The sequence below is a fragment of the Aquila chrysaetos genome (assembly GCF_900496995.4).
Source record: "Aquila chrysaetos chrysaetos chromosome W unlocalized genomic scaffold, bAquChr1.4 W_unloc_2, whole genome shotgun sequence".
NCBI lineage: Eukaryota > Metazoa > Chordata > Aves > Accipitriformes > Accipitridae > Aquila > Aquila chrysaetos.
Window position 1 is genome coordinate 5,218,543 of NW_024470322.1, and position 144,179 is coordinate 5,362,721.

At 43.9% G+C, this 144,179-nt stretch overlaps 1 protein-coding gene and 2 long non-coding RNA genes across 3 annotated transcripts; all 3 read left to right on the forward strand.

The window, feature by feature from the left end:
- The first annotated feature begins 28,644 nt into the window (after nucleotides 1–28,644).
- On the forward strand, nucleotides 28,645–35,309 carry LOC121232968. Its single transcript, XR_005931774.1, has 3 exons — nucleotides 28,645–28,793; nucleotides 34,765–34,938; nucleotides 35,263–35,309. It is a non-coding gene; the product is annotated as an uncharacterized LOC121232968 (long non-coding RNA).
- A 19,425-nt stretch (nucleotides 35,310–54,734) lies between these two features.
- LOC115337283 (zinc finger protein 366) lies at nucleotides 54,735–89,624 on the forward strand. Its single transcript, XM_041121493.1, has 6 exons — nucleotides 54,735–54,785; nucleotides 69,728–69,797; nucleotides 71,854–73,181; nucleotides 75,302–75,493; nucleotides 81,798–81,972; nucleotides 87,005–89,624. Exons 3-6 carry the CDS (start codon nucleotides 71,883–71,885, stop codon nucleotides 87,511–87,513), a joined length of 2,175 nt encoding a protein of 724 aa, XP_040977427.1. The 5' UTR covers nucleotides 54,735–54,785; nucleotides 69,728–69,797; nucleotides 71,854–71,882; the 3' UTR covers nucleotides 87,514–89,624.
- Nucleotides 89,625–92,803: 3,179 nt separating this feature from the next.
- On the forward strand, nucleotides 92,804–108,207 carry LOC121232980. Its single transcript, XR_005931786.1, has 3 exons — nucleotides 92,804–92,830; nucleotides 106,666–106,671; nucleotides 107,891–108,207. It is a non-coding gene; the product is annotated as an uncharacterized LOC121232980 (long non-coding RNA).
- Nucleotides 108,208–144,179: the final 35,972 nt, after the last annotated feature.

Here is a 144,179-nt window from a genome sequence, read left to right on the forward strand (position 1 = left end):
ACAAACAGGAGGAGTTGGAAGCCATTGTTCAGCAGGAAAACTGACATAGCTGCCATCACAGAAACATGGTGGGATGACCCGCACAACTGGAGTGGTGCAATGGATGGCTATAAACCCTTCAGAAGGGATAGGCAAGGAAGGAGAGGTGGTGGGGTAGCCCTGTATCTTAGGGAGTGTTTTAACTATCTAAACCTTAATGATGGTAATGAAAGGGTTCAGTGTTTATGGGTAAGAATCAGGGGAAAGGCCAACAAGGCAGATATCATGGTGGGAGTCTGTTATAGACCACCCAACCAACCAGGATGAAGAGGCAGATGAAATATTCTACAAGCGGCTGGGAGAAGTCTCACAATCGCTAGCCCTTGTTCTCATGGGGGACTTCAACTTACTAGATGTCTGCTGGAAATACAATACAGCGGAGAGGAAACAGTCTAGGAGGTTCCTGGAGTGTGTGGAAGATAACTTCCTGATACAGCTGGTGAATGAGCCAACTAGGGAAGGTGCCCCACTGGACATGCTATTTGCGAACAGAGAAGGACTTGTGGGTGATGTGATGGCTGGAGAAGTAAGCAGGGGGGTCAGCAGAACTGCCACCTTGGACTTCCGGAGGGCAGACTTTGGCCTGTTTAGGGGCCTGGTTGACCAAGTCCCTTGGGAGGCAGTCCTGAAGGGCAAAGGAGTCCAGGAAGGCTGGACATTCTTCAAAAAGGAAATCTTAAAGGCACAGGAGAAGACTGTCCCCACGTGACGAAAGACAAGCTGGCGGGGAAGAAGACGACCGACCTGGCTGAACAGGGAGCTTTGGCTGGAACTCAGGAAAAAAAAAGAGAGTTTATGACCTTTGGAAGAAGGGGCAGGCAACTCAGGAGGACTACAAAGATGTTGTGAGGTTATGCAGGGAGAAAATTAGAAGGGCCAAAGCCCAACTAGAACTTAATCTGGCTACTGCTGTAAGACACAATAAAAAATGTTTCTATAAATACATTCACAGCAAAAGGAAGGCTAAGGAGAATCTTCATCCTTTATTGGATGCAGGGGGGAAACATAGTGACAAAGGCTGAGGAAAAGGCTGAGGTACTTAATGCCTTCTTTGCCTCAGTCTTTAATAGTAAGAACAATTGTTCTCAGGGTACCTAGCCCCCTGAGCTGGAAGACAGGGACAGGGAGCAGAATGAAGCCCCCATAATCCAAGGGGAAATGTTAGTGACAGGCTACACCACTTAGACACACACAAGTCTATGGGGCCAGATGGGATCCACCCAAAGGTACTGAGGGAGCTGGTGGAAGTGCTCACCAAGCTATTTTCAATCATTTATCAGCAGTCCTGGCTAACTGGGGAGGTCCCAGTTGACCTATAGCAATGCTATAGGCTTGGGGAAGAGTGTCTGGAAAGATGCCCGGTGCAAAAGGACCTGGAGTGTTGGTCGACAGCCCGCTGAATATGAGCCAGCAGTGTGCCCAGGTGGCCAAGAAGGCCAATAGCATCCTGGCTTGTATCAGAAATAGTGTGGCCAGCAGCACTAGGGAAGTGATTGTCCCCCTGTACTTGGCACTGGTGAGGCCGCCCCTCGAATACTGTGTTCAGTTTTGGTCCCCTCACTACAGGAAAGACATCGAGGTGCTGGAACGTGTCCAGAGAAGGGCAACGAAGCTGGTGAAGGGTCTAGAGAACAAGTCTTATGAGGTGCAGCTGAGGGAACTGGGGTTGTTTAGTCTGGAGGAAAGGAGGCTGAGGGGGAGACCTTACCACTCTCTACAACTACCTGAAAGGAGATTGTAGCGAGGTAGGTGTCGGTCTCTTTTCCCAGGTAACAAGTGATAGGATGAGAGGAAATGGCATCAAGTTGTGGCAGGGGAGGTTTAGATTGGATATTAGGAAAAATGTCTTCACCGAAAGGGTTGTCAAGCATTGGAACAGGCTGCCCAGGGCAGTGGTGGAGTCACCATCCCTGGAGGTATTTAAAAGAGGTGTAGACGTGGTGCTTAGGGACATGGTTTAGTGGTGGACTTGGCAGTATTAGGTTAATGCTTGGACTTGATCATCTTAAGGGTCTTTTCCAACCTAAATGATTCTATGATATGCAAGCGCTTTAGAGTCTCACATGAAATTGAGCTCCTGTATCTTAATTTAAAAGTGCCTCATTTTTCAGACCACTACAAGTAAAAGGCTATTCTCTAACTAGGTTTAATGCTGATAAATACAACAATCCCTAGCACAGTTTGGCGGTGTGTAGCAGTGCTACATATCAAGGTGCCGCGATTAGATCACTGGTCGGCCCGGACCAGGGAAGAGACAGATAACACACATGGTGTGAGTGCCAACTCCGTCCTTTATTGCGCAGTTAATTCCTCTTATACTAACAACAGTAGGTGGGATTACTGATATGTCATAGGGAGGCGATGACTAGCCTTCTACCTTTCCGTGACATCGCGAGATCTTCCGAACGCTGTACCCTACATTTCCCCCTCCTCATGTCCAACTAGCTCCTATTGGTTACACACACTATTCATGCACTGTCCACGCGTCCAGTTGCACTCAATGATTGGCTGCATCAACACTGCACACGCGCATAAACATAAAATATAATTGGTCATACTAACTAAACATACGAGACTTATCTCAGTCTAATTGGTCAAGATAAACTGCCGAATTGAGGTTGTTTGTGCCAAGTTCTCTTTATCGTGGAATATGCACCTGTGTTTTTCTAATTGGTATCTTTCTTATTTTTGTCGTCTTGTTTATTCTGTTCAAGGCCTTCTAAAGGCGTCTGGAATGCTCTTGTGACCATTAGCTAAATATGTTCCCACAACAATTCCCCCTCCCTTTTTCTATAAAAAGAGCATTAGCAGATCTAGTCACCACCATCCGCGAACTCAGCCCAGCAATCGGTAGGTGCCAGCGTCCCCACAGAGGCAACGATGGCCTTGCCGTACACCAGCCCGATGCTCTTCGGAAAATCCCGGTATTTGTACATTTGCAGAGGAACAGATTTTAGCACACGTGGCCAGCGGGTGCCAAAATTCGCCTCAGTTGAAACATAGGGAGCCTATGGCACATGCGGTCGCTGGCCAGACGTGCCGCACGAGTCATAGCCATCCTGTCTATTGGTTCACGGGCTTAGTGATGTGGTTGCAGTGCACAGAGAATCTTGACCTGTTATGTTGGCTAAGGTGACCTACAAGATCTATGAACACAATTAATTAAACACAGTAAAAGCAACATTATACCTAATAAAATACACAAGAATAAAAGAAACCCCGATTTTTAACAAAGATACAAACCAACTCCTAAGTCCCCATCCCGCAGCTAAATGTTCTAAGCCGAAATGACAGTTTTCTTAATTGCTATAAAGGTCTTGCAGCGCCTTCTTGCTTCTGCAGTTCTGTTATCTTGTTTATTAATTGCTCCAGCGTCAGAAATTTGTAGCAGATACCCAAGACGTCACAAGCCAGGAAAGGATAACAGCAATCTGTAAAGAAAAACACTCAAACACTACAAGGTTAGGGCAGGACGAACCATACGACTAGGGACCCATTTCAGTAGCCCTTCAGGCGTCTGTACACAGGCGTACCCCGGCCCGAGGCAACGCAGCTCAAACGGTCCGTCCCATTGGCGTGTCTGGGGATCACGCACACGGACCAACGGGTAGGGGCCTTTCTCTTCCGTAGTCGTAAAATGTCGTTGCGCCGTCATCTGGTCCAGGTCCCCCCGAATTGTCTGATTTAATGAAGTTAACGCAGTTAACAGGAGACGCTGTGTACGGAGAACAGGTGAATTATCCCGTAAGCAGGAGGGCTCCGCCTGGTCCCCCTCCCTAAGCCGATCTAGCAGGGTCTTTAAGGTTCGATGTGCTCGTTCTACAATGGCCTGGCCGGTGCTGTTATAAGGAATGCCATGTACAAGGGCTATACCCCAGACTGCACAAAATCGTTTCACCTTTTCCGCAGTATAAGCTGTACCATTATCCGTCTTGATCTGTCGTGGAATCCCCAGTTGGGCTATGCAAGCACGCCAGTGTTGTACAACCGCCAAGCTATTCTGCTTCCTGTGCGCTGTAGCGAGAATATATTTACTATAGGTGTCTACGGTAACATGCAAATACTGTAGTGGCTTAAAGGGAGCGTACTCCGGTCCACTCATGTTGACTGCGGGCTACTTATGCTAACTCTAAATAATCAGGCTCAAAGAAATGTTCCCCCATTTTCTATGAAATCTCCCACAATTTCCCCTTTTCTTTTTCTTTTTTTTTTTTTTTCCGTGCAAGATTCCCTTTATTTCACAAAAGAATCCAACTTATATATGTTTCAACAAAGATCCAGAAAGTGCTAACGACTCACAGCCAATACTACTAGCACAGGAGGGCATATCTGACCCAGCTGGGATGTTTGCCAGTCCTCAGAACAGTTAAAGATAAAAACATTCCATAGACATACTCGTGACTGTCTTCAGCCACATCTTCCCAGGCCTACACAAGGCCATCCTCCAACCTGACCTTGTAAAACTAGTTCTTCAAGGCTTGGCAAACATGCAGCACAACAAATTCTAACGGTCACTCTTGAAAACAAATGCCAGGTGTTCCGAGCTGCTCCCACATCGCCCCCTTTTTTGTTTAGGAACATCAGATTCACGAGGAAGGCAGCGAGGACTCTAGCTTCGAACTGACGCAATCCTCATACTGCTCCTCAGGTGATTCTGATTGCTGCAAACACACAAATGATGAATAACCCTCCAATAGCAATATAAATTCAGATACGCAAATTTAAACCTTCAAATCATGTTTTTGGATTTAAGCATTTAACACTATTAGACAATTCTTTGAAAAACACCTTATTCTGCTAATTTCGTATATTTCCCATTTGATCTTGTAATATCTGTGCAAGGTCTTAGATCTCTCCTGCAATATTAGTAGCAAATGCACCTTGCAAATGTGCCTTCACCTAATTCCAATCACATACACTTTCATTCCCTTGTAAAGGAGTTACACAGAGCCCTTGTTTTTGAAATTCCCAATTGCAATGTAATTTCATTCTGTTTTATAATGCATTTTGTCTATGTGATGGGTTGATCCTGGCTGGACACCAGTCACCTACCATAGCTATCCTATCACTCTCTCCTCCACAGCTGGACAGGGGAACGGGAAATGAGGTTTGCGGTCAGTTCATCACATGTTATCTCTGTCGCTTCATCCTCCTCAGTGGCAGCACTCATCACACTCTTCCCCTGTTCCAGCGTGGGATCTCTCCCACGGGAGAAAGTCCTCCACGAAGATCTTCAGCATGGGTCCCCTCCACAGCGTGCAGTCCTTCAGGAGCACACTGCTCCAGCGTGGACCTCCATAGACCGCAGGGGAATGACCCTTCTCACCATGGTCTTCACCACGGGCTGCAGGGGAATCTCTGCTCCGGCGCCTGGAGCATCTCCTCCCCCTCCTTCTGCACTGACCTTGGTGTCTGCAGGGTTACTTGTCTTACATGTTCTCACTCTTCAGCTGCCATGTCTGTGTGTTCCGCAACCGCATCTCTCTTCCCCCTCTCCAGCCGTTTGTTTTCATTAATTTAATTTTTTTTTCCTGTCTCTTCCTCTCTCTCTCTCTCTCTTTTTTTTTTTTAAATTATTTTTATGCAAGCCAAGTTACATGAAATGCTTTTGCAATCATACGTTCAACTATTTTATGATACGTAGTACAATCATTACAACTGCTAATATTACAATTAAAATAACTAAGCCATGCATAAGCAAATCTTTCAACCATCCCGTAATTCTCAAACTTGTTAGCCATCCAGTTAAACCTGTGTCAGTTATCGTGAGCCTTTTACTGTGAATCATATTGATATCGGGTGTTAGTAACGCAAGTCGTCCGAGGCTACATGGCCTCCTGTTAAGTTTCCATGGAATTCCCCTCCCACGCTCTATTCCCACAAATTAAAAACATCCGCATAGGTAAAGCAGCTGGAATAGAAAAAAGAGTGTGATATTCTGGAATAGATATAGTTACACCAAGCTGTAGCATTTCTATATACAGGCAAAATAGCATTTACATTCTGACCCTTTCGAGTGGTGTTATGGGTGTAATTAAACATCACACAGGGATTCATGATGACTGATCCTAAGAACTCTACTCTTGAGGTTCTTGCATTTCTTGAGGCAGGTGTGCATACAACAGGAAAAGTAAACATGGTATCTCCTTGCTGTAGAGCTTTTCTTCGACAGCATTGCATCAAACTATGTGTATTTTTTCCCAAATTATTAAGTGAAGCGTCATGGATTAGACAGAGGCACAGAGTTAGAGGGAGTAGCAGGAGAAGGAGATACAGGCAGTGCAGCAAAGCCAGGTTCCGTTGTAAGTTCTGCAGACCCTGGAGAGGGAGTACCAGGCGATTGGGGTGGGGGGGTGGGGGACGGCGGCGGCACGGCAGCGGTCCCGGCCGCGCAGAGGCCGCGGCAGGCAGCGGTGGAGGTAATGAGGGATATAAATGCGGCTCTTTTTCAGAGTCCACCCTGCCTGATACAAAAGAATTATTATCGGAATCAGAATGCTGCTCGTTAGCGGCCTGCTTACAGACTGCCTCCTCAAAAGCAGTATCAGGCTGTACCCGCCTGCAAAACTTGTTGCAAGGCCGCCACTATCGGACGCGCTTCCCGGTGTTGCTCTCTCTCCAGTACCTGGCGTATCATGTTACCTAGGGACGAACCCGCTGGCAAATGAGAGACAAGCGCTGCGCTCTGTGGGTTAGCTTGAGCCCTAGCACATTCAAGCACAGTCGCCTCTTTAGCCGCCTCCGGGAGGTTTGCCGCCTGCACAGCAAGCTGAAGCCGATCTAAAAAGGCAGTAAACCTCTCGGCAATCCCCTGCGGAACTTTCACGCAAGGGGGGTCCGCTCTATCCATGGCCGCGACACGCCCAAGAGCGGCCAAGGCAGTTGTTGCAACTGCCGTAAAGTCACGCCCGCGTATGCCCTGTGCCTGTGCCTGAGGCGTTGCAAACCGTCCTCCCCCATGAGCTGCCGAACCACCCGCCGCAACTCCTCTCATGGATACTGGGGGGGGGGGGGCGCACCAGGTCCCGCTGGTGCCGCCTCTGCAGGAAAAACCTCCGTCTCCGCCGCACCCTCCGTGCCCATGTCCGCGATCAAAGACGGACCACTCTGCGAGCCCCGCTCCACGGCCGCCCGCTCCGTCTGAGTCCGACCCGCTGTCCCCGAGGGCGCTGTCCCCGCTGTCCCCGAGGGCGCTGTCCCCGCTGCTCCCGAGGGCGCTGCACCCGCAGACGCAGCAGCTCGCGCCGCCAGCCAGCACGCCTCAGCCTCCCGTCCCGCCGCGACCACCTGCTCCACCTTCCCCCAACTCTGCGATCGTTCAGCAGCTCCGCGCTCGGATCGGAGCAAGGACTCCCGAATCTCTCCCCAATTTGGGGGGCTCAAAACTCATCTAGGAAACTCAATGTCCCCCCGGCGCAGCATCCATTGGATGCATTCGCCCGTGGGGCCCCTCCTAATCGAACCGCGGGCACCCGCCTCATCAGCTAACACCTTTAATACCTTAATCGCTTGCGCAAGCTCCATCGTCGCCTGTGCGGCCGATCACGTCGGGGTCACCACTATGTAGCAGTGCTACATATCAAGGTGCCGCGATTAGATCACTGGTCGGCCCGGACCAGGGAAGAGACAGATAACACACATGGTGTGAGTGCCAACTCCGTCCTTTATTGCGCAGTTAATTCCTTTTATACTAACAACGGTAGGTGGGATTACTGATATGTCATAGGGAGGCGACGACTAGCCTTCTACCTTTCCGTGACATCGCGAGATCTTCCGAACGCTGTACCCTACACCTTCCCACAACTAGAACCAGATTGTGGCTGTCCTTTCATGTATATGCAAGCTGAAGAAGGAAAAGGGAACTTGAATTTACCCCTGCCCTGTGAGGTAAATGCAAAACCAGCATCAAACAACTCTCTAAAGAATCTTCTTTCAAATTAGAAATGATGAACATATATTACATATACAGTTAGTTTGAACTCAGATGCTGTAGAAAATGTGAATCAGAACTGAAAATAAATAAGCAGTTCAAGACAAATAGAAGGTGTAGTGGATTTTTACTAACCTAAAGCTTTTTTAAGAACATTTACTGCTATTCCATACTAAAGATATGGTGTCACATACATATCTTTGAATCTTTCTCTGAAAATGTACTGCCACACTTAAGTATCCCCACTGTTTTGTGGAGCTTCTTGTGAAACTCCTTGACCACTACAACAACTCTTTCTTAAGTGGTTAACAACTTACTCCAAAGCCTTGTACCTTATAACTTAGTAGTAACAAGTTATCCCTCGAAGCAGGGATTCATGATCAGGCATGATGATAAGAGACCCTGGATTTGTAGATATGACTAAAACTCATTAGTGCTTCGGGCGATAATAACAGATTAAGTTCTTATTGTCCTGGTTAAATTCTGATTTCTCTCTCTTGTGCTGACATTTAGTTCTCCTGTAGTTTCAAACTGAGTGTGCTGTTTTTTATTTCCCTTCTCAAAAACAGTTGCACAATATTGCTAATACACAGTGCCTGCTTTGGTTACATCTCAGGCACTGAGCCTCAACACTGAGTGGAATAACTGGTGAAATACTTCAACCCCTAAATATTCTGCATGAAAACAAAAGCTCTATCAATGTAGAAATTTAGCAGTATAGACATTTTTTGTTAAAATGCATAGCTGCATCACAAAATTTGCTCTTCAGAAACCCACGCTTTCCCCACATACATCAAGTTTATCTCTGGTTTGATTTCAGAAAAATCAGAACAGTATCAGCTGAGACCCAAAAGGACTAACCCGACTTTTAGCAGAGACAAAAACCTGCAGAAATAAAAAAGGAACTTTTAAAAATGCTCCAATTCAAATGAAAAGAACTGTATTTAAAATATTCTTGCTTTAAGTTCTCTGGGAAAAGATCAGCTTGTCATAAGAAATGACTTGGCTTTAGAAAGCAGTATACAAAGCACACCAAATACCAACTGTTGAGACTTAGGTCTGTAACCAGGTGTCCTGGGTTCAGCTGGGATAGAGTTAATTTTTACAGGAACCTGGGAGGTGGGGGGGCATAGCCGGGGCAGCTGACCTGAACTAGCCAAGGAGCTATTCCATACCATGTGACATCATGCCTACTCTGTGTACTTTCTCTCTCCTCTCTCTCGGGCAGAGGAACGCTTACTCCTAATAGCTGTGATGCAGGCCTGTACAGGTGGGGAGGAAGACATATCCACTTTGAATTGCTGGAACTCTCGGGACAATTCCTCTACAGCCGAGACACAGGCCCGTAGGGAGGAAGAGAGACTTCCTTCGTATTGCCAGAGTTGGACAGCCAATTCATCCACCGTTTGTCCATAGCCTTCTTTCCAGGACATTACTGCCAATGAGTTGGCGTAGGTTGGTGGTGCACTTCGTAGAAACTTCTGCCACATGGGTTGTGTGCATTGGACTTCATCTGGATCTGTGGGTGACTGTCCCTTTTTTGGATCATTATAAATCACCTCCAGCATGGCTAATTCCTTCAGGTACTGGATACCTCTCTCCATGGTGGTCCACTTGCCTTGGTGACATATAACTTCATCCTTGAAGGGGTAGCTTTCCTTCACACCTGACAGAAGTCGCCTCCAGAGGCTGAGGACTTGTGTTTTTCTCCTGTCGTGGTTTAACCCCAGCCAGCAACTAAGCACCACACAGCCGCTCACTCACTCCCCCCCCCACCCAGTGGGATGGGGGAGAAAATCGGGAAAAAGAAGCAAAACCCACGGGTTGAGATAAGAACGGTTTAATAGAACAGAAAAGAAGAAACGAATAATGATAATGATAACACTAATAAAATGACAACAGCAATAATGAAAGGATTGGAATGTACAAATGACGCGCAGTGCAATTGCTCACCACCCGCCGACCGGCACCCAGCTAGTCCCCCAAGCGGCTATTCCCCGCCCCCACTTCCCAGTTCCTATACTAGATGGGATGTCACATGGTATGGAATACCCTGTTGGCCACTTTGGGTCAGGTGCCCTGGCTGTGTCCTGTGCCAACTTCTTGTGCCCCTCCAGCTTTCTCGCTGGCTGGGCATGAGAAGCTGAAAAATCCTTGACATTAGTCTAAACACTACTAGCAACAACTGAAAACATCAGTGTTATCAACATTCTTCACATACTGAACTCAAAACATAGCACCATACCAGCTACTAGGAAGACAGTTAACTCTATCCCAGCTGAAACTAGGACATCTCCCAATGGCCTTGTCAATGCCCCCTTCCCTAGACAGAGATCCCAACTGCTTGGCTTCCTTACCTTCTAGTTCCACACTACTAGCCCCATTATCCCAGCTTTGGAACAGCCAGGTAACAATGTGCTCACCTGGGTGGCGACCAAAAATCTTTTCCCATGTTGCACAACTCACTCAGGGATAGAGATTGGATGATTATTTCAGGTTCTGCCTCCTCCTTCTGTTTTCGTGATGACCCTGGTTCACTTTCATCTCTCACTAAGCGAACCAATTTCTTTGTGTGTTTCTTCTTATGTACAGGGGTGACCGATACTGGCATAGGTTGGTTCTCTGGTTCAGCTGCAGTGCCTGTCGCCGGGGTAGGTATAGCCACAGTGCCTGTCGCTCTGTTTTCCCTCTCTTCCCCCTGAGGGTCCTGCCTAATATCAAGCAGTGTTTGGTAGATACTGGCCAGGGCCCAGCACAGTGCAGGAAGTTGTGCGTGTCTGGAATAGCCACAGCATTTTCCTTTCAAATATTCTACCACTTTATGAGGGTTCTGTAGTTGTTCGGGAGTGAAGTCCCAAGCCACTGGAGGTGAGAAGTTCTCTAGATACCTGCCCATATCCTCCCACATGCCGTGCCACCCATGAATATCCAGCCTTGAGACAGATCTCTGGGTGGTATTCTTAAAAAAAAAACCCTTTTGTAGCCCTAAACAAGACCTGAAACATATTCAGGAGGCATAGCACTAACAGCATGCTGGCTTCCGCATCACAAGGATATTCAAAATGCTCAAAAGCTGTTGTAATTAGCCAGAAGGAGAAAAGGGAGGTGAACGGACAGTGGGAAGTATCCCCCCCAAGTTCCCCATGGATTGGGTGTGATTACCAATAAAATCCGATAGACGGCGCCCAAAGTATAGAAATGATATCACTGCTGCATACAGATACCAGCTTAACCTCATGACCAGCAATGTAATCATTTCATAAGTCGACATTACCCAGTGTAGCAAAATGATAATCCTGATTCCTCTCCCAGAGGTGATAAACGTAACCGCAGGGAATACACAGAGCATATAAGAAATTACACAACGCCACCATGTGAACAAATGAACCAACATTGTGACTAGCAGTTATTTAACTAACATAAGAAATGCATATAACAAATTTGTTTTACCACACTCTGGCCCGATCTGTCGTTATCTCAACCCTTCGTGCCCCACGTTGGGCGCCACAAAGGACTGTTGTTGTTTCAGCCCAGCCTGTAACAAAGGACCACCACGCAGCCGCTCGCTCACTCCTCCCGCCCCCCTCCGGCGGGATGGGGAGGAGAATCAGAAAGGAGAAAAGGAAAAAAAAAAAAAACCAAACAAAAAACCGGAACCTCGTGGGTTGAGATAAGGACAATTTACTGGGCCAACACAGAAAGAGAAGTTACAACAACAACGGTACTGATAAAAGAATATACAAAACAAGTGATGCACAGTACAACTGCTCACCACCCGGAACCCAATGCTCCACCACTTCCCCCACCAAAAGCTGAGAGAGACCCTGCCACCCCACTCCCCATTTATATACTGAGCATGATGTCACATGGTATGGAATAGCTCCTTGGCTAGTTCAGGTCAGCTGTCCTGGCTGTGCCCCCTCCCAGGTTCCTGTGAAAATTAACTCTATCCCAGCTGAACCCAGGACAGAGTCTTATACAAATCACCTGTACTTAATATGGTTTTTGTATTCTAATAGTACTCACATAAACATCATCTGCGTGCTTACATGTTGAATTTAGCATTTCAAATCACAAGCTGGACATCTTTTAGAAGCTGGTGAGAAGGACTTAGCTTGGTAACCACAGCTTTTGCAAAACACTCAAGCATGGGCATTTGCTGTGGAGATGAAGATGGTGGCTCTTCTTTGGGTACTAGCTTCAGCAGTTGACTCTTCAAGTAACAGTTTCCCTGTTTGGGAGCAGCAGATGCCCCTATCAAGCAAGTGGCTGAACATCCTCACTTCTTTTCAATGAGGACTGGGGAATTCAGCACCTTGCAAGAACCAGGTAATGTTTAGGGAACTACAGTGTAATGTTTTGCTGTAATTTACTGTAAAACTGAGAAAACATTCCTTTAGTAAATCATAGTTGGAGAATTATTTATGCATACTTAAATTCAAGTTTTTGATACTGTAAGCGCTAGGACTACTTTCTGCAACCTACTTATCTGGGGTTTTATCCAAAACACATTAACAAAATTTACTGATTCGTTAGGGAATGCACCACAGTGCACCACAAGTACATCTTGACAAAATGTAATTGTTTTGCTTTAGCAAACAAGGATATAAAAAGCAAAACCTGCAATATGTGAATACGACAGTGTTCACTTAAGGCCATGCTTTTCAAAATGTAGCCAACATAAATTTGTTTAATGTTGACAGTGTGCTTGCTGCTCTGCAATAGCAAATAAAAATCATATTTTAATATCTTTGAGCCAACATAACAAAGAACAGGCATGACAGAAAGGAATCAAGATATTAAAATAATTATTTTGAGTTATTGCTGTGAACTTCTGATTTTATGACTACTGTAAAAGAAATGAGTTGTCAAAATGGAGTGAGTGGAGAGCTTTAAGTTTGGTGATATGAAATCAGGCAGATTCAAAGCACAGTTTCCAGACTGTGCTGTTCCTGTCATATGGCTCAGGCAGCAATCATGCCATGTATTGGGTACTGGTTTTAGAATACTTTTCCTGAAATCTATCCTCTCAGAACACCATATCACTTCTTGAAATAATACTTAGCTCTCCTAAAACTAATGGTGTGAGAGAGATGCTGCAAAGGCTGAACCCCACCATCCTCCAGTTGCTTTCTTTTATGATTTCCAGGTATCATGCTTAGGCTTCATATGAAAAAACTATAGATGTGTGGTGGGTTGACCCTGGCTGGGTGCCAGGTGCCCACCAAAGCCGCTCTATCACTCCCCCTTCTTAGCTGGACAGGGGGGAGAAAATATAACAAAAGGCTCGTGGGTCAAGATAAGGACAGTTTAATAAAGTGAAAGCAAAGGTCGCGTGCGAAAGCAAAGAAAACCAAATGATATTATTCTCTACTTCCCATCAGCAGGCGATGTCTAGCCACTTCCTGGGAAGCAGGGCTTCAGTACGCGTGGTGGTTGCTCCGGAAGACAAAAATGCCTTCCCTTCCGCCTCCCTTTACTTAGCTTTTATATCTGAGCTGACGTCATATGGTGTTGCGGAACATTTTTAGCTAATAATCACAAGAGCATTCCAGACGCCTTTGGAAGGCCTTGAACAGTATAAACAGAAGACAAAAATAAGAAAGATAGCAATTAGAAAAACACAGGTGCACATTCCACGATAAAGAGAACTTGACACAAACAACCTCACTTCGGCAGTTTATCTTGACCAATTAGACTGAGACAAGTCTTGTATGTTTTAGTTAGTGGAACCAATTATGTTTTATGTTTATGCGCGTGTACAGTGTTGATATAACCAATCATTAAGTGTAACTAGGCGCGTGGACAGTGCGTGAATAATGTGTGCAACCAATAGTAAAATAGCTAAATGCATGTACAGATGTAATCAATGTATAAAATGATGTCTGACGCTCTAGTAAAGTGGACTTCACCTGATCACATTGGTCTGTGTGTGCTGTCCTGTGCCTCCGCAATTGGCGCCCGAACAGGGACCCTCGGATCGGTGTTGAATTCTTCGACGAGAGCCGACGGAGAGAGGGAGCGGAGAAGCCGGCCGAAATTATCCCTGCTGCCCCGGCAGAATGACCAGCTGAGCTGGGGCTGACAAAGACCGTGCGCACGGCGGAATAGGGGAATTTTACCCTGGTGGATCTCGCCCTAATCAGGTGAGCGGTCGGAGAAGGAGATGGGGTTGGACAAAGAGCAAGAAGCGGTCCTAAACCTCCTTCAACATATTCTCTCTAAGAGAGGATTGAAATATGATAGCTCCATTATAAAGGGCTTACTTTTATGGGCTTGGGAGAAAGAACTTATTCCGAGTATAAATGTTGCATTTGAAGTAACGACTTGGGACGATGTAGGCAAGGCGCTGTGGGACTCTATTAGCGCCGGGGGAGATAAGATAAAAGAAGCAATTAAATATGCAATGCACTGGAAGGTAGTTCGGGATGTGCTGCAGGCAATGAGGGCGGAACGGCAGGCAGCCGCTGCTGTCTGCGCGGCTGTGACCCCTTTTGATGCCTCCATGTCAGCCGCGTCGGCTTATCCCGCTGCAGTTAGAGGAAGATTTTCTACGCAGCTGTCTCTACCCCCCCCCGAGCATCCATTTCTGCTAGTGCTGAGACGTCTGTACAGACACAGCCTTTGCCTATACCCAACCAGGTCGTGGGTGCTGAAAGTGTCCCCCTGCCTGTTACTCCACGAGAGACGGAGGAAATGGGGGGGGGCCGTTTCTCGTCCGATTGATTGGGACGTGGCAGACTCGGAAGTAATTAATATGGATGGGCAGATTGTAGAAGGGAAGGAATCGTCATTATCAAGTGGTACGGTGGAAGAGCTCCTGAAAGAGGTGGTGAGCCAGTTACAAGAACTGACAGTACGATCAAAAGAACCAGAAGCAAGGAGATGTTTATCCTCCCAGCAGGGAGGGCCCTCTAGAAAGGGTGAGCAGAGAAGACAAGACAGTAAAGATTTTGGCCGTATACCGGTCTCATTGTCCTCACCACCATCGCACTTTAATCCATCCAGCCTCTCGGAGCCGAAGACGGTGAAACCAACAGCGTCCGCGATAAATGCGGAACCGCTTGCAGCAGCCGCTGCAGATGAAAGAGAGAGGCATTGGAGGGGGGTAATAAAAAATGCCCTCGTGGAAGGGACTATGATTCAAGCATTCCCAGTTGTTATACAGAATAACGGACAGAAAAAGTGGGAGGCATTTGACTGGAAAGTCCTTGAGAAATTAAAGACCGCTGTGAGTCAATATGGTATCAAATCTACGCTAGCCCAACAGTTGCTACAATTAATTTTTTCTGCTGATACGCTGATCCCTCAAGATATTATGCAAATAGTACGATTAGTTTTGGAACCCTCACAAATGTTAGTATTTTTGCGACATTGGGAAACGCTCTGTGATCGGGAACAGGCAGCTCCTCGACAGCCAACAGATCCCTTATGGGGGGTAACCACGCAGATGTTGATGGGTACTGGACCCTTTGCAGCTGGGAATGCCCAGGTGCAATGCATTACCGAGGTTCATCATCTATCACAGAATTTGGCATATCAAGCCCTTATTACCTTACCAGACAAGATACGAGCCCATGTCTTTACTCAGGTGAAACAAGGCCCTAATGAACCTTTCTCACAATTTATTGATAGACTGCATAAGGCAATTTTTGATCATCCTGACATGGACGATGCTATGAAAGAAAAAGTATTTAAAATGATTGCTTTTGATAATGCGAATGAGAAGACACGCCAAGCGTTGGGTAATTTGCCAAAAACTGCGGAGGTCGCTGACATGATAGAATACATGAATCGATCAGTGGATTCGCAGAAAGCAGCTTATGTTGCTGCGGCTGTACAAGGAGCTATAAGGCCGTTTTTTGACAAAGCCAATAAGAAATTTTTGGTCAGGTGCTTTAATTGCGGCAAACTTGGACACGTCAGGAGCCAATGTAAAGCTTTTATTAGTAAAAGGTGGTGCAACGATTGTAAGAAAGATAAACATACCCCTCAAGATTGTAGAAAGAAGGGAAACTTTACACCGAGCGCGAAGGCCCCTCGCGCGACGACACAAATGCAAGGGGCTTGGGCTGCCAACCCCCAGGCAGCCTCACAACTGCCAAATCCGCCACTGCAGGAAGCTCCGGAGTGAACGTGGAAACCGCAGTAGACATTACCCTGGTGGATACAGGAGTCCACTTAGTGGATAGCAACATAGAGGGACCATTGGGGTTTGGGCTGAGTGCATTTCTAATAGGACGATCTTCAACGGCCCTGAAAGGGATTCTGGTGATCCCAGGACTCATTGATGCAGATTATTGTGGGACCGTGAAAATTATGATCCATGTTTTAATCCCTCCTGTTTCTATTCCTAAAGGTACTAGGTTAGCACAATTAGTTCCATTCAGATCGTGTGTTCCGAACCCAGGTGAAGCACAGCGTGGAGATGGTGGATTCGGCTCCACCGGGGAACCGCAAGTATACTTTGCCATGGACATAACAAAAGGTAAACCAGAAAAGGTAGTGCAGTTAGAGGGGCCTGACGGAGTTGTCATCAAGAGACCGATGACAATCGATACAGGAGCTGACGTTACAATTATTTCGCGATATATTTGGCCTCCATCATGGCCACTGATCAATCCAAATTTTGGTATTGCAGGGATAGGGGGCACACAAACCACCTTAGTAAGCCAGCTACCGATTACGTTTGTGTTCCCCGACAGTACGTGTGTTACGACACGCCCCTATGTCATGACTACCCCAAAGGAATTGTTTGGCCTCATAGGCCGTGACTTACTGAGCCAAATGAAAGCAACATTAGTGACCCATCCTTTTTAGGAGCGGTCACTGAGAGGCAGCCAATCCTAAAAATTAGCTGGAAAACAGATGAACCTGTTTGGATTGATCAGTGGCCGCTGAATTCTGAAAGGCTGCAAAAAGTACAAGAGTTGGTTGAGGAACAATTGAAAGCGGGACGTATAGTTCCCTCTACTAGTCCATGGAATACACCAATATTCACTATCCCAAAAAAGGGTGGGAAGTGGAGACTGCTGCAGGATCTTAGAGCTGTGAACGCAGTGATGCACAATATGGGGGCCATACAGCCGGGTTTACCGTCTCCAGTTATGCTTCCAGAAGAATGGGATTTGTTAATTATAGATCTGAAAGATTGTTTTTTCACCATACCCTTACACCCAGATGATGCGGAACGGTTTGCCTTTTCAGTACCATCGATCAATAAAGCAGAGCCCTACAAAAGATACCATTGGGTTGTGTTACCGCAAGGAATGCGCAACTCCCCCACGATGTGTCAGGTGTATGTAGCCTGGGCATTAGAGCCTGTTAGAAAGCAATTTCCCCAATTAATCATTTATCATTATATGGATGACATTTTAATAGCAGGAAAGAGCCTGCCACATGAAGAAATTTTAAATCAATTACAGGACACTTTAAGCCACCGCGGGTTAATAATTGCTCCTGAAAAGGTGCAAAAAACAGCGCCTTGGAAGTATTTGGGGTGGCATATAGAGGCTAGCAGTGTTAGACCTCAGAAGATTCAAATAAGATCAGAAATTTCAACGGTGCATGATGTCCAGAAGCTTGTGGGAGACATCCAGTGGGTGCGAAATCTTTGCGGTATCACTAATGACGATATGGCCCCTTTGGTAAAACTCCTGGGTACGAGTGTACACGCAGACGAGAAACAGGAAATGACACGAGAACAGAAAGCAGCTTTAGAACACATATCAAAGAAGATTGCATTTGGCTTTGCATCTAGATATAATGAGGATTTACCAATAATACTAATGATCATTAATACAGGGGAATCTCAAGGACAACACCCCTACGCAATAATCTGTCAGTGGAACACAAAGCGCCCAGATCCCTTGAGAATTTTGGAATGGGTCTTCTTAGCCATGCGACCAGACAAGTCTATTGTAACCCGATTGGAATTGTTTGCACAACTGATCATTAAGGGAAGAACACGGATTGTAGAGATTGCAGGGATGGAACCGGAAATCTTGTTGATACCCCTGGTAAAATGGTATCTGGAATGGGGAATTCGGCATTCTGTAACGTTGCAAGTAGCATTAGTTGGGTTTGGGGGTACAGTAAGTAACCAATATCCAAAACATAAATTATGGTCACTATTGAAACAGCAAACTTTTGAGCAAAAACCATGGCGGTCGGAAATACCTGTATTCGGGGTAACGGTATTTACTGATGCCGGGAAAAGAACAGGCACAGCCGCCTGTACATGGCAAGATGCTAATGGCCAGTGGTGTGAGCATATTGAACAGGGTGAACCTGGGGATTCTTTACAGGTGTTAGAGTTAAAAGCGGTACTTTGGGCGTTACAACACTGGGCTAAGGAGCCACTGAATATCGTATCCGATTCTCTTTATGTAGTTGGGGTGGTACAAAGAATGGAAAGGGCTATGATAAAGGAGGTCACAAACAAAAAATTAGGACTGTTGTTCTTGTCACTATTACGCTGCTTAAACTCCCGGAGTGTAGAGTATTTTATAACACATATAAGGAGTCATCAAAAATTACCAGGTTTGTCAGAAGGAAACAAAAGAGCTGACCAATTAGTTGCAGCGGCATGGGAGCCTCCTCTAGGGAATTGTTTTCAGCAGGCACAACAATCACATGCATTCTTGCACCAACCCGCTAGAATGTTAGCAAAACAATTTGATTTACCACTTGTTGATGCCCAAGGCATCGTTAAAGCATGCCCCGAGTGTCAAAAGGAAGGGTTGGGCCTGGGCTGTGGGGTTAACCGACGAGGTCTTTCGCCATTGCAGTTATGGCAAATGGATATCACCCATGTAATGTGGTTTGGTGCAAAACGTTATGTGCATGTGTCTATTGACACCTGTTCTGCTGCCATGTGGGCTACAGCTCAATCTGGGGAAAAGGCCTTACATGTTGAACGACATCTTCACGCTTCTTTTGCAGTACTGGGTGTGCCTAAAGAAATTAAGACCGACAATGGCCCGGCTTATGGTTCCACACGATTTGCTCGGTTTTGTAACTTGTGGGGGATTCACCATAGTACGGGTATTCCATATCTTCCCACAGGACAGGCTATTGTCGAACGAGCTAACCAAACCTTGAAGAGCGTGTTGCAAAAACAAAGGGGGGGAACTCAAGGCCTACTTCCAGAGGAGCGACTGGCCAAAGCCTTATTTGTGCTAAATTATCTTAGATTGACAGGTGACCACAAAGATCCACCGATGGTAGTGCACCATGCTCTTTTACAGGCGGAAAGAATGCCTCAGAATACAGGAATCATGGTAATGTATAAGGACCCCGAGTCTGGACAATGGCGTGGACCTGCAGAAGTAAAGCTTACTGGGAGGGGATATATGTGTTTGCTTACAGATCGAGGCATTCGCTGGATCCCAGCCAAGTGGGTCAAGCCATGGCTTCGCGCTGATGCTGAATCCGGAATCGTTCCAACAGCAACGGGCACGATATCGGCGGGTGCTGAAGTTGCTGATCCAGCCGATTAAAACATTATAGTGAAGTATATGATTTATCGCTTATAGAAGGTTGCATTAGGTAGGAGTGTGCTGAATATAATTTGATTAGTGATTGTGGGGAAATAATGTGGGGTAAACGTCCGGATGCCCAGAAATTATCAGATTATTGACAAGACATGGAACGACACAAGAAGGTATTAGGTGTGCCACCGTTGGTGGAAACACTTTGCTGCCTCATCGCCATATGTGCGGTGGTACAGCCAGCATTGCCATTACACCGAATTAACCCAAGGCAAAATATGTGGATAACCTGGGCCACCCAGACGGGTCAACAGTCTTTTTGCCTCTCAATGAGTACACCCTCAGATCCATTTCGAACATGTTTGGTGGGAGTGCCATATTTGTACCTGCCAGATTTTCGAGCATGGGTTTCTGATGGCAGTGCTTTGAATGAAACAAAGATTAATGAGACTTGTTACAGCTTGTATTCGTCGCACATCCCACAGCAGCATTGTCAAAATCTTACAGGGGTAGCAACTGCAAAGATTATCAATTCTCTTAATGTTACATTGCCCTGGGATCCGCAAGAACTTGATTTAGTAGGATCAACATATGGTAATAAGTCATGTGTATATTTGGCAGGAGGGTTCAGCACAGGAATTAATTATTATCGGCAACACAACATGTTGGGGTGGACAAATGTATCTAGTCCAAGCTCTTGGTATAAGTTTATGGATAGTAGGGATTATTGTGTAGGAGCCGTGGGAGCAGAGGCCCAGGGGAGTAAGATATTTATAGGTACTAATTATACCGCCAAGGCTTTACCAAGCGGATATTTTTTGATATGCGGTGATCGTGCTTGGCACGGCATCCCAGTGAGATCTTTTGGCGGACCATGTTACTTGGGTAAGCTTACATTGTTTGCACCCTCTATTATTCAGTTACTGAATTTAACAGACAATCGAAGACACAAGCGATCTATAGAAAATCTTGGGCCTGATTGTAACGATAACGTACGACTGTTGGGCAAGGCCACAAGAGTGCTGCTATCTCTTTTTACACCAGGGGCTGCAGCGGGTAATGCGTTACGGGAGTTGCAACGTTTAGCATGTTGGACGTCAAAACAGTTAAATCTTACATCTAGTATTATAAGTGATCTTTTAGAAGACACAGAAAACATAAGGCATGCTATTTTACAAAATAGGGCGGCTATAGATTTTTTATTGTTAGCACAAGGGCATGGCTGTGAGGATTTTGAAGGAATGTGCTGTATGAACATATCAGGTCATTCGAAGTCCATACATAAAAAGTTGCAGCAGTTGAAAGATAACATGAATAAAGTGGTAGTAGAGAAGAACCCCTTGGATGAATGGTTTGGGTCATTAGGGATAACAGGTTGGTTTAAAGAATTATGTCGCATGGGTATTGTTGTAGTTATCGTGATTTTAGCTATTGTAATAATTTTACCTTGTTTGGTTAGCTTGTTGAGGAAAATGGCATCCCAAGTTATTGGTCAAGTCTGGATTGCTCATAAACAAAAGAAGGGAATTGTGGGAGTTTTCATGGAAAGCAGGGGACATTTCTTTGAACCTGATTATTTAGAGTTAAGTACGCCGCAGTCAACGTGAGTGGACCGGAGTACGTGACAGCTGCAATATGAACGGACTTTTGAACCCCCAGAGAAACAAAGGATATGAAGATTTAGACAGTGGAGCAATCAATAAAACAACAGGACTGCAGAGGCAAGAAAGGACTGCAAGGGTTTCAACGCAATTAAGAAAGCTGCCATTTCGGCTTAGAGCATTTAGCTATGGGATGGGGGCTTAGGAGTTGGTTTGTATCTTTGTTAAAAATCGGGGTTTCTTTTATTCTTGTATATTTTATTAGGTATAATATTGCTTTTATTGTGTTTAATTAATTGTGTTCATAGATCTTGTAAGTCATCTTAGCTGACATGACAGGTCAAGATTCTCTGTGCACTGCAACCGCATCACAAAGCCCATGAACCAATAGACAGGATGGCTATGACTCGTGCGGCACGCCTGGCCAGCGACCGCATGCGCCATAGGCTCCCTATATTTTAACTGAGGCAAATTTTAGCACCCGCTGGCCACGTGTGCTGAAATCTGCTCTTCTGCAAATGTATAAATACCGGGATTTTCCGAAGAGCATCGGGTTGGTGTACGGCAAGGCCATCGTTGCCTCTGTGGGGACGCCCACGTAAAGCTGACACCTACCGATTGCTGGGCTGAGCTTGCGGAGAGTGGCGTTGTCCTGGTTTCAGCTGGGATAGAGTTAACTGGCTTCCTAGTAGCTGGTACGGTGCTATGTTTTGAGTTCAGTATGAGAAGAATGTTGATAACACCGATGTTTTCAGTTGCTGCTAGTAGTCTTTAGACTAATGTCAAGGATTTTTCAGCTTCTCATGCCCAGCCAGCGAGAAAGCTGGAGGGGCACAGGAAGTTGGCACAGGACACAGCCAGGGCACCTGACCCAGACTGGCCAACAGGGTATTCCATACCATGTGACGTCCCATCCAGTATAGGAACTGGGAAGTGGGGGCGGGGAATCGCCGCTGGGGGACTAGCTGGGTGCCGGTCGGTGGGTGGTGAGCAATTACACTGCGCATCATTTGTACATTCCAATCCTTTCATTATTGCTGTTGTCATTTTATTAGTGTTATCATTATCATTATTCGTTTCTTCTTTTCTGTTCTATTAAACTGTTCTTATCTCAACCCGTGGATTTGCTTCTTTTCCCGATTTTCTCCCCCATCCCACTGGGTGGGGGGGGAGTGAGTGAGCGGCTGCGTGGTGCTTAGTTGCTGGCTGGGGTTAAACCACGACAGGCGTCTAGATCTGTTAATGCTCTTTTTAAAGAAAAAAGGGGGAAATGTTGCGGAACATTTTTAGCTAATAATCACAAGAGCGTTCCAGACGCCTTTGGAAGGCCTTGAACAGTATAAACAGAAGACAAAAATAAGAAAGATAGCAATTAGAAAAACACAGGTGCACATTCCATGATAAAGAGAACTTGACACAAACAACCTCACTTCGGCAGTTTATCTTGACCAATTAGACTGAGACAAGTCTTGTATGTTTTAGTTAGTGGAACCAATTATGTTTTATGTTTATGCGCGTGTACAGTGTTGATATAACCAATCATTAAGTGTAACTAGGCGCGTGGACAGTGCGTGAATAATGTGTGCAACCAATAGTAAAATAGCTAAACGCATGTACAGATGTAATTAATGTATAAAATGATGTCTGACGCTCTAGTAAAGTGGACTTCACCTGATCACATTGGTCTGTGTGTGCTGTCCTGTGCCTCCGCAATATGGTATGGAATATCTGTTTGGTTAGTTTAGGTCAGCTGTCCTGGTTATGTCCCCTCCCAAGATCTTGCCCTGCCCCAGCCTGCCATTGAGGGAGGGGGCAAAAATGTTGGGGAGACAGCCTTGATGCTGTGCCAGCACTGCTCAGCAGTAGCCAAAACACTGGTGTGTTATCAACACCTTTCTAGCTACTAATGCAGAGCACAGTTCTATGAGGGCTGCTATGGGGACTATTAACTCCATCTCAGCCAGACCCAATACAAGATGATAAGGTGAATATCCATTGATTTTTTTCCCTTTTTCTTAAACGCACATCATACAAAATATGGTGTGGAATTTAAATCTGGTTTGGCTTGCAAGAAAGCCCATAAAGGTAGAAGGAATCCAAAATATGGAATACAATGGGTCTGTGTCACGACCTGGACTGGACAGACCAGGGAGTCGTGTTGAATTCGGAATTCCCTCGGGCTAAATTAGGGTGAAACGACACCAAACGATCAGTTAAACATTTTATTCATGGCAGAAGCAAACTGAACTTGGGAGGCATAACAGTAGCTGGTGGGGGTTTCTCACAACAGGAACTGGCATGGAACTACCTCAGTGAACCGTGTAACCCGTGGTAACCATATACATCAATTCAGGGAATAAGGAGAGCCCTCCCATTGAGTCACAAGGTTCAGAACAGACCCCCTTGCTTTTTAGACTCCTTCTCAGAGAGGAGCCTGGGGCGGCTGGATCCACTCTTAGTCCCAGATTTGGTCAATGGTTTATGTCTAAAGGGATGAGGTGTAGGGATTATGGAAAAGGAAAAAGAAAGAGAGAACAAGACAGAGAGAAAAAGGAAGAGAGAAAGATATCACCAGTCCTGGGTCCAGCATTGGTTCAGTCAGCCACAGGGTCCAGGTCTGATGGTCTTGTGCACCTGGGGCTTCAGTTTGTGTCCTTTTATCATCCCTGCCCCTCCATTGGGCGGGCACTCAAACTTATTAGGCCAATTAGGTGTCATGTGCAGTTTGTGAGCCTTTGGGACTTGGGGGTTGTTTGGGGAGTAACTTCCCCTTCCCTGCGGATGTGATCTTTTGTCATGCATGGTGAGCTGTCCTGCTTAGCATATCAGAACAGCATATCGAAATGGCATGGTAAATTGCCCTGCTCAGCATATCAGAGCGGCATTATCAGAACAGGGAGCTGTGCACCCTCTGGCAGCCCTCCCTGTCCTGTTGCTGAAGGGTGCTGATCGGCTTCTTTTCACCTGTGGTTCCTTGCTATGCAGAGTTCATTGTTAAGCAGAACTTGCCCCACCACAATGTTTGAGACATTAACTCTTTCAGTCTCTCACACCACCCCCTGGCTCAAACATTGTCTATATAATATTCTCCATAGTCTTCTCCCAGGCTGGTGATTTAGATGTAAAGAAACGGGAGAGAGAGAAAAAAGGAGAGAGATAACATATAAAACTTCACTTAATGGACAGAAGAGCTGGAGAAGAGAGAAGAGAGGGAAGGGATGGCATGGGTAATCATACAGTGAACAATTGCAAGGCCAAGCATTAAGAACAAAAAATCCACATACCAACAGCAGTCCAATGCTAACAAGCCATTTCCCCACCCCGTGAGTCCCAAGGATGTTAGGAGAGAGGTCAGCAACAATCCTCCATTAAGACAGTCTCTTGGTTGCATTGCTTGGAAAAGTTCTCCAGTCTTGTCTGTAACTTCTCTCATCTTCTTGCATGCTTCTTCTGAGGAGGTAGTTGCGTTGTGTATGGTGAGTGTCCTGGTTTCAGCTGGGATAGAGTTAATTGTCTTCCTAGTAGCTGGTATAGTGCTATGTTTTTGAGTTAGGTATGAGAAGAATGTTGATAACACTGATGTTTTCAGTTGGTGCTAAGTAGTGTTTAGACTAATGTCAAGGATTTTTCAGCTTCTCATGCCCAGCCAGCGAGAAAGCTGGAGGGGCACAGGAAGTTGGGATGGGACACAGCCAGGACAGCTGACCCAAAGTGGCCAACAGGGTATTCCATACCATGTGACGTCACATCTAGTATATAAACTGGGAGGAGTGGGGGCAGGGGGATTGCCGCTCGGGGACAAACTGGGCGTTGATCGGTGGGTGGTGAGCAATTGCATTGTGCATCATTTGTATATTCCAATCCTTTTATTATTGCTGTTGTCATTTTATTAGTGTTATCATTATTAGTTTCTTCATTTCTGTTCTATTAAACCATTCTTATCTCAACCCATGAGTTTTGCTTCTTTTTCCCGATTTTCTCCCCCATCCCACTGGGTGGGGGGGGAGTGAGTGAGCGGCTGTGTGGTGCTTAGTTGCTGGCTGGGGTTAAACCACGACATAACAGAGAAAAACTACAAATAACAATAAACTGATAACACAAATAATTAATATAGTTAGGACTAACACAGGTCCCTTGCAGTCTTTCTCCGTTTCTCTTTGGTTCTACAAAGTGTAAATATAAAACATAAAGAGGTCAAGGGAAAAGGTAATTAAAAGGTCCCCTTTATCACTTTCTGTCAGCCTTCTCAAATGGACCCACTGGCCACCCCCCGGCTCACTTGTTGGGGATGGCAGAGGGGAATTTCCTGACTTAGGGACATCCAAATCAATCAATTCAGCCTCCCGAGGAGCAGACAGGGCCATGTCCCTGGCTTCCTGGGATGGGGGAGAAAGGTCTTTAAAGTTTGAGGGAGATAGGGCCCCTTTTATTTTGTCCCAGCCTTTCACCAGACCTTCCAGGTTGGGAGTGGGCAACCTGTCCATCACCTCCCTGGGGATTCCCTTTGAGATACTGATGCCTTGAACAAAGGCAGGAGAAGGAAAATTTTACTGTATCGCTGTACTAATGAACTTTTGCTTGCTTGAAAACTTCAAAATTTTGGTATGTACTAATTAGATAAGAAAAACCTTGAGCTTTGTCAATGGTATGTGTTGGAGGCACCAACAGACAGGAGGCCTCGGGCCTGATGTGCCTTGGGCCCTGATGATAAGCTTTGAGTTCTGCTGAGTTTTTGTAATTAAAACTTGCCAAGGCCAGCTAACTAGGAGAAAGAGATGACCCACACTGCGCGTGACCAAAGGGTGGACACTCTGTAAATGATAATATGAATATGTATGACTGGAACAATATAAATTTTGCTTGCTGTAGGTAACGGTGTGCACGATAGGTGGAGCGATCCCCCATGCACCCAGCTCTGCAATAAAGAATGCCTGCTTTCTAAAACTCAAAAATCGAGTGTTAGAGAGTTTCTTTGACCGTCTTTTTTGGTAACAATTTGGCACCCCAGATGGGACACTGCCTTTGAACATCGATGGCTCCGTGGGATCTCTGGACCTCCAGCAGGCACCGAGGATTTCTCGGGGAGAACGTCTGATCCCCGGACCCGAAGATTTCAAGGCAAGTCCCCTGGAAAGGTGAGAAGGCATTCTTTCTTTTCCCTTGGGGTTAGAGTCCCGAAGTGTCAGGGGTTAGAGTCCCCAGACTGTCTGCCTTGTCAGACTGCCTGTAAAGCCCGCAGAGGTTGGTCTAGGCGCCTTTGGGGGTTAGAGTCCCCTGACTACGGGGTTAGAGTCCCCAGCTCTAGAGTAATTATGGGGTTAGAGTCCCCGGCTGGTTGGACCGGTAATACTGCTTTGGTTGTGAATGACATAATTATGCCTGGTTATCGGAATTTGGTTACTGGAAATACGGATTGTTTTGTTTGCTTGGATCATTTAATTGTTCTGTTATTCATATTTAATATGGGTGGGGAATCATCTAAGGGAGGTATTTTGAAAAAGTCACCTTTGGGATGTATTTTGGGATATTGGAAACAGATTGCCCGACCCCCAGGTGGGGACTTGACAAGGGAAAATTTGATTAAGTGTTATAATCAATGGTGGCCACTGTATAAATTGGATGATGGGGAAAGTGGTCTATGAATGGTACATTAAATTATAACACCTTATTATAGTTAATGTTATTCTTGAGGAGAGAAGGAAAGTGGGATGAAGTGTTGCATGCGGATATGTTCTTTACTTTGAGGAGACATCCGGAGTGGCAAAAGGAATGCAGTATAAATCTTACACCTAGTGATCCTCTCATTTTAGCTTTGGAAAAGGAGAAGGGTGAGTGTTAAATTTCCCTGAGCAGAACTAGCACAACAGGCTAGGAAGAAAAAAGAAAAAAAAAAAAGAAAAGAAAAAACCCCAAAGATCGAAACTGGGACTAAAACAATGTAGGAGACTGAGCCGTTTGTCAGACAGGGCTCTGAAATTTAATAGAAGCCATTAGGGCATGTGGAGAACTAGGGGTAAATTGGACTAAAAGTGCAAGAATGCAGGCAGAGCCCTGACAAGCGTCCCAGTGATTTTGGGGACTCAGACAAGCTCTGCTAACAAAATTTTAATGATGCACTCACAATTGGTGTCCTTGAGGGTCAAACGGCCCGTGATTTAGAGAAATAGTTTGAGTGTTGCTGTGTTTGTATATGATGAGCACGAAGAAAAGCAGAAAACTGAGCAGAAAAAAAAGAAAAAAGAAAAAAAAAGAGGAGCAAAGCAACAAGAGGCGGATTTACTGGCAGCCGCTTTTGCAAGGAATTTACAAGTGAGATAAGGATTAGGAATGTTAAAAGAAAAAGGAATCAAGTGTGTTTGTGGCTGTGCTGAGAGAAGTGTTTGAAGTAAGCAGTGGGAGAGGACTGATAGGGACCGGAGGAGTCTCTCCCAGTAGAACCTCTGGTTATAGCTAAGCTGGGAAATGAGGAAATTGAATTTTTGGTAGACACTGGAGCCACCTATTCTGTTTTAAATACTTTAGAGGGGGAATTGAGCAATAAAAATGTAAATGTTATTGGTGCGACAGGGACCCGTGAAACAAGACACTTCTTTAAACCTTTAAAATTAAATTTGGGGAAACAATGGGTTACTCACCAGTTTTTATATTTGCCAAATTCTCCAAAAACTTTATTGGGTAGAGATTTACTTGAAAAGGTAGAAGCTGAAATCAGATTCAAGAATGGGGAAGTTGAAATTTTAATCCCAGACTCTAAATATGTTGAAGCCATAGCCTTGTTGTTACAGGATACAAATCCCAAAAGGGACAAGATGCCTCAAGAAATAAAAGATGCAGTGATTCCCATCGCTTGGGCAGGAGAAGTTCCAGGAAGGTCTAAGAGAGCAGAACCAGTAAGAATTGATCTAAAACCAGGATCGTCACCAGTAAGAATTAAACAATACCCTTTAAAATTAGAAGCGAGAACTGGCTTGGTACCAATAGTTCAAAAATTCTTGAAATGAAAGTTGCTAATAGAACGTGAGTCAAAATACAATACACCTATCTTACTGGTAAAGAAAGATAATGGAAAAGATTACTGTTTAGTCCAGGATCTTAGAGCAATAAATCAGATAGTACAAGATATACATCCAGCAGTTGCAAACCCATATACATTACTAACTACCCTCACCAGTGAACAAAGCTGGTTTATGTGGGAACATATTTAGCTAATGGTCACAAGAGCGTTCCAGATGCCTTTAGAAGACCTTGAACAGAATAAACAAGAAGACAAAAAAGAAGAAAGATGATAATAAAGCCAATTAGAAGAACACAGGTGCACATTCCACGATAAAGGGAACTTGGCACAAAGAACTTCAATTCGGCAGTTTATCTTGACCAATTAGACTGAGACAAGTTTCGCATGTTTTAGTTGGTATAACCAATTATGCCTTATGTTTATGCACGTGTACAGAGATGGTATAACCAATCATATTCTATGCTTGTGCGCGTGTACAATGACTTTGCAGAATATGTGATTATAAATATGTGTGTGTTTTAGCAATAAAGGGTCGTCTGTCATCTGCTTTCAACTTTACAGGTGTCCGTGTATTTCTACCTCCTGCAAATGGTGACCCCGACGTGGCCCTGAGAGCGCAGAAGACGCGGCAGGAGAAGCCCTGGTTGGAGGTACTGCTGTCGGCGGGACCGAAGCAGGGAAGCTGAGCCTAGGCTAAGAAGACACCTGAAAGGAAGGTGAGCAACCTGGGGCAGAACATGTCCTTGGAGGAAAGGGCAATAGTCAGACTCCTACTGCATATACTCTCTAAGAGAGGAATTAAATGTACTGAATCCTCCGTGAGAGGGTTATTGGAATGGTGCCGAGTTCAGGGCTCTCCTGTTGAAATGGCTACCGCATTTGAGCCTGATATTTGGGCAGAAATTGGAACAAAATTACGGAATGCGATCTCTAAAGGGGATCGACACGCTGAAGACCTGGTTATTACTTGGCGGTTGCTTTTTGACAATATACGATCCTTACGGGCAGAAAGAAAGGTGGCAGCAAAGGCAAATTCGATTTTGAATCCAAAACTATCGGTGTCAGTAAATGGCGATGAGGACAGACACGATACCAATGAGTCATCTTGTTCGCATTGTCCCTCTGTACTAGTCATAAAATGACATTACCGGATGGTTCAGTAAAAGATACACCGGAGCCAAAAAAGGCATCGCCACCTATTCTACCACCAAACTCTGAGAAAGAAATACGCCTGATTAAGCCATCTACGGGTTTATATCCACCTTTACCTGACAATAATGATAATTGGCCAGAACCTCCCCGAGACGATATTTCTTTAGAAAAAGAAAAACCGCCACCAAGTTACGATGTAGCTGCAGATTTGGGCTGTGACCTGAGAAGTTCCTGGAGAGAAATACATAAGAAAGCAGCAAGCGAGGGAGTGGTCGTTCCTCATGCTTATCCTGTTATAGTGAGGGCAAATGATACAAATGAATGGAACCCCTTTTCATGGGATTTGATAAAAGAAGTGCGCAAGTCAGTCCATAATTATGGGCTGACGGCTCCTTACACCGAAGCGCTACTCGACAATATTTTCGGAGCTCAACTTATGACTCCGTACGATTGCAATCAATTAGCCAGCATGCTATTAAAGCCAACTCAGAAAATGTTGTGGAGAGATAGATGGAGGGGACTGTGTGAAGAAGTTGCTATAAAAAATTTGGATAGACCCGATGATGACCCCATGAGGACAATAGGGATAGATCACCTTATTGGGACTGGCAAATTTACTCATCCAAGACTACAGGCAAAGTTTCCCATAGAAGCCTTGAGAACTGCTTCAGTAATGGCATTTAAAGCAATGATGACTCTGCCAGAAGAAGGTAAAAATGTTATGTCGTTCACGCAAGTTAAGCAGGGTCCCCAGGAATCGTACATGTCCTTCATTGACAGACTAAGAGATGCAATAACTAAACAAGTATCGAGTGTGGAGGCTCAGAATGCTTTGGCGCTAAAATTGGCAGTAGAGAATGCAAATGCTGACTGTAAAAAGGTTTTGATGGCGTTACCCAGAAACGCCAGCCTTGTCGATATGGTTGAGGCATGTAACAAGATTGGAACTACATCATTCCAAATGAATGCATTAGCAGAAGCATTTGCAGTTGCACTTAGAGGGGATAAAAAATGTTACAATTGTGGAAAGCCCGGCCATTTAAAAGCACAATGTCGGGCTAAAGGGAAACCGGGACAAAATCATTTGCAGTATCAACAACAAACTGTAACGCCAGTTCAGGTTTGTGCAAGATGCCAGAAGGGTGGCCATACGGCTCCTGTTTGCCGTTCTAAATATCATAAGAATAGCTCTCCACTACCACCTATGGCGGGAAACGGCCAGCAGAGCGCGCCGGTGAACCGCGCGACGACACAAATTGCACCAGCCACTCAGGCTGCTTGGCAAGCCTCTCCGCCCGGACAGCAGGCAGTGCCGGAGTGGACCTGGACACAGCAGTAGAAACAACGCTTTTTGATACAACCGTGCAGTGTATTCCAACAACTGCATGTGGACCATTAGGGTTTGGACTGAGTGCGTTGTTAGTAGGACGATCATCAACAACTAGGAAAGGATTGTTTGTTTTGCCAGGAGTAATTGACTCTGATTTCACAGGACAAATTCAAGTTATGGTATGGACACCTATGCCACCGGTTAACATTCCAGCTGGAAGCCAAATTGCACAACTTGTTCCTTTTCAAGCGCATGTTCCCAATGCTCTAAAACAACATAGGGGGACAGAGGGTTTTGGTTCCACGGGAGAAATGGAGATTTTCTGGGCTCTAGATATTGGACAAAGAAAGCCAACTTTGCAAATTCAGTTTTTACACCCTCAAGATCAACCTAAATTCTGGACCTGTCAGCTATTAGTTGATACAGGAGCAGATGTGACAATAATTTCAAGCAAAGACTGGCCATCAAGTTGGCCGCTGGTCAATCCAGCCCATGGACTTGTGGGGGTGGGTGGAACATCAACCACCATGCAAAGTGCAGTAACATTAAAATGCAAAAATCCCCATGGTTATGTGTGATGGATGCTACCATTCCACCCCTCGCCTCTGTGAATCACATTTTTAAGAACTATCATTAAAAAATCTACATTCATCACACAAAATCTTCACTCACATCAACAAAAAGAATTCCCACACCGAAATCAGAATAATATCATCACAAAACCGACAAAAGGTGGGCAATTTACACACAATCCACCCCTCGTCCCTTCACCACAATTACAACGATAAAATTCCCCACTCGTCATGCAGCTCTTAACTCTCTAGCTGCGTTCAGTCCATGTTTTGCCCGTAACCTCTCTCAGTTACTATCCTTATCTCGAATTCCTCACACTCCCCCCAGCATCTCCACCAAAAAGACTGTGATGGGTTGACCCTGGCTGGTTGCCAGGTGCCCACCAAAGCCGTTCTATCACTCCCCCTCCTCAGCTGGACAGGGGAGAGAAAATATAACAAAGAGCTTGTGGGTCGAGATAAGGACAGGAGAGATATCACTCATCACTTACCGTCACGGGCAAAACAGACTCAACTTGGGGAAATTAACTCACTTTATTACAAATCAACCAGAGTAGGGTAATGAGAAATAAAACCGAATCTCAGAACACCTTCCCTCCACCCCTCCCTTCTTCCCGGGCACAACTTCACTCCCGGCTTCTCTACCAACCCCCCCCAGCAGCACAGGGGGACGGGGATGGGGTTTACGGTCAGTTCATCACACGTTGTTTTCTGCCGCTTCACCCTCCTCAGGGGGAGGACTCATCACACTCTTCCCTGCTCCAACGTGGGGTCCCACCCACGGGAGACAGTCCTCCACGAACTTCTCCAACGTGGGCCCTTCCCACGGGCTGCAGTTCTTCACGAACTGCTCCAGCATGGGTCCTTTCCACGGTGTGCAGTCCTTCAGGAGCACACTGCTCCAGCGTGGGTCCCCCACGGGGTCACAAGTCCTGCCAGAAAACCTGCTCCGTGGGCTCCTCTCTCCACAGATCCGCAGGTCCTGCCAGGAACCTGCTCCAGCACAGGGTTCCCACGGGGTCACAGCCTCCTTCGGGACAACCCACCTGCTCCGGCGTGGGGTCCTCCACGGGCTACAGGTGGATATCTGCTCCACCGTGGACCTCCATGGACTGCAGGGGGACAGCCTGCCTCACCATGGTCTTCACCACGGGCCGCAGGGGAATCTCTGCTCCGGCGCCTGGAGCATCTCCTCCCCCTCCTTCTTCACTGACCTTGGTGTCCGCAGGGTTGTTTCTCTTACATGTTCTCACTCCTCTCTCCGGCTGCCGAATCTGCCTGTCCCAACTTTTTTTTCCTTCTTAAAAATGTTATCACAGAGGCGTTACCGCTATCGCTGATTGGCTCGGCCTTGGCCGGCGGCGGGTCCGTCTCAGAGCTGGTATTGGCTTTCTCTTGAACACAGGGGAAGCTTCTAGCAGCTTCTTACAGAAGCTACCCCTGTAACCCCCCCCCGCTACCAAAACCTTGCCAACAAAACCAATACATTATGTTTGCTCAGTGCGTCCCTACATTGCTCCTGTACCAGTTAACTTGTTGGGGCGGGATGTATTAGGGCATATGAGTTGTACCATTGTCAGCAATCCTAAGCATTTTGTGGAGCGGCCATTGAAGAGCGACCAACCCTTAAATTAAAATGGAAAACTGATGATCCGGTTTGGGTAGATCAGTGGCCGCTAACCCAGGAAAAGGTCGCTAAACTGCAGGAGCTGGTACAGGAGCAATTGGAAAAGGGACATATTAGACCAACAACGAGTCCCTGGAATACACCTGTGTTCATAATCCCAAAGAAAAGTGGAAAGTGGAGACTTTTACATGATTTAAGAAAAATAAATGAGGTTATGGAAGACATGGGAGCCCTTTAGCCTGGGTTGCCATCCCCGAGCATGATTCTGTGAGACTGGGACATTTTGATAATTGATTTAAAAGATTGTTTCTTTACCATTCCTTTGCATGAACAGGATGCGATGCGATTCGCCTTTTCGGTGCCATCTGTTAACAAAGCTGAACCAATGAAATGATATCATTGGACGGTATTGCCACAAGGTATGAAAAATTCCCCAACGATGTGTCAAATTTTTGTGGATTGGGCATTAACACCAGTACGAGAGAAATGGCCTCAGTATATAATATATCATTACATGGATGATATATTGCTTGCTGGAAGCCAATTAAATAAACCTGAACTGATCGATGAGTTAACAATTAAGCTAAAAGAAGTAGGGCTACAGATTGCACTGGAAAAGGTTCAATGTCAATCTCCCTGGAATTATTTGGGTTGGAAAATTACTCAAACAGCTATTTTCCCACAAAAACTGCAATTGAGAACAGAAATCAAGACATTAAATGATGTTCAAAAGTTGGTAGGAGACCTAAATTGGGTGAGAAACATTTGTGGCATTACAAATGAGGAAATGAGTCCATTATTAACATTGTTGACAGGAGAGGGCGATTTACATTCCCCTCGAACATTAACAGAGGAAGATGAATTAGCTTTACAGGGGATAACCAAAAAATTAGAAACAGCATAAGGAGATCGACGGGTGGGAGATGTTGAACTTCAATTAGACATAATAAATCATGACCAACATCCGTATGCTATTATATTGCAGTGGTTGGAAGCTGAAAAAGATCCTTTACGAATTTTAGAATGGGTGTTTGCGCCATTCCAGCCTAAAAAGACAATTATCACCAGATTGGAAATGTTTTCATTGTTAATAATCAAAGGAAGATCACGTATAATTGAAATAGCTGGTGAGGAACCAGGAAAATTGTTAATTCCCTTACAACAAGATTATTGTGAATGGGGTTTGCAGAATTCTGTAGCATTTCAAACTGCAATAGAGGGCTACACAGGGAAACTAAATATTCACTACCCGAGTCATCGAATGTTCACCTTTTGGAAAAACACAGGGCTAGAATCAATACCTAAACTTAGTCAGCACCCTGTTAAAGGACCTACAGCATTTACTGATGGAGGAGGCGAATCAGGAAAGGCCGGTGTAGTATGGAGAGAAGGCAACGAATGGAAGACTCACGTGGTTCATTGTGAAGGCTCGGTGCAAAAAGTAGAGTTGCAAGCTGTAACTGAAGCGTTTAAATTATGGTCGAATGTTTCCGTAAATATTATTTGCGATTCGCTTTATGTTGTTGGGGTAGTACAATGAATGGAAAGAGCTATTTTGAAACACTGTAAACAAGAGGATTTATACCAACAGTTTAGAAAATTGTGGTACCTGTTAAATGACAGGTTACACCCCTATTTTGTAAGTCATGTTCGAAGTCACACGAATCTGCCAGGAGAAATAGCACAAGGAAATGCAACAGTAGATCAGTTGGTAGCTCATGCATGGACGGGACCTTCGCCAGATAAGCTAGGACAAGCTAGAATCTCACATGGGTTTTTTCATCAATCAGCAAAGGTACTTGCAAAACAATTTGGAATAACCATTGGAGATGCAAAAGCCATTACACAGACATGTTCCGAGTGTCAACTTGTGGGAACAAATTCACCTGGAGCCGTAAATCCACGAGGTTTGCATTCTTTACAATTGTGGCAAATGGATGTAACACATGTACCTGAGTTTGGTAAATTGAAATATGTTCATGTGTCTGTGGATTGGTTTTCTGCAGCTGTATGGGCAACAGCGCAGACAGGAGAAACAAGTCGACACGTCCAGCGACACCTGCGTTCAGCTTTTGCAGCACACGGCATTCCACTTCAGATAAAAACTGACAATGGGCCATGCTACATCGCACAGCCAACTCAAAAGTTTTTTAGTCAATGGGGTATTGTACACACCACAGGTATACCACATTCCCCTACAGGCCAGGCAATTGTAGAACGCATGAATCAGACTTTGAAACGCCAACTGCAAAAACAAAAAGGGGGAGAGCAGATGGCTACTCCTCACGAACGATTGAACAAAGTTGTATATGTGTTGAATTACTTGAGATTGACATATGGCGAAAGTGTAACACCAATTGTAAAACATGTGCAAGGCATGGTAGGAGATTTGTTTGACATTAATAGCAATGTTCAAGTTAGGGTTAAAAATGTTGAGAAAAATGTATGGGAAGGACCATTTCAACTAATAACCTGGGGAAGAGGTTATGCTTGTGTTGTTACAGATCACGGAACAAGATGGGTACCAGCAAAGTGGGTAAAACCCTGGACAGGTGTTACATCCTTGGAAAAACACTGAACCTAAAAGGACTCCTCCTCGCTGTTATGGGTGATACACGTAAGGGAAGAATGGATGATCCAACAACCAAAAGAAGAATGTATGGGTAACCTTGGCGAACATAATGCATCAAGAAGCTATCTATTTTGCTTGTATATAGAAATGCTACAGCTTGGTGTAACTATATCTATTCCAGAATATCACGCTCTTTTTCTATTCCAGCTGCTTTACCTGTGGGGATGTTTTTAATTCGCGGGGATAGAGCGTGGGGGGGGGAATTCCATCGAAACTTAACGGGAGGCCATGTAGCCTCAGACGACTTATGTTACTAACACCCGATATCAATATGATTCACAGTAAAGGCTCACGATAACTGACACAGGGTTAAGTGGATAGCTAGCAAGTTTGGGAATTATGGGATGATTAAAAGATTTGCTTATGCATGGCTTAGTTATTCTAATTGTAGTATTAGCACTTGTAAAGATTGTACCATATATCATAAAAATAGTTGAACGTATGCAAAAGCATTTCATGTAACTTGGCTTGCACAAAAACAAAAAGGGGGAATTGTGGGAGATTTCATGGAAAATGGGGGACATTTCTTTGAGCCTGATTATTTAGAGTTAGCATAAGTAGGCTGCAGTTAGCATGAGTGGGCCGGAGTACGTGACAGCTACAGTATGAAAGGACTTTTGAACCACCAGAAAAACAATGGACATGAGGAACTTGGACAGTGGAGCAATTAATAAACAAGATAACAGAACTGCAGAGGCAAGAAGGAGCTGCAAGAGCTTTAATGCAATTAAGAAAGCTGTCATTTCAGCTTAGAGCATTTAGCTGCGGGATGGGGACTTAGGAGTTGGTTTGTATCTTTGTTAAAAATCGGGGTTTCTTCTATTCTTATGTATTTTATTAGGTATAATGTTGCTTTTACCGTGTTTAATTAATTGTGTTCATAGATCTTTGCAAAAGGCAATACAGCAGGTGTTAATTGTCAAAAAACAAAAAAGGGGAGTTGTGGGAACATTTAGCTAACGGTCACAAGAGCATTCCAGATGCCTTTAGAAGACCTTGAACAGAATAAACAAGAAGACAAAAAAGAAGAAAGATGATAATAAAGCCAATTAGAAGAACACAGGTGCGCATTCCACGATAAAGGGAACTTGGCACAAAGAACTTCAATTTGGCAGTTTATCTTGACCAATTAGACTGAGACAAGTTTCGCATGTTTTAGTTGGTATAACCAATTATGCCTTATGTTTATGCACGTGTACAGAGATGGTATAACCAATCATATTCTATGCTTGTGCGCGTGTACAATGACTTTGCAGAATATGTGATTATAAATATGTGTGTGTTTTAGCAATAAAGGGTCGTCTGTCATCTGCTTTCAACTTTACAGGTGTCCGTGTATTTCTACCTCCTGCAGGTTTACGGTTTTAGATCTGAAAGATGCCTTTTTCTGCATCCCTTTGGACTCTAAAAGTCAGGAGCTTTTTGCTTTTGAGTGGGAAAATCCTGAAACAGGGCAAAAGACACAATATACTTGGACAGCTCTACCACAAGGATTCAAGAATAGCCCAACTATTTTTGGAAATCAGCTGGCAAAGGAATTAGAGATTTGGAGAAAAGAAAATGGACAAGGAACTGTATTACAATATGTAGATGACATCTTAATTGCAACAGAAACTCGGGAAATTACGGTGTATGTACCACATATGGTAGCCACGGTTTTGGAACAAAAAGGGGGGTATTGGTTGTCCCCCAGCTGTATGCTGAAATACCAAGTGGTCCTAATAGAACAAGATGACATCAATCTCAAGACCACTTCAGTTGTAAATCCAGCAGTATTCCTCTCCACTGATCGAGTGGAGAGTTCACCAGAACATGATTGCTTACAAACTGTAGAGGAAATATATGCTAGCTGTCCGGATCTTAAAGACATTAAAATCCAGACTGGGAGTTATATACTGATGGCAGCAGTTTTGTTCGCGATGGGAAGAGACTGTCAGGATATGCTGTGACAACCTTAGATGGCATAGTAGAGGCACGAGCCTTATCTCCTAAAACATCAGCCCAAAAGGCAGAACTAATAGCCTTAACTTGAGCATTGGAACTGAGTGAAGGAAAAAGGTTAATATTTGAACAGATTCTAAGTATGCTTTTGGAGTTGTACGCGCCCATGGAGCCATCTGGAAAGAAAGAGGACTACTATCAGCACAAGGAACTGAAATCAAGCATGCTGCACAGATACAAGAACTATTAGAGAGTATTCAAAAACCGACGGCAGTAGCAATAATGCATTGCAAAGCCCACCAAACAGGAAAGACCCCACCAGAAATAGGTAATCAATTGGCAGATAAAGCTGCCAAAGAGGCTGCAGAAACAGGCATCATGGCATTATTACCAGAAAAAGAAATAACTTTACCTGAAACACCACCTAAATATGATAGTAAAGATGTTAAATTAATAAAAGCCTTACAGGCACAGGAACAAACAGATGGGTGGGCTGTTACACCCACAGGACAAATAGTGATCACACCCTCATTAATGAGAGAAATTGCTAAACGAGAACATAATAAAGTACATTGGGGAACTGAAAATTTAGTAAAACATCTTCGATAAATAGTTATAAGCCGAGCAATGACAGAAATTATCTGATCCATCACAGAAAAATGTGAAATTTGTTGAAAAAATAACCCAAATACCAGCAATAAATTGATTTTGGGGATTACAAAAGGAGGAAATTTCCCAGGAGACTACTGTCAAATTGATTTTACTGAATTACCTAGAAAAGGGGGATATAGATACATCCTTGTTCTAGTTGATACTTTTACTGGATGGCCAGAAGCTTTTCCCTGTCACACCAATAAAGCCAGAGAAGTAACTAAGATCTTGTTAAAAGAAATTATCCCGAGGTTCGGTGTTCCTTTAGGAATGTCCTCAGAGGACTACATTTTGTTGCTGAAGTTATAAAACAATTATGTAAAAACTTAGCCATAACGTGGGATCTCCATACTCCTTATAGGCCACAGTCAAGTGGAAAGGTAGAAAGAATGAACTATACACTTAAATTGCAGATTGGAAAAATATGTCAGGAAACATCAATGACTTGGATACAAGCGCTACCTTTAGTGCTGTTAAGAATCAGAATACAACCTCGTGGTAAAAACAGCTTGAGCCCTTATGAGTTACTTTATGGAAGGCCTTACCAGGCCCCACATATACCAGGAGCAATCCACATTAAAGGGGAAATGGACTTGAATAATTACTTAATGTCCTTGGGAAAGACTTTACAGGAATTGCAGAAGTACATGGCAACAAGCAGGCCCTTGGAACTGGATACACCAGCCCATTCATTTCAGCCTGGAGACTGGGTCTACATCAAGTCGTGGAATTCGGAGCCGCTGACTGAGAAGTGGAAGGGACCATTCCAGGTACTCCTGACTACTTATACAGCTGTCAAGGTCCAAGGGAACGGTCTGTGGATTCATTATTCCAGGATTAAGAGGGCTCCAACCTCATGAACAGTTGAACAAGAATCTCCCCTTAAACTGAAACTGAAAAAGTTATGACTGATTTTTATGTTTTGTTTCTAACAATTGTGGTAGCAATGAGTCAAGTGTGCCAGATGTCATCTTAGAATCAAAACTTCCATTTAATCTTAACACAGAATATAACTCAAATACTCTGCAAAAGTGACTGTTGGATTTGTACCCAAATGCCAACCTCTGGACAAAGCCAAGTCCTACCCTTAATAGGAGTGCCACTGCCAATAAATGTATCATTATTTAACAATCCACAATATGGTAAGGGACATCCAGGCAATGCATGGTGGCCAAGCCTCTCTGGAAAAAGACAAGAAGGAAAGTTACAAGTTACCATGATAAAAGATAATCTGAATTCCACTGTACGTTTATATGGGCCAGGTAATGACTCTCTGAGTACCCATACCCTTAAGTCTGGGGATGATGGGTGTGATGATTACACTGCTAGATGAAATGACAAAACTTTTGTAGGATGTTTCCCAGGATGTAACAGGACCAGATCATATTGGAGGCCCACACTAAGTCATATAGACACATCAAATCACTTTGGCCTCCAAGTCCCAGAAGGAAGTGGTTGGTATTGGTTATGCAGAACACATGCTCTAAAAGTACTACCTCCAATTGGCAAGGAGCATGCACATTAGGAGCTGTAGTCCCCAATATAACAATAATTGACAAATTTTACATGAACAGAGTGGATAGGTGAAAACTCTTCTCAAACGAACCAGGAGGGTTCATAATCCCCTTATAGATCGTCCCACAGGATTCCATAGTTTTGCCAGATGGTTTATCCCTTGAATTGGAGTTAGTGAATTGGAAAAGGCAATAGTAAATATATCAGCTGTAATAGAGGACATTGAAAACAGAACCACTGATGCCATACAGGCATTACAAATTGAAATATCTAGTTTGTCTCATGTAGTGATGCAAAATCGAATGACTCTTGACTTACTACTGGCTTCACAAGGAGGTGTTTGTACAATTGTTAGTACAAGCTGCTGTACATAGGTAGATCAAAGTGGCAGAATTTCTACCGATCTAGCAGAGATTTGGAAACAAAGATCTTACATCAGGTTACAAAGGACAATATGTCCTGGGGATTTGAGGAGTTATGGCACAAACTTACCTCATGGCTCCCTAATTGGACTTGGTTGAAAAATCTATTAATTATTGCAATAATTGTAATCTCTGTGTGTGGACACATATTTAGCTAACATCAGTCGCAAGAGCATTCCAGACTCCTTTAGAAGACCTTGAACAGAATAAACAAGAAGACAAAAAAAGAAAGATGCCAATTAGAAGAACACAGGTGCGCATTCCACGATAAAGGGAACTTGGCACAAAGAACCTCAATTCGGCAGTTTATCTTGACCAATTAGACTGAGACAAGTTTCGCATGTTTTTATTGGTATAACCAATTATGTCCTATGTTTGTGCGTGTGTACAGAGTTAGTATAACCAATTATATCTTATGTTTATGCGCGTGTACAGTGTTGATATAACCAATCATATTTTATGCTTGTGCGTGTGTACAGTGACTTTGCAGAATATGTGACTATAAGTATGTGTGTGTTTTAGCAATAAAGGGTCGTCTGTTGTCTGCTCTCAAGATTACAGGCATCCGTCTACTTCAATCTCCTCATGTGTGTGCATCTTAGCCTGTGTAATGATTCAATGATGTAGCTGTTGTAGTCGAATGTACATGAAAATTAAGTTTGGGTATTGAGGCTTTGGATTTGTACGTCCAAAGTCTCAATAAAAGGGGGGAGTTGATGCCTTGAACAAAAGCAGAAGAAGGAAAATTTTACTGTATCGCTGTACTAATGAACTTTTGCTTGCTTGAAAACTTCAAAATTTTGGTATGTACTAATTAGATAAGAAAAACCTTGAGCTTTGTCAATGGTATGCACTGCTGGAGGCGCCAACAGACAGGAGGCCTCGGGCCTGATGTGCCTTGGGCCCTGATGATAAGCTTTGAGTTCTGCTGAGTTTTTGTAATTAAAAACTTGCCAAGGCCAGTTAACTAGGAGAAAGAGATGACCCACACTGCACGTGACCAAAGGGTGGACACTCTGTAAATGATAATATGAATATGTATGACTGGAACAATATAAATTTTGCTTGCTGTAGGTAACGGTGTGCACGATAGGTGGAGCAATCCCCTGTGCACCCAGCTCTGCAATAAACAATGCCTGCTTTCTAAAACTCCAAAATCAAGTCTTAGAGAGTTTCTTTGACCGGCTTTTTCAGTAACAATACTGTCTGTCCACAGTGCAGATCTTTTATTGTCAGCAGGCTGTGACAGTCTCGTCGGAGGTGGGGGTCGAGAATCGTATGGGGGCTTAGGTTTTATTTCCCCATTCCCTTCCATCCTCTCATAATTAATCAACTCCAGTGTTACTTCTCCCCATGTCATCTCTGGGGGGCCTCCCCTTCTTCGGGGTCAGGGTGCTCTCAAGCTATCTTGTAATTGCACCGCATACGATTTCAAGGCATCGGGCAGTCCCCTTATAAGAGGATGCAACCTTTCAGGGTCTGCCACACATTGCATGGGGAAGGACTGTTGAGAACCAGGAATCGATCATGCATCAGCTGGAGACATGCAGCTTTTTGTATGGTCTCCAAAAGGTGACCTGCTGTAGGTGTTTTAATCAAGAAGGGTTCTCCCCTCTCCATAGGGTCCAATCCACCTGCCCAATATGCTACTCTTTGGGTCAGGGACCACGGCTCTCTATTGTCATCTGTAGTTAGGAAAACCCCCGGACCCCAATATCCCCTTGTCTCCTCCTCACTTATTAGGGTACGGTTGCCCCTGGTAAGGGATACTCTCCACACATACTCGGGTTCTGTTTCTCAGGGTCCCCGGGAATATTTTTCTGAATTTTAGCCAAATCAGTGGGCAATATGGGACGATGTGGGTGGTAACTTGTTGGGCTTCTCCTTGACCACCATCTACGGTCTCAGTCTTAATCAAAGGCCACATTGTGACTTCCCCCGTCCCAAGAGAAAACATTTCCCTTATCTGTCCCAGATCTTCAAAAGGGTGTAATTTTGATTCATTTTCCCCATTAGAGTGTGCATCCACATTTTCTACACCAATCTGGGAGTGAGTTTCATCTAATTGCTCCCTTAATACTCTTTCCCGCTCTAAAGCCTCCATCAAAGCAGTATGTAGTCTCTGGTTAGTCACTTGCACAGTGGTGAGTTGATCAGAGACACTTCTTGTCTCATTTTCTGAATGCTCCTGCAAAGCCTTCACTAAATCTTGAAGGGATTTTATCATCTTCCCTTCTGCTTGTTGGGCCACATGTTTTTTCCATTGTGCTGCCACCAGAATGGCTCCTAAAACCACACAAACCAATGTTATACCAAGGGGGAAGACCTGTGTACTGTAGTCCTCTAATCCCTCCAGGAGAGAAATAGTCTACAGTCGGATTTCCAAGGCGGGGCGTAATGGGCATCGTACCAAGGGGAAAGAGCTGGGCACTGTAGACCTTTAATCTCTCCAGGAGAGAAGTAGGGTCTATGGTCGGATCTCCCGGGGGGGCATAATGAACACACAATTACAGGGATCAGATGCTTCTAGTAGTCCCCTGAGGACTACCTCTACAGAGTATGAAAATAAAGAAAGGCTGAGCAGGCAGGAAGGGGAATTCCCTACATCTCTATGGGCTGTGTCAAGACACATAACATCAAACTAGGAAGAAAGCTCAGGTCAGGGATAAATATAGACCAGTTCACTCTAAGGGAGAGAGAGGGTGCGGGGTCTTTGGCAGTCCCAGGAGCTCTCTTCACTAAAGGCAAGGATAACCAGGACTGTCCTCAGATTAAACAGCCAAAGATACCCTGGAAGCAAAACCCTGACCTGGCAGCTGCAAGGAGTACCAAGGGGGTGGGTTCACAACTGGCTTCGGCTGGTCCAAGACTACACTGCCCTTGACAGCAATGGCCCTGTGCTTTCCATCTTCTCCTTCCCTGCCACTTCCCTTGTGTCAGGCTGTGGCTGTTATTCAGGTAGGCATGACATTGCATTTAACTGCTTTATCTTTCCTTTTCCTTTTGTAACAACGTCAAAATATAGCTGACTATTTAATCCTTGGAAGAATAAAGCAAGTGTATTCCCTCCCACTAAATGCTGCACAGCAGTGCTGCGGTTTCTAAGTGACTTGGCAAACAGAGACTTCCTTTACTTTGGGACAGGTGGCAGGACTATTTACTCACAAGGTCTCTACACCTCAGCACTGCTTGTGGGACCCTTCCTGCCCTGAGGGGTATTAGGGCCTCATGACAGGCTGTAACCAACATCCTTCAGGTAAAAGTGGCAAAAGGCACATGAAAGCAGCCCAGTTGCCCTAAGCGATGCACCTGTGTCTTGGCTTTTCATTCCCTCCGCCACAGGTAGCTCATTCTTGCCCTCCTGCTTTATTCTCTAATAGGATGTGATCTGTCTTGCAACTGCAAAGTACTTCAAATCTTATCCTTTAGTGACATTGCATTTTATGAAGCTTGTGAAAATGATGAGACACACCAGAGAGTAAGAGGACTGTTTGCTTAGTGGATTATGGGAGCAAATTATTAGTGCTAACACACAGAGAATCTTTGTGTGTTTGATCTCTCCATGTATCTGGTTTAGTGTCAGCTGTTGGCAAAGAAGATGAAAAGGGAATCTATGTTACAGGCAGCCATGGTGTAATGAAAAGAAAAATGTCTTCATAGTCTGTGAATTGTTTTTTTATTAGTGCATTAAAGAAGTTTTAAGTGTGCTATTTGCTAGTCAAAATAAAAATGTTGAAAGTAACTGATAGGTAGTTCAAATCCAAATTTTACTTCTCCCAAAACCAGTAAAATAAAGGTTTATAAACCTAAAGATTATTGAAATATCTTTCAGATGAATGTGTTACTAAAAGACAATTTTTGCTTTGGATTTTGTAAGAACTAATATATGATACCAAACCTGATTTATAAGAATGACATATCTGAGTAATCTAATTTTTCTGAACTGAATGAAGACTAACACTAATCAAACATGAGAAATAATGAAAAATATATGGACTTGAAAAAATACTACTGAAATTCAAGAATCAAATGCTCCTAGATCTGCCAGTGCAAAAACGGTTAACTGAATTTGCTATGAAAATGTCTGACTTTCCCTTGCTGGGGAGCAGGGACACTCATTTGCACAGGCACATGATGGCATTCCCATGATACTTGAGCACATGCCACTTTCCACCCCTGGCCATGCATGCTAAAGGAACAGTTCAGCCATTGTATGATGTAGATGCAAGGAATTGGTACAGCATGGACAGCTGTCAGTCAAAGACTACGACTGTTCATCCCCCACCCATCCTGCTCAGTGTGGTGCAGAGCTCATCAGTAATTCTAGCCACTGGGAAAAAAAATAATCACCTTTTTGGAGTGTTTTTTTAATCCTGTGCTGAATCACATTCCTGAAAAATGCCATCCTGTGGAAAGAGATCCAAATAATGTGCTCTTACAAGAAGAGTCCCTCTTTTTTCCTGAGCTTAGCCAACCCCCCCTTTCAGAATGACTTGATGTGTGTCTGGTTTAAAGATCAAATTCTGGTATTTTTCTTTAGCTACATCGATCCTGCAGATATTCAGACAGTATTGTGGAAATTGAATTTTGATCTCCTTCACTCAGATTTAGGGCATATTCCCTGCTGTTGTAAGTTGCTACATGACAATTCTGACCCATGGAGAAGCTGTTTCCTAGGTTCTGAAACAGAATCAGACCCACCCCAAACAATCTTGCCATTTATTTCTGTTGTTAGCAAAAACCTCTCACTCCTGTCCTGGGACCTTCCCTCTCCTTCATCTGGGACATCTAAGGCTGCAGGTTTTTCCAGCATGACTCCAGAATCATTATGTTTACTTAGAGTGAAGAAAATCAAGACATAGCCAGAATCCAGCATTCAGTATCTGATTTGGGTTTCATCCTGAAAGTAGACTTTAAATGAAAAACAGCCATTTCAATAAATCCAGCTAGTTTTTTCAACATAATCTCTGCCTAGGCTAGCAGTTGGAAAGGCCAGGTGTACCTGTTAGTCTAACCTCCATACCTGGAGAAATTGCAGAGAAGATCATACTGGGTGCTATTGAAAGGCATTTAAAGAACAATGCAATCATCAGGAACAGTCAACATGGGTTCACAAAGGGAAAGTCCTTTCTAACTGATTTGATATCCTTCTACAATAGGGTCACCTGTCTAGTGGATGAAGGGAAGGCGGTGGATGTAGATTTTCTGGATTTTAGTAAGGCTTTTGATACTGTCCCTCACAGCACCCTTCTGGACAAGTTGTCCAACTGTGGGATGAGCAGGTTTGTGATGTGCTGGGTGAAGAACTGGCTGAACGGCAGGGCTCAAAGGGTTGTAGTAAATGGGGCTACATCTGGCTGGTGACTAGTCACCAGCGGTGTTCCTCAGGGCTCAATTCTAGGGCCAGTTCTGTTCAATATTTTATCAATGGTCTGGATGCAGGAGTTGAATGCACCGTTAGCAAGTTTGCTGATGATACCAAACTGCGAGGTGCTGTTGACACTCTTGAGGGACGAGAGGCCTTGCAGAAGGATCTAGATATATTGGAGCATTGGGCAATCATCAGTGTCATGAAAATTAACAAAAACAAATGCCGGATTCTGCACCTGGGACGGAGTAATGCCAGGCACAAGTATAAATTGGGAGAGGAGTGGCTGGAGAGCAGCCCTGCAGAAAGGGAGCTGGGGGTGCTGGTTGACAGCAGGCTCAACATGAGTCAGCAGTGTGCCCTGGCAGCCATGAGGGCAAACCGCATCCTGGGGTGCATCAAACACAGTATAACCAGCCCGTCAAGAGAGGTGATTATCCCTCTGTATTTAGTGTTGGTGCGGCCTCACCTTGAGTACTGTGTGCAGTTCTGGGCCCCACAATTTAAGAAGGATGTTAAGGTACTCAAATGCGTCCAGAGGAGGGCAACAAAGCTGGTGACAGGGCTGGAAGGCATGTCCTATGAGGAGTGGCTGAGGACTTTGGGTTTGTCTAGTTTGGAGAAAAGGAGGCTGAGGAGTGACCTCATTGCGCTCTACAGCTTCCTGAGGAGGGGAAGTGGAGAGGGAGGTGCTGATCTCTTCTCCCTGGGATCCAGTGATAGGACGTGTGGGAATGGTTCAAAGCTGTGCCAGGGGAGGTTTAGACTAGACATTTCTTTACCAGGAGGGTGGTCAAACACTGGAACAGGCTTCCTGGAGAGGTGGTTGATGCCCCATGCCTGTCAGTGTTTAAGAGGCCTTTGGACAATGCCCTTAACAACATGCTTTAACTTTTGATCAGCCCTGAAGTGATCAGGCAGTTGGACTAGATGAGTGTTGTAGGTCCCTTCCAACTGAAAATATTCTATTCTATTCTATTCTATTCTATTCTATTCTATTCTATTCCTCTGAGTTCCTACTGCACACACAAACTGGCATATACTCATAATAGCACAGAGCTTTTCAGTGAGCTCAGTCACCGTGAAAAATAAACAGCCAGACTGGCTAAGCAGAGATGTGTCATGATCCTGAATATACATTCCTCTTGCACACAAAATCAAAACTCAGGCTGTTGGTTGGGAATGCACATGATATAGAGATGAAGACTGTATAAGAACTCTGAATTTTTAGCACTTTAAGTTTTAGCAATTTAAGTTTAAACTTTCGCTCATCTTAGACTTAAAGACAAAAATAATAAAAAGGAACAATTTCATAAGTGATCTAACAACTTTCTATTAAAAAGCAATTTTATTGGGTTTATGTGGCAAGGTTTTGGTAGCAGGGGGTCTGCAGGGGTGGCTTATGTGAGAAGCTGCTAGAAATTGCCCCCATGTCAGACAGAGCCAATTCCAGTCGGCTCCAAAATGGACCTGCTGCTGGCCAAGGCCGAGCCAGTCAGCAATGGTGGTAGTGCCTCTGGGATAACATATTTAAGAAGGGGGAAAAACTGCTGCGCAACAGCAGCCAGGAGAGAGGAGCGAGAATATGTGAGGGAAACAACTCTGCAGACACCAAGGTCAGTGAAGAAGGAGGGGGAGGAGGTGCTCCAGGCGCCGGAGCAGACATTCCCCTGCAGCCCGTGGTGAAGACCATGGTGAGGCAGGTTGTCCCCCTGCAGCCCATGGAGGTTAACAGTGGAGCAGATATCCACCTGCAGCCTGTGGAGGACCCCACACTGGAGCAGTGTGACGGAAAAGGACTTAACCGCAAGGTTCAAGCAAACAACTTATTTGAACTTCACTTACAGACTTAACATGCCACTATTGCAGGTTTCACAGATACAATGGAGGAATGCACTATTGCAATTTTTTAAGGCAAGAGTAGTACATTATTACAACCACAAGCGATTCACAGACAACCACAAACGCATTTACAAACTTAAAGCATAAACAATATTCACTTACCCCTACAGGTAAGGGCTCTCAATCCCAGGGAAGTTACCTTGACCGGCATCCCGATCAAGGGGGTGGAAGGGTTTCCTTCGCAAGCCAACTGCATGGTTAGAGAAGTGACTCCCCCCTTTTCCAACCTGAATCTTAGAGTTTTTATCCCCTGACTTGTGGAATGGTGTGTATGACTATGCCTGAGTGGATTATGATATATGCCTAAATGGATTATGTATATCTGAGTGGAGTTTCCCCTTATCTTTCCTTTTTTGGTCTGTGATTGTTTGAATACACAAGGTTGTCATTTGAAACCGAAGCTGAAACCCTCCAGGTTTTGGTTTTTTTACCTTGCTTCCTCAGCAACTGGATAGTGGTTGGATTGAGACTCAGGGCATACTATTTGTTAAGGGATTTCAAGGCTCAGTTCAGGTTTTGGTTCTTTGAATGGTGCAGCCACTGCCCTGTTTACTTTAGGGTTTATCAGACAACCCAGGGCTAAGCTGTCTACACAGCTCCCCGTGAGTCGTCTCTGCAGAGACAGGGCCTCAAGGCAACCCAAGGCTGGGTCGCTTTTGTAACCCCCCATGAGTCGCCTGTGTGCACTAGACATGGTGAAACTCCTTTGTGAACTATGAGCCGGACAATCCACACAAGCAGGTGGATGTGCCCTGAAGGAAGCTGTGACCCCGTGGGAAGCCCACGCTGGAGCAGGATTCTGGCAGGATCTGCGGTCTGTGGAGAGTAGCCCACACTGGAGCAGTTTTTCTGGCAGGACCTGTGGCCCCGTGGGGGACCCACGCTGGAGCAGTGTGCTCCTGAAGGACTGCACGCCGTGGAAGGGACCCATGCTGGAGCAGTTCATGAAGAACTGCAGCCTGTGGGAAGGACCCACGCTGGAGCAGTTCATGGAGGACTGTCTCCCATGGGAGGGACCCCAGGCTGGAGCAGGGGACGAGTGTGATGAGTCCTCCCCCTGAAGAGGATGAAGCGGCAGAGACAACGTGTGATGAACTGACCATAACCCCCATTCCCCATCCCCCTGCGCTGCTTGGGGGGAGGAGGTAGAAGAGTAGGGAGTGAAGTTGAGCCCGGGAAGAAGGGAGGGGTGGGGGGAAGGTGTTTTAAGATTTTTTCTTATTTCTCATTATCCTACTGTGATTTGATTGTCAATAAATTAAATTAATTTCCCCGAGTTGAGTCTGTTTTGCCCATGATTGTAATTTCTGAGTGATCTCCCTGTCTTTATCTTGACCCATATGCTTTTCATCATATTTTGTCCCCCTGTCCTGTTGAGGAGGAGCAGTAATAGAGCAGCTTGGTGGGCACCTTGGTGGCCAGCCAAGGTCAACCCACCACAGCAATCGATTCAGGAGACAAAGAAAACCTGGATTTATTTTTATGTCATTTTGCAGTTTTTGTGGTTTAACCCCAGCCAGCAACTAAGCACCACGCAGCCGCTCACTCACTCCCCCCCCCCGGACCCAGTGGGATTGGGGAGAGAATTGAAAAAAAAAAAAAGTAAAACTCATGGGTTGAGATAAGAACAGTTTAATAGAACAGAAAGGAAGAAACTAATAATGATAATGATAACACTAATAAAATGTCAACAGTAATAATAAAAGTATTGGAATATACAAATGATGCACAGTGCAATTGCTCACCACCTGCTGACCGACACCCAGTTAGTCCCCAAGCGGTGATCCCCCCAGCCCCACTCCCCCCAGTTTATATACTAGACATGACGTCTCATGGTATGGAATACCCCGTTGGCCACTTTGGGTCAGGTGCCCTGGCTGTGTCCCCTCCCAACTTCTTGTGCCCCTCCAGCCTTCTCGCTGGCTTGGCTTGAGAAGCTGAAAAATCCTTGACTTTAGACTAAACATTACCTAGCAACAACTGAAAACATCAGTGTGTTATCAACATTCTTCTCATACTGAACTCAAAACATAGCACTATACCAGCTACTAGGAAGAAAATTAACTCTATCCCAGCTGAAACCGCGACAGCAGTTTAAAATGGGTTTCTAATATCCATTTTTTTTTTTCTTGAAATGTGGAGGAAAACAAAGGTTATAGGAAAAACAATTGGTGATGTTTTTTGCAATGCTCTTAGCAGCACAATAAATCAAAAAATAGTAAATCCAAAATACTTTAGTTGACTTCACAGGATTCATGCTGATGTAAGAGATTAAGATTGTCTTCACAGTTATATAGGGCAGGCTGAAACCAATCTTGCCATGCATTTTAAAAATCTTAATCCACATAGTAACTTTACATGTGGAAAATTAACAAAAGCAATATTGCAGTTGAGCATGAGAATTATTTCACTACCAGTTGCACCCTGTTGACAGCTATTTACAGTATTGTCTTGAGAGTGCTGATTCACTCCCACAACCTGAACTGTGGCATTACAGTTATTAAGAAAAAGGACAGAGAAGAAACCTGTTCATTATGTTATTGCTATTCATTAACCATCTGATTTGGAACCACTTGAACATGTACTGTGCAGATATAACCTCTATGGATGGGACAGCTGCCAAGAAGAGAAAATGCAGTCTCTCCTTCTCCCTTTTTCATGCTCACTGCCTGGTGAATGGAGGTTGCCTTATTATGCAAGCTAACAATCTTTGCATTGTAGGTGGTTTCAGACAAATAGAAGAAAAAAACCCAGCATGTCTGAGAAGGGATCAACAGGCTTGGCTGATGGCATCCCCACGCTAAGGGATGATTCAGGAGCTCATTTGGGTTTCTTTTCTCTTCTCCCAGCTTATTAACCTACTCATTGTCAGACGCCTTATGACAAAGCGAAAAGGATACTGCAGTATGTAGACTGACTGTTCAGCTTCTAGGTAACTTTCCCCAAGGTGGCACCTACTGGAGTTCACTGCAATTTCTGTCCAGAGCATATGTCTGGATTCACTATATCACTGTGTTGTTGGGTCTTGCTTCTATACAGAAAAGCAATACAGGAAGAGTGTGCCAGGGCCTAGGGAGCAGCCTATGCAGCTGAGGGTGGAGACTAGAGAACTTCTACAGCCAAAGACTTAGGTTTTCTCTTGATCTGAAACTTCAGTCTTACAAAAAAAACCCACCACCCCCACCCCCCAAATCACCACAAGAATGGGAATTATGATCAGACGTTGTTATCTAGACCGAATAGTGTGACTGAGTTTGCACTGCTGAGAAAGACTCTCAAAGGGACAGCCTAGTGAGGAGGAAACCATACAGCACCACTAATTATGCTTTAGTGGGCTAATCTGTCCCTGTTAAAAGGGACCAATTGTGATATACATTAGTGAGAAAGAAAGAACCAGTCCAATGAAGTTAGAAGACTTGGAACAGCATAAAGTAATTGGACCTAACAGCAACTTTCATAAGGGATTTCTTCTTGGAAGGAGACAGCAAAAGACAGCAAACAGTATGCAGAGGGTCACTCTGAATGGCAATTCCAGCTGCAGTCCATTTCCAATGCTCTACCTTAAGCAGCAGGAGAAAATGTCCAGCATTTCAAGTCTATGTGGTTGACAGGAGACAAAAAAATTACAGAAAATTCAACACACAATCATGCAATCCTAACAGTCCAGAGATATACTTGTTCTGTAAGTGCAGTCTTCAGTTCAGCCCCATTTTGTTCTTCCATCCTCCATTTTAATGACTGTTGCCTAAGACCAAGTGTTGCTAGTCAAAAATATCAACTGACTTTAAAAAATAATTAAAACTCCTCCACAAAATAGGCCTATTATCAGTCACTACAAACACACACATACATAATTTCTCCAGAAATATTCAGGAACCTTGCAACACTGTTTACTGATCAATAACATCTTAGAAGGGATATTCTGGCATTATGCATACACAGAATGACCACCAGCAGTGCTGTATCAGGGTACATTTTTGGTGTATGAACCAAAGTGAGCAGCCCTAATGAGCAAAAGGGAAATGTACAGCTGAAGAAATCTCAGTGGCAAGACTTCTAGTGTAGTCTGAGGTTTTTCCTGTAAATGGGGATTTTTCCTGTGCTTTAAGTTATAACCAAATGCTTTTCTACAAAACAATAGCAGTCTCAGCAAAACTGTTCTCTTAAAATAAAAAAAAAAAAACCAAGGACCAAAACCCTTTTAAACTTTCTGAAGAATACAGGAAATCTAACAGACCTAAGAGCTCTGCTTTTCTTTTCCCCTGATTATTCTTGGCTAGATGTCTTAATGCTCACTCTTTATTTATCGATAACTGTTTTGAACTCCTGTTCAAAACTTCTTTCCTAAGTGTCAAGGCACAAAACAGACCCCAAAATACAAGAAAATCCAAACCCAAAACAAAGATACAAACACCCCCAAACCCCAACCTAAACACCTGCAGAGAAGGACTTGGGGGTATTGATGGATGAAAAATTGAATATGAGCCAGTAATGTGAGCTAGCAACCCAGAAAGCCAATCGCATCCTGGGCTGCACCAAAAGAAGTGTGGCCAGCAGGTCGAGGGAGGTGATTCTGCCCCTCTACTCCTCTCTGGTGAGACCCCACCTGGAGTACTGCATCCAGCCCTGGAGTCCTCAGTACAAGAAAGACATGGACCTGTTGGAGCAGGTCCAGAGGAGGGCCACAAAAATGATGAGAGGGCTGGAACACCTCTCCTATGAAGACAGGCTGAGAGAGTTGGGGTTATTCAGCCTGGAGAAGAGAAGGCTCTGGGGACACCTTATAGCAGCCTTCCAGTACCTAAAGGGGGCCTATAGGAAAGCCGGAGAGGGACTTTTTACAAGGGCATGCAGTGATAGGAAAAGGGGTAATGGCTTTAAACTGAAAGAGGGTAGATTTAGATTAGATGTAAAGAAGAAATCTTCACTGAGGGTGGTGATGCACTGGAACAGGTTTCCCAGAGAGTGTTCAACACACAGAATGTTCCCTGGAAGTGTTCAAGGCCAGGTTAGATGGGGCTTTGAGCAACCTGGTCTAGTGGAAGGTGTCCTTGCCCATGGCACAGGGGTTGGAACTAGATGACCTTTAAGGTACCTTCCAACCCAAACCATTCTATGATTCTATGATTCTATGTGTGGTAGGTTGACCTTGGTTGAATGCCAGGTGCCCACCAAGCCATTCTATCATTCCCCCTCCTCAGCTGGCCAGGGGAGAGAAAATATAATGAAAGACTTGTGGGTCAAGATAAGGACAGGGAGATCACTCACCAATTACCGTCACAGGCAAACCAGTCTCAACTCAGGAAAATTAATTTAATTTGTTACCAATCAAATCAGAGGAGGATAATGTGAAATAAAAACTCTCTTCTGGCTGCTGCTGGTGTTGCACAGTTCCCCCCCCCTTAAATATGTTATCACAGAGGTGCTACCACCGTCACTGATTGGCTCTGCCTTGGCCAGTGGTGGGTCTGTCATGTAGCCGGCTGGCATTGGGTCTATTGGACATAGGGGAAGCTTCTAGCAGCTTCTCACAGAAACCACCCCTGTAGCCTCCCTGCTACCAAAACCTTGCCACACAAACCCAATACAATAGCACATAGTTTTTGTTTGGATAAATCAGGTTGCCTTCTATATTGCAGGTCTTTAAGATAAATTACTCGTTACTGCAACGCCAATTTTCAAGCTATGATCCTTACCATATTTGTGATCCCCTCTATCCCCCTTTTCATTTGACAGCATTATGTAAATATCCAATCTGCCATTTTCTTGTGATCACAGTAAAGAGGGGTTTTAGGAATTTTTTTGCCTATATCACCGTGGAAACAAGATATGTGTATACATGTATAATCGCTCCTTGTCTAGAGTAAAAGCCTGCATTAGCTGTACAAGCTTATGGCTAACTGTTCTGTGTAAGATATGGGTGTCTTATTCCTTGTCACTACATGGGAAATTCAACTGCATTAATGTAGTTGCACTGTAAAGTAGGTTTTATGAAGCCGATAATGCATATATAATACTTGAGGAATTCCTTTTAGTTTGGTTATATTTATTTTTCCAAAGATTTTGTTTGAGAGAAAATGAGATTGCTATCTGCTGTTTCCTTATTTTTTTGCAGGAAAGCAAAGAGTTGTTGACTTCCTCTCCCCTCCCTTCCTTCCTTCTTTCTGAAGGTACTGTACTCATCTGAAAAAAAGAGAACGAAATGATTGTTCCTGTTCTCTTTCTCAAGTAATTTGAAACAGTGTCCGTGCTAGTTTTCTAAGTTTCCTGCAATCTCTGCACAGGGGGGAGGGGAGAGAGAGACATCCATTACCAACATGAGAGCAGGTAGAGAATTTAAGGCAATACTCATTCCAGCTTCAATAACTGGTAAGTTAAGTAAAAATGCTTTTATGATTAACTCTTTAGAAGTGCAATATATATGTTTTTTTAATTTAGAAAAGGCATTTATCAGATACACATTTAACTGATAAAAAGATAATAACCATATGCATTGACAAGCAGTACATTTATGCTATAGATATCTATAGCCTGGTTTTTAGATACTGGTGTTAATAGCACACGGTTTAATCAATGCAGACAAGAAAATGTTTTCCAGTGAGGCTGATAATATTCATAACATAATCTGCTGTGAATTTTGCATATAGGGCTTCTCCTAACAGAATCTTGTTACAGGCTTCGCTAATTTTATCCTGAATGTTTCAGCAAGCTTCACTGGGTCATTGCTCAAATAAGGAGAGCAGCTGTGTCACGTGCAAATTGATATATTTCATATGCTACTGCTGAAGTCTCCACCAACCTGTGCTATAGTGGGAGAAAAATTACTAGTTTTTTTTTCTTCCTTCAAACAATATTGTGTTTATGATTACATGTGTTTACTCATCCGTGTATACAATTAGTCTAGGAAAAGTGACATTTAAGACATGCTAAGACAGTTCCAGGTTCTCGCTTGAAAAAAAAAGAAAAAGAAGTTCATGTTGCATAGTATGTAACAACACCAAGGTTGATCACCATCATCAGTAATAGGATGGACTCAAATGCTGTCTGTTTATTTGTCATTTACATTACTGTAGATACCAATAATATTTTTCATGTTGGGCATAAATGTATCAGAATGATCAGAAGTGGTGCATAAAATGAGTGATTGAATGTAAGAGTATGTTTCAAATACTGGAAAAGAAAATTCTCCCCCCCCCCCTGCTTTTATAAAAGCAGAATGTAGAGGTGGGAGGAAGAATTAGGTAGGACAGGTGATCATTTCTCTGCAGAAGGAGAGCTTGGTCATCTTTTGACCCAGTATTTCTTCAAGCCATGGCTCTCTGAAGTGCAAGGTCCTCTACAGGATGCATGGATCCCAGACAGAGCAGCTCCAAATGGCAGGCAGGCATTGCAGAGAGCTGGCAGGCAGCTTGAGCTGCCCCTTTCCCACTCTCACTAGGGCAGCTGGGCTGCGCTTCCGCCCTGGGACAGCCCTCTGCTCCCACCCCTTGCTGAACCAACTAGTAGAACGGATTTTCTTCCCCCTCTATTTGGTGCCTTTCTGCAAGTTCTTCCATAGAAAGGAGTGATCTATCCCAAATTCAGCACGATTTCTGGGTAAGTTGTAAATTCCCTTCACTTTAAGAGCGGCACATGGGTTCTGCCAAAGGAGGTGGAAATAACTTGTTTCTCGAACTCCGTAGCTTAATGTTGCAGCTTGGTCCAGTTTGGTACCAATTATTAGGTTCACTTGGTGATACTTAACCCACAAAGAATTCTCTGCTAATAGCAAGAAAATTCCAGATGTTGCCGTGAAAACTACTTGCCACATCTTTCATTCGGGATACCTGGGTTTATGTTTTACATGACTAAATACTGATTCAAATTAAGTAGATGATTTGGACAGCTATTTTGACAGTTATGTGTCAAACATCTGGAAAAACACTTTTTACTTCAAGTGAGAAGTAGAGGAGTCTCCTAAACATTCAAAAATATTTAAGCTCTGTATTTGTTGTGGTATTTTGCTCAAATTGCAGAGTGTTTGGATTGCAGTCACCTGGAATTTTTGATCTGTTTAGTTGAGAAGTTCAGTTTACCATGTAGGTAAGAGCCAGTTGCAGCATTTAGGTACAGATTTTATTTTTGAAGATACTAAACATTAATGTATTATTGATTTAGGCCATGTATACGATAAATTCTTTCTCTGAGAGATTGTCTGAAAAACATAAGAATATATGTGGTCATATTCATAGTAGGTGATCAAAAGCACTAAATGCTATTTTTAAACCCATTCCCCAATAATGAGCACACAGAAAGAGAATTTTTAAAGGAATGCTTAATAATTTGATGGTAAAAAATAGACTTTGAGTTTTGAACTTCATTCTTCGATTTCACCTTTCAGGTTTATTTTTCCTTCAAATAATACATTTTTGCAGTCATTTGGAGTTTGTTTTCACATTGTATATTTTATTGCTAGGATAACTGTAACATGATTTAGTATAACGGTCATTTGTTAACACAACTAATATCTTTCTCCAGGAGTCAGGAAGAGGAGATTTTTGGCTGGTGTGTTATCCTTATCCCACATTGCTGAGATATTTATAAGCAGAGAATGGTATAGTCTGAGGCCAGACTGAGTACAGATCCACTACCAGCTTATGGCACAGATTAAATGTTTGTGAAATGAGTTTTCAGTTATTCACCTCAACGTTATTAAAAAAAAATTAATTGAAGTAATAAACCAAGAATAAAAAACAAGAATGAAAAGAGAGATGCTCTGTTTATTTTGCTTAAAGTCTTATTGCTGCTATTGCTAAGAGCCATATTTATGTATATAGCATACATAAGTAAAAGGTCAGTCAATTCCTACATAATTATTCAAATCCATTATTTCCATTTGATTTCTCAATTATAACAAAAATATAGACAGATTTTGCTTTTGTTCTGAAAAATAAAAACAAAACTACACCAATGATGGCAAAGATGATATGGAAACAAGTGGTATGGAAATCCCAAATTAACAGGTCTGATTCAAAAAGCACAGAAAGTGATAGAAGTCTTTCTGTAAATGTCAGTTGTCTTTTTATACTTACGACCAGGTTCTTTAATGGTGAAAACTACTGAAAATCTGAGTTTTGGATGCAGAATACTAGCACTGAGTTATGTTCCCAGTAACATTTTGGAGTCTATAATATAGATTTTTGACCAGGAAAGAATTTGAATCTTTGAATTTTAAGGAGTTTTTATTGTTTTCTCATTCTTTCAAACAAGCACATTGATAAGAGCCTTGCCTTAGGACTGTCTGGATGTAGAGCAAATACTGGTGGACTGAGAGGCACCATGTGCATCTCGGAGATGCACATATTGGCATGTCTTTTAGGTGCCATTTCTAGTAGTGCCAGATAGATATGCAGTATTTAGAATGGAAGAAGCACAGAGGGATGAATCATGGTAGAATACAGTTTACCCCAGATAGCACTTATATTGTTTCCAATCTTTGATATTGCAAAGCCTTGATGATGCAGAAAGACATCTATCTGAATGGACCATGCCACTCACCCAGATATGTCAGCAGAATATCACCCTGAGAAACAAAAGCAGTAAATGCTGCATAAGATAATAGGGCTTTTGTGCGCTGATGGTTTAAAGATACAAGTGAGGCAAAGGTGTGTAGGGATAGGTAGCCTCTTACTAGTTGATGAGAAATAATCCATAGCTTCTGAGCACTAATGAATGTTCCCCAGTAGTAACTGATCTAATGAAATAAACTGTTCCTTCAAACAGACCTTGCAAGTGCTTTGTAGACTGCTACAGATAGCTGTAAAATTATTCATTTGTTTGATGGACTAATTTTATACCCCAACCAATTTTTAAAAATAGACCAACTGTTAAAACCAAATGAACATTTTCTTCTTAAATGCAGTAGTTTTCCCCATTCTAGTTTACCATCCCAGAAGACCAATGAAAAGGAAGGAATGTCAGCTTGGAGAAGAAAAAATTATAGAGAGACAAATAATGTGAAGCCTTTAAAAAGAAACAAGTCTGAAAAAAGATGTCTTACAGCTATCCTCTTTCTTGCTGAAAAGCTAATATTTTGAAACTGAGACTGCAGCTCTCCACTGCTGTAAAAAATTCAATGGAATTTTATGGATTATATTCAGATTTTCATCCAGTAAAGAGGTCTAAGTTAATACTTATTGGATATTTAAAACATGCACTGAACTGCATGCTGGATGTCTGTTTTTTCTTTATATCTATCTGGCAGGGACCAGTCCTTCTTGCCTGGTTTCTAAAATACTAATGATCCAATGAAAAATATTATTTAATCTTTGTTTTAGTTCCTTCCAAACTTAATACCTTTGTGACTTGTTTTTGTAAAACAAATGGTTTTATACTAGTGTTACCTTGATCTTGATAAGCAAAACACAGCATTTTCCTTCTAAACCAACAATGCTTAATATATTGTAAAGACTTCCACTGACACTGGAAGCAATTAAGCTAAGTAATCAAATGTTAAAAGAAAATATTTTCATGCTCTGGAGGTTACAGGAAGAAATTATGTGAGTATTTGCTTTTTTTTTTCTTTCACTCCTTATTTCCTGCTTCATATGTTAGAAAGACATTAATTATTTGAGTGAAGGATGAAAAAATTATTATTCTTGCTTTCTCTCCCCTCCCTCTTCTACTGTGAAAGCTAAAACACTGGCACATTTTCCTTCTACTTTGTGGATGTGTATGAATTTTGTGTTTGATTTAAAAGAAAACACAAATGTTCATTGAATCTGAAGGTTCATTTAATTACAAAAAGCTAAAAGGTAAACTGAGTCTCATACATTGATAACATCACTTTAATAAATTAGAGAAAAGTGCAACTGATTTGAAATTGAAAGCAAGACTATGAGAAGGGTCATACATTTTTAGTTGTTATTCTTAGACAATGCTGTACTACAAGGAATACTAATGCATGGCAAACAGGCATTAACCATGCAATCCTCTGTTTGTAGGCCTGATGAAGAATAGAAACCACCTAATTTCTCTGCATAGAAAGAATTTCATGAGGTGGTGTTCCTAGGGTGGAGGAGCAGGTGTGACAGCTCTCGGATGGGAGCACGTGGCTTTACTCCTTCTCAGGGAGCAGCTTATTCTGACACCAGGTGCTCTGATAAGCCACAAGTGTGTCAGCTGGGAGTGACAAGATGTCTTCCAGTCTTCCTCTTTCTCTTCCTCAACTGTGCAAAAGCCACTTATGCTTTAGCCTTCTCTGATCAGGGTTGCAGTGTTACTGTTAGACTCTTTTTGCAGCGATGAAAGACCTTTTGTTCTGTGGAGGGCTCTATGCTGGATCTGCTACTACTCCTCTGGAAATGGTTAAAATTCAAAGGTTTTCTAAGGTCTTTGTAAATTGGAAAGAGTCTGTCTCTTACTAACATCTAATACACTAGATTTAAACCAAATTTAAATATACCAATTCTAAAGATGTCAGGGAAGAACAAAATGTGGAATGTAGTCACTATTTCAGGTTTAGTCCTCTCTCTGAAGTGCTTTCTAAAGCAAGTAGCTCCTTGATGTTTCAACTCCAGATAAAATTATTTGAAAGCATTATTTGAAAAGGGGGTGTCTTTCATATAGTACTTCCAGGTAGCAGGATATTTTTCTACCTGTCTAATTTATCTTAAAAGTATTTAGAATATATGTGCAATGAAAATAATATCAGGAGGTGAACAGGAAAGGGATGACCTGTTTTTAGAGCATCAGTCAGCTTCTAAGGAACAGCAGAACTTGTTTGAACCATCTGGCAGGTACCAGCCCATGCTGGGTTGGTTCTCTAGTGCAGGTTTCTGAAGTCATGAAGAGCATCCTGTATTAGTCCAAAACTATTGTCCTGTGATAGGAATTACAGAAAACTGTAGAGAACCTCCTGGAAGAGCAAGTTGACAACAGGGTGCTTGTAGGTTTACTAGAAACTAAAACCATCCTTTTATAAAGGTACAGGAAATTTTTTTTTTCTGCAGCACCTGTGGCAGTACATTCCCCCCCCCCCCATTCTGCCAGCAGGAAACACCATAGCAAGGAATCACACCAGCATGAATGTTATATCAAACAGTTTTTCTGCATAATGCTCCACTCACAATATGAAGTCACCAAGGTTTCCAGAACCATTTTATATGTCTGTAGGTAGCATTTTGTCAAGATACTATGGAAGCAGTCACATGCATCAGAGAAATGGTGCTGACCGATGACTCCTCCATATCTCCTCTTCTCTCTGCCAGAGAAATCAAAATACTAATTAAAGTCTTTTAACCCCAAATACATTAATTTCTTTTTTCCTATCCCACAAACACCCCCCCCAAGCTTAAGCCACAGGTAAAGAAATGTGATTGAATAGATGTCACTGGATTCTGTAGGCAAATGGTCAGGACTCAGGATTCCCTCTAATGGCTGCAGCGAAGATTTTCACTAGCTTGTTCACTACTAGACACAGAAAAAGAACCATGAACAAGCACCCAGTGGAAGGCACTGAACGTGGTTAGGCCAGTAAGTCAGAACAGAATTCACACGACAGTTTATCCTTGGGTATTATCCCCCTGTCCACAGCACAGCCTCGCCTGCCATTCCTCCCAAAACACAGCAATAAGTTCTATCAAATCTTCTAGGTTTTTGTACGTGGCACTTGGCATTTTTCCCGGAAAAAAGCTCTGAATAGAATCATTTAGTTAGTTAGTTATGCATTGGGGGGGATTGAGAGAAAGAGTTATATTAATATATAAGGTGTTTTTTACAAAACTTCATTTTATATTGCTGGTTGGCCATTCTTAGACATGGGGTAGAGTCACAGTGGTATGATGTTTTTTTGGTTTCCTTTTTCTTGTGATGAAAATCTGAAATTGAGTTAGTATCCAGAACAAGCCTTTGGCACCACTAACGGTGAAGGATTAGTACTAGACTGGTTTGGGAAACGTTCAGAATTTCAGATTTCAAACTATTTTCAGTTTCTTCTCTCTTTTTTTTTGGGGGGGGGGAAGTAATTTCTTATTTGTTCGTAGCTCTAGTCTCTATTCCAGTATCTGATGATGACATTTGGCTAAGTCTGATCTGCTATGCCCACTCTGTATGCTAGTTTATTGAATTCTGTAAAACTGGCATTTTTAAATCTGTTTTGGTTTAAAATAATTAATTTCAGGAATTTCTCCCTGTTAGTTGATTTACATAGAGGTTTGTTTTCCAAGTGATCAAAATCACAGAAGCAATATAAAATTTGTTTTAAATTTCAGATTTCCTTTAGTTATTGCAACAAACTAATGCTTATTTTTAAAACTTTTTAGAAGTTAACAGAATAATTAAGTGCTATATACAGGATGCATTTTGGGGATCAGAGAGGGAAAGAATTTGCTTCTTGCTGTTCAGTCAATGAGAAGATTCAAGTTTGGCATCAGAGGTGAAGGGCAAAGCCAGAGAGGAAGTTACCTTAAATTGCTTCCTTGCAGGCACTTCATATGATCAGTCAAAAAATACCATTTTATGCTGGAACTGAAGAACCAAGCACATTGCTCTTAAAATAAAATAAAATAATTTTTTTAAAAAAATGAACCCTCATTTGAATGCAACTGTGAGATGTATGTGAAGGTGATCTTTTTTCTGAACAATAAACATATATTTTAGTTCAGCATGGTTTGAATGCTTTAAGACATATTTTATGCTGTGGCGGTCTGGAAAGCAGAGCTCCCTAATCATGGTGCAGACATATCAAAAGTAGTTTCCTCCCAATGCCCCAGTAATTTGCCTTAAGAACCATTTTTAACTCTGTCTCATTGCCCATGATTCTTAGTTTTTTCTACTCTTGTTTGGGTATCAACGGAATAAACACAGTGGTGTCCTAGGAATGGCACTGACATCTCTAATTCTTTTGCTGTGTTTCCTATTGAACTTCTGTTCAGAGGGAAATGACTAAGTCACTACTGGGACAGCTTAATTGCAAATGAGTAATAGAGGTTAATAGGGACTAATTAGTCTTTTCAGCCAAGCAGCTTTTTCAGTAAGAAGTCTGCTCAAACTTCAGCTGAAACCAAATTTATTCATCTTTCCGAAATGACTAGGAAAGCATCATCTGGTAATTCATTTTAAGGAACTGGACACCAAGAAAAGTGTTCAGTAGCAGATACATTTTTCCTAATTCTGTCAATTTCTGGATGAAATCCTCTTCTTTCAGTTCTTGTAGGATATAGCATGTCTTACTGGAACACGATACCTACTACTTCAGCAACCTTCAGTTTCACTATGAGTTTTGAACTGTGTGAAACAAAGACTTGAAAGCAAAATAAACACAGAAAGCAAAATAAACACAAAAAGCAAAATCTTGGTCCTGCTGAAGACTAACAATACTCCCCATGTTTAAGTAAAACTAGACTTTCATTAAAAAATTAATCTGTTTTGGAGACTTTATATGAAAACTCTCCCATAAAATCCTCTTCTCCTCCACCCTTCTTCAAGCATATGCACACATTTTACCTGGTACTTACCTGTTGCTTTACACATACAATGCTCAAAAGGTGCAATTGCTTTCCCATATATTAACTGCTAATGGTGTGGGAGCATGTTAGTGAGCTTGTCAGTGAGGGCTTGAAGAACCAAGGCTGAAGGTGGTCCTCAGCTACCCTTTAAGATAACAAAGAGGTGGGAGGAGACCAGACCATCTCTCTGACCTCCATAGAGGTGATAATGACACTGGGACTACAGTAGGAAGGAAAGCTAATCTATTTCCTTTTTAAAGGTCATGAATGCCAGTGAAAGGCTTACTTTCAAAACAACACCCCAAGCAGGACAGCATGAGGGTCATGGAAGGGCATGCTTTTTTTTGATCATTCTAATTCTAGGTCTTCTGCATAGCTCCATTATTTGTTTTACTGCACAGCTCAAAAACCCTCTCTCTCCACTTCACTCTATAGTGTTTAATTATTGTGCTTTGTAGGTAGAAAGATTCTGTCGAAAGTGTTCTTTCAAGGACTTCAATATTACTATTTTACCACCAGATCCCTTCTTATATTTATATTATTTATTTGTTCTTCAGTTCACCCTGTCTCTTATAATATCTGAATGGTGAGGAAAAAAAACCAACTAAAACTGTGTTAATGTAATTTTTTAATATTCCAGAGGAAAAATTATTTAATACATCAGATGATTGCCAAAAATGCACTATTTTAATTTGCAGTGGCAGATATGGAAATAGACAGGAAACAGGGATGGAGTGATAGGACTTCTATCAACAGTGATTAAAGTGACTCCACATACTTTATAAAGGCAGGGGCAGATCCATGGTTCCAGCCTCTGACATGAGAGCTCTTTATCCACTTAAGAAAAGGAAGAAATTTGTCTTATTGGCATCACCTCATAAAAGCCAAATCCTAAATCTTTTTCTCAGCTACACCCCAGATTTTCCATAATGATTTCAGTACAATGTGGATGATGCCAGGGAGAGTTAGGACAGTTACTTAGGATGAATTACTGCCATTGTTTAATTGAGTAATTAACCAAGCTTGCCAATCCATTCTTGATTCTAATAAGTAGGGAGGGCAGGATCAAATTGCATTTCCACCCAGTCTGCTGGCACCAGTTAAGCTTTGCACATTTGAAGTTCTGCTACTCTATGTGCTCCTGATGTCACCATCCTGGCCAGTCTGACCTTGTCAGCCCTGAAGTCTGGGCAGGGTCTGGAAACTCAGTATACCTATGCCCAAATGGGGACTCAGTCCTGTAAGAATATTTATATGAAACAGAATATACACTAACAGCATCAAATTCAGTGTAAAATATAACAGCCATGAAGTGGGAGACTGATTCATTTCCCTCCTCCCCCCTGAGGGATTTGGACCCCCATCTCTAGCCTCTTAAGGGAGTGCCCTAACTAGAGCCCTGGGCTGTGACAGTAACCATGCTCTCCTTTGGCTGGAGCTGGGCCATTATGCAGCCAAAAATGCAAGTGCCAAGGGGCAGGAAGCAGAGAGAAGTCAGACAGGGTAGTTAGGGGCTGCAGACTCCATCCTCTCTAGAGATAGGTCTGGGCCCCCCTTCAGGTGTCACTTCTGCAGGTTTATTGAACAGTCACAAGTTAAAGGTACTTCACCCTCCTGTGTGATTGTACTTATGGCTTGGCTATGAAGTCAGGCTCCTTTCAGTTCATTCTTCCCGATAACCCTTTCTCTGCAGTGCCAAAGCTCCAGAAGAAGGGACTCAGAGTCCAATATGGGTGAGTGCAATTTTTTAAGGTACTTTTCTAGGCCTGTAACATCCTCAGCCTAAACTCAGACCTATACTCACTTCCTGGACAAAAGCTCTCAGCACTCAGCCTTGCTTTTTTGTTTTCTTTTTAAAACAGATGAAACTAGTCTGGGGTACCTAAGACAATTTCATCTTGACATGAACACAGGAGCGCCTTCAAAAACAGCTGAGTGCCACACACTGGTTAGCCTGCTTGTACATTAAAAAAAAAAAATTAACCAATTAAGACTATGCAGTTCAAGGGTTATCAGAAAAAATGATTCAGCTTTGCAGTGGCAAAAGATCAGTTTCAAAAGCTGGGAGAAATTGAAGCAGGACTGCATCAGCTGTTGGGGGAGTGGTGGGGAGATGGAAAACAGGGCATAAGTGAAATGACTTACAGTACACGTGGGTTTCAGGGTACTTTAAGAAGAAACACCCAACTGTCTTGTTAGGCAAGAAAAAGGTAATGAGAATGATAGGACAGGTTTTGCTAAACTAAGGACAGAGCACACATAAAAGCAATGAGAGGCATAGCAAAACATTATGCTAAACTGAGAAAAGAGCACTCATACTGGAGAGAAGAAAAATATCTACAGCTACCTCACTACAGCACCAGGCAATTTTTTTTAAACTAATAAATGCCACCATTGAAAAGCAAATTATGCCATAACCCACTCTATAAGTACATCTGATACCACCAACAGTGCCCCAGCTTTGGCAGCATAGGTGGTGGGACTGCTCCAGATTTTCAGCAGAGGAAATCTCAGAATCTAGTTTAACATTTTTAATAACTAAAAAACCAAAAATTATCTGTAAATTATGGAAAAGTGAATGTGTATTTATTTTGATATTATTTTAAGCATTTTCTCTATTACAAGAAATACCAAAGTAACTATACTCCTGTAAAAGTGCTTACAGTGTCTTGCTCCCTGAAAACAGAGTAGAAAAAGAAGTTACACATCTATTCAAGATGATTCCAAAAGCCACTCTATAAGCAGTGCAGGCAAATGGGTATGTTTCCTAAACATCTGTATTTCCCAGCTAAAATAAAACAAAAATTATGTAAGTTAACATGTTAAAATTTGGGAATAACAAAGACAATGCAGGGAAGGTATTTCTCTTGCACAGCTTTTTGAGAGAAGACCCATTTCTTCATATTGGTATAATCCCCTAGACAATATGAATGCAGCTACACTGCATAGGAAGCCCTTAAAGCAGACAGAATATCTAAAATGATCAAACCTCAAACATGAAGCGAGGGAAAAAAAAGGATTATTTAACATATGAGATATCTTTGAAAGTTCATTGCTTGTTGCATCTGTCTACTGTGTCATGTTAAACTGTTTAAACATTTCAGATTTTTTAATCAATTAAGCTTCTTAGGTGTGTAATTGTATGATTTCCATTAAGTTTGCCTGCAAAGGTTACCATCTGTTAACATATTGTCTCAGGATATAAAGGGTTTTTTTCCATAGTTATACAACAAATTTGTCAAAAGTATCACGTATTGGTCATGGCATAGATGGGATCATATCTCATTGGACAACAGAACCCATAACAAATTAACTCCCATGACTGGAGTGCTGCAATGGATGGCTATCAGCTCTTCAGAAGGGATAGGCAAGGAAGGAGAGGTGGTGGGGTGGCTCTCTATGTTAGGGAGTGTTTTGATTGTACAGAGCTCCATGACTGTGATGATAAGGTTGAGTGCTTAAGGGTAAGGATGAGAGGGAAGGCCAACAAGGCAGATATTGTGCTGGGAGTCTGTTACAGACCACCCAACCAGGTTGAAGAGACAGATGAATCATTCTACAAGCGGCTGGCAGTAGTCTCACAATCGTGTGCCTTTGTTCTCGTGGGAGACTTCAACTTTCCAGACGTCTGCTGGAAATACAACACGGCAGAGAGCAAGCAGTCTAGGAGGTTCCTGGAGTGTGTGGAAGATAACTTCCTGACACAGCTGGTAGGTGAGCCAACCAGGGGAGGAGCCTTGCTAGACGTACTGTTTACAAACAGGGAAGGACTGGTGGGAGATGTGGTGGTCGGAGGCTGTCTTGGGCTTAGCGACCATGAAATGATAGAATTCTCAATTTTTGGTGAGGCAAGGAAGGTGGTCAGCAAATCCACCACTATGGACTGCCAGAGGGCAAACTTTGGCCTGTTCAGGACACTGGTTGAGAGAGTTCCTTGGGAGACAGTCCTGAAGGGCAAAGGGGTCCAGGAGGGATGGACATTCTTCAAGAAGGAAGTCTTAATGGCTCAGGACCAGGCTATTCCCATGCACCGCAAGACGAACCGTCGGGGAAGATGACTGGCCTGGCTGAACAGGGATCTTTTGCTGGGACTCAGGAAAAAAAGGAGAGTTTATCATCTTTGGAAGAAAGGGCAGGCAACTCTGGAGGAGTACAGGGATCTTGTTAGGTCATGCAGAGAGAAAATTAGAAAGGCAAAAGCTCAGCTAGAACTCAATCTGGCCACTATTATAAAGAGACAACAAAAAATGTTTTTACAAATATGTTAACAACAAAAAGAGAGCCAAGGAGAATATCTATCCTTTAATGGATACAGACGGGAACATTGCCACCAGAGATGAGGAAAAGGCTGAGGTATTTAATGCCTTCTTTGCCTCAGTCTTTAATAGTGAGACCAGTTATCCTCAGGGTACTCAGCCCCCTGAGCTGGAAGACAGGGACAGAGAGCAGAATATACCCCTCTTAATCCAGGAGGAAATAGTTAGTGACCTACTACGCCGTCTGGACACTCACAAATCTATGGGACCAGATGGGATCCATCCAAGAGTACTGAGGGAGCTGGCAGAGGAGCTTGCCAAGCCACTCTCCATCATTTATCAGCAGTCCTGGTCACCGGGGGAGGTCCCAGACGACTGGAGGCTTGCCAAAGTGACGCCCATTTACAAGAAGGGTCGAAGGGAGGACCCGGGGAACTACAGGCCTGTCAGCCTGACCTTGGTGCCAGGGAATATTATGGAACAGTTCGTCTTGAGTGCACTCACATGGCATGTGCAGGACAACCAGGGGATCAGGCCCAGCCAGCATGGGTTTATGAAAGGCAGGCCCTGCTTGACCAACCTGATCTCCTTCTATGACCAGGTGACCTGCCTAGTGGATGAGGGAAAGGCTGTGGATGTTGTCTACGTGGACTTCAGTAAGGCCTTTGACACTGTCTCTCATGGCATACTCCTTGAGAAGTTGGCATCTCATGGCTTAGACAAGTGTACTCTTCGCTGGGTGAAAAACTGGCTGGATAGATGAGCCCAGAGAGTTGTGGTGAATGGAGTTAAATCCAGTTGGCAGCGGGTCACAAGTGGTGTTCCCCAGGGCTCAGTATTGGGGCCAGTTCTCTTTAATATCTTTATCAATGATCTGGACGAGGGGATCGAGTGCACCCTCAGCAAGTTTGCAGACGACACCAAGTTGGGAGGGAGGGTTGATCTGCTCGAGGGTAGGAAGGGTCTACAGAGGGATCTGGACAGGCTGGATGGATGGGCCAAGGCCAATTGTATGAGGTTCAACAAGGCCAAGTGCCGGGTCCTGCACTTTGGTCACAACAACCCCATGCAGTGCTACAGGCTTGGGGAAGAGTGGCTGGAAAGCTGCCTGGCAGAAAAGGACCTGGAGGTGCTGGTTGACAGCCGGCTGAATATGAGCCAGCAGTGTGCCCAGGTGGCCAAGAAGGCCAATGGCATCCTGGCCTGCATCAGAAATAGTGTGGCCAGCAGGAGCAGGGTTCCCCTGTACTCAGCACTGGTGAGGCCACACCTTGAGTACTGTGTTCAGTTTTGGGCCCCTCACTACGGGAAAGACATTGAGGTGCTGGAGCGTGTCTAGAGAAGGGCAACCAAGTTGGTGAGGGGCCTGGAGCATAAGTCTTATGAGGGGCGGCTGTGGGAACTGGGGTTGTTCAGTCTGGAGAAAAGGAGGCTGAGGGGAGACCTTATCACTCTCTACAACTACCTGAAAGGAGGTTGTAGTGAGGTGGGTAGTGGTCTCTTCTATCAAGTAACTAGTGATAGGACGAGAGGAAATGGCCTCAAGTTGCACCAGGGGAGGTTTAGACTGTATATTAGGTAAAATTTCTTTACTGAGAGGGTTGTCAGGCATTGGAACAGGCTGCCCAGGGAAGTGGTTGAGTCACCATCCCTGGAGGTATTTAAAAGACGTGGCACTTAAGGACATGATTTAGTGGGCATGGTTGTTGGTTGGACTCAATGATCTTGAAGGTCTTTTCCAACCTAAATGATACTATGATTCTGATTCTATGAATTCAGCATAGTGAAGCCCCTTTGGTTAGATCCCTAGCCTGATGCAAGTTTTGCATAAATAGTGACTGAGTGAAAACTAAGTAAAGACTTTGGTGCTTAGTTCAACAGCTGTATGACTGGATACATTTAAAACCAAAAACTATACTGAAGGGTGTACTGAATGAAGGAGATCCCGTCAAACCTATTAAGACAAGCATAACCACCTCTATAATAAGAGTTTACAGAAGTCAGTGACTGAAAAAACAGCTGGTTGTTCAATAAGGCTGGAGCTCTCCAACTGTTCAACTTTAGCTCAAGAAATGTAATAGTGTGTCATTTGTCACTGATCCTCACCACATCCTATGCAGAAACAGCTGTTAGATTTCATTCTTTCCTTATAGATGCCAGTATTTCAGGCCTCAAGAGGAGAGCAGAAATGTACTCTTAGAGTGCACAGTTTCTACAGTTATAGATGTTCATTTAAACATGGAATTTCTCTTCCAGCTAAGAGCAGCTGTTCAGCCTATTCAGCCACCTTTAGCCTTCCTACACTTTCCTCTGTTTCATCTTCTTTTGAAATAGAAAACACAAGTGGAAACCTCATAATAAACAAGTAGCCTGTTTGTCAGAGGGTACATATCATTTTCACTTGTCTTGGTCTCATTTCAGTTTTTACCACTGTGTTGCCCACGAGCAAAATCAGAACAGTAGTAGTCAGTGTTTAAGTTGGAGCAACTTCATAACCTCCCATTTTTATTGCTGAGCTTATATTTATTCTATAGATAGAAGGCACTTTCATACTGGAAGCAGAACCTTGGTTCTATTGAAGTCTAAAGAAAATTTGCCATTGACATCAGTATGGAATATTAACTGGGGACTATAACAAATGTGTATGCTTGTAGAGTGAATAGCATGATTTACATACTTTTTAAAAAACCCTTTGTCTGTAGAAATATGATGAGTGGAAATGAGAAAGTAAATGGTGATTCATATTCTGTGTTAAAATCTCTTCCCCTTTCATGGAAGTTAACTCAACAACATTATTAGTTACTGCATAGATATTCTATTTTGGAAATACCTCAGCAACTATCTGAACTCACTGTAGCCTTTCTTTTCTTTTTTAAAAGGGCAGGGAGAGAGATTATTTGTGGTTCTATTTTTCAAAATAGTGTATTTCCAAATATACTTATTTACATAAAGAAAGAAACTGTGAGGATGCTTGTCTGTTCTAAAGAAATTAACTCTTTTATAAGCTCTGGAGTGCTAGGTTTAGGGGTTTTTTTTATGTTTAAGTGCCAACATAGCATGGAAACATCTGTCTCAGTGAGGTTTCCAGACCAAGTTTTCAAAACTGAAAAGCTGAAATACTGCTGATAAAAGCTAGAATTTTTAATGTCTATTCAGGTTTAAACTAAATGTTTAGAATCACACACTACTGCACTAGATAGCATTCCATGTTAAATAACTAGGTGCTGGAGAAAGAAAGAAGTTTTAAAGTGCTTATATAGGAAAGACAAAAGGTCCCTAGGAGATATTTAATACAAAAATCCTTCACTTCACCCCCCCTTATTTATTGTTGAGTACTAAAATGAGGTCAGCTACTCCAGAGTCAGAACAAAATTAATGGGGAACTGTGATATTAAAAGCTTTAAAGTTATCTACTGAAGTTATTTAAAGAAGGGATTGCTCCTTAACTATTTATCGCATGGTGGTCAAATCTGCAGTCTCTTCTATGGTTTCCTCAGGACTCACGTTTTTATGGATTAAGTTCTGATTAATGTGAAGATCATGCCTCCGTTCAAATTAGCAAGGGTTTGCTACCAACATGAAAGGAGATGAGAAGAGAGGCTAGATTTAATCTTTCCTTGATGAATTTCTACATCATGGGGCTTGGCAGTTTGAAGGGAAAAAAAAGCAGCAAGGTGATCCATATTTAGACTGTAAATCTGTACTTTCCCTCCCCTTTTAGGTGCTCTTTTGTCAGATTATACAGCACCTCTCTGACTGAGCTGGTCACTGACTGATTAAACATTTTCCCTTGTAGGCTTGGTCCTGTGATGTGTGTGACCATGGACAGTGGAATAAAACTATATGCTCAGTGAAAGCAACCAAAGGTCAGTAGTGCAAGGAAATTATTTGTTTCTAGTAATTTCAAGCAGTTCTAGAGCCTCTGCCATAACTCCATGTTCCAGATATAGACTGAAATTTTGCATAAAACAGGCTGTGGAAGAAGGGAGGAACCGGCAGCCAAGAGACAAGAGAGCAATTAGACACAACTCACTGTCACTTCTATGTATTTTTGGCAGCATTTCAGTAATCTAACAAAGCCAGTAAAGAACATAGCTGGGTTCTCAATTGCTATGGGCGTTCTGAAGCATTTTATACTCATTTTGGTGGGAAAGAATCAGATACACAAGATAAAAGACATTTGAAGGACAGGTCCATACTTTGAAGGGGAGATTTTGGTCTACAGGCATATTTTATGTTCAAATTGTGTGAGTTTAACATTGCTCAAGATGAATTTTGAAAAACTTTTTTTCCCTTTTGGAAAGAAGTAAAGTCTTTTTTGGTATTCAGAGGATTCCCTTCCCCTTCTCCCTTTTTAATAAGTCAATCCTTTGTACCCAAAGAGTCTTCAAGATCTAACTGTTCCTCATTTTGCCCAGGGAGTTAGGGTGACAAGGAAACATAACAAAATGCATACTCCCTAACAATCCTCTCTGATGGAACACACACATGCTTATATATATATTTATATATATACATGCATGCACACACATATATATTTGTATATATAGTGTGTGTGTGTCTGTGTATATATATATATATATACACACACACTCTACTGCCAATCAATGAGCTAGGGACTGAAAGTCACATCCTGGTATAATTATTAGATACTTATCCCAGTTTTAAGCAATTTTTTTTTTAGGCTTTTGCCCTATCACAGGTGTTTTTAAAATCATCATTTTAGAGATCCTACAATTTTCACTTCAATTACCATTCCTTCTCTGTGCATTGATTGATCCCTTTGTCTAAAGTTTCCATCTTAAAGTTTTGTCACTGAGCCTTTGGCTTCACACAGTATCTCAAAGATAGATAATTCCACAATCTACTCTATTAGAAGGAAGTAATCTGTTTGCAAGCAGGTTTTTAAGATGCCTTCTCTTGTCCACAGCCTAACTAGGTCAGAGAGACGTGCTTTTATCTATCTTTAGAAACAGATTTGTCCAGCATGGATCTTCCTGAAACAAAACAGGAGTGTCTTTAGTACTCTAACCACCTTCATGCTCTCCACCCAATATTTCCAAGAAGGGTTTTATAAATAGCATCAACATATTACAGGTAACAGAGGGAAAATATGTCTAGTTTTCCAACCTAACCTTCACCTGGTTGGACAGATGCATGTACACAGACATACACACACACACACACACTTTCAGATAAGTGTATCCCTAGAGAGCCAAGGCAAAAGGTAGAAGCCTTATTTAAGATGAACCAAAATTCATAATCAGTATTTTAGATGAACTCCAAATTCAGGAGAAGCTCCCTGTACAATCAGTGGAATATAAAATTTTGCCAGAGGACAATTATTAATCTGCCTTGTCACACTGTACCATAGAAAGGATTGGAGCATTCTTAGGTGCCAATTACTCTGGAGACCTGAGGGGTTGTTGACATTAGTTCTATATTTAGTTTTAAAGTGAGGTTTTTGCCCACCTGTTTAGAAACAAACAACCCCCCCCCAGATTATGTCTGTAAAACTGAAAGTAATTCAGAGAGTGGTCAAAGGTCTTTCCTCCCCCAAATCTGCCAATTCTAGAGCCTGTGCATGCACAGCCAATGACAGGATTTTGCCCACAAATAGCTTGGCTGAATTAAATTAAGCAGAAACATTGCCATACAGATTCATCTGCTAAGTAGTATGGGTCAAACTTGATTTAAACCACCAATTCTACCACAGGAAGACCAAAGCTGCTTTGTTCTCCACTAGCCAATTTAATTCTGCTTTAAAAGGCATTTGTCTTATATGGGCCTAAGACATCCTTAGTTGCATTTAATTAAAAAACCCAACAACCTCTAAACTAATAAACTAGACAATAAAATGTTAACCCCAGGAGAACAGGAAGAAAAAAAGATATTTGGGGTTTTTTTTTTGTTTGTTTTAAGGAATTTGGGCAACACAGAAAAAATTAAATATGATGAAGAATGAAGAAACGAGTTTTAATGTGGACAGTACACGAGCCTCTCCCTTTTCCTGCTGCCTGCAGCCACTGAGCCCTGTTACAAAGCCACAAAGAATGACTCCATTTGGTGAAGAATTCAGACCACACCCCTCACATTTCCACTATGGCCATCCTCCTCTTGGAGACATGGAAACTTTCCAAGGGTCCTTGGAAGGAGGGTCTCGGAAACGCAAGAGCATGCCAACAAAAATTCCACCTTCTATCACTCTTGAGGGTTCCTCATCACCACCAGACAGACCTGAAGATCACAATGATATAGGCTCTTCCAGTCTCCCCATGGTGTTTCAACAGCCAGCACAGCACAAATACAGTTCTCAGATGATCGACCTCTGCAACTTTGGTTTTCAGTTCTACAGAACTCTGGAGCACTTTGGAGCCAAGCCCATTAAGCAAGAACCAGTGAAGCCTAAGATGGCATGGCCCAGTAGCCCAGCATTCATGCAGGCTCCTCACCCTTATTATCCTAAAGTCCATCCTGGCTTAATGTTTCCTTTTATTGTGCCCCCAAACTTTCATTTCAGGAACCCCTTTCAAATGAAAAGGCCTCCAGAGCCACCCTTCAGGAGGGCTGAAGTAAGAGGATGTGGTGAAAATAAACAGAAAGTGGAAAGAGTAGATGTCAACCTTCAGATAGACGACAGCTACTATGTTGATGTGGGGGGTGTACAGAAACGCTGGCAATGTCCCATGTGTGAGAAGTCCTATACATCCAAGTACAATTTGGTCACCCATATCTTGGGGCACAGTGGCATTAAGCCACATGCTTGTATCCGATGTGGCAAACTTTTCAAGCAGCTGAGCCACTTGCACACGCATATGTTGACACACCAGGGCACTAGGCCACATAAGTGCCAGGTGTGCCACAAGGCTTTCACTCAAACCAGTCATCTTAAGAGACACATGATGCAACACAGTGACATCAAGCCTTACAACTGCAGGATCTGTGGCAGAGGTTTTGCCTATCCCAGTGAGCTGAAAGCACACGAGTCTAAGCACGAGAATGGCCCAGAGAACATTTGCGTGGAGTGTGGTCTGGACTTCCCAACCTTGGCCCAGCTGAAAAGACACTTAACAACCCACCGTGGCCCCATACAGTACAATTGCACTGAATGCGATAAGACCTTCCAGTACCCGAGTCAGCTGCAAAACCACATGATGAAGCACAAAGACATCCGTCCGTATATCTGCACTGAATGTGGCATGGAGTTTGTGCAGCCTCACCATCTCAAACAACACTCCCTAACTCACAAGGTAAGCCATCACAAGTTGCACTGTCACCTTACATCAGAAGGTAGCACAAGGATTACAGACTACTAGATACATGTACCTCCTTGGAAAGAAGGTAATCAGTCTATAGAGCCTCATGCTGGCCCTTTGCCAGTGGGGGAGTTCTATGCAGAGCAAAAGCCCCAGCAGCACTGGCAATACTAGAAGCCAGATGTCTGTCAGTCTTAAGAAAGTACATGCAAAAATGTTTTGCTATAAACAGGAGTTAAATTTAAACACCTGTATTACTTCCCAAAATTGTATTCACATCTCTCTGTTTCTGAGTTTTATCTTCAGAATGACCTTCTGTAAAATAATATAATTTTGTAGAGCTGTCTAGCCGCCCTGAAATTTTAACAGAAATTTTCTACTGAAAAACAGATCTATTGCTTTGCTTCCCTTAACTGGGAAGTAGGTGGATATGCAGTAGGCTGTATGTATGCAGCAAAAGAAAGTATATTATTACTCATCAGAATTTGAAGAATCATTATAATGAGACATTTAGGGAAAAAAAACAACCTAAGAAAAATTCCCCTTTGTGCATGTTATCCAGAATGCCAGTTAATAAAAGTGGACAAGCAGGACCATAATCCCAGGCAATTCGTATCAAGTGGCAGTCTTGCCACTGCTGTCAATAATGACAGCAGTGTCAGTTAGACTAGGAGCAGGCTTTGGAACACATCCAAAAGGATCACTTTAAAAAATAGGAAAAATATAAGTGTTCCATTCAACAATATCTGAAATTAGTTTATCCACCTTTACAACAATGTTATTAAGACAAGTCAAAAAATCCACACATTTTATAAAAATTTGCTTCCAGTCTTGCATATTTTTTTCCTTTGACACTTGAATTTTGGCTTTTATATGAAAAATGGAAAGCTACAGCATTTTAGTCTAATAGACAGATTTTCTTTTAAAAAACAACCATCTCTACTTCCACATTTGCTTGTTCTTCCCTACTACACTATTATAATTTCTGCTCTTTCTGGAAATTCCCTGGCCTTTGGATTTACCAAACAAAATTCTACTAATTCAATACTTGATAATTTTTTGTCATAGGAAATGCAATGCCCTTGAGCCTTTAGAGAGCTTCTGCTTCTTTGTCCACAGCTGCAGCTGTGAACATAATTAACAGTACTTAGCTGCCCAAATGTAGCCTCACATCAGATAAGCAGAGTTGCTGTTGGTGTTCACAGTTTTAGCTTTGCAATTAACTATGAAAACCACTTACTGGTACAAAAGTAGAGATTGTTTCAAGTCATCTTTGTAATGGGGGCCTGCAGGAGGAGTAATTGCTCTTGGCACTTCACTCACTAGTAAATCCTCATTACCTTCAGCAAGTTATACTCAAACTCTGAAAGTGTTTAGTGGTAAATTCATTGATTTTCATAGCATCTAAATGACTTTTTGAGGAGCTGGCAGTTAGACCACATGGTGTGACCAAGAATATTGAATTATGTATTAGTAAATTGGCATACAGGGTGCGAGAAATGCTCTGTAAACACCAGATAAAATGGGGTCTACTCCATTAGAGTTAGTGCAAGTCCTACTAAGAGTAAATAGTTTTTTCTCTTCCTTGAATGTAACATGTACATCCTTATTTGGTGGCATTGCTTGAATACTTCTCGGTTATTTCAGATTATTTTCTATAGCTTTCTTCAAAAGAGGGACAGGTCTTTTTTTAGAAGCCAATGACACTCAATTACCATAGGCAGGCACTACTTTAGTCTCTTAACTGGTTAGCTTTTATTCTTGCTCAATAAGTGTACACATTTGACCAATATTTTACATAAGCAGCAGAGTAGAACAGAGAAGCTCTGCTACTATGTCTCACTGATTTGTAAACTTACTGATGGAAACAAAACTCATTATTTCATTAAGCTTACATTTTGTTTTCCCTCTCTGCTTCTCAGTTCTTGTAAGAATTTGCCAAGAAAAAATACATAAGTATCTGTTACTTTAGTAAATTATGTTAAAAGCAAAATAATTTATTACCTGCTTTGCTATTGAAGAATGAATAATTAATATATTGCTGTACTGAAGATGAAGTTATCTAGAAAATATTGCATCTACAGAATTTTCTGATTTTTTTTCTTTTCTTACAGGGTGTGAAAGAGCACAAATGTGGAATTTGTGGCCGGGAATTTACTCTGCTGGCCAACATGAAGCGACATGTCCTGATCCACACCAATATCAGAGCCTATCAATGCCATTTGTGCTTCAAGAGCTTTGTGCAAAAGCAGACTCTCAAGGCTCACATGATTGTTCACTCTGATGTTAAACCCTTTAAATGCAAGGTAAGTGTATCTCCTTTGGTGGCAGAGGCATAAACCCACTGGATATTTCTGTGATGTTATCACCTGGTGATATGGTAGAATTAGAAAAACAAGACTTGCTAACACATTCTACAGTTGTATTTAAATTAGCATAAACAGTCTAGTTTCCTTTCTTGATCTGGGTTCTGCTTAGGTAGCACAAAATAATGGAGGTAAATATCTGTGATTTACTCCCTTCCCCTTCAATATCAGTAAATGTCATCCTCAAATTTTTTTTTCTACTTGCATTTAAATGCCACTGTGGTTTGAGGACAATAAACATACCTGACATTTGCTCTAGTACAGCCATCCAAACAGAAGTCTAAGTGCTTAATAGCTTGAAACACTGACTAAACACATAGATCAACTTGTGCACCCTGCAGAGGACCATGAAAAAGCAGCAGCCATGACTTCACACAGTGATGCTATGCAACAGACCAGGGAAGGACTCAAAGAAAGCTACAGCAAAATTGAACTGCAGAAGGTATTTGAATAGGCCAAATGGAATTACCAGACTGAAATTCAGGGCAGGACATCAGTATCCTAACAAAACGGCCTTTGAGACCATCTGGCCTTTTTAGGATCCTCTGGGAATTCCAGTTTGCTACCTCCCTCCAGCACATTGGAGGCTGACATTCCCTTTCCATCCCCTCTTCTCCCCCCTCCCCATAAACTTTTGAATTTGAGCTTTCTTGACTGTGCTCATCTCTAATTTCTTCCTTATGAATGTTTATATTCTTATTCAGTATCGGACACTACATCTGTTCCTTTTGCTGCCTATATGGTTCATTATTGTAGCCATACCTTGTGAAGTCAAAGGCTGTAGGTTTTATTCCCACTTTGATCTGCTCTAAGAGGGCTATAAATATGGAGTGGAGCATATTACCCAGTTTATGCCTAAGTAACTGAAGACTGATCTGGAAGCAATTTCTAGAACTCTTTCAACCAACATCTTTATGGAATTAAATATTTTCTTAAAAGGAGTCGTTCATTGAGAAGCAAAGCTGGATGAATGTTCTGGTTTCAGCTGGGATAGAGTGAATTTTCTTTCTAGTAGCTGGTATAGTGTTATGTCTTGGGTTCAGTATGAGAAGAATGTTGATCACACACTGAAGTTTTCAGTTGTTGCCAAGTAGCATTTAGTCTAAAGTCAAGGATTTTTCAGCTTCTCATGCCCAGCCAGCAAGAAGGCTGGAGGGACGCAAGAAGTTGGGAGGGGACACAGCCAGGGCAGCTGACCCAAAGTGGCCAAAGGGGTATTCCATACCATGTGACGTCACATCTAGTATATAAGCTGGGGGGAGTGGGGCTGGGGGGGATCACTGCTCGGGAACTAACTGGGCATTGGTTGGCAAGTGGTGAGCAATTGCATTGTGTATCACTTGTTTTGTATATTCCAATCCTTTTATTACTGTCATTTTATTATTGTTGTTATTATCATTATTAGTTTCTTCCTTTCTGTCCTATTAAACTGTTCTTATCTCAATCCACTAGTTTTACCTTTTTCCTTCTGATTCCCTCCCCCATCCCACTGGGTGGGGTGGAAGTGAGTGAGCGGCTGCATGGTGCTTAGTTGCTGTCTGGGGTTAAACCACAACAATGAAAAATTTTAAATGGAATTATTTTCTCTTGAAAAATGTAGAACTTCAAAACGTCATAGGAAAATATGGCTTTCAGTGATAATTTTAATAGGAAAATGTCAAAATGAATTTTTTTTACTTCCTCATTTTGCTTTGATAACTTTGAAACATTTCACTTTGAAAAAACAAAAGCAAAGACAGCCAGGAACTGGAGTACCAACAGTATGTTTTCCAGCCAGTAACAAAAGCTCTACAGGAACACCTGTTTTTCTTATTTTTTTTTACTTCTCTGTCCCCACCCAATGTTCCTAGGAGGAAAGAAACAAGTAAGCACAGTGAACCAGTTTCTCCTATGGCTGAATCAACATCAATGCCCCTGAACAGAGTGGAGATCCTAACTATAAGCAAAGGGAGAATCAGGAATTGCTCTTTGGCATTACGAACATCCCTTGCCTCTCTGGCAGAGCCGTTGCAAGATTTGAGCAAGTATTTCTGGCTGGTATTCAGAGGGTTAAGGCAATGACCAGATAGCAGCCTTTTGGCACCAAGCTCCTCCTCAGCAGAAGGAAGGATATAGCTGTATGAACAGCCTGCTTAACAATGGCTCACACGTCCCCCGGGAACTGCCTGCAAATAGATTTCATCTTGCTTTCTTTTGTACTTTTCAAAGCTTCCTGTTTTCTCACGGTCCTTTTGTACAGTTTACAGTCTTTCTCCCTCTCCTTTGAGGAAAGGAACACCCTTCTTATGAAGAAAAAAAAAGAAAAAAGGAGAAGAATGCAGGGGAAAGAGCACAGCAGTACCCTTTCTCCTTCACCACACGCAATGGTTTTCTTTACCTTTTTCTCACAGCAAAAAAACCCATGAGGCTTTCCTATGTGTCTAATCACAGCTAAGCATAGACTATCTGAAGTGAGGGTGTAGCAGTTGTCCCTTCTGTTTCCTCATCCAGCTGCAGCCTGGATCTCTGATTTTTCTCTGGAGTGAACTTCTCTAGCTTTTAAAGGCCTGAGCCCATGCTTCCTTGTTTATTTCTGTTTTAAACAAAAACACTGGAGTTCTGAAGGGGTTGCACCAACTGGTGCAATAATGCTAATTCTGATTTGCAGGGGAAGCTCCTATGAAATTTACAGTTGCTTTTAGTGCTGAAGTCAATAATGTTTCGGACCTGTAATACAGAATGTAATGAAGTTTTCTCCAGCCTAGAAAAATGCACTTTGCAGCAGATGTTTTGAACTCCACTTTTCCCCATCTAAAATCACGGGTTTAGATTAGGAGTCAAAACCAAAGAAAATGTTAGAGATAAGTACTTTGGGAAGAAACAAAACAGACTGGCAAATCTAGAAGGGTGATACTTCATGCAGTGGCTTAGGAAGACAAAATTTAGTGTTAACCTAATTCAGCTTTTCTAGCAAACTGTACTGAAGTCCATTTCACCAGCCAGTGCATCAAAGTGTGTTCAGCAGACTTGCAGCTGAAGTCTTTCTCTTCAGGGCTTGAATTTTATTTTGTCTAAACTAGAGAGCCTAACAAAAGGTCCACAAGTAAATCATGTCATTCCTGCTATCCCAAGATTTCTTGCATGAGCTTTGCATCTCCCTGAGTGCTAAGGTGCTCTGTGGTGACTTCTGCTGGAGCTTCCTCCCATGCAACTGGCTCTGGGTCATCTTTCACACTCTGCTCATCAGTGCTCACACCCCTGTCCTGTCACAGAGGAAGAAAATCTTGTACACCTTCCTAGTTTGGTCTGCAGATTCAGGCTGTTGTTTAAGCACTAGCTATGAACCCCAGGTAGCTCTGAGTTGCCGTCTTTCAGCACGTGAGCCTGAAACCTGCTCCCTTCGCCCTCTGAATCATGGACATTCATCTGAAACTCATCTTGTGCCTTTTGAAGGGGACATCTTACCCAGATACCATGCCACACAGAACCATGGTTCTGAAAAACAATTTTCATATCTGCGTTTCTTTCATTTTCCTGCCACGCCTCTCTACTCTGGTACCTTTTCCTCATATCCCCAGAGGAGATTTCAGGACAGGAACATATTACACATCCCTAAGACTGTGCATGACTTTGGGAAATGGAAAACCTACCCCCTTCATTCAGAGACACAAAACTTTTATGCTGTAAGGATCCTCTAGGAAGTCCTCTCTCTTTTCATTATGAAGAGAAATAAATGTTGCCTTCACAGAAAAAAATGCTCCTACCAGACCCATTTTGCTACTCAATACCTTATAAAGATATAGATTTGCATGAAGTACTCTAGCCATTCACCTGTTAAACCTGATTTTCCTTGATTACCAGTTTAGATAGAGAAATAAAGACCTAGCTATCAGAAAGCAAAAGGTGAGAACATAGATCAGCCAAGCAGAAAACCAGAAGCCTTCTGCTAAGATGTATTAGAGAGGTATTATTGGCATTCTTGTAGCCAGAAAAATACTGACACATCATAGATCGTTCCAGCAGCTGTCAAGATATAATCAGCTGGCATTCTTCCTTGTGAATTTTCTGTGCTCATCAGTGCTTCTTCTCTTTGTTTCCTCACAGCACTTTCAGAATGTTTTTTGGTGCATTCATTTCACTGAATATGTCATCCAGCAGATTAGCTTGCTTTGAATGCAAAAGAGAGACAGTCCTCTTTCCTAAGTGGATGGATGGCCCTTGGAATCTGATACCTTACTTTTACAAGTTAATAACTCATTTTCAGTGATTATTTTTTCTTTTTTTTTTCTTTTGCTGATAAATTTATTTGCTAGAATGTTCATTTTAGTAAAATCAGAGACCAAATCACAGAAGAGAACTAATGCAGCTGAAGTAAATATTTTTTTAAAAGCAAGTGAATATTTCCAGACTTTTCCTTTTTGCAACATTAACTCAGCTCTAGTTTTTATTTAAAAACAGTACCACTGCAAATTTTTATATTAATGAACTGCTTCCATTTTCCCTGAAGAGATGGTTTAAAAAGCAAAGGATATAGTACTACTTCACCGAGGATCATTCCACTACCTACATTTCATCCAGATATTCCAGGTGATGGCTTTGTTAATCTGAATCAAAAAGTACTGTAGCAGACCTTCTGTACTACCAAAATAAATTAAATCAGAAATCAGATTGGATCAAAAATTTGGTGGAATCTCAGTAATTGCTTTTTAATAATTTTCTTCCAGATGAGTACACTGCTTGATATAAGTTTCAGTTACTCAGTAATGGTGATTCTGTCTCATATAGTAATAAAGATTGTAAAAAAAATTCTGATGGTAAAAGTATTTCTCTAAAAACATTCCAAAAAAAGAGCTTAGTTAGAAAGCAAACACAGAAGTTTGCAGTGGATGGAAATAGCCACTTGAATGTGAATAAAATTATAAATCATGATAGGGAAAGACCAGAAGACAAGTAAGACTAGAAGCTTGTAACAGTGATGCCAAACTCTCATGTCTTGAGTCACAGAATCATTTAGGTTGGAAAAGACCTTTAAGATCATCAAATCCAACCATTAACCTAACACTGCCAAGTCCACCACTAAACCATGTCCCTAAGTGCCACATCTACACGTCTTTTAAATACCTCCAGGGATGGTGACTCCACCACTTCCCTGGGCAGCCTGTTCCAATGCTTGACAACCCTTTCGGTGAAGAAATTTTTCCTAATATCCTATCTAAACCTCCCCTGGTGCAACTTGAGGCCGTTTCCTCTCATCCTATTGCTTGTTACTTGGGGAAAGAGACAGACACCCACCTCGCTGTAACCTCCTTTCAGGTAGTTGTAGAGAGCGATAAGGTCTCCCCTCAGCCTCCTTTTCTTCAGACTAAACAACCCCAGTTCCCTCAGCCGCCCCTCATAAGACTTGTGCTCCAGGCCCCTCACCAGCTTCATTGCTCTTCTTTGGATGGGAGAATATATTTGATTTATAAGGGACCAGAGTACAAAAGGACCCATTTAGATAAACAACAACAATGAAAAAAACCCCTTATTGTTTCATCAAATGGAAACCTGCATGATCAATGGCTCAAGCTGTCAGGAACATGCTTCAGGGAAAGCTGAGTCATTCTTGCAGCCCCATGATTGTTTAAGTTCCAGCTTACTCACCAGAGACACTGAAACACAGAAGCTGGTACACAGAAGATAAGAGGATCAGAGAAAAATGGGGGAGCAAGAAAAACAAGAAAAAAAGGAATTTCTTTTTCTAGCTTTAAGCAAAATGTGCAGCCATTTCATTTCCACTTAAGGAGAAGTAATATTCTGCTTGACTGTTTCACAGAAATCCTTCATTGGTTTTATCTTGTATCTCCGTCTCTGCCTGGCATTGTTTTTGATTAAAGGTTAGATTTATAAACTACAAATGAAATGGTTCACCAGGGCAGAAAGTTATACTTTGAATTTCATTCAAGTTAAGAGCCTTTCAGGTTACGTACTTAAGCCTCTCCCCTCCTTACAACAACATTCCCTGATTTTGGGGAATCCTTGACTGTGTGTCTCTCCTAGTCACCAAATTAAAAAAAAATGGCAGCAGTGCAGAAGGCCCTAGATAGATCAAACTTAACCACATATTCTTGTCTGTGGGTTTTTTGTCTGTATCTTTGAAAAACAAATTGCAGCCAGAAGCTGCCAGGGTTCAAGTTGAGAAGGGTAGGTTCTATTTCCTTTTAAAATGTTCTCCTTGGGAGCACCCCTACAAACAAATAATTTTCATTTTTACTGTTTTTGACAGCTGTGTGGAAAGGAATTTAACAGAATGCACAATTTAATGGGACACATGCACTTGCACTCAGACAGTAAGCCTTTCAAATGCCTCTACTGTCCCAGCAAATTCACCTTGAAGGGGAACCTAACCAGGCACATGAAAGTCAAACACAGCATCATGGAAAGAGGATTTCATTCTCAAGGTAATATTTTTCACTTATTCTCTGAGATGTTTGAAGGTGCATACCAGTAAATCCAAATGGGCTTTGTACCACAGATCTACGATCTCATACCACAGAATCATAGAATGGTTAGGGTTGGAAGGAACCTTAAAGATCATCTAGTTCCAACCCCCCTGCCATGGGCAGGGACATCTTCCACTAGATCAGGTTGCTCAAAGCCCCATCCAACCTGGCCTTGAACACTTCTAGGGATGAGGCATCTACAACCTCTCTGGGCAACCTGTTCCAGTGTCTCACCACTCTCACAGTAAAGAATTTTTTCCTACTATCTAATCTAAATCTACCCTCTTTCAGTTTAAAACCATTAACCCTCGTCCTATTGCTACACTCCCTGATAAAGAGTCCCTCCCCATCTTTCCTGTAGGCCCCCTTTAAGTACTGGAAGGCTGCTATAAGGTCTCCCCGGAGCCTTCTCTTCTCCAGGCTGAACAACCCCAATTCTCTCAGCCTGTCCTCAGAGGAGAGGTGCTCCGTCCCTCTCATCATCTTCGTGGCCCTCCTCTGGACCTGCTCCAACAAGTCCATGGCCTTCTTATGTTGGGGGCCCCAGAGCTGAATGCAGTACTCCAGGTGGGGTCTCATGAGAGTGGAGTAGAGGGGGAGAATCACCTCCCTCGACCTGCTGGTCATGCTTCTTTTGATGCAGCCCAGGTTATGGTTGGCTTTCTGGGCTGCAAGTGCACATTGCCGGGTCATGTTGAGCTTCTCATCAACCAACACCCCCAAGTCCTTCTCCTCTGGGCTGCTCTCAATCCACTCATTGCCCAGCCTGTATTTGTGCTTAGGATTGCCCCACCCAGGTGCAGGACCTTGCACTTGGCCTTGTTGAACTTCATGAGATTTGCACGGGCCCACCTCTCAAGCCTGTCAAGGTCCCTCTGGATGGCATCCCTTCCCTCCAGCGTGTCGACCGCACCACACAGCTTGGTGTCATCAGCAAACTTGCTGAGGGTGCACTCAATCACACTGTCCATGTCGCCAACAAAGAAAGATGTTAAACAGCGCCGGTCCCAATACCAACCCCTGAGGAATGCCCCTCATCACTGGTCTCCACTCGGACATTAAGCCGTTGACCACAGCTCTTTGACTGCAACCATCCAGCCAATCCCTTATCCACCAAGTGGTCCATCCATCAAATCCATGTCTCTCCAATTTAGAGACAAGGATGTCATGCGGGGACAGTGTCAAATGCTTTGCACAAGTCCAGGTAGATGACGTCTGTCACTCTTACCTTGTCCACTAATGCTATAACCCCATCGTAGAAGGCCACCAAATTTGTCAGGCATGATTTGCCCTTAGTGAAGCCACGTTGGCTGTCACCAATCACTTCTCTGTTTTCCATGTGCCCTAGCATAGTTTCCAGGATGATCCGCTCCAAGATCTTGCCAGGCACAGAGGTGAGACTGACTGGCCTGTAGTTCCCCAGGTCTTCCTTTTTTCCCTTTTTAAAAATGGGGGTTATGTTTCCCCTTTTCCAGTCAGTGGGAACTTCCCCAGACTGCCACGACTTCCCAAATATGATGGATAGTGGCTTAGCCACTTCATCCGCCAGTTCCCTCAGGACCCGTGGATGCATCTCATCAGGTCCCATGGACTTGTGCACCTTTAGGTTTCTTAGATGGTCTCAAATCTGACCTTCTCCTACCGTGGGAGGTTCTTCATTCTCCCAGTCCCTGCCTTTGCCTTCTGCATCTTGGGCGGTGTGGCTGGAGCATTTGACAATGAAGACTGAGGCAAAAATGTCATTGAGTGCCTCAGCCTTCTCCATGTTCCGGGTAACCAGATCTCCCGTTTCCTTCTGGACAGGGCCCACATTTTCCCTAGTCTTCCTTTTATCACTGACGTACCTATAGAAGCTCTTCTTGTTGCCCTCGATGACCCTGGCCAGATTCAATTCTATCAGGGCTTTGGCTTTCCTAACCTGATCCCTGGCTGCTCAGACAATTTCTCTGTATTCCTCCCAGGCTACCTGTCCTTGCTTCCACCCTCTGTAGGCTTCCTTTTCGTGTTTCAGTTTGTCCAGGAGCTCCCAGTTCATCCATGCAGGCCTCCTGGTGTTTTTGCCTGACTTCCTCTTTCTTGGGATGCATCGCTCCTGAGCTTGGAGGAGGTGATCCTTGAATATTAACCAGCTTTCTTGGGCCCCTCTTCCCTCCAGGGCTGTATCCCATGGTACTCTACCAAGCAGATCCCTGAAGAGGCCAAAGTCTGCTCTCCTGAAGTCCAAGGTAGCAAGCTTGCTGTGCGCCCTCCTCGCTGCCCTAAGGATCCTGAGCTCCACTCTTTCATGGTCACTGCAGCCAAGGCTGCCCTTGATCTTCACATTCCCCACCAGCCCCTCCTTGTTGGTGAGAACAAGGTCCAGCATAGCACCTCTCCTCATTGGCTCCTCTATCACTTGGAGAAGGAAGTTGTCATCAACGCATTCCAGGAACCTCCTGGATTGCTTATGCCCTGCTATGTTGTCCCTCCAGCAGATATTGTGGTGGTTGAAGTCCCCCATGAGGACCAGGGCTTGTGAACATGAGGCTGCTCCTATCTGTCTATAGAGATTGGAAGAGATTGAATCCCATAAGCCTGGGCGGTTGTTATTAACTATCTATATTACTCCAGTGCTATAGTTCAGAGATCCCCAAGGTAGTGACCCTTGTCTCAGAGACCTTTCAGACTAGATATCTGATGACACAGAGGTACAGACCGAGACAGAGTAGTAGATGGAGACAAAATGAGACAGTACTTGTGAGCACAAAGGAAATAATTTTAGCACACTAAGTTGCTGTTGCCAGGTGTTAGGGAAAATATAGTCAGTAGTGTTAGAGCAGAGGATTTTTCAAGCCATACCAAACATTATTGTACTTAAGCCCAGGGCTGCCCATTACTGTGGGGAAGGTGCAATATCCACATCACTGCAGAGCTTCTCCCAGCATGTGGGTACCCCTGAGACACAAACGGGAGTGAGCTGGTGGAGGCTCAGCCTTAGTGAGACTGTGGCATGTGTAGTTGGCCAGGAGAATGGTTGGAGGACATGGCTGAAATTGCATTGATCTTTCTGACTGAGGATGTAGTTCCATTATTTTTTAATAAATTTTACAGGTTGGGGGGGTTGATTCCCAGATGCTGACAGACCACAACCTAGCAGCCATGAACAAGCAGACATTTTTCCCCAGACACATCTGGTTAGGAGTTTTTAGTTTTTCTCTCATGTTTGAGGTACATCCCCATGGTTTTAAACATGGGGATAAATTGTAAATACATTCAAAGCTGACAAGCAAAAAATCTAGAAGGTTTCACGGGTCTTGTTCACTGCTTATTCAATTCTAGTCTGGAATGGGAATGGAAGCCCAAATGGCTCTACATCCAAGAGCCTTTCTGCTTAAGATATGTTTATTCTGTGATGTATTGACATAGCTGATGTTAGATAAAGGCCATAAGCTCAGACCCAGTTTACAAAGAAGCATGTGGACAGGAGGAGACACTCCTCCCTCATCTCAAAGTATATGGATTTTTGACCACTCAGGGTATCCTGCAAAGCATTTCCTACCTCCCGCCCACCACATACACTTCCTAAAATCACCCTCATGTGTGCACACATGCCAGTGCTATCTAAAGAAGTGGGGGAATTGGGGGGATTGTTTTGAGAGTTTGAGTATCCAAGATATTTTGTTTATTAAGACTTTCTGGATAAATAACTCCTTCATGGGTAAGATTTCTTGGTGTTCCTCAAATTCAGGCTTTAAGGCAGCCTAGCCTTATATGGAAAATATATACTCTAATGACATTTGGGATAAAATTTACAAAGATCCTAACAGATAATAATATAAATGGCTCTTTTTTCCCTGTAAATCTCCTACAGCACCATGCTAGTTAGACAATTACTTGTAATTGAAGACAGCCTAAGTGCTTTTCAGTGTACAGAGATTCTTCAGCCCTTGAGGCTTATCAGACATAAGACAGTTTGTGAAGGCTGCCACCTGCTCATGAACCATTTTAACAAATACAACCTGTTGCAAAGTAGCAGCTGTATCTAGTGAGGTTGCATAAATCCTGCAGAAACTGGATTCAATTACTGAGGAAAAAAACTAACCCCAAACTACGAAGTAAAATAGTGGCTTTCATAGATTTTTGCTATTGGGTGAAATCTTCACCCCAGTACTGTTATCTTTCTTTTAATTAAGATGGACTATACCTGCAGTGTCTGAATCTTCTGTGCATCCTGATGGTCAGAGCACATTTAAGTCCACAGATACCTCCTGGGTAACATCTGGGTTTCCAGCAAGAGGAACAGAAAGGAGACGCTCTGACAAATATGAAGACAAACTAGATCCAGGACCACACTCAGATTTATACTGCACAACTCAAAATCATCATTTGATTATAATGATTTTTTTCAAGCTGAAGCACTATCTAGTGCATATAGCTTTTCAGTGGTACTAGATGAGAGAGGAAAAATCAAGGAGAGCAGAGGTCATAGACTGATGAGACATGATTGTGTTTTCATTTTAAAGTAGTAACTTTGAACCAGAGGGTCCATAGAACAAATATGTTAACATGTTTTTAATCTCTTCCATTCCTCTGGAAAAAGATGTACAAAAATGGGGACTTTGATTATGGCATGTGATGGTTTAGATCAAAGTGTTCCTTTAAAAAAAAATAGGAAGGAGGAAGTGGGTAGGTTCACTGGCAAAAGTAGTTTACAAGAGGCTAGGACACTTCACTTTTATTCCTAGATCTCTCATCAAGTGTCTGGCATGTACAGCACAAAGTTTTGTGTGTCCTGACCTGGCTGTGAAGTGGATACGATAGTACTTCTTTTAACAGCATCTCAAAGGAGATGCCATGAGATGTAAACAGTAAAGTAGTTGGTGATAGCTGGGTGGAAGACAAAGGTAAAATATTAAATAGAAGGCCATCTCATGTTTTTTAACCACATACCACATAGTAAAATTTGCTATATATAAATTGTTCCTTTTCTCCCCCCTCAAACCACTACAAGGTTTTAGAAGAAGAATTTCTCTGTCCCAGGCAAATGTCTTGAGAAGCTTGGAACAGGAAGAACCCTTTGATCTTTCCCAGAAAAGCCAAGGGAAGGGAATCTCATTTCATTTGGATGGCGAGAGTGCCAAGGGAAGCTCATGCAAGGAAGAGGAAGACAACTGCTATGAGACAAAGCATTACAGCCCTGGCATGTACCATCATGACAACAAGCTGTACGTGGCTCAAGATCTGTCTGGCAAACCTGAGTGCATGATGAACTGCAATGAGAAGGAAGAAATGCTAAGTGAGGGAGGACTGGAGAAGAGAATAGGAAATTCAGACAAACAGGAGAGCCAAGGAGAGAGAGACCTTGTAAACAACAAAGAACACCTCAGCTTTAGATCCTTTGAAAAGGCCAGACTTAGCCATTCTCTCTCTGATTACTTGTATTTCAAACACAGTAACAAGAGTTTGAAAGAATTACTGGAAAGAAAAATGGAAAAACAAACAATGTTTATAGGCATTTAAATGGACATTTTAAAACAGCTGGAAAAATGGAACCAGATAGCTTTTAGCATGAACTGTAATTTACCAAAGCCTGGAAGTTTGTAGTAGTCTTTAGAAATAAACAAGCCAAATGAATAAAAATATTTTAAGGTGAAACACATACATTAGAAGAATAAAGCAGTCCAAGGTCACCAAGAAATGCAATAGATATTGAACACTAACATTTTTGTACTTATCCAATTGATGTAAAAGCAGACAGTGGGGTGGGTACAGAAGTTTATTTTCCTTTATCTGGGATGGTAGACACTTATACACAATTTTCTAGTTATCAAAAAACAACATACTTTAGAGTTTGACTTATTATCTGACTAAATATATATGAACATTTCTAACCATAGGTCTCAAAAAATCTGAAAATGCTAAGTATTTCACAGTATAAGCAAGAGTACTGTTAAATATGGTGTGCATGAAAGTGCTGTCACTCCCAGAACTAAATACTTTCATTTACTGAAGTTACTGTTTTAGTTCAACCACTTACAATGAGAAATGGGAAACAAATTAAGAAGAAATGCTAACATCTTGTAAGATAGTGAAGTGCAACTCTGCAAGGCTTTGAAAGGACTGGAATTTGTTATGGTCACAGAAGCTTTTCCTCTGGCACAAGAGATGTTCATGTTTTGCTATGTTTCAGTCAGTAAGGGAATATTCAGCACTTCTTCAAGTGAAATAGCATGAACTGCATTGACATTTTGTTCTACTGTCTGCTCAGACCAATACATTTAATCAGCAGCAGCAGCAGCATGTAGCATTTGCAAGTCTTGCTGTAATTACACATAAAGCAATGAGTCATTTCATTCAGAAAATGATGTAATTTTGCTGTTTATCTGTTCAGTTTAATTTAGCTAGCAAGGATGATTTTGAAATTTCCAGGTCTGATCAGATTTTGTTTTAGAAGGGATTTTATTTTACTTTAGAGGTCCCCAGAATGGCAATGCTATTTAGGAATAATTTGTAATGTAAATCCCTTTTCTTGCATTCTTCCTAGAAAGTGGAGAATATTTCATTACAATGAAGCCTTGAGACCATGCCCGGTCACATAGTCACACTAAGCTAATTCACAAGCACCCATGGATAATTCATGTTAGAGTAGTAAAGAACTCATCTAAAACTGTAAGTGATCAGTCAGAGGAATTGCAAACAAAACTATTACTGAGATACTATTACTGAGATAAGGAGGCAGTGCCAAGTGACCCAAGCAAAAGGATTAGATGATAGTCCTCCCTACTGCAGAACATAATGCAGCTGGGTCTAAGACACTTATAAAGAGGCCCCAAGGGACAAATTAAAAGTGAAATAACAGCCTTCATTGTGAAGCACCTTGCTTTCCAAACATAAGTTATTTTCACACTGTTTACATTGGCACCATTTTGGGAACAGACAGTAACAGCCTTGCTTTTGTTTTTTAATAGCTTTGAAAATGCTTTATAGAAATTTGCTCTCATAACCAAGTTATTTCCCATTTTTGAAGGATTAGCTTCCTTATTTTGCTTTGAATAGAGGCCCAGAAGTCCTGTAGAGACATTGCCTGTCCCCTGGACTTTGGGACACTAATTTTCTTTTTTCCTCCTTCCTAATCTGTTTATCTACCTTTTTCTTGCAATGTTGTGGAAAAAAAAGTATCTATCTGACTCTTCTCTGTTATTTGGGTTTTCAGCTTGTGATAAAACATTAAATTAAAGACCAGTCTCCACCACGTCTATATTAAATCACATCCATACCATTTCCCTGCATTATTACATGAAGCCTAACTTCATCCTCTTGGAGAGCATCAGAGCAAATAAGAGTGACCACAAACTCATAAAACTGAGATGCTTTCCAAACCAGATGCTCAAGAAGTCTTGCTGAGGAATGGTAAATTGGCAACTCTATAATGAGCCTGGGCAAGTGAAGGCACTTGGTTTGTTAAATTAGAGGCTTTTCTGCTGTAAAGGGCAGCAGAGAGAATTCTGCAAGACACTACAGAACAGAGTAGGTGGATGAAAAGTCAAAAGTTGGGTTAATAAAATTTGAGGGTAAAGAAATATGATGTATTTACTGAGAAAGTGAAGTTGTAGGTAATCTTGGACTGAGCTGTTTGGAGTCTGGCCACCAAGACTCAGCCATCTCCTTGTGAACCTGAGTTCTCCAGGCTGCTGGACAGCCTCCAGTCTGTGAAGGCAAAGACAGGTGCTATGTGCTCAGCAGCTCAAAGGATAAAACATTTTATGATAATATTAGAATAGAAGTTTATCCTGTGCTGTGTCCTATAAAACATGTTCTTGGAAAGTTACCGGAAAGCTACCTGTCGTGGTTTAACCCCAGCCAGCAACTAAGCACCACGCAGCCGCTCACTCACTCCCCCCCCCACCCAGTGGGATGGGGGAGAAAATTGGGAAAAGAAGCAAATCCACGGGTTGAGATAAGAACAGTTTAATAGAACAGAAAAGAAGAAACGAATAATGATAATGATAACACTAATAAAATGACAACAGCAATAATGAAAGGATTGGAATGTACAAATGATGCGCAGTGTAATTGCTCACCACCCACCGACCGGCACCCTGCTAGTCCCCGAGCGGCGATTCCCCGCCCCCACTTCCCAGTTCCTATACTGGATGGGACGTCACATGGTATGGAATACCCTGTTGGCCAGTTTGGGTCAGGTGCTCTGGCTGTGTCCTGTGCCAACTTCTTGTGCCCCTCCAGCTTTCTCGCTGGCTGGGCATGAGAAGCTGAAAAATCCTTGACATTAGTCTAAACACTACTAGCAGCAACTGAAAACATCGGTGTTATCAACATTCTTCTCATACTGAACTCAAAACATAGCACCGTACCAGCTACTAGGAAGACAGTTAACTCTATTCCAGCTGAAACTAGGACACTACCACACTCACATTTTTACAACTCTGTATTGGTTTAGTGGCTATTCTCTGATTTCTCTCTTCATATGGTGCTGCTGTACTCTGCTGTTATGAGTGTACAGTTAAGAAGTAATATAAGTACTATATTTATTATTCCAAGAAGTTTTTTATAATTATTAACAGTTTTGAAAATGTCATGTATGCTTAGCTGAACAAGATGTAACAGAGTTAACATTTTGTACTCCTAACAGATTTTGCAAATGATGTGGTGTATATTTATTTCACACAGAACGCTGGGTTCCTATTTAAAGACCCGACTCAAAAAATGGACCAACTATCTGTGAATATTTAGTTTCTGGCTTTCTATCTCAATAGTAAAAGTATGTATGATGTATTGTATTAATTTAAAGCATATAAATATATACTGGAGATGCTGCTGTACTTTGTATTGAAATAGATCTGCAGTTCTTGGCACCCTAGCTATTTTATATAGTAAATGCATGGGGCTGGTCTGACAAGGTCATACTTCACTCAGCACCACTGAAGAGTGGTCCTTGTAAAGGGAAGCCTAAATGAATGAAAGAGGACTAGTTAGGAGACAAAGGCAGAAGGGCTACCAGGTCCTCTGAGACAGAGAGATCACTTTATTATTACAGACTGCAGGGAGGACATAAAGAATGCTCTGGAATGATTGTGGTATTTGGTAACTTAGACAAGCTAAAAAAGAAAGATGTAATCCTTATCTTGAAGACGTTTCAAAGATCTGCATCCTGCAAAAAGAGAAGAAAAAACCAACCAGATGTGTTATAAAATTGAAGTTAAGAAAGTAGGAATACCTGTATAATTCAATGAATAAGCAGAAGACACTAAACTCATAGTTTCTTTTTCTAATGGAAAGCATCACTTCTAAGTAAACTCTTGGATTTGTTTGTTTGTTTTAATGAGATCCTGATGGACTTGGCATCATCAGACTTCACAGAGGCAATTTTAAGCTTTTACGTTTTTGAACACAGAGAGAAAGCAACTGGAACGCTGGCTATAAAATAACTCAGGTAATAAAATAGAGGTATTGAGTTTCTAATTCTCAGAGGTATATACCTTAAAAAGAGCAAGAAGGCTTATACAAACACTAGAAATACATGTAAGAGGCTAAATGAAACAGAACTAAGCCTTTTTTGCTTTCTTGTTTTCTTATTTTCTTATTTTTTCCTTGTTTTGATTGCAGGTAAAACCACTATGAAGATTATAAACTAGTTCTACATGAGGAGGTAGATATGTTTCTTTAGCTGGGGAGTGATCTAGTTCATTTCCATGTGACTCAATATCAATGATACTCAAAGTTTCCTCTTTGCCAGCTGCAGAAATATAATTTAGAAAAACATATGTTTGGTCATTTTAATTTTTGTTGAAAACTGAGCTATGCTCACTTATGTCTTCAAACAAGCAGAAAAGAAGTAAAAGAGAGTCTCTCAGATGTTCCCAGGGGGCATTTCTATGCCTGTAGTGAAATGTGGGGAAAGGCCCAGTATATCTAAAGTATTGTCATGGAGACAGCAAAATTTATACAGATGTTATGACAAAAAGAAGTGATGGAAAAGAAAAACAACCCTAGTTAGATGCTAATGAGATAGGATATCTCTGACAAGAGCAAGTCACTGTCAAGTTGCAGCGTTAGACCTTCAACAGATCAAAATCCCAGTTTAAGTAACAAGGCTGCATACACAACCCCTTGCTAAATTGGTCCCATTAATACGCTCTATGGCTTGTGTAGTGTGATACAACTAAATGTGTTTGCCCACTGGTTTATGATGCAAAGATCTGATCTAAAAACACATGCGGGGTGTCAGTCATTTCAGCACTTGTAAATGATGAAACACTAAATAGGGATCACTGCTAAAGCTGTTCCCAGATATAGAATAGAATAGAATAGTTCAGTTGGAAGGGACCTACAATGATCATCTGTCACGACCTGGGCTGAACAGACCAGGGAGTCGTGTTGAATTCGGAAATCCCTCGGGCTAAATTAAGGTGAAACGACACCACACGATCAGTTAAACATTTTATTCATGACAGAAGCAGCCTGAACTTGGGAGGCATAACAGTAGGTAACATGGTTTCTCTCAACAGGAACTGGCATGAAACTACCTCAGTCAACTGTGTAACCCGTGGTAACCATATGCATCAATTCAGGGAAGACAATTAGGAGAGCCCTCCCGTTGAGTCATGAGGTTCAGAGTGGACCCCCTTGCTTTCTAGACTCCTTCTCAGAGAAGAGCCTAGGGGCAGCTGGATCCACTCCTAGTCCCAGACTTGGTCAACGGGTTTATGTCTAAAGGGATGAGGTGTAGGGATTATGAAAAAGGAGAGAGAAAGAGAGAGCGAGACAGAGAGAGAAAGAGGAAAAGAGAAATATTTCATTGGTCCTGGGTCCAGCATTGGTCCAGTCAGTCTAAAGATTCAGTTCCAGCGGGTGCGCACGCGTGGGGCTTCAGTTTGTGTCCTTTTATCATCTCCTTGCCCCTCCTTCAGTTGGGCACTCGAACTCATTAGGCTAACTAGGTGTCATGAGCAGTTTGTGCTTTCAGAACCTTCAGGAAATGGGTCAGTGGGCTTGGGGGTCATTTGGGGAGTAACTTCTCCCTCCCTGCAGACATGACCATTGTTTGATCTTTGGCCATACATGGTGAGCTGCCCCTCTCAGCATATCCGAACACGGTGCTGCGCATCCTCCGGCACACCCTCCCTGTCCTGTTGCTGATGTCCTGTGCTGATCTGTGCTGTTCCACTTCTTTTCATCTGTGGTTCATTGCTCTGCAGGGTTTGTTGTTACACAGAGTTCGTTGTTATGCAGAAGGTGCCCCACCACAATGTTTGAGACATTAACTCTTTCAGTCTCTCACACCACCACCTTCTTAAATATGTTATCACAGAGGCGCTACCACTGTTGCTGATGGGCTCAGCTTTGGATAGTGGTGGGTCCATCTTGGAGCCGGCTGGCATTGGGTCTATCGGACATAGGGGAAGGTTCTAGTAGCTTCTCACAGAAGCTACCCCTGTAGCCCCCTGCTGCTACCAAAACCTTGCCACGCAAACCCAGTACAGTTGCTTACCCTAACAGTAGCTCATACATGCTTGTTACCATCACTCTGTGGGAGGCAGCCACCCCACAGCCAACCAGCAGAATGGATCATGACAATAGATTGTGCAAGCATCACCCACTCCAGTGAAGTTAGTCCATTTTAATTATATCATCCTCAGGTTAAGCAAACCTGCCTAATTTCACTCTGAAGGGGATGAGGCATGCTCATGCAGCCTATTCCACCCACTCTTCTTTAACAAGCAGCTGTGGGACAAATACATTTTAAATGGCTGCACTCATTTTACTAATGAACACCTGATGAGGATATCTACTCACATGCCTGATTTCAGCAGTGAGGTCAGTAGTCCTTCTATCTGAATTGTATTAGCAGATCCAACTCCTGTGCAGCATGAACCCACCCAACTACTTGTACTCTGTTGAATAATATAGGACTTTTTCATTTCCATTTCCCAGTAGTCTCATTGTGGGAGTCTAATAAACTTGCAGATGGTTTGACCTGCTTCCTCTGTTTCTTACAATCACATACTTCCAAATTTATTTTTCCAAGGCTTTGGTTCTGCATTTTTAGGCTTCCACATAGAACCAATTTTTGTGTAGATCTTATCATGCATCCTGAGGAGAGTAAGTGCAAGTGATTACTTGCATGCATTTTTGACAGATGTAGCAAACTAGAAAATTATATTTTCCTATGTTTCTGCTTTTTTATTTTGTATTTAAAAAAATATTTCCTCTTTTTCCATTTTACTTTCTCTGATTAACTCTTTGGGACCCTAGTGCACAGACCACTGATCAGCTTTCTAAAGGGGACCCTAAGTGTTCAGGATGATCTACTCTGAGACCACTGCTGCAGTGACATTTCCATCCTTTTCTTATGAAATGCTTGAAAGAAAAAAGAATACTCTGTATGATAGACAAGCAGACAGAATGACAGACCCAGGTTCACTTAGTATCATTTCCAAAAGCCAGTACCATGAGTACAGCACATTAATCCTCACTTCTAAGCAAGATGCAATTTAAACATTTTTAGATGAATTTTAGAAAAGTATTTTAGTGTTTTGGGGTTTGCACTTTTTTTCAGATTATGGACTGAATATGTGAGTAATAGCAGGCAGTGGGAACATATAGATTCACTCATGGTGGACAAAGATTGTTAATCTCCCTTTTATCTTTATATGTTTATATCCCATGAATTAACAGTCTAGTCAGCCAGAGTATATTTACAATGCAGCTATTTCCATACATGAGTTTTTTCAGACACATGAAAAAATCCCTTTGGATTGACAGCAACCAAAAAATCCTGCCAATCAGGATATGAAGGGTGGTCTTAGCCAGTTCATTTCATCCCAGAACAACAGCTTCATAAAGCAGCACAGTCAGCAAACCTAGACTTGCTCTTTTTGTGCAAATGTGGATTTGCAACTGCACAGTTAAAGCTCCCTTTGCCAAAAATAATCTGTCACCTTCTCTTTTCTGCAGCTCAAGCATCTCAATTACAGTATTATCAAAAGGAGAGGAACATTTGTTTTTACATCAGAAGATTTTCCCCATTTTAATTTTGTGTTTTCAAATGTCTTCAACTTTTGACCTTAAAATCTCAACCCACATTGCCATGAGTCATACAAAAAAAGTTGGGGGGAGGGGAAGACAGCATAACCATTTTGGAGATCTAAGTTGATAAAAAAATAGGTCATCTTACCAATATTAAACACCTTCCAATCTGTTTATTAAACATCCCTAAAATTTCTTTCATTTCAGATCTTCTTTTTGATGCTAACATGAAGACGAGGCCTAGTTGCCCAGCAAGTAGAAAGCGATCCTACACTGTTCAAACCTGAAAACTCTCCGAAAACATTTCATTAAATATGTAGTTTTTCAAGCCTTACTCTGTAGTTTTTTTGTTGTATTGTATATTCACATTACTGACCCTCTTGCAGCTTTCTGAAGCAGTTATGCAGGAGTATGCCCAGAGGCAAAGCCAGCAGTGCAACCACACCTCCCTCTCCCTGCAGCCCTGTCCTCTCCACCCAAGGTGTCTCCTTGGCCGATACCTTCTGACTGGTGCATTTTGCAAACTGGTTACTGAGCAAAAGCTTTCCAGATTGGTCTTGGGGTGCAAGTCATTGCAATCAGTTTTTCAGAGATGTGAGGCTTTTCCTCGCTGTGTTAGAGGGCGACGAGCTCCGAATGGACACAACGCCTCCCAGGGCCAAAGCAGCCACACCACAGCTTCCGGGGTGGCCCACCGCAGGGCTGGGGCACTGGGGTCAGCCTCCCACTGGTGGGAGAAAGGAATGCAAAAGGTGTACAAAAAGGGACTACACTATGTCTGTGTGTCACCGCTATTGCGAGTAACCAATTGTTCTTTCTTCCATAAAGCTCAGTCTGGGTGGATGCAAGAGAGAGGGTCTCATTTCAACCTGCTCTGTGCATTGGCAGGAATTATTTTAAGAAATGCACCTTTCAGGAGAGCACAAATACTCTCAGGATGTCATGGTTTAACCCCAGCCGGCAAGTAAGCGCCACGCAGCTGCTCACTCACTCCTCCCTGGTGGGATGGGGAAGAGAATTGGAAGTGTAAAAGTGGGAAAACTCGTGGGTTGAGATAAAGACAGTTTAATAGGGAAAGCAAAAGCCACGCACACAAGCAAAGCAAAATAAGGAATTCATTCACCACTTCCCATCGGCAGGCAGGTGTTCAGCCATCTCCAGGAAAGCAGGGCTCCGTCACATGTAACAGTGACTTGGGAAGACAAACGCCATCACTCCAAACATCCCCCCCTTCCTTTTTTTCCCCCCAGCTTTATATGCTGAGCATGATGTCATATGGTCTGGAATATCCCTTTGGTCAGTTGGGCTCAGCTGTCCCAGCTGTGTCTGTCCCCTCCCAACTTCTTGTGCGCCCCCAGCCTACTTGGTGGTAGGGCGGTGTGAGAAGCAGAAAAGGCCTTGATGCTGTGTAAGCACTGCTCAGCAGTATCAAAAACATCCCTGCGTTATCAACACTGTTTCCAGCACAAATCCAAAACATAGCCCCATACTAGCTACTATGAAGGAAATTAACTCTACTCCAGCCAAAACCAGCACACAGGACCAGCCAGCTCTGTTGAATACCAGCTCTAGAGCTGATCAGGGGAGAAAAATGCAGTCATAAACTGACACAGTTCTGTCTTTCACTTCTAGCTTCTCCCTGCACTTAGCCCTACCTCCATTTTCTGAGGTCCTTCACCACTGCAGGGTAGAAGCCCTTCTCATAGCACCTCTACAAACCACTCTGACAAGGATAGCCAGTCTTTACGCTTCTCTTCTCATTTTTCATTACAGGTTTCCAACACTTTTAAAGCAAAGTTACATATCAAAACCTCAGTTTTTCCTCCAAGCACTGGAGAAACAGTATTTCTTCTCTGCAGACCACCTGACTGCCTCTCTCCACCTCGCGGCTCCCACTGACGAATCTCACTAGGTGGGTAAGCTCATGCGGGCACTTGGTTTCCATGCTGATAGAGGTGCTATCCTCTCCTGGTGAGAACCCACCTCACCACACCATCTTTTTTTTTTGCTAACCTTTGGGTGTTTGACTTTGCAACTTGAATAATGTCCTGTTAGGATATACATTTTGTTATTACGGAGCTCTCCTTTGTGAAAGGAGGAATAGCATCACTTGCCTCAAAAGTGCCATCATATTGTGCTCTATGCCTTTTCCAGCAATCTTTTTTCCTTCTGCCCTTTCTTCCTCTGCTTGTTTATTCTTCTTTCTTCTAGACAGATGCAACTGCAACATCCTCTCTTCAGGCCGTAAGCAGTATGTAGTTATGTAAGTAAGTAAGTAAGTAAGTCAGACTATAAAGCCAAACAAAAATATAGAGCAAAACTGCATGCTGCCCTAACTGTGCAGCTGAAGCACATGTTAAGGTTCACTGTGCAAGAAAATAATAGTAGGTTCATATTTATGGTGGATGCGATTGAACTTTCCACCTTTAAATTAAAGTTTTAATTCTCTTGTCTTTAGCCATCTCAGGGATGTTGTTTTTAAAAGGGTAAATTTTAAAACCATGATCCACAGGAAAGTTTTTCAGAATTTACTTTCACTTTAATAGAAACCAATTGTAACACATACGAGAGTAAAAAGGACTTCATGGAGACAGTTCGGCATGCATAAACAGCAGCCCAGGTCTGTTCCCTGTCTTTAACGGGCAGCAGATTGGGCCTGACAGCAAGAACAGCAGTTGCCTCATCCACTGGCAATGACAATATCAACCTGACCTATGTGCCCATAGGTAAGGAATACATGCAGAACTTACAGATCAACATAGTCCACCACATAGCTGAAATGGAAAGTGGTTTTAGCTATCAGTTCAGGCTGCTGCCTGATGCTTATGCTTTCAGCCCATTAACTGAGGAAGAGATGCACCTAAAACAGGCATCACTAGACCTTTCAACTTTGAATGCCTGACCAGCTGCCAGTTGGTTATTTACAATAGAAGATAAAACAAGGTTTCTGACAGCCAAACTTCCTTTGCTCTCTCTTCCTCCTCCCATGGCTGAGCAGACTGATCTGAAAATGCTCCTGCGCCAGTGTCTGACTAGACAGCATTACCCAAGTAAAGCGCAACTCTGACCCAGTTTGACTTGGCTGTTCAATTTTGAATGGCACATAGCCAACTTGCTACCAGTTGGGTTATTCATGCTGCAATAGGAAGCAATCTTCCTGACATGCAAACTTCCTTCTTCTTCTGCCTGAGCAGCAGTGCAGGCAGTCAAAGATACTGAGTTAGATAAAGAATAATTTGACCCTGTAAAGATATGGGTCTTGACCCAAGGCTGTATTTCAGCTTCATTGTGCTACCCAGCAGCAAAAAACATAATTACCCATGGCAAAACCTGGAAAGACAGAAAGCAGTTCTTGCAATTGCTATTACAGCTCTAATAGCAGCACTTACCCCATATTCAGGTGTAAATGTGTGATCTGGAAATCATTGGTAAATAAAATGGGTCACTGGAGGTGGCAATCTAAATCATAATTCAAGATGCCACTGCAGAGTCTGATTACATTCATCTTGCCGTCAAGAATGCTAACTTATTAGAAAGGGCTTCGTCATCTGAGGGTTAAACTCATTATGTGACATCACTTTCCTCCTCTCCCTTTCTGTCCTCATGGAAAGTCTTAATCCTATAAAAAAAAAGGCTACACCAGCCTGCAATGGGTTTCATTAGTCTGATCACTTGAGCTGATGCACAATATTCTTCTGGGAAAACGGTAAGTTAGAAGAATTATTTGTCCCACCTAAAAACACCAAGGCACCAATACAAGCCACGTGTTTGTATAAGTCTCTCCTTAGCTAATTATCTGAAGGGGAAGGACAGGTTTGGAGTAGGAGGAGGAAAGCAATGGGAAGCTTATATATTAGATTCTAACTGAAACAAGGATGTTCTGTGACCCCTCATACCCTCACACTCTCATAATTTTTACTCATTATCACTGTTTGTTACACCATTGTATCATGAGTGTAGCTGTGGGACTGGTTTACACTCCTGTGAGAGACTGAAAGAGTTAATGTCTCAAACATTGTGGTGAGGCAAGTTCTGCTTAAAGGTGAACTGCATAACCTCTGCATAACAAGTAACCACAGGTGAAAAGAAGCCGATCAGCACCCTTCAGCAACAGGACAGGGAGGGCAGCAACAGGACAGGGAGGGCAGAAACAGGACAGGGAGGGCGGGCGTGCTGGACGGTGAACAGGTCCATGTTCTGATGTGCTGTTATGATATGCTGAGCAGGGCAGCTCACCATGCGTAACAAAAGATCATATCTGCAGGGAAGGGGAAGTTACTCCCCAAACGACCCCCAAATCCCAAAGGCTCACAAACTGCTCATGACACCTAGTTAGCCTAATGTGTTTGAGTGCCGAAGGAGGGGTACGGATGATAAAAGGACACAAACTGAAGCCCCAGGGGCGCAAGCCACCCAGAACTGGACCCCTCCGCTGACTGGACCCCTCGGCTGACTGAACCAACACTGGACCCAGGACTGGTGAAATCTTTCTCTTCTCTCTCTGTCTTGTTCTCTCTTTCTTTTTACTTTTCCACAATCCCTATACCTCATCCCTTTAAGACATAAAACTGTTGACCAAGTCTGGGACTAAGAGTGGATCCAGCTGACCCTAGACCCCTTCTCTGAGAAGGAGTCTAGAAAGCAAGGGGGTCAGCTCTGAACCTCGTGACTCAACAGGAGGGCTCTCCTTCTTCCCTGAATTGATATATAGGGTTACCACAGGTTACATGGTTCACTGAGGTAGTGTCATGGTTTAACCCCAGCCAGCAACTAAGCACCACGCAGCCGCTCAGTCACTCCCCCCCACCCAGTGGGATGGGGGAGAAAATCGGAAAAAGAAGCAAAACTCATGGGTTGAGATAAGAATGGTTTAATAGAACAGAAAAGAAGAAACTAATGATGATAACACTAATAAAATGACAACAGCAATAATGAAAGGATTGGAATGTACAAATGATGCGCAGTGCAATTGCTCACCACCCGCTGACCGACACCCAGCTAGTCCCCGAGCGGCGATCCCCCGCCCCCACTCCCCCCAGTTTATACACTAGATGTGGCATCACATGGTATGGAATACCCCGTTGGCCAATTTGGGTCAGCTGCCCTGGCTGTGTCCTGTGCCAACTTCTTGTGCCCCTCCAGCTTTCTCGCTGGCTGGGCATGAGAAGCTGAAAAATCCTTGACATTCGTCTAAACACTACTTAGCAACAACTGAAAACATCAGTGTTATCAACATTCTTCACATACTGAACTGAAAACATAGCACCGTACCAGCTACTAGGAAGACAGTTAACTCTATCCCAGCTGAAACCAGGACAGGTAGTCTTATGCCAATTCCTGTTGTGAGAAACCCCGCCACCTACTGTTACGCCTCCCAAGTTCAGTTTGCTTCTGTCATGAATAAAATGTTTAACTGATCGTGTGGTGTCATTTCACCTTAATTTAGCCCGAGGGAATTCTGAATTCAATACGACTCCCTGGTCTGTCCAGCCCAGGTCGTGACAACTCCAACCCTGAAAGCAAGGTGGCATGCATTGGAGAATTACCATACTGTTCAGTTCAGTAACTGGAAATCAAAGTCAGTGTCATGGTTTAACCCCAGCCAGCAACTAAGCACCAGGCAGCTGCTCACTCACTTCCCCCCACCCAGTGGGATGGGGGAGAGAATTGGATGGAAAAAGAATCATAGAAACATAGAATCATAGAATTGTTTAGGTTGGAAAAGACCTTCAAGATCACTGAGTCCAACCGTCAACCCAACACCACCATGGCCACTAACCCATGTCCTGAAGTGCCTAGTCAACGCGCTTTTTGAATACCTCCAGGGATGGTGACTCAACCACTTCCCTGGGCAGCCTGTTCCAATGCCTGACAACCCTTTCAGTAAAGAAATTTTACCTAATATACAATCTAAACCTCCCCTGGCACAACTTGAGGCCATTTCCTCTTGTCCTATCACTAGTTACTTGATAGAAGAGACCAGTACCCACCTCACTACAACCTCCTTTCAGGTAGTTGTAGAGAGTGATAAGGTCTCCCCCTCAGCCTCCTTTTCTCCAGACTAAACAACCCCAGTTCCCTCAGCTGCTTCTCATAAAACTTGTGCTCCAGGCCCCTCACCAACTTGGTTGCCCTTCTCTGGACACGCTCCAGCACCTCAATGTCTTTCCTGTAGTGAGGGGTCCAAAACTGAACACAGTACTCAAGGTGTGGCCTCACCAGTGCCGAGTACAGGGGAACAATCACTTCCCTGCTCCTGGAGGTAAAAGGTAAAACTTGTGGATTGAGATAAGGACAGTTTAATAGGACAGAAAGGAAGAAACTAATAATGATAATAACAATAATAATAAAATGACGGTAATAAAAGGATTGGAATATACAAAACAAGTGATACACAATGCAATTGCTCACCACTTGCCGACCAATGCCCAGTTAGTTCCCGAGCAGTGATCCCCCCCAGCCCCACTCCCCCCAGCTTATATACTAGATGTGACGTCACATGGTATGGAATACCCCTTTGGCCACTTTGGGTCAGCTGCCCTGGCTGTGTCCCCTCCCAACTTCTTGCGTCCCTCCAGCCTTCTTGCTGGCTGGGCATGAGAAGCTGAAAAATCCTTGACTTTAGACTAAACGCTACTTGGCAACAACTGAAAACTTCAGTGTGTGATCAACATTCTTCTCATACTGAACCCAAGACATAACACTATACCAGCTACTAGAAAGAAAATTCACTCTATCCCAGCCGAAACCAGGACACAAAGGCAGCAGATTTTAGAAAAACAGTAGCTATGAACTGAATATCGAGTACCCTGGGCATATAATTCTGTGTTGAGCTAACACTCTTCATGTAAAACAAGTTACATCTGGAGAGTTTGGGATTTTGGGGTGTGTTGCTCTCTATTTACAAAGAATGTACACAGAATTCTGACTCCTTGAATACAGTAGAGACAAACAACAGGAGACAGTTTCTTTGTTCAGAAAATCAAATCTGTTTTAAGTTAGCATCCTGTCCAAAATTAGAACTTTCTCTCCCTCTTTGGATTTCTTTCAGGACCATGCTGCTGGTACTTCCTTGGTTGGCCCTGGATTTTTTTGACTGCATTTTTGTTAGGTTCACTTCTCACTCACACATATGCACCTTTACAATCTAGTCTGAACCCATCATCTGCATTTTCAAAATATCTCAGAGAAAGTTTTTTGACTGGTACAATCCAGGCTTTCCTTAGGACCTTGCTGGTCTGTGAATTGGGTAGCAGTTTCTACTGTTTCATTTGTTACTAAACAAAAGGATATTCAATTATTTTCTCAGTACGGTTATATGAAAGTCTACTAGCCAGCTATATTGCGTTTTGAGATCACCAGTATATCACAGTTATGAACCCTGGCAGCTACCAGCATCCTCCAGCCTAGAAGTGTTGTATTTATTATAAGAAAACAAGTTAGGATACACAGGAATTCAACTGGCAGGTTGACAACATGATCAGAATTGAGAAGATGAATCTGATTTATATAAAGGTGTGCATTTAAAGTGGAGCATTCCTACAGCTTTAGATTGTTAGGTACTAAGGTAGCCTGAAATTGTTTTGATTAAATTCCCTTTGAATTTGAATTAAGCTACATAAATTTTAATTCTGAAAAACAGTACACAAAAAGGAATTAAATGCAGTTTACCTAATCTACTTTAAAATTAATTTGATTTCACATCCTTGAGGGTCACCTTGTATGTCTAAAGCATAAATATTACCTCCCTGACTCCTTTCATGACATCCATGAAAATGATATATGGCTGGTCAGTGTAATATTAATATATACTGACATGCTTGAAGCAGTATGTAATAGGCATTCAGCATTGTTCTGAAAAATAACTCCAGCTGATGATATACAAAACAGAAGGGTATAACAATGTGATCCCTGTGCCAAATTTGCTCTTAGCAGCAGTGGTTGATAGATGTGACTCACAAACACTGTGATTTAGTAAATGCTTTGCCGCTTGGGAGGGTGGCATAGAATCATAGAATAGTTTGGGTTGGAAGGGACCTTTAAAGGTCATCTAGTCCACCCCCCCCTGCAATGAGCAGGGACATCATCTAGCATATCTCTAGCTAGTCTGGTTTGGGAATCAAATAGGAGAGTTCACTTAAGTCATCAATGGGAAAGTGGCATGAGCAAGCTGCTTGGTTGGACCTAAAGCTGGCTGAAGCTTAGAAATCCAGTTTAATGGGAATGGCAGTTTGATGTTTATTTTATTATTAATTTAAATTTAAATGAATATCTGCAGAATTAGAAACCCTAGGTCCTGAAAAAAACATTTCCAAGTTTTTCAGTTTCTGAATTTTCTGAAATGATTTCACAATTACAAGATCTTTTTACATGTTTTTCCTTCATGGATGGTTCCATTGTCATATTTTCACATTATTTTATAATGCAATAGTGTAAATATTCTATTTTCATTCTAAAAATCAATGAGGTCTTCTCAGTACTGATATGAAACACTTTCTTCAGGGTAACAAGTCCTTTTTGTGTCACTGAAAAGTAATTTGACACATTGTCTTATAAAACCACTTTCTGAGCTCAAGCTTTTGTAGGATGCCATTTTAGCAAATGGATGGTAGTAATTTTCTCACCCTCCAAATGTACTCTTCCTGTTCTTGTGAATCACCATCCATAGACATCACAGAAAACAAATACACTTACATCTCTCTGCTGGCTATGCAAGGAGACTGGCTTCCTAATGAGCAGCCAACTTACCTGGATAAAGGTAAGTAGCATAAATACCAACTACTTTTCCCCAAAATGTTTCAACATAAACCAAATCTAAGTCACATGTTACACTAGACAAATGAAGAGCTAGAGATGGCAAGAAACACAAGCTAGCGGGTGCCCAGAAACATTTACAAGCACAACTTATGTTACTTATGTAATATCATCTAATAACATCAAATAATAATTTTTTTTTCAGAATAGATTCCAAAATGAAATCTGAATCTTTTCTGAAGGAAAACCCTTTCTGATTGCAGAAAATTTCATTGAAATCAATACAGCTTTGCAGGAAAGAAATAGGTTGATTTGAAACAGCTTTTTCTGACAGAAGTTATTCAGAAAGTGTTTCTCAGCTGTAGGCACTCCTGACCTTATAAAAACTTCAACTATTCTCTAAAACTTGAAAGCTGTGATGGTTATATATGTGCAGTACTCTGTTCCTTTGACTTTTCCCCTTTCTTTAAAATGTAAGCCCATGACAGATACATCTATTTGTTTATCTTTCACAATACAGTCACGCACATTTCTTGTCCTATACAAATGGTTAATAATGTCATGACTTTTTAGCCACTGACTACGAAGAAACACTTTGCTTCTTACTCTCTGCTTCATAATTTGAAGTCTCCCACCCCCATCCATGACACAGAGGCCTGTCATTCTTTCACTGTCATTTCCTTCTATTTTATCTAAGTGTTTCAGAGTTTTCCCCAGGAAATTCTTTTCTATTACTTTTTAGTGTTTTTAAGGGAGCAAACAAGATGAAAGCTTAAGGGAAAAAATGTTGTCTTTCTTGACATTGTAAATATAGCTGATGTTTCCCTTTTTGTAGCCATGTGGGATGCAATCTGAAAACTATTAAGGTAAATAGCAGTTAGTGAAGCTTCACTTTACAGCACAGCAGACACTGCTGAAACTGGATATCTTTCTAAATCAGTTAAGCTACACAAAGTCAGAGCAACGGGGTAAGAGATTTCAGTAGATATCTAAAACTTAATTGCTCCTCTCCATAGCAAGACATTTTAAATGTTTTACTATTTGTTGGTTCTTATTAGTGGTTTTTAAACCCAGGAATATAACTTGATTGCCTTCTTATGATGAACTGGACTGCCTACTTATGGTGAAAACCAGGAATAACTCATCTGAAGTTGTGTTGTTCTCATGTGAGAGGTTGCTAATCAGACTCTGGTAAAGCAGATGAGAGTAGTTTCCTTTTCTTTGGCTACTTCTGTGCTCTAAGCAACATGCAGAAGAATAAATGTCTCTCCACATTTTTTACGGAAACCAACAGCCACTATGGAGACAACTTGCTGAACATTGTCTTCCAAAATCCCCATCTGATAGAGTAACAGCATGGGGAAAAAAAGATAATCCTGTAGTAATCGAGAAGTCCTCCACCTTCAGTTAGGTCTTCCTTCTTAAAATATGGTAATTAATCTAACAAGTAGGGAAAATTGAGAAAAAGGAATTCCCCTTGTTACCATGGAAATTGCAACTTGGCTGACTGACAAAGGAAAATAGATTTGTTGTATTAATAACTTCAGCAGCTGAAGAGGACACCATATTTATAGAATCAGAGAATCACAGAATAAAGGTTGGAAGGGACCTCTGGAGGTCATCTAGTCCAACCTCCTGTTCAAAATGGGTCCAACTAGATCAGATTGCTCAGGATATTGACCAGATGAGTTTTGAATATCTCCCAAGGATGGAGACTCCAGTCTCTTTGGGCAACCTGTTCCAGTGCTTGACCACCAATAAGAATTGTTTCTTATTCCTGTGTTTCGACTTGTGCCTGTTGTGTCCTGTTCTGTCACTGTGCACTTCCAGGAAGAGTCTGTCTCTGTCTTCTCTATATCTTCCCATGAGGCAGTTGTAGACAGCACTTAAATATTCTCTGCAAAGTTAATTTCCAACCACTCATCCCCCTCTCTGTAGTGTTGCATGAGGTTATTCCATACCAGGACATTGGACTTGTCCTTGTTGAACGATCTGAGGTTCCTGTTACCCTATTTCTCCCGCCTGTTGAGAATTTCAGGTCCCTCTCAGCATGCCCTCCAGCATATCAGCCACTCCTCTGTCTTGGTATCATCTGCAGGCTTGCTGAGGGTGAACTTCCTATCGTCCAGGTCATTAACAAAGATGTTAAACAGTATGGGTCTCAGTATGGGAATGGGGTTATTTGTTTTCTTTCCCCAACACCAACAAAACCGGTGAAGAGCAATGATTTATACATTCTGTTTATTCAGTGTCCCCATGTATGACATTAACCATGTGAGATTATTTAACACGTGGATGGGAGGAAGTTTAAATCAATAGTGATGGATCTGTGGGGGCTTCAAAGGAGGAGATCTCGAGACACAAAGAAACATTTTGAGCAACACAATTGAAATGTGGCACTAACAAAGGTTAAGTGCCTGACACAATGAATTGCAGAGTCTCAGTGCAGAGAGATCTTGATAAATATAAGGATTGGGCCAACAGGTAGCTCATGAGTTTCAATAAAGAAAAGTGGAAGAAGCCCATGCACTGGTACGGCTGGGAATGGACTGGCAACAAGAGTGTTCTTGTTGCACATAAGGCAAACCTGGCTCTGGAATATTGCCTCCAGTTTTATTCATCTCCCTTCAAGAAGGATGTGGACAAACTGGAAAGCGTCCAGCAGAGGGCTAACAATGGGGCCAGGGGCCTACAGCATATAGGCTGTGAAGAAAGGCTGAAGGATTTACTTAACCTAGTAAAGAGGAGGCTAAGGGGTGATCTAATAGCTACCTATCACTACTTAAAGGGCAATTACAATGATGACAGACAAATTCATGGTAGTTCTAGATGATATAAAAGAGGCAGTGGCCAGAAATTGTGGCTTGGGAGGTTCAGGTTGTACATTAGGGGCATTAGAAAGGATGTTTTTACTAGCAAAAACTAGTGCACCACTGGAACAGGTCGCCCAGAGTTGCACTCAGTCCATGGATGTTTTTCAGACTTCGCTAAAAAAGCCATGGCTGATATGTTTTAGTCTGATAAATAGTCTCACTTCAAGTAGGAGATTGGACTAAATGACCACCAGTGGCCCTTTCAGCCCACATTTCTAAGTTCCTGTGAAATAAATTGATCTGAAATTTGTCTACTTTAATGCCACCAATAAATCCAGACCTGGAGGATATATAACACAATATGTTATTCAAAGAATCATAGAATGGTTTGGGTAGAATCATAGAATCATTTAGGTTGGAAAAGACCTTTAAGATCATCGAATCCAACCATTAACCTAACACTGCCAAGTCCACCACTAAACCATTTCCCTAAGTGCCACATCTACACCTCTTTTAAATACCTCCAGGGATGGTGACTCAACCACTTCCCTGGGCAGCCTGTTCCAATGCCTGACAACCCTTTCCGTGAAGAACATTTTCCTAATGTCCAATCTAAACCTCCCTTGGTGCAACTTGAGGCCATTTCCTTTCATCCTATCACTTGCTACTTGGGGAAAAAGACTGACACCCACCTCTCTACAACCTCCTTTCAGGTAGTTGTAGAGAGCGATAAGGTCTCCCCCTCAGCCTCCTTTTCTCCAGACTAAACAACCCCAGTTCCCTCAGTGTCACGACCTGGACTGGACAGACCAGGGAGTCGTATTGAATTCGGAATTCCCTCGGGCTAAATTAAGGTGAAACGACACCACACGATCAGTTAAACATTTTATTCATGACAGAAGCAGCCTGAACTTGGGAGGCATAACAGTAGGTGGCGGGGTTTCTCACTACAGGAATTGGCATAAGACTACCTCAGTGAACCATGTAACCTGTGGTAACCCTATACATCAATTCAGGGAAGACAATTAGGAGAGCCCTTCTGTTGAGTCACGAGGTTCAGAGTGGACCCCCTTGCTTTCTAGACTCCTTCTCAGAGAAGGGGTCTAGGGTCAGCTGGATCCACTCTTAGTCCCAGACTTGGTTAACGGTTTTATGTCTTAAAGGGATGAGGTGTAGGGATTATGGAAAAGGAAAGAGAGAGCAAGACAGAGAGAGAAAAAGGAAGAGAGAAAGATTTTACCGGTCCTGGGTCCAGCGCTGGTTCAGTCAGTCAAGGGGTCCAGTCAGCGGAGGGGTCCAGTCAGCGGAGGGGTCCAGTTCTGGGTGGCTTGCGCCCCTGGGGCTTCAGTTTGTGTCCTTTTATCATCCGTACCCCTCCTTCGGCACTCAAACACATTAGGCTAACTAGGTGTCATGAGCAGTTTGTGAGCCTTTGGGCTTGGGGGTCATTTGGGGAATAACTTCCCCTTTCCTGCAGATGTGATCTTTGGCCATACATGGTGAGCTGCCTTGCTCAGCATATCAGAACAACACATCAGAACACAGAGCTGTTCACCCTCCAGCACGCCCTCCCTGTCCTGTTGCTGATCGGCTTCTTTTCACCTGTGGTTCCTTGTTATGCAGGGTTCGTTGTTATACAGAGTTTGTCCTTAAGCAGAACTTGCCCCACCACAATGTTTGAGACATTAACTCTTTCAGTCTCTCACACTCAGCCACTCCTCATAAGACTTGTTCTCTAGACCGTTCAACAGCTTCATTGCCCTTCTTTGGACATGCGCTAGCACCTCAATGTCTTTCTTGCAGTGAGGGGCCCAAAACCAAACACAGTATTTGAGGGGCAGCCTCACCAGTGCCGAGTACAGGGGAACAATCATTTCCCTGCTCCTGCTGGCCACGCTATTTCTGATACAGGCCAGGATGCCGTTGGCCTTCTTGGCCACCTGGGCACACTGCTGGCTCATATTCAGCCAGCTGTCAACCAACACCCCCAGGTCCTTTTCTGCCAGGCAGCTTTCTAGCCACTCTTCCCCAAGCCTGTAGTGTTGCATGGGGTTGTTGTAACCAAAGTGCTGGACGTGGCACTTAGCCTTGTTGAACCTCATACAGTTGGCCTCAGCCCATTGATCCAGCCTGTCCAGATCCCTCTGTAGAGCCTCCCTACCCTCAAGCAGATCAACCCTCCCACCCAACTTGGTGTCATCCGCAAACTTACTGAGGGTGCACTCGATCCCCTCGTCCACATCATTGATAAAGATATTGAACAGAACTGGCCCCAATACTGAGCCCTGGGGAACGCCACTTGTGACCGGCCACCAACTGGATTTAACTCCATTCACCACAACTCTTTGGCCTGGCCATCCAGACAGTTTTTTACCCAGCAAAGAATACACCAGTCCAAGCCATGGGCAGCCAGTTTCTCCAGGAGAATGCTGTGGGAAACAGTGTCAAAGGCTTTACTAAATTCCAGGTAAACAACATCCACAGCCTCTCCCTCATCCGCTAAGCTGGTCACCTTGTCATTGAAGGACATCAGGTTAGTCAAGCAGGACCTCTCTTTCATAAACCCATGCTGACTGGGTCTGATCACTTGGGTGTCCTATATGTGCTATGTGATGGCACTCAAGATGATCTGCTCCATAACCTTCCCTGGCACTGAGGTCAGGCTGACAGGCCTGTAGTTCCCCGGATCCTCCTTCCAGCCCTTCTTGTAGATGGGCATCACATTTGCTAACCTCCAGTCAACTGGGACCTCCCCAGTTAGCCAGAACTGCTGATAAAGTATTGGAAGTGGCTTGCTTTAATAGGTAAAGCAAAAGACGTGCACACAAGCAAAGCAAAACATGGAATTCATTCACTACTTCCCATCGTCAGGCAGATGTTAAGCCATCTCCAGGAAAGCAGGGCTTCATCATGCGTAATGGTTACTTGGGAAGACAAACGCCACTCTTAGCAGGTGGGAGCACCTGTCCAGGGAGTAGCAGCAGGGCAAGGAGGTCCCTCATGACTTGCCCTGCCTCACCCCGCTGCTGCGCAGGGACAGGGTGGACCTACACTGAGCATGGCACTGCCGTGGTACTGTGCCCCTGCGGTGGCAGCAGGGCCAGGAGAGCTCTTCCTTGTGCCAGCCTTGGCTGCCAACAATCGTGGTGCTCAGTGCTGCTTTCAGCCGAAGCCATAGATGCTCACAGCTGTGGCATGAAACAGCCAGAGCAGCCAGATAGCTGCTTCTCTGCTTGATTTGTGGCTGTATTTTGACAAGGGAGGGTGATTTAGCACTGTACCTTCCTGGTCAGAGAGGTTTTTCTGTGAGAAAGCTGTGATGATGAATGTGCACAAACACCACCCTAGAAAAGGGGTGCATGACAGTTTTTTGTGCTGTTAAGACAAATGAAAAGTCAGTAGACATTTGCTCATGCAGCTAGGCTAATACAGAGCAGTGATCTGCTTGGAAAATATTTTCCTTTTTCTCCCTTGCAGCAAGGAGCTGCCTTAAGTCTTTAGCTCCTTCGTCTTGTCCCAGCTGCAGGAGGCATGTAACAGGATAAGGTTGTGTTATGGGTTTGTGTGGCAGTGTTTTTTGGTAGCAGGGGAGAGGCCGCAGGGGTGGCTCCTGTGAGAAGCTGCTAGAAGCTCCCCTGGCTCCAAGTCGGACCTACCTCTGGCCCAGGCCGACCCAATCAGTGACACTGGTAGCGCCTCTGGGAGAACAGATTTAAGAAGGGGAACCTGCAGTGAGTAGGGGGATTGGAATGTGAGAGGAACACCTATGCAGACACCAAGGTCAGTGAAGAAGGAGGGGGAGGAGGGGCGCTGGAGGAGGTGGATGCCCCTGCAGCCTGTGGTGAGATGGCAGGCTGTCCCCCTGCAGCCCATGGAGGTGAGCGGTGGAGCAGATGCCCACTTGCAGGCTGTGGAGAAGCTCACCCTGGAGCAGTCAGATGCCCCTGAAGATGGCCATGACTCCATGGGAAAGCCCACACTGGAGCAGTCTGTGACTGAAGATCGGCCCGCGGAAAGGACCCATGCCGGGGAAGTTTGTGAGGAACTGCAGCCTGCGGAAAGGATTCACATTGGAGAAGTTCATGGAGAACTGTCTCCCGTGGGAGGGACCCCACGCTGGAGCAGGGGAACAGTATGAGGAGTCCTCCCCCTGGGGAGGAAGGAGTGGCAGAGACAATGTGTGGCAAACTGACCCCAACCCCCATTCCCTGTCCCCCTGTGCCACTGGGGGGAGGAGGTAGAGAGAACCGGGAGTGGAGTTGAGCTGGGAAGGAGGGAGGAGTGGGGGGAAGGTGTTCTAAGGTTTGGTTTAACTTCTCAGTATCCTTGTTTTGATTTGATTTGTAGTAAATTAAATTGATTTTGTTTCTTCCCCAAGTTGAGCCTGTCTTTTGCCCGTGACCATAAGTGGTGAGTGATCCCTCCCAGTCCTTGTCTCGACCCATGAGCCTGCCTTTATATTTTCTCCTCAACCCACTGTGGCCTAGGGGGAGGTGTGAGTGAGTGGCTGGGTTTAAACCATCACAGGTTGTATCCCCAGCCAGCCCCAGGTGGGTCCTGGAAGGAGATACTTTATGCTTCGTCTGCTTTCAAAGGAGCTCCCTGCCTGGATGGAGATCACAAAGATGCAATTACCACAACATCATGCACAGAGGGTGCTGCAGTTTAGTTGATCGCATGTCCCTGAGGACAGCTGCAAGCATCCACCCCCTCTCTTTGCCACAAACAGTCCTCATTAAGATCTGTCTTTTCTTGGTGCCCCCAGGGGCCAGCTGGGAGCAGGGAGCATGAAACACCTATGTCAACCCTGATCTACCCAGGAGCCAGTGCAAGCCCTTAGGACAAGCACTTGCAGCCTCTCCTGCTGTACATCAGTCCACGTGAGCAGGATCCAGTCCCAGAGCTCACAACCCTGTCTTGCCACCAGCTCCGCCACACGTGCCCCATGCTTTGCTCTGTCTGCATGTCCTGCACATAAACATGGGGTGGATCGTGTCAGGTCACAGCATGTCGCTACAGCCCTCTGTCAGACCACTAGGATAGACAGGACGCTTCGGCATTGGGGGCAGACAGTGGTACCCCTCCGCTCCTGCCCCATGTTCCTCGGCCCCCATAGGAGCTGGTGGAGGAAGATAAGGGAGCGCGTGAGGTTTGTCCTGCAATGGCCTAGAGAAAGACATAAACTTAAGAGAAGGCAAAGATCTTGATACCACAATCAGGAGCTGCTTAGCTGGCATGGGCGGGCATAGGGAGCAGCTGGCACTCTGTCTGTTTCTGTTACCTGCTCTTCCACCAGCTCAGATCCTGCCTCTGGACCTGGGCACCAGCAGCAGTGAACAAATTGACCAAGGACTATTTTTGCTTGCTTTCCAAAGGGGGCCAGGTGCTTTGGCAAGGCAGTGACCAGCACACCACCCATGTGTGGGAGCCTGGTGGAGGCTGGCTGCCCCAGCCTCGGCAGCTGGCTGCCCCTCGTCCTGCTGGCGATGCTGGGGAGAGGCAGGTTCACACCCATGGCCCCACAGGAAAAGCCCCTACAGAGCACTTGGCGCAGGATGCTGCACATGGTTTGGGGCCGCCCAACACCTGCCCTGGCCTTTCTCAGTGCTAGCCAGAGAACCCCCAAAGCTCTCCCTTTTAATTAGCTGCTTAGCTGTTCCCTATTGCTGCTTAGCATCCTCTTGTAGAGGGGAAAATGTGAGTGTGGAAGCCAGGTGGTCCCAAGAGAGAAATCTGCCTGGAAAGGTTGCGATCGACTCCCTCTCAAGTGGAATCATAGAATCGTTTAGGTTGGAAAAGACCTTTAAGATCATCATGTCCAACCATCAACCCAACACCACCATGCCCACTAAACCATGTCCTGAAGTGACTGCTTCTCATCTCATACATGAGCTTTCCTCTCCCTTGCTCTTTCAGTAGCTCTCATGGTAATAACAGTTTGAGAAGACAGCTGCCTTAATTGGAAGGGCTATAGATGGCACTCTATCTTTTTCATTAACTAGAAACTTGATGGCGTTGGTGTTGTAAAGCACGAGGCAGAAGTTATCCAGTGCTGATGAAGAAGGTGAGCTTGGAGGAAGCCTGTCCCCTACGGGGTCCAGTGGAGGGATGTCGTGGTCGAGACGGACAAACGACAAGTACACATTCTTATAGTACAAGCAAAGAAGGGATTTTTTTTATTCTCACAAGCCAGCAAATTTATACCTATTATACTTGTTACCTTGTACATATGTCTGTCCCTTATTGGTCAGAAAGTTGTCAGAAGTTGTTTTTCTCACCCCTCATTGGGTGGCTTTTTTCAGGTTCCTTATCACAACTGCAAACGGTCAATACATTCCTTAAATTTAGTTTCCCAGGCATTCTTCTCCTCCTTTCTTGTTCTCTCACGGGAACACTGCAATCTTGTCAAGGTCAATATCCTCCCCAGGCCCCTCAGTCCAGCCAAGGTCCTCCACAATTCCCCTTTTTTGTTTTTGCGCCAAATATGCCATGTGAATTGTCCGCTGCAGGGCCCTTTGCAGCAAGGACAGCACACATGGGAGGATGCTCAATGCAATGATAATAATTGCCAATATTAATAATCCTGTTTTCAATACTCTTTTTAGCCTCCCTCCAATCCCCCATTGAGAGAACAAGTCATCCAACCCCCCAAAAAAACCCCAACATCTTCTGTCAGCTTCTGCACCTCCTTTCGCAGTTGTTGGATACTTTGGGACACTGACACCGAATGACCTGATAGGTTCATACAACACATACCATTAAGGTTTTCACAACTGTGGCCATGGGCCAACAATAGAAAATCAATAGCTGCTCTGTTTTATAGCGTAGCATGGCATATAGAATCTATATCTAGCAATAATCCAGAAAGAGCTTGTGATGTAGCATTGCTTTGCGTGCTTAGCCAGCATCCCTCTTGGCCCGTAGCATTTGCAAGCGTTACCCATACGTTCATCTTGGGCTGCGATGGTACCCATATTGCAACCACTACTCTGAGGAGACTGCAGCAGGCGATGACATTTCTAAGTAGGGTTTTACCAGTCGTGCCGGCACCCATCGCGGTCCAGTATCTGTGGAGACACAAGCATAACCTCGACCCCAGATTAATAAGTCACAAGGTGTAGACCATTGACCCGTCTGCAGGTCCCGTATCTGAACCTTAACCCCGGGGGTCACACCAGATATACTTGTCAATGACCTGAAATGACGCAGCATTGGTGGTTGTTGAACATAATCAGTGACCTGCAAAAAATTTAATACATATGTGGCTGTCCTAGTTTCGGCTGGGATAGAGTTAATTGTCTTCCTAGTAGCTGGTACGGTGCTATGTTTTGAGTTCAGTATGTGAAGAATGTTGATAACACCGATGTTTTCAGTTGCTGCTAGTAGTGTTTAGACTACTGTCAAGGATTTTTCAGCTTCTCATGCCCAGCCAGCAAGAAAGCTGGAGGGGCACAAGAAGTTGGCACAGGACACAGCCAGGGCACCTGACCCAAACTGGCCAACAGGGTATTCCATACCATGTGACGTCCCATCTAGTATAGGAACTGGGAAGTGGGGGCGGGGGAATCGCCGCTGGGGGACTAGCTGGGTGCCAGTCGGCGGGTGGTGAGCAATTGCACTGCGCATCATTTGTACATTCCAATCCTTTCATTATTGCTGTTGTCATTTTATTAGTGTTATCATTATCATTATTCGTTTCTTCTTTTCTGTTCTATTAAACTGTTCTTATCTCAAACCCTGGGTTTTGCTTCTTTTTCCCGATTTTCTCCCCCATCCCACTGGGTGGGGGGGGAGTGAGTGAGCGGCTGCGTGGTGCTTAGTTGCTGGCTGGGGTTAAACCATGACAGTGGCCTTGTTAAGTCGAGCCTCCGGGCCCTCACCCATCATTCCTCCTTTTTGTTTTTGAAGCATATGCTTTAGAGTTCCATGGGCGCGCTCTACAATGCCTTGTCCTGTGGGAGAATGAGGGATACCGGTGACATGGGTAATTCCCCAAAGCTGCAAAAAGGTAGTCACCTTGGCAGAAAGATAGGCTGGACCGTTGTCAGTCTTAATCTGCTGAGGTACACCAGCCACAGAAAACGCTCATTGCCAGTGCCGAATAACATCCCTGGCGGCTTCACCTGTATGAGCAGTGGCAATAACAACAGAAGAAAAAGTATCAATAGACACATGCACATATTTCAACCGCCCAAACTCAGGAATATGTGTCACGTCAGTCTGCCAGATTTGCAAGGCTCAAAGGCCTCTAGGGTTGGTTCCATAATAATGAGGTACATGGTGGCCCTGACAGTCAGGGCACACGGTGACGATGGCACGAGCCTCAGAGTTCGACAATCGAAATTGCCGCTTTAAGGCCCGATGTCCTTGGTGAAAAAAACGATGAGCTTCGATCGCCTGTTGTCTTACATTTGGTACTGGACCTATTGCCACCCCCGATACGAGAGCATCTGCACGAGCGTTCCCTTCCACAATAAAACCAGGCAAGCTTGTGTGGCTATTAATATGCATGACATAATATGGGGAGCGGCGTTCCTGAATCTCCATCCATAACAGCTTCAACACCCCAAATAACTTTTCATTTCCCACCTGACCAAGCACAGCCTTATCCAATCTTTGAACCAAACCCGCCACATAAGCTGAATCGGTGACAACGTTTACAGGATCTGGAAAATGTTGAAACACCATCACCATTGCTCGAAGTTCTACAACTTGAGGGGAGCCTTCTTGCTGTTCTATCTTCTGTTGCCATTGCTGGCCATCATGCCACACAATGGCTGCTTTTCCTGTTTTTCCTGAACCGTCAGTGAACACCGTGGGACCAATCACCGGCTCTGATTGACTTAGTTGCTTTTGTGCAAAGCGTATTTGACTCCCATTTTAATTAATGGATGAGAGGGAAGATGATACCCAATTTGCCCAGTATAATTTGCCAAGGCTGCTTGCAACGTGGAGCTATTAGCAAGACACCATTCAAAATAATCGGTTTTAACAGGCACAGTGATACATTCCGGGTCCCTGGCTATCAATTCCTTACATCGAACTCGGGTCTTCATGATAATTTGGGCTAAAAGCTCAAAAAGACCTGGGGCGGTTTTGTTTGGTCTGAACGGCAAGAAGGCCCATTCTAACACATGCAATGGATCCGGCCAATCAGAATTCCATTGTGCGATCATGGCAAAAGGTACCAATTTGTCTATTAATACAAAAACCTGAACTGAAACTGTCAGATCAATTCTCCACACATGTCTATGCACAATTGCTTGCTCTACTTCTGTAATTACTTGTTTTGCCTCAGGGGTTAATGCCCGTGGTGCAGCAATATCTGTATCACCCTTCAATAAATCCAAAAGTGGCTGTAATTTCGATGATGGCAACCCTAAATAGGGTCGAACCCAATTGATCACTCCGGCCAATTTTTGTACATCATTTAAAGTTTTTATCTCCAATTGTAACTGAATGGGTTGTGGTGCGACCGTCTGATTTAATACTTTCATACCCAAATACAGCCACGGCTGTTGACGCTGTACCTTTTCAGGTGCAATAACTAGGCCTAATCGCTGTAGTGAATCACGTGCTGTGACTTCCATTTCGCTTAACATCTGTTGAGATGGAGCGGCTAACAAAATGTCATCCATATAATGATAACAATAGCATGTTGGGAATGCAGCACGAACTGGACTTAAGGCCTTTGCCACAAACCACTGACAAATGGTGGGAGAATTTTTCATTCCTTGAGGCAAAACTTTCCAATGATACCTTTTCGTCGGCTCACCGTTGTTCACTGAAGGTACAGTGAAAGCAAACTTCTCCATATCAGGTGCGGCTAAAGAGATGGTGAAAAAACAATCTTTTAAGTCCATTACAATAATTTCCCATTGCATTGGAATCATAGTTGGAGAAGGTAACCCTGACTGCAATGCCCCCATGGTTGCTATTACCTCATTAATCTTCCGTAAATCATGCAATAGCCTCCATTTTCCAGATTTCTTTTTGATCACAAACACTGGTGTGTTCCATGGGCTATGAGAGGCCTCAATATGTCCTGCGGCCAATTGTTCTGCAACTAAAGATTTCAAGGTGAGGAGTTTTTCTTGATTGAGGGGCCACCGATCCACCCGCACTGGTTTATCTGTTAACCAGGTCAGTGCCAGTGTTGGGCGCTCCACGCCCTGCAGCACAGTCGCCCCTATGAAAAATCCGTGGTAAGACGCACCCCCCATTGATCCAACACATCTCGACCCCATAAATTAAGTGGCAAAGTGGTGACATATGGCCTCACAGTGGCTTTCTGTCCCTCTGGGTTGCTTATTAGCACAGGTTTTGCTGCAATAAAACTATTTGAAACTCCACCTACACCCAACACTCCTTCCGCATTTACAACCAATGGCCACGAGGAGGGCCAGTTACACTGTGCTATGATGGTCATATCAGCCCCAGAGTCCAGCAAACCTATCAATTTTATCTGTGATGGGGATGCATTTGCCATAGTGAGGGTACAGGTCATTTCTGGCCTGTTTTCCGTAATGCGTTGAGACCAAAATACCTGCGGCTTTCCCGTGGACCCAAAACCTTGAGTACCACGAGTTACCTGTTCTGTCGCAGGCACACAGCTCATAAATGGTACAAGTTGAGCAATTAGTGTGCCTCCTTTTATAGTGACTGGAGGGGTTGCAGTAGATACCATCGCACATATTTGCCCGTGATAATCAGCATCAATAACTCCCACATGCACCATTAACCCTTGCAAAGTACTACTTGATCATCCTATTAGTAAGGCACTTAATCCTTTACCCATCGGTCCCCAGGCTTCCAGGGGCACTTTATGCACTCCTTGGGTAGATAAAGTTACTGTGTGGGCGGTGCATACATCCATCCCGGCTGCTCCCTGGGTTTGTCCCCGTAACTTGTCACAAAGGCTTGTGGTGTCTGCGCTGGCTGTTGTACCAGAAAGGGGTTGCTGGAGTGGTAGGGCATTTGTGTCTGCATGCGCCCCTTCGCGCTCTTTCTGCCGTTTCCCAACTGGAGGGGTTGACCGTTAGCATGAAATTTAGATTTACATTGCTTTGCAAAGTGTCCCAGCTTTCCGCACTTAAGACATGTAGCTGCTCCCACGGCCACCTGCCCGGCTCCTCCTTTTCTATTTTTAGCAGGACAGTTAGCCTTGACATGTCCAGCCTGCCCGCAGCAGTAACATTTCTGATTAGACATACGCATTACAGACATAGCTGTAGCTAATGCAGACATTTTGTGTTCAACAGAGCCCACCTTCCCACAAGCCGTAATCATAGCTTCTAGGGTTGGATCCCCAGGGAGCGTCTCAATCACCTTTTGACAATCTGTGTTAGCATTGTCACGGGCTAACTGTTTTACCAGCATTTCTCGTAAATGTGCATCAAATACCTGCCGCTCTATAGCCCCCATCAATTTCTCTACAAACGACAGAAACGGCTCTTTAGCCCCCTGTTTAATCATGGTATATCTTGCCTTAGGCTCTGCCAGCTCCGCCATTTGGAGCAAAGCTTCTACACCAATAGTCTTCACTTGCTCCAATACAAGCGAATGCCATTGAGCTTGATGTTGAGGATTATTAAATTGACCAGTCCCAGTCAGAACATCAGCTCCGTTACCATAACGTGGATCAGTTTGTGAAAGCTGCAAATTGTGTACTGCTTGCGCCTCTGCTCTCTGAGTCCAGATACTACGAAAAACAGCACATTGCACAGGTTGGAAAATAATTTGAGCAATTTGAGCAATATCATAAGGTGTCATTTCTTCCATAGTTAATAGGCATATTAATTGCATAACTGCAGGGGAGTTGGGACCATATTGCGCAGTTGCCTTTTGTAAATCTTGTATAACTTTCCACGAATATGGTCTATGTTCATCCATAATTCCTTGTCCTGGATCACCCCGTACCACGGGGAAAGCCATCGCCCCAGTCCCCCTTAAATTCGTTTCACCGGAGCTGCCTGCTGTTACAGGAACGTTAATTTGCTCGGACAGGTCCCAGTTTCCTTCTTGCAGAGCTCGAGCTTTCACCTGCTGCCAGAATTTCAGGGGGTCGTGGGGACTGACAGTAATTCGAGCCGGCGGAAGGACCCAGGGCTGTCCTCGGCAACGCGAGCCTCCCTGTGACTGTCCCTCCTTCGGTGTTCCCGCAGACCCCCCAGATTCAGGATCCCCCATATCATTGCCCATGGGATCACCCCAACCCTCTGATGTTTCGGCTGGCAGAGGGGGGTACAGGCATGAGGTCCCCTGTTCCCCTCCCCGCGCCCGGGGGGGGCTATTCATCCCTTCTCGACCCTCTGAATCAGGCGGCAAGGGGGGGGCGGACGGGTTAACCGGCGCCTCTGCCGTTTCAGCGGGGCATACGTCACTACCAGGAAGCAAGTCCTGGGGCCGCTCATATGTTCTATCTTTAATAGTCCGAGGATGTCCTGAGGGCCGCTCATCGTCAGAGTCATCAATGAAAGGGTTCTTTTGTCGGCCCCGTGGCTTTGGCTGCCCTGCGCGCTTGCCAGAGGACTGGGCAACAGACCCCACGTCCTCTGTGGGAGAGGACTGTCCTCCCCCCGCGATGGGGACGTCTGGCTCCTTCATCCTATCCCTTTGTTCTCTAATGTCTTTGACGGTTTCAAGGAGCAGGTACCACGTCATCAGGAGGCTGGCTGCCTCCTTAGACCCTCGGGACGCACTGTCAAACAGCTTGTCCCCGAGTCCTTGCCACACAGGCACACTAAATGCAGTCACTGTGTCTGCTTTATATCCGTGTTGCTTGTCCCATAAGAGCATTTTCCGCAACATCAACTCTTCTACTTTAAGTCCTCTCTTTTGCAATATTACTTTCCACATATTTACAATTCCAGCGTCCTCTTTACTGAGGGTCCCGCCCATGTTCCCGGCAGCTCACCTGTTTATCTCCAGGTGTCAAGTATCGGTCCGGACTAGCAGCTCTTCCTGCCGCTCTCAAGCTATGCCGGGCTCCGTCTCCACTGCTCTCCTCGCAGTCACAAGCATTATTTACAGCATCACGTCGGGGTCACCAATTGTCGTGGTCGAGATGGACAAACGACAAGTACGCATTCTTATAGTACAAGCAAAGAAGGGATTTTTTATTCTCACAAGCCAGCAAATTTATACCTATTATACTTGTTACCTTGTACATATGTCTGTCCCTTATTGGTCAGAAAGTTGTCAGAAGTTGTTTTTCTTACCCCTCATTGGGTGGCTTTTTTCAGGTTCCTTATCACAACTGCAAACGGTCAATACATTCCTTAAACTTAGTTTCCCAGGCATTCTTCTCCTCCTTTCTTGTTCTCTCACGGGAACACTGCAATCTTGTCAAGGTCAATATCCTCCCCAGGCCCCTCGGTCCAGCCAAGGTCCTCCACAGAGGGAAGGGAAAACACACTGGGAATTTAGCGCACGAAAGGAGGTATGGGATGGGGAAACTGGAGGTGTCTGACCTGAGGAATAAAGAGGAATGAGACAGGGTTTTGTGGCATGAAGGGAAGGCTTAGACTGGTATGGAACTGCTCTGCTGATTTGTTCAGCTCTACTCATTTCAGGAATGGTCTTTTCTGAGCTTGTCAGGAAACCATGCCTTTTGAAGTCTTTTTTAAATTGCATGCTTTCTAAGTGATGGGCCTACAGCCCTGGAGCTTAGCTATGTTAAACTTCTGTGGCTCAATTCAACTCTGTGATTTTTTGCTCCAGAAAACTCAGAAGTGCCGATCTTTCACTGACACCTGTGGATATAAGACAGAATTGCACACAGGCTCTCATACTCTCAAAGTTGGGAATTTCAGCTCCCAAATCTGCTGGATGAGAGTATCCTGCCTCTCAGACTTTCACCTGATGAGGACTTGTTTCTACACAAGGTTCATGATATTGCAGTGATAAAGATTAATGTTTGTCAGTTTTTCACTCTTTCCTGGGGGAGAATTCTCTGTGCAAAGTGATTTATGGTTTTTGCTTTTTCCAGGTGCACACCTAGTCATGTATTTTGCAAGAGCAAAAGCAGGACAAAGTGGTGCACCTTGTAATCAGAGCAGAAGGGCATGAGGCATCGCTGCCCATAAACAAGCTGTCTTTGGCATACCTGTGGCTTTACCTACTTAGCAGGACAGAGGAATGGGAACAGGAGACAGTAGCTAGTTCCCACTCTACATTGATACTCCAGTTACAAGCACTGCCGAAATAGCTATAACACTGCTAAAGCCCTTCCCTAGACCTTCTTAGGCTAACACAGGCTTACACTTTAGCACAGGCTGAGGCACAGACTTCATCATGTACCTCTGTGTGCAGCATAAACTTTTAAATGTTTGTTTTGCTGGTAATTATAGGTGTGGAAAGCCTTTTGCTGACGTACAGGTTTTTTAAGAAAGTTATCGGCTTGTTGAAGTAAAGCTACTGTTTGTATGAAAACTTTGATACGGAACTAGGATAAATTGACCTCAAACTAGGATGATTTCTGTGCCAAATATACATATTTTGATAAGGCCTATCATGCACTAGCCATGTGCATGTAGAAGCTAATAGGAGTTAATGTGTAGGTAGCATAACAGTACCATTATAAAAGAGTTAAAAGAAAAGAGATGAACCAGCTGTCACCATCCTCCTGTCTCTCCCACCAGTGAGGGCCACCCCTGGCCATGGACTTGTTGGAGTCAAATGAATAAGTAAGTGGGTGCATTAATCACCAACGTGAGGTATCATCACTTACGGCTTACTGTGTTTTGCTATACTTGTATATAGTATATGCTCATTAGGAAATGTTTCTAGTTTTCTTACCTCTGTTCTTTGCGGTCATCTTGATCATCTTGATAAAACAACAGCTCTTGTAAGATCCGTTTTGCCCCTGACGCAAAGCTCTACATTAAGATTAGCCCCAGCTGAAGCTGAACCCAGGAAGAGGGTGGCAGTCATTTGGGTGTCATTTGGGGTCAGAGTGACTAGACTGATTAACTGCAGGAGTACCCTCTCCCCATCTTTCTTGCACAGTGGAGATTTGTGTACTTTGTTGAAGGTTTGATTTGTAAACTCTTTATTGCAAAGTTTCTTAGTGCAATGGGTGTTTGAACGAGCTGGTTACTATCCCTATGGCATGTGGTGGGTTTCTGCTCCCTGGCTGAACAAACTAACTTTTCTAAATCATTTTGTTAAGTGTTGAAGTGACCTTTGTGGCCTTTTGGAAATAAGTGGTGCCTGATCTATAGCATTACTGGGGATAAGAGGAAAAGAAAACCACGGTTCTTTTGCCTTTCTGGAGAATTTTTTAGGAGACCACTAAAGATGAAACAAAGAGGTTTGTTTAATGGTGGGGCCTTGCTACTTTATCAACAGAGAGCCATGCAGCCTCCTGGCTTTCGATAGATGAGGGTCTGTGAGCTCAGGCAATCATCAGATTTCTGGCAGGAAAAGCTTGAGAGAGGGAAAACCTCTTTGTGTTAGGACTGTAAGTTGTTTAAGGCCTTTGAAGAGTCAAGTGAGAAGCAAAACAGTATTAAAATGATTGGGCCAATATATTAAAGCTTGCTGGTGGGAATGTCCTGGCCGCTGGACAGGGCAGCTGGTGCTCTTAAGCTGCCTCTTTGGAAAGGTATACACTGCAGAGGTGTTTCTGGATGGCTGAAGGGAGAGGGAAACAATACAGACTTGCTGCAGTTGCAGATGGAAAGGGGATGCTGTAGTTGCTATTAGCTCAGTCACCGGTGCCAATATATGCAGAAATATTCTGCACATGCAAGAATGTACAAGAAATTTGGATTTCAGCAAGATTAGCTGACAAATGTTGAAAGTGGATGTGCATTTGGAAACTGTGTAAAGCTTTAGCTCTGCAAGCCCTCTGCCCAGCTGCCCTGTCCATGTGTGAAAGGGCTTTCCGGTCCGGGCAGGAACAACCTGCCAGGCACCTGCTGGCATGGCACTTGCCAACGTGAGCAGCTGCCTGGGCCAGCCCAGGGCTGCCGTGCCCCTCGCAGGAAAGGAGAGGGACCTGTATTGCCTTCACAAGGAAAAATACAACTAATTATTGAGGAGTGTGAGGGTGGAAAGACCCTGATATAGGTGCAATAGGGGAACCTGGCTGTTCCTCATGCTTTCCAGCAGTCCATTGGCCAATGAAGCCAGTCTGGCCCCAAACAAATTGGAGGCAGGAAGCAAGGGCTCCCTGTGGCCAGTGATTTTCAATATGCTTGCTGTCGTGATTTAATCCCAGTGAGCAGCTAAGCCCCACGCAGCCGCTTGCTTGCTCCCCCCACGGCAGGATGGGGGAGAGAATCAGAAGGGTAAAAGAGAGAAAACTCGTGGGCTGAGATAAAGACAGTTTAATAGGGAAAGCAAAAGACGCACACAGAAGCAAAGCAAAATAAGGAATTCATTCACCACTTCCCATCAGCAGGCAGGTGTTCAGCCATCTTCAGGAAAGCAGGGCTCCGTCACATGTAACAGTGACTTGGGAAGACAAACGCCATCACTCCGAATGTCCCCCCCTTCCTTTTTTCCCCACAGCTTTATATGCTGAGCATGATGTCATATGGTCTGGAATATCCCTTTGGTCAGTTGGGCTCAGCTGTCCCAGCTGTGTCTGTCCCCTCCCAACTTCTTGTGCGCCCCCAGCCTACTTGGTGGTAGGGCGGTGTGAGAAGCAGAAAAGGCCTTGACTCTGTGTAAGCACTGCTCAGCAATAGCTAAAACATCCCTGCGTTATCATCAACACTGTTTCCAGCACAAATCCAAAACATACCCCCATACAAGCTACCATGAATAAAATTAATTCTATCCCAGCCAAAACCAGTACACTTGCCCACCTGCGTGATCAGCAAAGGGCATCAAGAATGCAAATAGAAAGGCTTTGGATGAGATCAGTCCCTAAAGTTGCTTAATGAGCTTTTTTATCTCCTCTTGAAAATAATGACCACTCGTAATACTGCCAGGTTTTTTCCTTTGTTTTTTTTTTTTCAAGAATCACAGTGGAGACATCTGAAAAAGCCAAAGGAATCTGATCCCCATGGCATTTACAACACAGACAGCAGCACATACAGCTGATGCAAAGAAGCTGCAACTCTCGTCCTTTCTAAGCTAAACGTGGGAAGATGCCTGTGTTAATAACCCAATGTTAAAATTAGCGGAATTTCTTTTGAAGGGAGGGGCTGAGCCATTGATGGCTCTGAGTGCAAGACGAGGGTTTTTTCATATGTGTCTAGTAATACAACTACCTCTTTATGAATCCCTGACAGCCTGCTTGGTACTATATGGAAAGTACAAGAAAGGCAGTCTTTTCTTCAAAAGGTTGACAAATTAAGTGCACGGGTTTTTTCTCAGTGTGTTTCCACGCTGAGGCATGCAAAAGCAGGACTAGGGTCAGTACTGGTGTAGAAAAAGCACAAGCTGTGCTGAAAAACCCCAGAGCATGGAAGAATCCTGTTTTTCCATCTGTAACCACATCTCCTTGGCCTGGCAGCCTCATGGGGTGGCCCTGTCCCCAGAGAAACTCGCTGTTTCCTGGGTTTGACTGAGCTGGAAGCAGCAGAGTTTTGTGCTCTGCATGTTTTGTTGCTCCTGATGTGGGCCCAAAATAGGAATTGTGCCTATAGATGAAAATAGTTGACATTTAAAATCAAACTTCCTGAAAGTCAGCAGTAATTAGAAGTTGGGGTTGAAAATGCAGGTTTAGGTGAATGAAAATGTGTTTCCTCTCATCTCAGTGAGAACTTCACCTGAGTAAGCCCTCTGTAAGGGGCCAAGGGTGGGATAATGTGTCCAAATTTGCCTCTCCTGCATGGTGAGACTGAGAGAACAAAGTTCAGCTGGGAGGAAAAAAGACTAAAGGGGGATCTAATTGCTTTCTCCAGGTACCTAATAGGGGGTTACAGAGGAGATGGAGCCAGAGTCTTTTCCAAGATGTAAAGGTCAAGGGACACAATTTGCAACAAGGGAAATTCTGATCAGATATTAGGAAAGAGTTCCTTATCATGACAGTAGTTACACTGAAACAAGCTGTTCAGGGATGCTGTGGAGTCCTGGGAGATAAACAAAACCTGACTGGGTAAGGCCATGAACAACCTCATCTAATTTTGGAGTCAAATCTGGTTTGAGCAGGGAGTTGGATTAGAGACCTTCCAATCTATGAGACTAATAAATTAATCTATTATGTTGTCCTGGTTTTGGCTGGGATAGAGTTAATTTTCTTTGTAGTAACTGGTATAGTGTTATGTCTTGGATTCAGTATGAGAAGAATGTTGATAACACACTGATGTTTTCAGTTGTTGCTAAGTAGTGTTTAGACTAAAGTCAAGGATTTTTCAGCTTCTCATGCCCAGCCAGCAAGATGGCTAGAGGGGCACAAGAAGTTGGGAGGGGACACAGGCAGGGCAGCTGACCCAAAGTGGCCAACGGGGTATTCCATACCATGTGATGTCATGTCTAGTATATAAGCTGGGGGGAGTTGGCCTGGGGGGGATCACTGCTCGGGAACTAACTGGGCATCGGTCGGTGAGTGGTGAGCAATTCCACTGTACATCACTTGTTTTGTATATTCCAATCCTTTTATTATTATTGTAATTTTGTTATTGTTGTTATTATCATTATTAGTTTCTTCTTTTCTGTTCTATTAAACTGTTCTTATCTCAACCCATGAGTTTTACCTTTTTCCTTCCGATTCTCCCCCCCATCCCACTGGGTGGGGGTGAGTGAGTGAGTGGCTGCGTGGTGCTTAGTTGCTGGCTGGGCTAAACCACAACAGTCCCTTTTGGCACCCAACGTGGGGCACGAAGGGTTGAGATAACGACAGACCTGACCAGAGCGTGTTAAAATGAATTTCTTACAAGCATTCATTATATTAGTTTAATAGTCGCCGGTCACAATGTCGATTTATGAGCTCTTAGAGTTGTGGTGCTCCTTTTTAGAGTTCTGTTATATATCACCTCACTTGCTGTATGTAGTCCCTCTTCTGCTGCTTATCATCCGTGGGAGGTGGATTAAGGTTTTCGCTTTGATGTATTGTATAACACTGGTTTATGGTATGATAAAGTCATCAGTTGTGGGATTAATCTGGTATTTGCACTCAGCATTGTCACCTTTATAGTGCGGGAGCCATCTGTGGGAAACTATTAATAATTACACCATTTACCTTTCCTCCTCGGAGAGCCAGTCTATGGGTGGGGTACTTTTCTTCCCCTCTCCTTTCTCCTTCAGTCCAGTTACAATGGTGTTTGAGAATTTTGAAAAATTTGAATACTCTTGGGGTGTTGAGACCAGCATGGTCCTAGCCCTACTGCTAGGAATTAGCATGTTCCTGAATGTGGTTCAGCTCTTGTTTAAGGTTAAACAACTATTTAAGAAGATCACCCAGAGATCTGCCCCGAGGCTGGATAATTGTGAGTGGCAGGGTGTGTGGGGTAGTATGGGCAAGTACCTAGAAAAGTGGGCACCTCCAATGTTTTGGAAATTCACCCCTGAACAAGTGCAGAATCCAGAAGAACTAGTAAAATATTTGGAAAAATGTCATGGTTTAACCCCAGCCAGCAACTAAGCACCATGCAGCCGCTCACTCACTCCCCCCCCACCCAGTGGGATGGGGGAGAAAATCGGGAAAAGAAGCAAAACCCAGGGGTTGAGATAAGAACAGTTTAATAGAACAGAAAAGAAGAAACTAATGATAATGATAACACTAATAAAATGACAACAGCAATAATGAAAGGATTGGAATGTACAAAGGATGTGCAGTGCAATTGCTCACCACCCGCCGACCGGCACCCAGCTAGTCCCCCAGCAGCGATTCCCCGCCCCCACTTCCCAGTTCCTATACTGGATGGGACATCACATGGTATGGAATACCCTGTTGGCCAGTTTGGGTCAGCTGCCCTGGCTGTGTCCTGTGCCAACTTCTTGTGCCCCTCCAGCTTTCTCGCTGGCTGGGCATGAGAAGCTGAAAAATCCTTGACATTAGTCTAAACACTACTTAGCAACAACTGAAAACATCAGTGTTATCAACATTCTTCACATACTGAACTGAAAACATAGCACTGTACCAGCTACTAGGAAGACAGTTAACTCTATCCCAGCTGAAACTAGGACAAAAAGGTATGCTGTCACCCTGGCAGCTCCAGAGAGATACAAATCACTGCAACATGCTGGGGCCTGGCCCATGCCTATCGAGCCCTGATCAGCAGCACTCAGTACCCTCAAGGGGAAAAGAAGGTCTCTGGATTTAACAACAAGGCAACAGGCACTGCATCTGAACCAGCGAACCAACCCGCACCAGTATCAGTTGCCCCCGTACAGAAAAAGAAATATAAAAAAAAATCAGTTTGCTTAGCGAAGGATGAAGGTGAACCAGGGTCATCACGGGAACAGGAGGAAGAGGCAGAACCAGAGGTAATCACCCGACCCCTATCCCTGAGTGAGTTGCGGGATATGCAAAAAGATTCCAGCTGTTGTCCAGGTGAGCACATTATCATCTGGCTGCTCCGATGCTGGGACAATGGGGCTAGTAGCGTGGAATTAGAAGGTAGGGAAGCCAAGCAGCTGGGATTGCTTGCCAGGGAAGGTGGCATTGACAAGGCAATTGCAAAAGGGACACAAGCCATCAGCCTCTGGAGGCGCCTCCTGTCAAGAGTGAAGGAAAGGTACCCCTTCAAGGAAGATTTTATACGTCAACCAGGCAAATGGACCACCATGGAGAGAGGTATCCAATATCTGAGAGAATTAGCCATGCTAGAGATGATTTATGACCTGGACAACCCACAATTACCCAAAGATCCAGACGAAGTCCAATGCACACGACCCATGTGGCGGAAGTTTGTACGGAGCGCACCATCGTCCTATGCCAACCCACTGGCAATACTGACCTGGAAAGATGAAGAGGCACCGACAGTGGATGAAGTGGCTCGCCAACTCCGTCAATGTGAAGAAAATCTCTCCTCCTCCCTACAAGCCTGCATTTCAGCTGTGGAGAAGCTGTCCCAGGCTTTCCAGCAATTCAAAGAGGATATGTCCTATTCCCCACCTGTAAGGACCAATGTCTCAGCTATTAGGAGTGAGTGTTCCTCTGCCCAAGAGAGAGAATATAGAAGGTACACACCACGAGGTGCCCTGTGGTTTTACCTATGTGACGACGGAGAGCACATGAGGAAATGGGATGGAAAACCTACCTCGGTCCTAAATGCACGGGTACGTGAGTTGAGATGAAAAACCACCACAAAAGGGGATACTACCAGGAAAAATGCCGCTCCAGTTTCCAAACAGAGTAGAAGGGCTGATCTTATTTCTGACCCTCTTGAAGGGACTTCTGAGCCAATTTTACGAGAAGTGAATACCGGATACTCTGACCAGAATTAGAGGGGCCCTGCCTCCAGCCAGGTGGAGGAAAGGGATAACCGGGTCTATTGGACTGTGTGGATTCGATGGCCTGGCACGTTAGACCCACAGGAGTACAAGGCTCTAGTAGACACCGGTGCACAGTGCACTCTAATGCCATCAAGCTATAAAGGGGCAGAACCCATCTGTATTTCTGGTGTGACGGGGGGATCCCAAGACTTAACTGTATTGGAAGCTGAAGTAAGCCTAACTGGGAATGAATGGCAGAAACACCCCATTGTGACTGGTCCAGAGGCTCCGTGTATCCTTGGCACAGACTATCTCAGGAGAGGGTATTTTAAGGACCCGAAGGGGTATCGATGGGCTTTTGGTATAGCTGCATTGGAGACGGAGGGCACTGAACAGCTGTCTACCCTGCCTGTTCTCTCTCAAGACCCTTCGATTGTGGGGTTGCTGAAGGTTGAAGAACAACAAGTGCCAATTGCTACCACAATGGTGCACCAGCGGCAATATTGCACCAACCGATACTCTCTGATTCCCATCCACAAGTTGATTTGCCAACTGGAGAGCCAAGGAGTGATCAGCAAGACTCGCTCACCCTTTAATAGTCCCATATGGCCAGTGCGAAAGTCTAATGGGGAGTGGAGACTAACAGTTGACTATCGTGGCCTGAATGAAGTCACGCCGCCGCTGAGTGCTGCCGTTCCAGATATGCTAGAACTTCAATACGAACTAGAGTCAAAGGCAGCCAAGTGGTATGTCACAATTTACATTGCTAATTCATTTTTCTCATCCCTCTGGCAGCAGAGTGTCATCCACAGTTTGCCTTTACTTGGAGTGGTGTCCAGTACACCTGGAATCAACTGCCCCAAGGGTGGAAACACAGCCCCACCATTTGCCATAGACTGATCCAGACTGCACTGGAAAAGAGTGAAGCTCCGGAACACCTGCAGTACATTGATGACATCATTGTATGGGGCAACACAGCAGAAGAAGTTTTCAAGAAAGGGAAGAAAATAATTCAAATCCTTCTGACAGCCAGTTTTGCCATAGAAGACAGTAAGGTCAAGGGTCGTGCACAGGAGATCCATTTCTTAGGAGTCTAAAGATAGACACCTGGGCCAAAGAGCATGGCATTGAGTGGGTGTATCATATCTGCTATCATGCACCAGCCTCCGGGAAAATTAAGCTATACAATGGACTGTTAAAGACTACATTGAAAGCAATGGGGGGTGGAACCTTTAAACATTGGGATACACATTTAGCAAAAGCTACCTGGTTAGTCAACACCAGAGGATCTGCCAATCGGGGTGACCCTGCCCAGTCAGAATTTTTACGTACTATAGGAGGGGATAAAGTCCCTGTAGTGCACATAAAAAATATGTTAAGGAAGACAGTCTGGGTTACTCCTGCCTCAGGCAGAGGTAAACCCATTTGTGGGATTGCTTTTGCTCAAGGGCCTGGGTGCACTTGGTGGGTGATGCGAAAAGATGGGGAAGTCCGATGTGTGCCTCAAGGGGATTTGATTTTAGGTGAGAATAGCCAATGAATTGAATTGCATGATGTTAGTTGCTATATAACCCTGCTACTGTATGTTATCATTACTATAATTGTTATATGCTATATCCATAGTACTACAGTAAGAATCACTTAGATCAAGCAAGAATGAACTGTGATAAAACTGAGCAAAGCGCAGTAGTGATGGAACCAGAACTGACTCCAGCATGCAACAATCCAACAGCGCACACCATCCTCCTGCTGCGTCCAATGTCACCTGCTCGTCACACTGCACTGAAGCCCAATCCTGCTCTGCTGACTGAGTGGACTTCACACCATCCCTCCTGCCCAGAAAGACTGGTATGACAGATAGAGCCCAAAGTTGGGGACTAAATTAACTCAACGAACATTTTATTAACATGGCCATTAAACTAAGGGAATGATATCTCTGTGTGTGTATACATATATATAAATATATATCTATCTCTCTGTACTAGGGTGGTTTCGAGGATTCCCTACAAGGTAGACGCACACACAAAGTCTAAAGCCAAAAAAACCCCTGTTTTATTAACTACAAGCCTGCGTTGCTCTAATAGGTCCTTAAAAGCAATAAAGAAAATGAAACGTACCAACCCGAGGACTGTGAGGAAGATGGACCACCCGAGCATCCTTGTGTCGTGAGCTCAGCGATCGGTAGGTGCCAGCTTTACATGGGCGTCCCCATGGAGGCAACGGTGACCTTGCCGTACACCTGCCTATTTCTCTTCGGAAAGCTCCCAGTATTTATGCATCCACGAAGGCATGGTTTCGACACATGGAGCCAACATGTGTCGAAACACGTCCCGCTTGCCAACTTTGTGTCACAACACAAGGTGCTCTCAGCGCATGCACCCGCTGGCCAGGCGTTCTGCACACGCCGCATTCGTAACTCCCATTGGTCCAGGGCTGCTGTGCACACGCCAGACCAGCGGCTAGCAGTACCCTGGTCTTCACGTGCCAATCAGGTGCCTTGCAGATAACAAAGATGTTACAAGGCCGATCAGGCGCTTGGTTGCGGTTCCTGCTGTGTTAGCTCTACAAGGTCAGATTCCCCAAATTCCTTGGCTGCTCTACAGTTCCACCAACAGACCATTATATTCCTGTTCTGCAAAATCTCAAGTTCTCCGTACATACTCTCAAAGGATGGAAAAGGTGGTGATGATGATTGATTAGGATGTATTGGAAAGTATGGGAACTGATCGTGACATCAGTGGTATAGAATGAGGGGTGGATACTGTCCTGGTTTCAGCTGGGATAGAGTTAATTGTCTTCCTAGTAGCTGGTATAGTGCTATGTTTTGGGTTCAGTATGACAAGAATGTTGATAACACACTGATGTTTTCAGTTGTTGCTAAGTAGTGTTTAGTCTAAAGTCAAGGATTTTTCAGCTTCTCATGCCCAGCCAGCAAGATGGCTAGAGGGGCACAAGAAGTTGGGAGGGGACACAGCCAGGGCAGCTGACCCAAAGTGGCCAAAGGGGTATTCCATACCATGTGATGTCATGTCTAGTATATAAACTGGGGGTAGTGGGGCTGGGGGGACCGCCGTTTGGGAACTAACTGGGCATCGGTCGGTGGGTGGTGAGTAATTGCATTTTTCATCACTTGTTTTTTATATTCCAGTCCTTTTATTATTATTGTCATTTTATTATTGTTGTTATTATCATTATTAGTTTCTTCTTTTCTGTTCTATTAAACTATTCTTATCTCAACCCATGAGTTTTACTTTTTTTTTTCCAATGCTCTCCCCCATCTTACTGGGTGTGGGGGGAGTGAGTGAGTGGCTGCGTGGTGCTTAGTTGATGGCTGGGGTTAAACCATGACAGATGGAAATAGCAATTCTTTACAGAACTCCTCAGATTTTATCCATGCAAGTGTGTGTCTGTGTAAATACCCTGCAGCCAATCTGCTTGAAACTCAAATCCAAGAAATACACCAAGATTTCAAATCAGTGTTTGTAATAAAAAATTCTGCTTATCAGAGGATATTAAATAACCCATCTATGGCTGATTGCTGGGAAGAGTGACTTACAGCTACAGCAAGTGTGACAAACTTAGGAAAAAGCGGGAAAGAAAATGGTGGTGTGAAGGTAATTAGAATAAAGGGGTTCAAAAAATTTAGGAAAGAGGAGGTTGGCTCTAGGCAGTGAAACTTTAGAAAGGCTTGAGGTGAATGCTGTGCAAAATCTCCATAATGAACACAACACTGGGGTCTGGATAGAAAAGGCTAGAGGGCAGAGAGACAGAAAGAGTGCTTGGAGGGTTGTGTCTGACAGCAGGCAAGCCAGTCTTGCATTCCTGGTTAGCAGAGTGAAAAATGCTAGGGAAATAACATGCTTTCTAAGAGATTCTTGCTTAAAGAACAGTACTTAAGGAAAAAGTCGCAGGTATTTTGTATTGCCATATGGAATATTTCATTTGGTAAGACACGTACAGTTTTATTGCCTCCTCTGATTTCTTTTCAGAGAAAATATTTGTTAGAAGCATAATTTGGAAAAGACAAATGTCTGAATCAGGAAATACAGATACTTTGTGAATTCTGAATTTATTATAAAAAGCTTCCTCTCATTCCTGCTCCATTTTTTAATTCAGTGCAAATAATAAGGTTTTGGTAAAAGAGTCGCTTCTGGTCAGATGGTGTTAAAGGTAGTGGGAACATCTTTCCTGATTCCTTGTTTGTCTTATCTGCCTCGCTCATTATGACAGAGACTGCTAAATAAAATGTAGTGAGAAAATCTAAACATTTCTTTTTAGGGTATTTGGGCCAGGAAAGCCTTGGAATTGCAGTGACCAAGGGCTGGTCTGCTCCTCTCACTCATTAGCTTTGTGAAACCGAGGCTTTAAGCCTGAAGTATCCAGACACTGAAACCCTCCAAACGAGCAACTTGTACACATGGCAGTGGTTGGCCTTGTCCACTCCTGCTTTCTCAGGCCACTGCTATTTTTATCTCAGGTGTGTGGATGCCAGAGGGAGGCATTCACACAGCCCTGCTTGTCTTACACTCATCCCAGGGGGGAAATTCATAAGTAGTGACGAGGAAAACTTTTTTCAGGTTAGTGCATTCCTGCCCAATCCTTGTCAGGAGGTGTCTGTTATGGACTCACTCGAAATGTATCATTAAAAACCAAACAAAAAAGAACCCCTTTCCTAAATAACATGGCTTACAAAAGCAGCCACACTTCAGCTAATAACATCAGCACCTCGGTGAAGTGTTTCAGCTGCATCAACAGAGGGCATGATTCACATAAAAATCACCTCAACTCTTTATTTAAAGGGGGCCCGGGAAAATCGTAGCTGCTAATGCTCTGAGCCTTCAGGTCTTGTTGACAAAAGCATCTGCTGCTGCTGCTCCCCCACCTGGGTGTCCATGAGGTTTTGGGTGGGCATTCTCTCTTTCACAAGGAGATTTGTGCATTTATTAGCATCAATGGCATTATCCAGGCTAATTTCCCACAAGCTGGTGAGGTAATAGGTCTCCATTTTTTAAACTGGTTGTTGGAAGCTGACACCAAAAAATCCTTTTAAATGCCTAGTGAAAGCACCCAGCTACCTCTTTTCTTTCCTGATGGTTGTCACCAAGCTCCCGAGGAGGAAATGGCTCTGGTGGGAGCAGAGGGGAGCACGTTGGAACAAGGGGAAAAGCTCCCTACACTGGTGCCCTCTCGGGTCTCAGTCCCCATAAACATTTGCAGCTACTCATTGCCACACAAATGATGTCTTCGTCCTGGGACAGCAAGGAGGTCTGATACCTATCCCCTTCCATGGGCCTTCTCCCCAGGAGGAGCGACGTGCCATACTCCGGACCACCAGCCCCTTGTGCGCTCAGTATCTGGCCCACTTCCCTTTATCTCTGTGTTTAAGGATTTCCTTTCTCAAGGATAAAGAAAAAGAAAAGGAGAGGGAGGGGAAAAGAGAGAGGACTGTCTTCCTGCAATCTGGCCCATTGCAAAGTTTTTATGCTTAGGCTCAGCTGTAGAAGTAATTTCTGGTACTCATACCCAAGACTACAGTTGCAGATAATTGCTTGCTTTAGGCTTGGCTACTATGTCTTAATGTTCTCCCAAACTGCGTCGTGCCATGGTGCCTTGCATCTGTTGGCTGGACATGCTTGAGCACACACACTTTGGGAGTGTCATATTTTAAATATGCCTTTGTCTCCAGAAAGGGAAAAAGTAAATTGCCAGACATGGCAACAAATCCTCAGAAAGAAAATTTTTGCAGGCATAAGTGTCAGAGGGCAGAGGGGAGGTTAATAAAATGTGAGACAACAGAAAGAATTTTCTAATTTTCCCCAGTGATAGCTGGTCATTTGCACTGAAGCGAGCAAAAAAATTCAAAATTAATAAAGCATTAGATACCAGACATTGTCAGAATTACAGTTGTGGTGGGTTGACCCTGGCTGGATGCCAGATGCCCACCAAAGCCACTCTATCACTTCCACCCTCAGCTGGACAGAGGAGAGAAAATATAACAAAAGGCTCATGAGTCAATATAAGGACAGGGAGAGATCACTCACTAATTACCATCACAGGCAAAACAGACTCAGCTTGGGGAAAATTAACTTAATTTAATGCCAATCAACCAGAGTAGGGTAATGAGAAATAAAACCAAATCTCAAAACACCTTCCCTCCACCCCTCCCTTCTTCCTGGGCACAGCTTCACTCCCAGATTCTCTACCTCCTCCCCCCGAGTGGTGCAGGGGGACAGGGAATGGGGGTTGCGGTCAGTTCGTCACACGTTGTCTCTGCCGCTCCTTCCTCCTCAGGGGCAGGACTCCTCACACTCTTCCCCTGCTCCAGGGTGGGGTCCCTCCCATGGGAGACAGTTCTCCACCAACTTCTCCAACGTGGGTCCTTCCCATGGGCTGCAGTTCTTCATGAACTGCTCCAGCACAGGTCCTTTCCACAGGGTGCAGTCCTTCAGGAGCACACTGTTCCAGCATGGGTCCCCCACAGGGTCACAAGTCCTGCCAGAAAACCTGCTCCAATGTGGACTCCTCTCTCCACGGGTCCACAGGTGCTGCCAGGAGCCTGCTCCAGCATGGGCTTCCCACGGGGTCACAGCCTCCTTTGGGGGCATCCACCTGCTCTGGCGTGGGGTCCTCCATGGGCTGCAGGTGGAGATCTGCTCCACTGTGGTCCTCCATGGGCTGCAGGGGGACAGCCTGCCTCACCATGGTCTTCACCACGGGCTGCAGGGGAATCTCTGCTCCAGCACCTGGAGCACCTCCTCCCCCTCCTTCTTCACTGACCTTGGTGTCTGCAGAGTTGTTTCACTCCTCTCCGGCTGCAGTTTCTGTCCTGCAGCAACTTTTTTCCCTTCTTAAGTATGTTATCACAGAGATGCTACCACCATTGCTGATTGGGTTGGCCTTGGTCAGCGGTGGGTCCATCTTGGAGCCAGCTGGCATTGGCTCTGTCAGACATAGGGGAAGCTTCTAGCAGCTTCTCGCAGAAGCCACCCCCGTAGCCCTCCTGCTACCAAAATCTTGCCACGCAAACCCAATACAGAGCAGATTTGACTGGAGAATGAAATATGACAAGTTATCCATCTGATTGCAATCAGGGCAGAACAGGGATTCCTCACAATATTTCTCTCTGCAGCACTGGCCCTTTTGTTTATGTGTTGCCTAATTCAGCACTTTTATCAATGGGAAAACAGTCTCCTACTCTCATTATTGTTATTTTAATGCACAGACTTGCACTCCTCTGGCAAAGGTGTGGGGGGCAAAGAAAGCACACCTATCTCTGCATAAGCAGGCATGATGCCTTCGTGCCAGCACAGGTGATGCATTGCCCCATCGGTCCTTCTTGCTGCTCATGTTTTGTGTCTCCAGTAGTGCCTATTGATCCCAAGGGCAGGTGCTGGCCAGGGAATGGCACCTGCACTAAATATCTGGGGACAGGCCAGGCTGTGCCAGGGTATGGGAGCTGCTGCCTACCCAATGTGGGCAATGCAAGACATCTCCTCTCCTGCTACTCGTTGCTGTAGCCCTGTCATGGGCCTGTGCATTTACTGACTGGCAGCAGCACCCACAGCCCAGATCCCACAGCCTGGCACAGCCAAACACTTCCAGCACGTTCAAAAAGTGAGGCATATATTTAAGCACTTCACTGAACCAAGACCCACATGTCCATAGTAAATGTGGTCCCTTTACAGCCTGCATCTCATCACAGCAGCACACCTGATCCCACATACTGCAAATCGTTTCACTTTTACAGAATTTTTTGATGTATTTAACTGGTTCAGATTACTAGCCATATAATTAGCCAATAAATTCTCCTTCCTTTGTCCTGAAAGTTTGTCCATCCCAGAATGTGATTCTCTAACAAGGAAGGAGGTTATTTTCAAGATATTAGTCAACACTGAAATATCCATTTCAACTGGAGATTTAGTAGCTTAACTAGCTAATCATATGGTAACTAATGTTATTATCAATGCAGTTGATACAAGATCTTTCCTTGTCCATGCAAATGAAAAGAATGTGTGAGAATACTCACACATGTGCTTTGAAGGGGAAATTCAAATTGTAACCAAATTGTAACTGTGGAGGAGCAGGTTTCTTTTCCCCTCTCCCCATCCTATCACTCAGGGTGGTTGATGAACAGAAAGAGATGCAGGGACAGCTCAGCCCTGCTGTCTGTGTTTTGGAGAAGCTATAAAACTCTTGACACTGGTCAGCAGCTGGAAATGTGCGAGATGCTACAGTAAACGTGTGGTAGGTTGACCTTGGCTGGACACCAGGTGCCCACCAAGCCCCTCACTCCCTCTCCTCAACAGGACAGGGGGAGAAAATAAGATGAAAACTCGTGGGTCGAGATAAAGGCAGTTTAATAAAGAAAAGCAAAGGCTGCATGCAGAAGTAAAGGAAACAAAAAAAATTATTCTCTACTTCCCATGAGCAGGTGATGTCCAGCCACTTCCTGGGAAGTAAGGCCTCAGTACACATAGCAGTTGCTCCAGAAGACAAACGCCTTAATAACAAATTCCCCCCCCCCCCTTTTCTCTTAGCTTCTATTGCTGAGCTGACGTCATATGGTATGGAATATCTGTTTGGTCAGTTTGGGTCAGCTGTCCTGGCTATGTCCCCTCCCAAGATCTTGCCCACACCCAGCCTGCCAGTGAGAGGGGGGAAATGTTGGAGAGACAACCTTGATGCTGTGCAAGCACTGCTCAGCAGTAGCCAAAACACTGGTGTGTTATCAACACCTTTCTAGCTACAAATACAAAGCACAGCACTATGAGGGCTGCTAGACCCAATACAAAGCATATCATTGCCTGCACTACCTCCTGGCAAGGTGTATGCATTATGAGAGGACCGCAGTGGCAGAGTCCTTTTTTAATGCTGCTGAGCATGATCCAAAAGGATGCAGCAGTTCTGCATACGGGCAGTGGCAAAGCATGACAGACTGGCAAACTCTGAAGAGTTCTTATCCAAAGAGACTCAGCTGGGTATTAGGGACTGAAGCCCAGCTGTGACTTTCAGCAATTGCTGCTGGCTTGGGCATCTGGCTATGGCCACTGGTAATGCGAAACAGAGGCTGGTGGAAGCCATGTGTCTCCAAGATGTGTCATGGAGGAGGTCTGAGATGAGATTCTCATTCTGAAAACATACTTCAAAAAATAAAGGAACAATCCTGTAAATGCTTTCCTCATGTTTCTGCTTTCTTTTGCTCTTTCTGGATACAGTAGGGTGTTTCTCTCATTTTAGTGTTCATTACTCAAAACTCTAAGCAAAAATTAATGGCTCAAAAGACAGTGAGCAAAAGCAAAAGTTCTGTTCTCAGTGTTATAGACTGCTCTGTACCTAGTGGGGAAACAACCATGTCTCACAGTGAGCCTCCAGTTCCTGACTTGGGTATTGCTGAAATAGAACTATCTTAAAACATAATGTTTAGACATTGAAGTACTTAGTGTTTTCAACCTAGTGCTAACTTCCCCATTCACTCCTTACACTACAGCTCTCCTTGAACAGGCAGCTGTGATGGAGAATGTCATATGCTGATCCATATCCAATCCATATGCTGTTCCCTTGAGAGCCTATAGAAAGCAGATCCTCAGTTGGTATAGGTCAGCATGGCTTGCAGGAACTGACATTTTGAGATTCGCCTTCCACTGAGACTAATTAGATACTGCATGGGAGTAAGTTCACATGTTTTTTCTGTGTGGGGTGAGGTCTGTGCTCCTTCCGTCAGGAGGAAGCTGGGGAAGAAGCTGATAGCTGGGAACACCAGACTGGTCTAGCCAGGCACCCTCCCAGTGTGCATGGAAAGCCTTTTGGCTTCTGCAGGGTCCTCAGAAATGAAGCTCCCAAAGTAATGCAATCATGAATGTTTCCACTTCGCTCCCTTCAAGGCCTGCTATGGTCTGTTAACCGACCTGTGAGAGGAAGGATAAACCACACACTCTGCACGAGTCCCCCCTCTCCTTGGTCACTCCTGATTTGCTAAGGTGGTCTGAGAGGGGGAAGGTTGAAACTTTCTCTCTACCTGGAAGCAATCTGAAATCAGGAAAGAGCCAAAGTCTCCGAGTTGGGAATTTCACAGAGTAGCTGATGGTCTGACCAAAACCAGACTCAACTGAAGACTGCACATTAAAAAGCTTTTTTCTTGGGCTGGCAGGAACAATACATTGTAAAAAACAAGTGCTAATACATTTATTATCTATTTTAAGTTTGTTGTGCATATAGGAAGAAAGAAAGAAACAGTAACGTCTGAGATATTGATGTGTTCATAGCTGGTTTTATTTTAACTGCTGTAACAGCGTTGCATTAAAGGGCCCAATTCAACTCTATAAGTCCGGTCGCATTCAATATATTGAACTACCATGATTATGGATGCACAAACAGCGCAATGTACTTTCAATCTAGTCACGTTCAACAAACTATAATGGCGAGACTTAAGAAGTTTGGTTGCGTCCAAGGAACTATCATGGCTAGATTAATGAAAAGTACAGTTGTCATGGTTTAACTCCAGCCAGCAACTAAGCACCACGCAGCTGCTCACTCACTCCTCCCCACCCAGTGGGATGGGGGAGAAAATCGGGAAAAGAAGTAAAACCCAGGGGTTGAGATAAGAACAGTTTAATAGAACAGAAAAGAAGAAACTAATGATGATAATGATAACACTAATAAAATGACAACAGCAATGATAAAAGGATTGGAATGTACAAATGATGCGCAGTGCAATTGCTCACCATCTGCTGATCGACACCCAGCTAGTCCCTGAGTGGCCATCCCCCACCCCCACTCCCCCCAGTTTATACACTAGATGTGGCGTCACATGGTATGGAATACCCCTTTGGCCACTTTGGGTCAGCTGCCCTGGCTGTGTCCTGTGCCAACTTCTTGTGCCCCTCCAGCTTTCTCGCTGGCTGGGCATGAGAAGCTGAAAAATCCTTGACTTTAGACTAAACATTACTTGGCAACAACTGAAAACATCAGTGTTATCAACATTCTTCTCATACTGAACTCAAAACATAGCACTGTACCAGCTACTAGGAAGATAATTAACTCTGTCTCAGCTGAAACCAGGACAACAGTTTATTAAAGCATCAGAAATACATATTCTTTTGTATTGCTGGTGATAAATACACTGTCTGCAAAGCATGTGCAAGTACCAAGAAAATGAATAATACAGTCGACTACAAGCACACTAAATTATGGAAAAAAACTCTAGAGATTTCTAAGCTTCCCAGGGAAGCACTCGGTATAACCAAGTGTTCAAATCTTACCCAATAGGCATCCCTATGGGGGGGAAGAGAGGTTCAGCCCATCGTCTGATTCCAGAAGTCAGCGATGTGCTCCCAACTTGTCTATAATGGTGTCTTCCCTAGCATTCCTCCTCCCTTAAGCCATTTTATACTATTTTCTTATTTTTAGGTGGAGCTTGAGTGACTCTAGTCATACATACCTTTATTATGATTGGTGTATGTAGGGTACGGCGTTCGGAAGATCTCGCGATGTCACGGAAAGGTAGAAGGCTAGTCGTCGCCTCCCTATGACATATCAGTAATCCCACCTACCGTTGTTAGTATAAAAGGAATTAACTGCGCAATAAAGGACGGAGTTGGCACTCACACCATGTGTGTTATCTGTCTCTTCCCTGGTCCGGGCCGACCAGTGATCTAATCGCGGCACCTTGATATGTAGCACTGCTACATAGTGGTGACCCCGACGTGATCGGCCGCACAGGCGACGATGGAGCTTGCGCAAGCGATTAAGGTATTAAAGGTGTTAGCTGATGAGGCGGGTGCCCGCGGTTCGATTAGGAGGGGCCCCACGGGCGAATGCATCCAATGGATGCTGCGCCGGGGGGACATTGAGTTTCCTAGATGAGTTTTGAGCCCCCCAAATTGGGGAGAGATTCGGGAGTCCTTGCTCCGATCCGAGCGCGGAGCTGCTGAACGATCGCAGAGTTGGGGGAAGGTGGAGCAGGTGGTCGCGGCGGGACGGGAGGCTGAGGCGTGCTGGCTGGCGGCGCGAGCTGCTGCGTCTGCGGGTGCAGCGCCGCCTCGGGAGCAGCGGGGACAGCGCCCTCGGGGACAGCGGGGACAGCGCCCTCGGGGACAGCGGGTCGGACTCAGACGGAGCGGGCGGCCGTGGAGCGGGGCTCGCAGAGTGGTCCGTCTTTGATCGCGGACATGGGCACGGAGGGTGCGGCGGAGACGGAGGTTTTTCCTGCAGAGGCGGCACCAGCGGGACCTGGTGCGCCCCCCCCCCCCCAGTATCCATGAGAGGAGTTGCGGCGGGTGGTTCGGCAGCTCATGGGGAGGGACGGTTTGCAACGCCTCAGGCACAGGCACAGGGCATACGCGGGCGTGACTTTACGGCAGTTGCAACAACTGCCTTGGCCGCTCTTGGGCGTGTCGCGGCCATGGATAGAGCGGACCCCCCTTGCGTGAAAGTTCCGCAGGGGATTGCCGAGAGGTTTACTGCCTTTTTAGATCGGCTTCAGCTTGCTGTGCAGGCGGCAAACCTCCCGGAGGCGGCTAAAGAGGCGACTGTGCTTGAATGTGCTAGGGCTCAAGCTAACCCACAGAGCGCAGCGCTTGTCTCTCATTTGCCAGCGGGTTCGTCCCTAGGTAACATGATACGCCAGGTACTGGAGAGAGAGCAACACCGGGAAGCGCGTCCGATAGTGGCGGCCTTGCAACAAGTTTTGCAGGCGGGTACAGCCTGATACTGCTTTTGAGGAGGCAGTCTGTAAGCAGGCCGCTAACGAGCAGGATTCTGATTCCGATAATAATTCTTTTGTATCAGGCAGGGTGGACTCTGAAAAAGAGCCGCATTTATATCCCTCATTACCTCCACCGCTGCCTGCCGCGGCCTCTGCGCGGCCGGGACCGCTGCCGTGCCGCCGCCGTCCCCCACCCCCCCACCCCAATCGCCTGGTACTCCCTCTCCAGGGTCTGCAGAACTTACAACGGAACCTGGCTTTGCTGCACTGCCTGTATCTCCTTCTCCTGCTACTCCCTCTAACTCTGTGCCTCTGTCTAATCCATGACGCTTCACTTAATAATTTGGGAAAAAATACACATAGTTTGATGCAATGCTGTCGAAGAAAAGCTCTACAGCAAGGAGATACCATGTTTACTTTTCCTGTTGTATGCACACCTGCCTCAAGAAATGCAAGAACCTCAAGAGTAGAGTTCTTAGGATCAGTCATCATGAATCCCTGTGTGATGTTTAATTACACCCATAACACCACTCGAAAGGGTCAGAATGTAAATGCTATTTTGCCTGTATATAGAAATGCTACAGCTTGGTGTAACTATATCTATTCCAGAATATCACACTCTTTTTTCTATTCCAGCTGCTTTACCTATGCGGATGTTTTTAATTTGTGGGAATAGAGCGTGGGAGGGGAATTCCATGGAAACTTAACAGGAGGCCATGTAGCCTCGGACGACTTGCGTTACTAACACCCGATATCAATATGATTCACAGTAAAAGGCTCACGATAACTGACACAGGTTTAACTGGATGGCTAACAAGTTTGAGAATTACGGGATGGTTGAAAGATTTGCTTATGCATGGCTTAGTTATTTTAATTGTAATATTAGCAGTTGTAATGATTGTACTACGTATCATAAAATAGTTGAACGTATGATTGCAAAAGCATTTCATGTAACTTGGCTTGCATAAAAATAATTTAAAAAAAAAAAGAGAGAGAGAGAGAGGAAGAGACAGGAAAAAAAAAATTAAATTAATGAAAACAAACGGCTGGAGAGGGGGAAGAGAGATGCGGTTGCGGAACACACAGACATGGCAGCTGAAGAGTGAGAACATGTAAGACAAGTAACCCTGCAGACACCAAGGTCAGTGCAGAAGGAGGGGGAGGAGATGCTCCAGGCGCCGGAGCAGAGATTCCCCTGCAGCCCGTGGTGAAGACCATGGTGAGAAGGGTCATTCCCCTGCGGTCTATGGAGGTCCACGCTGGAGCAGTGTGCTCCTGAAGGACTGCACGCTGTGGAGGGGACCCATGCTGAAGATCTTCGTGGAGGACTGTCTCCCGTGGGAGAGATCCCACGCTGGAACAGGGGAAGAGTGTGATGAGTGCTGCCACTGAGGAGGATGAAGTGACAGAGATAATGTGTGATGAACTAACCGCAAAACCTCATTTCCCGTTCCCCTGTCCAGCTGTGGAGGAGAGAGTGATAGGATAGCTATGGTAGGTGACTGGTGTCCAGCCAGGATCAACCCATCACATAGACAAAATGCATTATAAAATAGAATGAAATTACATTGCAATTGGGAATTTCAAAAACAAGGGCTCTGTGTAACTCCTTTACAAGGGAATGAAAGTGTATGTGATTGGAATTAGGTGAAGGCACATTTGCAAGGTGCATTTGCTACTAATATTGCAGGAGAGACCTAAGACCTTGCACAGATATTACAAGATCAAATGGGAAATATACGAAATTAGCAGAATAAGGTGTTTTTCAAAGAATTGTCTAATACTGTTGAATGCTTAAATCCAAAAACATGATTTGAAGGTTTAAATTTGTATATCTGAATTTATATTGCTATTGGAGAATTATTAATCATTTGTGTGTTTGCAGCAATCAGAATCACCTGAGGAGCAGTACGAGGATTGCGTCAGTTCGAAGCTAGAGTCCTCGCTGCCTTCCTCGTGAATCTGATGTTCCTAAACAAAAAAGGGGGCGATGTGGGAGCAGCTCGGAACACCTGGCATTTGTTTTCAAGAGTGACCGTTAGAACTTGTTGTGCTGCATGTTTGCCAAGCCTTGAAGAACTAGTTTCACAAGGTCAGGTTGGAGGATGGCCTTGTGTAGGCCTGGGAAGATGTGGCTGAAGACAGTCACGAGTATGTCTATGGAATGTTTTTATCTTTAACTGTTCTGAGGACTGGCAAACATCCCAGCTGGGTCAGATATGCCCTCCTGTGCTAGTAGTATTGGCTGTGAGTCGTTAGTACTTTCTGGATCTTTGTTGAAACATATATAAGTTGGATTCTTTTGTGAAATAAAGGGAATCTTGCACGGGAAAAAAAAAAAAAAAAAAAAAAAGGGAAATTGTGGGAGATTTCATGGAAAATGGGGGAACATTTCTTTGAGCCTGATTATTTAGAGTTAGCATAAGTAGCCCGCAGTCAACATGAGTGGACCGGAGTACGCTCCCTTTAAGCCACTACAGTATTTGCATGTTACCATAGACACCTATAGTAAATATATTCTCGCTACAGCGCACAGGAAGCAGAATAGCTTGGCGGTTGTACAACACTGGCGTGCTTGCATAGCCCAACTGGAGATTCCACGACAGATCAAGACGGATAATGGTACAGCTTATACTGCGGAAAAGGTGAAACGATTTTGTGCAATCTGGGGTATAGCCCTTGTACATGGCATTCCTTATAACAGCACCGGCCAGGCCATTGTAGAACGAGCACATCGAACCTTAAAGACCCTGCTAGATCGGCTTAGGGAGGGGGACCAGGCGGAGCCCTCCTGCTTACGGGATAATTCACCTGTTCTCCGTACACAGCGTCTCCTGTTAACTGCGTTAACTTCATTAAATCAGACAATTCGGGGGGACCTGGACCAGATGACGGCGCAACGACATTTTACGACTACGGAAGAGAAAGGCCCCTACCCGTTGGTCCGTGTGCGTGATCCCCAGACACGCCAATGGGACGGACCGTTTGAGCTGCGTTGCCTCGGGCCGGGGTACGCCTGTGTACAGACGCCTGAAGGGCTACTGAAATGGGTCCCTAGTCGTATGGTTCGTCCTGCCCTAACCTTGTAGTGTTTGAGTGTTTTTCTTTACAGATTGCTGTTATCCTTTCCTGGCTTGTGACGTCTTGGGTATCTGCTACGAATTTCTGACGCTGGAGCAATTAATAAACAAGATAACAGAACTGCAGAAGCAAGAAGGCGCTGCAAGACCTTTATAGCAATTAAGAAAACTGTCATTTTGGCTTGGAGCATTCAGCTGCGGGATGGGGACTTAGGAGTTGGTTTGTATCTTTGTTAAAAATCGGGGTTTCTTTTATTCTTGTGTATTTTATTAGGTATAATGTTGCTTTTACTGTGTTTAATTAATTGTGTTCATAGATCTTGTAGGTCACCTTAGCCAACATAACAGGTCAAGATTCTCTGTGCACTGCAACCACATCACAAAGCCCGTGAACCAATAGACAGGATGGCTATGACTCGTGCGGCACGCCTGGCCAGCGACCGCATGTGCCAT

Excerpts from the sequence above, each read along its gene's own strand:
- LOC115337283 (XM_041121493.1), top strand. The coding sequence starts at position 71,883 with ATGATGAAGAATGAAGAAACGAGTTTTAATGTGGACAGTACACGAGCC. Across the intron at positions 75,494-81,797 it reads TTAAACCCTTTAAATGCAAG|CTGTGTGGAAAGGAATTTAA; the intron begins GTAAGTGTATCT and ends TGTTTTTGACAG. Across the intron at positions 81,973-87,004 it reads AAGAGGATTTCATTCTCAAG|GTTTTAGAAGAAGAATTTCT; the intron begins GTAATATTTTTC and ends AACCACTACAAG.